Source organism: Notolepis coatsorum (assembly GCF_963971535.1).
Source record: "Notolepis coatsorum genome assembly, chromosome: 7".
In the NCBI taxonomy this organism is placed as follows: Eukaryota; Metazoa; Chordata; class Actinopteri; order Aulopiformes; family Paralepididae; genus Notolepis; species Notolepis coatsorum.
The window spans coordinates 6,495,323-6,616,685 of NC_140171.1; the positions used below are offsets into that span (position 1 = coordinate 6,495,323).

At 43.5% G+C, this 121,363-nt stretch overlaps 2 protein-coding genes and 1 long non-coding RNA gene across 3 annotated transcripts; all 3 read right to left on the reverse strand.

Moving 5' to 3' along the window:
- Positions 1-304: 304 nt before the first annotated feature.
- LOC311232599 (NACHT, LRR and PYD domains-containing protein 3-like) lies at positions 305-87,881 on the reverse strand (the record flags this gene model as incomplete). Its single annotated transcript, XM_084319459.1, has 16 exons — positions 87,782-87,881; positions 48,277-48,408; positions 37,765-37,799; positions 35,847-37,632; positions 33,464-33,631; positions 33,146-33,331; positions 32,815-32,985; positions 29,754-29,927; positions 29,580-29,629; positions 11,469-12,043; positions 10,798-10,853; positions 9,565-9,779; positions 7,466-7,731; positions 6,575-6,688; positions 1,797-1,947; positions 305-684 (listed from the first exon to the last, which is right to left on the reverse strand). Exons 1-16 carry the CDS (start codon positions 87,826-87,828, stop codon positions 305-307), a joined length of 4,506 nt encoding a protein of 1,501 aa, XP_084175585.1. The 5' UTR covers positions 87,829-87,881.
- LOC311232418 lies at positions 13,528-16,521 on the reverse strand. The gene is made up of 3 exons (XR_014619950.1): positions 16,414-16,521; positions 16,231-16,295; positions 13,528-13,755 (listed from the first exon to the last, which is right to left on the reverse strand). It is a non-coding gene; the product is annotated as an uncharacterized lncRNA (long non-coding RNA).
- Positions 87,882-113,877: 25,996 nt separating the features above from the next.
- Positions 113,878-120,428, reverse strand: LOC311232600 (uncharacterized protein; the record flags this gene model as incomplete). Its single annotated transcript, XM_084319460.1, has 2 exons — positions 113,878-114,369; positions 120,414-120,428. Coding segments are annotated over 2 exons (507 nt in total), but the record flags the coding sequence as incomplete, so codon positions are not given.
- Positions 120,429-121,363: the final 935 nt, after the last annotated feature.

Sequence of the window (121,363 nt, forward strand, 5' to 3'; positions counted from 1 at the left end):
TAAATCAATAATTTAATTGGAGGAGGAGCAATACTTTTATTCTGCACCTTTCTAAAAGCTCTGTGGAAGTATTATTTAGAAAAGAAAACTGATTATACAAATTAATGTTATATGTTATCTGTAGCACCTTTAAATGTTTCTCTTGGTATACTGTATCAGGTTTTACTATTGAGGAAATTCTCCTGATACCCACTATACCTTTTAGCATATAGTATTGGCCCTATATCCGACACCGATATCGGTGCATCCCTCATAAGATAATTGTACTGCTATAATACTAAATCTAAAGAGAACATTTGTACCTCTAGGTCACTCTGTATTCCTTCTTTAATTTATCTGCAGCATTGTGGTTGCCCATCTTCTTCAGAATCTCAATAGTGATGGACACAGCCCCCTCTTCGCAGTATCTGTCCACCATTGCATCCACTGTGTCGCGCCGATTCGCTCCCTCCATTAGGCCCCTGGGAATGGCTTCAAAACCCTCCAATGTTGAATGAGTGAGGAACCATTGGAACGTCTTCACGTCGTCACCAACTAGTCCCTCCAGTATAGCCAGGAGCCGCTGTGAGGTCATCTGATGAGCAGCGACGACTGCACCATTCTGAGCAGAGATTGAGGGAGGAGCAGGAGGACGAGGAGCAGAAGAGGAGCCGGCGTCTCCTCCTCCCACGGCTGCCTGTCCATCTGGAGGGGAAGGGACAGAAACGGGGCATCAGACACGGAGAAACAGAGCCGGCTCAGACTCACATTATTTTATTGTCACAGCTTTTTTAACGCTTTCACTACCACACCACAAAGGGCTAACGCTAACCCTTTCACTACCGCAATACAGAAGGTTAACCCTTTCACTACCACAAAGGGCTAACCCTTTCACTACCACACTACAGAAGGTTAACCCTTTCACTACCACACTACAGGTTAAACACCTGCGCTGTGGTAGTGAAAGGGTTAAATGTACATATATTCAGAAAAACGTGAGATGCTTGTTTTTCCTGGCTCCTCAACCGTAGTAGTTTTGTAGACAACAATACACAACGATCTATACAAACTATAGAATAATACAGGGTATTTAAAGACTATTCTACCGTGTAAGTAGCAGCAGTGTGTGCGTGTAATCAGTGTGCTTGTGTAAGTCACTGGAGGTGCTTTTGTGTGTGTCTGCTCATGTGATAATTCAGAGTCTATCCGTCAGTAGTCTGTTCGCCCGGTGGAAGTAGCTGTTCAGTGTTCTCTTGGAGGTGGACATGAGACTGTAGTAGCTGCTCAGTGTTCTCTTGGACGTGGACCTGAGACTGTAGTAGCTCTACATTCAAACAGCCATCACTGATACAGCGCGTCTGGTCAGTAACATGGGTCTCCCAGTCCCTCAGCTCTGCAGTAAACAGAAAATTACCTGCCAGTGCAGTAAGAACATTTGGCTTGGCAAGATTTATTGAATGTAAAAATATCTAGGGTTGGATAAAGTGAAAACAGGATTTCAGAAAATTTATTTTCTGTTTACTGCAGAGCGGAGGGACTGGGAGACCCATGTTACTGACCAGACACTCTATATCAGTGATGGCTGTTTACTGCAGAGCGGAGGGACTGGGAGACCCATGTTACTGACCAGACACTCTATATCAGTGATGGCTGTTTACTGCAGAGCGGAGGAACTGGGAGACCCATGTTACTGACCAGACGCTCTATATCAGTGATGGCTGTTGGAATGTAGAGCTGCTTAACACTTATTTTAACAAAAGATTAGTTAACTGATATTTCTGACAACTGTGATCAGTCGATTCAAGGAGTGAATTTACCTGGCAGTGGCAGATCAACAGTTCGTCGCCAAACATAACGGCCATCACTGGGATCCCTTATCGTCAATCCAACCTTCCTTGCGTTTGGATCCATGAATACTTCAAATGTCGGAACGTAATTTGGTCCATAATTCAGACGAAACTGCTCACTCTGAGAACAGATGACAAAGTAATTGTAATAGATCAAAAGCAATAAAACATTTATATACCGCTAATTCATATTCCTTTAATTGTGCACTAATGATTTTCGATTGTTTAGAATGAGGACCGCATAGACACAGCCGTTGCGATTGAGTCTACACAGTCCTCACCTTGTCCGGCTGGCAATGAGGACCACGTGGACTGAACCTTTAAATTACAAGTTTATTCCATGCAATGTGTCTGAGTCTGAGTCTATGCGGTGCTCGTTGAAAATTGCCTGCCAGTGCAGTAAGAACATTTGGCTTGGCAAGATTTCTTGAATGTAAAAATATCTAGGGTTCTCTCTCCTGATTGGATAAAGTGAGAACGGGATTCCAGAAAATGTATTTTGTGTTTACTGCAGAGCGGAGAGACTGGGATACCCATGTTACTGACCAGACACTCTGTATCAGTGATGGCTGTTTACTGCAGAGTGGAGGGACTGGGAGACCCATGTTACTGACCAGACACTCTATATCAGTGATGGCTGTTTACTGCAGAGTGGAGGGACTGGGAGACCCATGTTACTGACCAGACACTATATCAGTGATGGCTGTTTACTGCAGAGCGGAGGGACTGGGAGACCCATGTTACTGACCAGACACTCTATATCAGTGATGACTGTTTACTGCAGAGAGGAGGGACTGAGAGACCCATGTTACTGACCAGACACTCTATATCAGTGATGGCTGTTTACTGCAGAGCGGAGGGACTGGGAGACCCATGTTACTGACCAGACACTATATCAGTGATGACTGTTTACTGCAGAGCGGAGGGACTGGGAGACCCATGTTACTGACCAGACACTATATATCAGTGATGGCTGTTTACTGCAGAGTGGAGGGACTGGAAGACCCATGTTACTGACCAGACACTCTATATCAGTGATGGCTGTTTACTGCAGAGTGGAGGGACTGGGAGACCCATGTTACTGACCAGACACTCTATATCAGTGATGGCTGTTTACTGCAGAGCGGAGGGACTGGGAGACCCATGTTACTGACCAGATACTCTATATCAGTGATGGCTGTTTACTGCAGAGTGGAGGGACTGGGAGACCCATGTTACTGACCAGACACTCTATATCAGTGATGACTGTTTACTGCAGAGCGGAGGGACTGGGAGACCCATGTTACTGACCAGACACTCTATATCAGTGATGACTGTTTACTGCAGAGCGGAGGGACTGGGAGACCCATGTTACTGACCAGACACTCTATAGCAGTGATGTCAGAATGTAGAGCTATTATTTTAACACTTCAAAATTACAAAAGCAATGCTTACTTTTCTGTAAGGGTTGTCCAACCAGAATACAGTATGATGATACTAGAAGGTGTGTGAGTGTGTGTTTTGTGTGTGTGTGTGTGTGTGTGTGTGTGCAGGGCCACCTCAGGGGGTGTGCGAGCAGTGCGGTCGCACAGGGCCTCGCGGGAAGGGGGGCCTCGCAAAAAAAAAAAAAAAAAAAAAATTATAATTTTCTTTTCTTTTATTTTTTATTATTTTTTTTGCGAGGCCCCCTTTCCTGCGGGGCCCTTTTTCATCACAGACCTAAAATCTAGTTTTTCTTACATGCTTATATGTTTCACATTATACGTTTGTAGAATAGTGTTTTGGTTTCTGCGGCTCTGCTGCTCTGCAGATAGACACGTTTGTAGAATAGACTGAATAGTGTTCCGGTTTCTGCGGCTCTGCTGCTCTACAGATGGACACATTTTTAGAATAGTGTTCCGGGCTCTTCCCGGACCCACGAGGTACAGGATCTATTCAGCGCTATTCAGAGGAGCGAGTGGATGTCTTTTGAAAAGCAGCATGGAGCAGAAGAAATTACACCGTGTGCCATAAGCTTGTTATCAATACCAAGTATGATGGTTATGCCAACTTTGCCAAGATGAAGAGGATGTTCGGCAGATGGACTGAAGATGAAAGTTGTTGCGTGTTAGAAGAACCTTCAGTCAGGCTATAGCTATGTCGGCTAGTACTAGTAGCAATTTGCTAAAGGCAGGGACGCGTAACTAGCGTTAGCTAATGCTAGTTACACGTTCCTGCCTTTAGCTAATTGCTAAGTCATCGAGTGCTAACGTGTGGCAGATAAACTAGGACTCCCAAGGGACTGGTACTTTTCATCTCCACGGAAGGTCTCCTTCCAACTTTGCCATTGATACTGCGTTATGGTGAGTTCATGCAACCTACTCTATTCCTGCCGTTGAGCTCTCTCTCTCTCTCTCTCTCTCTCTAAAACACAGTGCTTCCCAATCCTGTTAAATTCCACCACCAGCACACCTGATTCAACTTAACAAGCCCTTTATTAGTTGAATCAGGTGTGCTGGTGGTGGAATTTAACAAATACATGGAACGGCTGGGGTGCTTCGAGGAGAGGATTGGGAACCACTGCTCTAACACACACACATACATGCTCTCTCTCTAACACACACACACACAGACATGCTCTCTCTCTCTAACACACAAACACACATGCTCTCTCTCTCTTTCTAACACACACAGACATGCTCTATATCTCTCTCTAACACACAAAATGACATGCTCTCTCTCTCTATCTTTCCCTCTCTTGTACCAGTCTTGTACCGGATCTCCTCTCTGGTAAACAAGAATACCCTGAAGACTCTGGCAGGAGCACTCATTCAGGGGTACTACGACTATGCTTGCACCTCATGGTACCAAAGCACCTCAAAGGCGCTAAAAACAAAATTACAAACATCTCAAAACAAACTGGTCAGACTACTGCTTGACCTTACTCCTAGAACCCACCTCACCCCTGCCCACTTTGACAACCTAGGATGGCTTAGAGTAGACGACAGAGTACAGCAACTTGCAATGGGCCTGGTCTACAAGATACACTACACGACCAAGGTACCCATGTACATGTCAAAATACTTCCCAAAGGTCAGTGAATACCACGATCACAACACCAGAGGGAGCTCCACAAATCATGTTAAACCCAGATTCGGCTCAAATAAGGGACTAAACACGTTTCGCAATTATGCCACATCAATGTGGAACGCCCTACCCAAAGCTGTAAAGGAATGTGGATCACTACCCACTTTCAAAACCTCTCTCAAGGGACACCTACGGGAGACTGCAATTCAACACTGGCCCCTGTAAATATCCTAACCCAACCCCCTCCAATGTACAGTCATTTACCTAGTATGGTTGTCAATAGTCCAATGTACAATTTTGTTTGTTTGTACAGTGTCTCCCCCCCCCCCCCCCTCAATGTACAGTTTTGCTTGTTTATACAGTGTGCCCCCCCCCCCCCAACCACCTCCAATGTAAATTACCCAGTATGGTTGTCAATATCCCAATGTACCCAACCCCCCCCACCCAACCTCCTCCAATGTACAGTTTCTACGTCAAATGTATATACTCCCTTTTCTTGACTCCTTTTGTATCACAAACAGTACTGTATTTGCAAATCTGGTATGTCATAAATGTATAGATGTAGCAGTACTGACTATCTGTATATCATGTATGTCATATATGTCCTGATGAATTGAAAATGGGGGACCCTGATGTAAACAAGACGAAAGTCTTTCTCTGGTCTGCATCCCCTTAACAATTGTGTGTATTGAGCTGTACTGTATTGTACCCATTCTGCAATCTGTTAATAAAGTTTTCAATCAATCAATCAATCAATCAATCAATCAATCTCTCTCTAACACACACACACAAACAGACATGCTCTCTCTCTATCTCTCTCTTTCTAACACACACAGACATGCTCTATCTATCTCTCTCTCTTCAATTCAAATGGGCTTTATTTCACATTCTTGTATTTCTCCCAGTAGGTATGGGAGTTTTGAGTTATTGTCCATGTTTTCAAAGTCTCTTTGGGTGTTTGCAATTTGTGGGAAGTATATGTCTTGGGCAGGTTGTTAAGAAGTGGAGCTCGGTTTCCACCTCATCTTGTGTGCAGTGGGTGCATAGTCTGTCTTCGCTTGGGAGCCAGGTCTGCCTATGGCGGCCTTTCTCGATGGCTAGGCTGTGCTCGCTGAGTCTGTACCTAGTCAAGGATCTTCTTAGTATTGGTTCAGTCACAGTGCTCAGGTATTCTGCCAATGTGTACTCTCTGTTTAGGGCCAAATAGCATTTCAATTTGCTCTGGTTTTGGGTTGTTTCTTTCCAATGTGTCTCTCTTTCTCTCTCTCTCTCTCTCTCTCTCTCTCTGGCCTTGCTCTGGTGGAGGGTCAGGGGCATTGCCGGGTCTGTGCAGCGATAACACTGTATATTGACTGTAGAACGGGAGCTCTCTCTCGCTCTCGCTATATGTTGACTGTATCATGCCCAGCCTCGGGCAGCGCTATTATTTAAGAATATGTTGACTGTATGAAAAAAAATATATATATATATATATATATATTTTTTTTTCTTTTCTTTTTTTACCTTTTAGGGGGGGGGGGGGGGGGGGGGGGGCTCGCGTTTAAATCTCACACAGGGCCTCGCATTTCTCCCAGGCGGCCCTGTGTGTGTGTGTGTGTGTGTGTGTGTGTGTGTGTGTGTGTGTGTGTGTGTGTGTGTGTGTGTGTGTGTGTGTGTGTGTGTGTGTGTGTGTGCGTGCGTGCGTGTGTGGGGGATATGCTGACCTCAGGTTGCAGTTGATACTCTGGATCACACTCCAGACTGTAGGCTTGGCCTGTGATCAGGTCACAACTGCCTGAGGTCGTGATTCTTTTGCTATCCTCATGCTGTGCGTATACCTTCAACCGGAAAAATTGGATCGGATAGTTTAGTATTAAAACATTTATATTTAATCAATTTGATTCAGTTAGCACACGGAAATAGAAGGTTTCATTCATTCAGATACATTATTCTATATCTATGAGTTGGCAAGACAAGTGTCCGCTTGTACTTCACAGAAACAAGTGTACCACTCGTTTGTTAAAATAACTGGTCTACATGTTAAAATAATAGCTCTACAATCTGACAGCCAGTGAGTAACATGGGTCTCCCAGTCCCTCCGCTCTGCAGTAACCACAAAATACATTTCCTAGTATCCTCTCTCTCGTGACCTGGGCACGCCCCCCCCCCCCCCCCCCCATTGGGACAATGTGCAATTCATTTTAAATTTGTATACTGTAATTTGATTTTATTTGACTTAACACTGTGCAATAGTGCTCACCATTTATTTATTTAATTCATTGGCACTTTTTATTTCAGCGCTGACCTTCATTGTTTGTTTGTTGCATTGGTTGTCCTTTTTTATCGCTCTCTATTGTCCGTCAACTGACTGAGCTGCTACTGGATACCTGAATTTCCCCAAGGGGATTAATAAAGTATCTATCTATCTATCTATCTATCTATCTATCTATCTATCTCTCCCCCCGTTCCCTCCCCGTTCCCACCTCACTCCCACCCCGTTCCCTCCCCGGTAATATTATATGTTACAATAGGCAATACAGAATTAGAATCTGAATGTATACTAAGAGTACGAGTAAACAGTATACACAAGGTACCCTAACTGGACCCTAACTTACGTCTTTGTATAGCACGTTGCTCGGCAGCAGAAACACGTCCAGTACTTGGTGTTCAGGCCGTGGTGGTCGGACGAGGAGCAGAATCAGGCTGCTCATTGATCGAGGTGAGGGGAACATCCATTCGAGGAGCCGCCATGTCAAACCAAAGCGGGAGAGGTGTGGTACGTTCACCACCACGTGAGTCCGGGTAATCCTCAGCGGCTCCAAGATGGTCATCAACCCATCATCGGTGATGTGGACGACAGACAGGAATTCGCAGGACAGCGCTGTGGAGGACAACAGAAATGTTGCTTCATACCTCTGTGATCACGTATGCTGTACGTATGTTGTACGTTGTTTCATACCTCTGTTTCTATATTGTTTTTGTATTATGCATTACTAGGAATGTCTGAGTCTTAACCACCAAAACCTGCACGGACTACAACGTATGACATAATCATGCCAGTTAGGGTACCTTGTGTATACTGCACCTTGTGTATACTGTTTACTTTTACTCATAGTATATATTCAGATTCAAATAATATATTTGTTGTAACGTACAATATAACCGATAGGGCAAACAGACCCTTGTACTGAGTGTATTGTATGACAGCAGGCCTATAGTATGTGCTGAGTGTATTGTGTGACAGCAGGCCTATAGTATGTGCTGAGTGTATTGTGTGACAGCAGGGATATGTGCTGAGTGTATTGTGTGACAGCAGACCTATAGTATGTGCTGAGTGTATTGTGTGACAGCAGGCCTATAGTATGTGCTGAGTGTATTGTGTGACAGCAGGGCTATGTGCCGAGTGTATTGTGTGACAGCAGGACTATAGTATGTACTGAGTGTATTGTGTGACAGCAGACCTATAGTATGTGCCGAGTGTATTGTGTGACAGCAGACCTATAGTATGTACTGAGTGTATTGTGTGACAGCAGGACTATAGTATGTACTGAGTGTATTGTGTGACAGCAGACCTATAGTATGTGCCGAGTGTATTGTGTGACAGCAGGCCTATAGTATGTACTGAGTGTATTGTGTGACAGCAGACCTATAGTATGTACTGAGTGTATTGTTTGACAGCAGACCTATAGTATGTACTGAGTGTATTGTCTGACAGCAGACCTATAGTATGTACTGAGTGTATTGTGTGACAGCAGGACTATAGTATGTACTGAGTGTATTGTGTGACAGCAGGACTATAGTATGTGCTGAGTGTATTGTGTGACAGCAGGACTATAGTATGTACTGAGTGTATTGTGTGACAGCAGACCTATAGTATGTACTGAGTGTATTGTGTGACAGCAGACCTATAGTATGTACTGAGTGTATTGTGTGACAGCAGGCCTATAGTATGTGCTGAGTGTATTGTGTGACAGCAGACCTATAGTATGTACTGAGTGTATTGTGTGACAGCAGACCTATAGTATGTGCCGAGTGTATTGTGTGACAGCAGACCTATAGTATGTACTGAGTGTATTGTGTGACAGCAGACCTATAGTATGTGCCGAGTGTATTGTGTGACAGCAGGCCTATAGTATGTACTGAGTGTATTGTATGACAGCAGGACTATAGTATGTACTGAGTGTATTGTGTGACAGCAGGCCTATAGTATGTACTGAGTGTATTGTCTGACAGCAGGCCTATGTGCTGAGTGTATTGTTTGACAGTAGGCCTATGTGCTGAGTGTATTGTTTGACAGTAGGCCTATGTGCTGAGTGTATTGTCTGACAGCAGAGTATCACTAAGGCACATTCCTGTGCATTCCTTGCATTGGTAAAAATCTATTAATTAAATCATTGATTTAATAAATGTCAGTTATATTCTTCAAATAATCACCAAATATCAATGAAAGCTGAGACCCCGAATATCCATTTGAGATGCATCCTAACACTGTGTCAAACTGTTGTTGTTATTAATATATAATAAACATTGTGTTTTGAATCTCATCTATTCAAATATTGTGAGTGTACTGTATGAAGACTTGGGGCATTATATAGTTTTCCTATGTATAATGTCATGTCAACAATGTCGCCCCAAAGTGCTACCGTTTCATAAGGTTATTAGATTAATAATGTGCAAATAATTAGCAATCTGTCATCAACAAACACTGACTTACCGGCTGAAGTTAAACAGTGTGGGAGCTGTAGCTGGGAGACAGAGCCCTGAGGACACTGGATCCTGAACAGAGGACCTGCAGGAGTCATGCCAGCTGACTGGAGGAGGCTCTCGTCCCATTGGACGGTCTCGTACTGCACCTCCCTCTCCCCCTCCACTCCAAACACCAGCCCTGTGGAACCACACTCGAACACACCTGCACTGGGCAACCTGGACCTGGGGCACACAATAGTAACTGCTGTATTAGAAAGATTACATGATGTTGGCTTTATATACCATCTGTTTTTATATAACCTGAATCTGGGGCAAAGATTCAAACAACTATAACGTTGGCTCTATAATTATTAGTATGTGTGTTTATATAACCTGAACCTGAGACACCATAGGAACATCTGTATCAGAACGATTCAGATGCAGGTTATAACCAAAGAATCAGATTTATACTAATGTCTGTTTTCCCTACAGTGATGCACAAACTGACGTTTAATAATGAGACAGCAAATAGCAATATATTCAGTTCCTCCAGTCCAATAATTCTGTCCCAATATAGGCACACATGCAATAGAGAAGCTAGTATTTGCTCGAATTGAAGTTAAGTTATTTTCTAAAGCCATGAAACATTAGGGCTCCATCTGAATAGCTAGTTCTTGGAACAGCAGAGAGGTACACTCTCACAACATTCATGTTTGGTGACTAAAACTCTACTTATTTAATCTTGATAAATCAAATACAAATATCACACTTCATACAGTTGCTGTGGGTTTGGCTTACTAGGCTTCAGACTAAAGTGAGATTTTAGGCATACCAGGCTTCAGACTAAGGGAGATATTAGTCTTACTAGGCATCAGCCTAAGGGAGATTAGGCGTACTAGGCATCAGCCTAAGGGAGATTAGTCTTACTAGGCTTCAGACCAAGGGAGATATTAGGCTTAGTGCACAGTAAATTTCACAGAGTAAATTTTGCAGAGTAAATTTTACTCAAACTACTCAACTACTACTACTACTCAAACTTACTAAAATGTTACTCAGTTTGAGTAAAATGTACTCAGTTTGAGTAAAATCTACTCTGCGAAATTGACTGTGTGTGTATACTCCACTTTCTATAACATATAAGTAATTCAAACCAAGTATGGCAATTCAAAGTAAATTGTTAATTTGAATTTGTACAGATTCAAATGTTAACATCTTGAAGGGCAGGGGAAACAGAAAGGAGCCTGCATTAAAATGTGGTTACTTGTATACGGTGCTTGTAGAGACAGTTAACACGTCAGGTGTGAAGCTCGTCCAGGACTGGAATAAAAAAAGGAACAGAACGTGTTGTTTTCTAAAAGATACCAACATCAATACTGTGCGAATTCCCATACGTCACAGTCAAATCTATTTTGATAACGTGGGGTTTATTATCTTTATGACATTGTAACAGCAACCTCTTATCTATTGGTTTCATTCGGTTGTCTCCGGGGAAAATGTCCAAAAGTTTATAATTTTTTTTAAATGTAAATAAAAAAAAAAAACGAAGGAAATGTATATTATTGCACAGAAGATTATAGCTTGAGACATTTAAATCAAAGTACCGTACTATATTAACGATGGCAACTTTCTCAGTAATTACACACTACACAATTACACATTATTATTACACTATGAATTGAAAATGGGGGACCCTGATGTAAACAAGACAAACGTCTTTCTCTGGTCTGCAGCAACCCCTTAACAATTGTGTGTATTGAGCCGTACTGTATTGTACCCATTCTGCAATCTGTTAAATAAAGTTTTCATTCATTCATTCATTCATTCCATGCTATAGCATTTCTTCATGGTAATTAATCCACGCTATCAAAACTTAATTTGACAATGATACAGCGTGTATATGCAGGTCAGGAAGATGCCAACAGAAATACTCACGTCATTACTCTGGTATGCTCTGCACAAGGTCACCCCCAACGTGTTAAAGTAGATGCCAAACCACGGGTAGAGGGGTTCAGTGAACGTGGTGTTGTGGGTGTGAAGGTGGGTCAGTGTGTCGTCATCAGCGGAGACCTGGTAGAATGACAGGATGCCAGCGGGCCAGTCCAGATACACTCCGAGTCTGTAGGGGAGGATGAGGGGGGGACCCGGGACAAACACGGTGTCTGTTCCACGGTTGTGATGGAAAGTAAAGAGAGAACCAGCCCCGACAGGATAAATGTTACAGAACCAGAGCTTGTCGGTCCTTCTTGTGTCCCTCAGGACTCGCCTTTCTTTCCTGTCGATGCTCCCGTACGCCACTCCTACCTGAGTAGCACCTCCCCTGGTCTCTACCTCCCAGTAGCAGCGTCCAGTCAGACTCTCTCCACACAGCACTTCACGACTGTGGTCAAATCTCTCCGGGTGATCAGGATATGGCTGCGGCTCATATGCCCGCCTCGCTCTTCTGTTCCCCTCGGACAGTAAGATCCTCTCACTTACTGTGTTGGGATCCATTGTGAGTCGACGGTCATCTAAACAAGAAATAACAAATAAAAGTGATGATGACTAATCAGAAGTTGTAACAGTCACACACACAACATGTGCGCATTATTATATTTGTGTTGTTATTGTGACGCGAGTGAGGCAGCGCGGGTGATGACGTCAGGAGGAGCAGCAGGGACCCACGCGGGTCATTATTGGTGCGCGCGCGTGCACACAGGAACGCGCTGCACGCGCACTACTTTGCATAACAACGCGGGCCGGTCGTCACGTGTTCAAATACCTTCTTCTCAGATACATTCTGCGAAACTGGTGAATGAAATGTGTTACGTTCCGCTCGTAGAGGCGATTGGGCATTAACCCTGTAATAATAACCCTAACCCATTTTATATTGTATCCACTATTGTGTGTTCCATATTGTTGTATATCGACTGTGATCAGTTACTTATATATAACAGAAGCACTTTACGGTGCCTGATTATTAACCCCGTGTCCCCTGTAACTATGATCTGATCATCATTGGTGCTTTTATCTAATACAGTTCCCTCTGAGCAATTTTACGTTGAATAGACGTTTAAAAGACGTCTAAATGGCCCATAGACGTCTAGGCTAAAGTCGGTCTAGAATGGGGTGAAAAGTGAAAGTTTGGTAGACGTCTATTCCAGACGTGTTTTCAACGTCTAAGCTTAGACGTGTTTTGAACGTCTATGTTTAGACGTTGTTTCAACGTCATGACATAGACGTCTAAAATCAGTCTAGAATGGGGTGAAAAGTGAAAGTTTGGTAGACGTCTATTCCAGACGTGTTTTTAACGTCTAAGCTTAGACGTGTTTTGAACGTCTATGTTTAGACGTTGTTTCAACGTCATGACAGACGTCTAAAATCAGTCTAGAATGGGGTGAAAAGTGAAAGTTTGGTAGACGTCTATTCCAGACGTGTTGTTAACGTCTAAGCTTAGACGTTTTTTGAACGTCTATGTTTAGACGTTGTTTCAACGTCATGACATAGACGTCTAAAATCAGTCTAGAATGGGGTGAAAAGTGAAAGTTTGGTAGACGTCTATTCCAGACGTGTTTTTAACGTCTAAGCTTAGACGTTTTTTGAACGTCTATGTTTAGACGTTGTTTCAACGTCATGACATAGACGTCTAAAATCAGTCTAGAATGGGGTGAAAAGTGAAAGTTTGGTAGACGTCTATTCCAGACGTGTTTTTAACGTCTAAGCTTAGACGTGTTTTGAACGTCTATGTTTAGACGTTGTTTCAACGTCATGACATAGACGTCTAAAATCAGTCTAGAATGGGGTGAAAAGTGAAAGTTTGGTAGACGTCTATTCCAGACGTGTTTTTAACGTCTAAGCTTAGACGTTTTTTGAACGTCTATGTTTAGACGTTGTTTCAACGTCATGACATGGACGTCTACCAAACTTTACATTAAAGCATGAGCGTTGAAAATGCATTGTTTAAACATTAACACATCAATAACATGGAATAGTCAAAAGTTAGCCGTTTTTATAATTTCTTTTTATTTTAAAATACTAAAGGCTGGCCCAACACACATACATAGCAACTGAACATTTTGAAGATTAAAGATAGAGCTGATAGCGGATCTATTTGAGCTAAGGGGCGGCGCAGAGAGGGTTGCATCCTCCCAGTCTTCGGCACTTCGAGACAGCCGGAGAGGCGCAGAGGGGGTCGCATCCTCCCGGTCTTCAGCACGGGACGTCCAACACTCCTGGACAGCCACTGACAGGGAGACAGGACAGGCGTTAATACAACTCACGTGATTGTGATGGGCGGACATAGCAATAGATACAAGTGGTAAGCATTAGTAGGTTACAGCAGTAGGGATGACCCCCGGAAATATTGTGTCTATTACTAGGCTTGCTTAAATTGTGAAGAAATGAGAATATGAATTAAGATTTCTCTTTGCATCTTTGACAGTGAATAACACCATGCTAATAATGACCAAACATTAAAAACTGCCACTGATCTCGTTCAGTACCTTCTTGAGATCATGTGTACAAAAAAGTCTAAGGAAATTAATAAAGGGAATATGATTAAACCGAAGGTTCTGTAGATTACAGTACTGAATTCTCCCATCCGGACCAATGCCATTAGAAATATTATAGAATAGGAGGCGTATAAATTACCTTATTATAGCCAATTCGCACATATATATATATATATATATATTTACATATATTAGATACATAAATATACTGTAACAGGTTAAGCCTTTGAACATTAAGGCAACTAGGTAAATAAAATATTGCTCCACTTCTACAAGGACATTTGCATATTCTTGGTATCTAGGGACATCTATGGACCTCAGGGAACGTAATCACAGTGTCAGAAATATTGTGTCTATTACTAGGCTTGCTTAAATTGTGAAGAAAGGAGAATATTTTTCTTTGCATCTTTGACAGTGAATAACACCATGCTAATAATGACCAAACATTAAAAACTGCCACTGATCTCGTTCAGTACCTTCTTGAGATCATGTGTACAAAAAAAATCGAAGGAAATTAATAAAGGGAAGATGATTAAACCGAAGGTTCTGTAGATACAGTACTGAATTCTCCCATCCGGACCAATGCCATTAGAAATATTATTATAGAATAGGAGGCGTATAAATTACCTTATTATAGCCAATTCGCACATTTATATATATATTTACATAAATATACTGTAACAGGTTAAGCCTTTGAACATTAAGGCAACTTAAAGGAACACTCCCAACATTTTGGGAAATTAGCTTATTAAACATCTTCCCTGGAGTTAGACATGCATGCATTGCATTAGGCTTAGGGAACACCTGGACCGTTAGCCTAGCTTAGCTTCATCCGTGGAAGTAGGTGCTACATTAAGCCTAGTTCCCAACAGTCATGAAATACAATACCTCTCCTATCTCTCCTCTGCTCTCTGCCTCTAGACATTTTTTAAATTCCGTTATCCGTTCCAACATACACGGTAGAGGGCAGTCTCCTTAAAGGCCCTCTTGTCTCGTAGACCACCCCCTTTTAAATTAAAACGGGACATGACTGCATTTGTCATGAGTCTCTAAGAGAAAGTCATGACATTAATAATTCAAGCAATTCAACAAGTGACTAGTCAAAACAAATACAAATTGAAGGGAAAGGCTGTACTATGACTACAAGTGTATCACCAGTTTCATAAAACCCCTTCCTCCCATTGTTTTTTGTTGCATGATGATCATGAACACATTTATTATGCATTGTATTTTTTGTTTAAATGTCAACATCATCTGTCCATCCTCAGTACATTTACTATAGACCACCGTAACACTTCCGGGATTCTGAAATCAGGGAGGAGATTGCGGGGGGGTCAAATGAATGAATGTGGACGAGAGCCGTGATGTAAGTGGTTGCCGATACGGCTGTGGGGGTGCTAGAGACATGATCGAATAGACGTTTATGCGCCTCGCTCTCCTGAACACGGCGTGACCCATAACTAATCGATCAGAACTAAATCGGCAGAGAAAAAGCTCATTTTAAAGCACCTATTCCGCATGGACATGCGCAGAGTGCCCATGGAGTCTGGACGACGCGAGATGACGCTCGAATGAATGTGGACTGTTCCATCAGAGGGGGGAGCTTCGATGGTCATGTAAGTGGCTACAGACCGCTGCACTTAAATATAAACATTAGTCTACCTGTAGACTCAATGAGGTAATTGTAGATGTCGCCATAAGACGCGTCTGGCCATTTAGTGGGATAATTTTCTCATTATCCTGTTCGGCTGAAAGGACATTGGCCACCGAAGCTCCGCCCTCTGATGGAACAGTCCACATTCATTCGTGCGTCATCTCGCGTCGTCCAGACTCCATGGGCACTCTGCGCATGTCCATGCGGAATAGGTGCTTTAAAATGGGCTTTTTCTCTGCCGATTTAGTTCTGATCGATTAGTTATGGGTCACGCCGTGTTCAGGAGAGCGAGGCGCATAAACGTCTATTCGATCATGTCTCTAGCACCCCCACAGCCGTATCGGCAACCACTTCCATCGCGGCTCTCGTCCACATCCATTCATTTGACCCCCCCGCAATCTCCTCCCTGATTTCAATGTAACGCGGAAGTGTAGTGGTCTATCAATATAATATACGCGTCTGACTTCATCTGGTCTTTCCAAACATAAACACAGAAAGTGAGAACACATGCCTGCCTGCCTCAACCTGCATCTTTGTACATGCATATAAATACCTGTCCATCATCTTGTTAGTGCAGTCGCGGACACTCTTTCGCCCGATCCCCGTCAATGTGGATATCTGAATAAGAAAAAACCAAATGACATGTATATTAATGTAACATCATGTACAATACAATTTAAATCCTTTGAACATATGAGTCAGTAATCCCTATCCTAGGAAAAGATTTAAAAGTCACCATTTCAACGCCTCCTCTGTCTGGCAGGGGTGTATGTCGACCCTCCCATCCGGATGAATTTCTTTGTGGAGTTTTTTGATATCATCCTTGATTTCCAGGAGGGTCTCCATCACTTTTCTCTGGAACCCTGATATAAATGACAATTATTAGTTAAATGTAGTGAAAACATTCCGTACTTCAAATAACCGCAAATATTGTGCAAAACAACTCAAACCGTTTGTGACTGAGGGCGTTTTAATGTATTCTCCCATACTTCACAAAGGAATAAACTCAAATTACATGCTAAGATTTTATCACTGTTAGTTGTTGAAACAACGGTCACCAGTGTCTAGGCATTTTTACCCAACTGTAAGAATGTTTACACAAGCAATAACTTATAATATGGTAAATTCTATTTATAATCTTAGTCTTTTCAGGCAGAGGAAATTTGTCTCTCCTGGGAGTGGGCCTTGTCTGGGGTACATCTGAAACAAGTACAGAATATTTCTGTGACAAGCTACAGAAGCTTCAATACACGGGTGCGTTTATGGGGGACGCTGATGTAAACAAGACAAAAGTCTTTCTCTGGTCTGCATGCCCTTAACAATTGTATGTATGGAGCTGTACTGTACCCATTCTGCAATATGTTAATAAAGTTTTAAATCAATCAATCAATAAATAGCATTTTTATGAAACTATTGTATATTTGTATGTCTCTAAATGTTTTGATGAATTGAAAATAGAAGACCCTTATGTAAAAAAGCCGAAGGTCTTTTTCTAGTCTTCATCCTCCAGTCCACTGTTGTTGTATTGAGCTGTACTGTATTGTACCCATTCTGCAATCGTTAATAACGTTTTCATTCATTCAATCATTCAGCCGGCAACAGAATAATTTTGATTGACAGTCGAGTCTGCCAATTACGTCACATCGCTTGCACCCGCCCTGCTGTTCTTAGCACCAATCGGCAAGCGCTATGCGTTTTTTACTTTCCTGAAAGTCCTCCATTGATTTTGATGAGAGCTCAGCTCAACGACAATTTTCATAGCACCACGACATTGTGTCGCACTGTACAGCCTTGGTTGTAGGCTAAAGTTTTACAATTTTTTTTATCCAATTTGTATTGATTAATTTAGGAGTGAAATGCGAATGAAGGTTGAAATCACTACTCACAACGTTGCTCCCAGATATTATTTTTCACTCGCAACGGCCAAATTAATAGGCAATTTGCGATCATCTCGTCGCAGTGTACAGCCCTGCAAACATTAGAGCTGCTACGTCAGCCATCAAATGTTACAGCTAACACTAGTTGCGTTAATCAACGCAACTAATACCAACAGCAGTGGAAACAAGAGATGGTGGGATGATGTCACAATTTACCAGCTCTGGTGTAGAACCAGTTCTCATCATTAGGGGCCAGCTCCTTGTGTTTAGCCAGCGTGACCAGGTCCACCCAGTCTGGCACCTTCAGCTTTCCTGACCTGGTGACAGAAGAAATGTATCATAACTGTGGAATATGCTTTTTTATATTATTTTAATAGTGTGACTGTCACACCCTTGGAGGAAATTAATTAAGTCAACTCACTTTTTCAGGAAGGCCGCCAGGGCACGAACAAACTCCTGTTGGTTCACTTCTTTCACTGACGCCCGGCATCTGGACACATGCAACAGAGCGTTACATTTTAAATAGGGATTAACATAAGTATTTGACCTCTAGAGTCTAGACTAACGTACAAGTGTCTTCTCAATACAAGTATATTCGATTTAGTTACACAGGATATTGGCAGCAGGTCACAGCATAATTTAAGCTGCAGTTGCCATATCTGACATTGAAAATGGGGGACCCTGATGTAAACAAGACGCAAGTCTTTCTCTGGTCTGCATCCCCTTAACAATTGTGCCCCGAGTGAGAGGTTCGAAGGGTCAAAGTGGGTATCAAACAGGAGGGAAGACTGTCAAGTTTTAAACTGTGGATATACCAAACAGAGAAGGTAAAGACGACTTTGAACTGTTGAACAGTAATCCAAAGCTATTTTATTGCACTGTAAAATATAGATATATTTTAATCTATTCTATTCTACAATTTTATTGCACTATTTTACTCTGTCTATTTTATCTTACTCTTTTTATTGTTGTCTATTTAAAACTGAATCAAACCATAAACAAGGTGGCCTGTTGGGATGTTAGATCCTAATGTGATAAACTGTGATTTATGCCGTATGTCTTTTTTCTGTTGTGAAGCACTTTGAGCTAGTTTCTGTATGAAAGGTGCTATACAAATAAAGTATATTATTATTATTATTGAGCTGTACTGTACCCATTCTGCAATCTGTTAATAAAGTTTTCAATCAATCAATGACATGGTGTGAGCGACACATATTCCCGATTCATAAAAGGGACTAACGTTGTTAGCTAAACATGGGCTAAATAAGATAACTGTGAGGGTACACTTGCAAGATCTCCTATTCCGTAGCCACTTGGTCGTTATTCCCATAGATATCTATAGAACTATATATATCTATGGTTATTCCTACCGGCGAGATATGCGACAGTATGTTACACAGCTAGTGTCAGACTGGGGCTTACGTTAGCATATGCTAACATGATAGCCTAGCTTTGAGACTAGCGCGGTTAATACCATGAACATAAACAATCTGAGGCTAAATAATACAGCCTATGATGGCCACAACAATGCGCAGATTTTAATAAAATCGTGACAGTATTCCTAATTGTACACTATTCTACATAAGAGCAGCTAGCTAGCAGGCCTCAACGCGGTAGCATAGAGGCAGCCATCACTGAAATGATCGTAGTGTGTGTGCAACATGTAAGATCTAACCATTTTTTATAGAAATACAAGCGCGTACACTCGTATGAACCAACTACACATGCCATTAGATATATAGTAGTCAACCCGGTTACGTTTCGAGAGGGAATAGTTAATGGACTTGGCCACATTTTATTAAAATAATAGAGACACTGAGACAGACATTACCTTGCTTGTGGTGTGGACAGCGCGAACTTCGGCGAAGGGTGGAACAACGGGGTTTCCAACCCGTGTTGAAACGGGCAACTCTCGTGCGATTACGCGAGACTTCGGCGTTGGTTGCCCCCTCCCTCTCAGCACCACTCATTGATTGATTGATTGATTGATTGATTGATTGATTGATTGAAAAGTTTATTAACAGATTGCAGAATGGGTACACAGTACAACTCAATACACACAATTGTTAAGGGGATGCAGACCAGAGAAAGACTTTCATCTTGTTTACATCAGGGTCCCACATTTTCAATTCATCATAATTCATAACATAATATGATATGACATACATTTTTTTTATTTTACCTTTATTTTACCAGGTAGTCACTTGAGATCAAAGATCTCTTTTTCGAGCAAGACCTGGCCAAAATGGCAGCAAAACAAAAACAAACATACAAATACACAAAACACAGACAGAGACATAAAAGGCAAAGTGAATGGGATTGGGGGAGATTGGATTTATGACATACCAGATTTACAAATACAGTACTGTTTGTGATACAAAAAGAGTTAAAAAAAAGAAAAAAAAGAAGAGAGTATATACATTTGACGAAGAGACTGTACATTGTATAGGAGGTGGGGTGGGGGGGTTGGGTAGGTGGGGTGGGGGAGGCGGACTGTACATTGGAGGTGGTTGGGTGGGGCGGGGGTGGGTAGGCGCGGGGGGGGTAACTGTACATTGGATTATCGACGAAACCTTACTAGGTCCAAGAAGAGGGTCTTGTGTATTACTGGGTTAGGACATTTACTGTACATTGGAGGGGGTTGGGTTAGGATATTTACAGGGGCCAGTTTCGAATTGCAGTCTCCCGTAGGTGCTCCTTGAGAGTGGTTTTAAAAGTGGGTAGTGATTCACATTCCTTTACAGCTGTGGGTAGGGCGTTCCACATATTATGCACATATTCTTGAGGATACTACATATATGCAGTGAAAGGGTTAACATACTGTGTATTGTCGCAGTGAAAGGGTTAACCGTTTGGTAGTGTGGCAGTGAAAGGGTTAGCAATTGTGTGTATTGAGCTGTACTGTACTGTCCCCATTATGCAATCTGTTAATAAAAAATGTCAATCAAGGCTAGGCTAAATTCGGTCTAGAATGGGGTGAAAAGTGAAAGTTTGGTAGACGTCTATTCTAGACGTGTTTTGAACGTCTAAGCTTAGACGTGTTTTGAACGTCTAAGCTTAGACGTTGTTTCAACGTCGTGACATAGACGTCTAAAATCAGTCTAGAATGGGGTGAAAAGTGAAAGTTTGGTAGACGTCTATTCTAGACGTGTTTTGAGCGTCTAAGCTTAGACGTGTTTTGAACGTCTAAGCTTAGACGTTGTTTCAACGTCATGACATAGACGTCTAAAATCAGTCTAGAATGGGGTGAAAAGTGAAAGTTTGGTAGACGTCTATTCTAGACGTGTTTTCAACGTCTAAGCTTAGACGTTGTTTCAACGTCATGACATAGACGTCTAAAATCAGTCTAAAGTGGGGTGAAAAGTGAAAGTTTGGTAGACGTATATTCTAGACGTGTTTTGAACGTCTAAGCTTAGACGTGTTTTGAACGTCTAAGCTTAGACGTTGTTTCAACGTCATGACATAGACGTCTAAAATCAGTCTAAAGTGGGGTGAAAAGTGAAAGTTTGGTAGACGTCTAAGCTTAGACGTTTAAACAATGTCTAAAATGGGGTGAAAAGTGAAAGTTAGGTAGACGTCTAAGCTTAGACAAGATTCTCCTGGGCTAAATGAGAGCTATGGATACACACACACACACACACACACAAGAACGGTCAGACATGTTATTTAATCATGCAGGATTTTCAAAACCTCTCTCAAGGGACACCTACGGGAGACTGCAATTCAACACTGGCCCCTTTAAATATCCTAACCCAACCCCCTCCAATGTACAGTCATTTACCTAGTATGGTTTTGTCAATAGTCCAATGTACAATTTTGTTTGTTTGTACAGTGTCCCCCCCCCCCCTCAATGTACAGTTTTGCCAATGTACAGTCATTTACCTAGTATGGTTTTGTCAATAGTCCAATGTACAATTTTGTTTGTTTGTACAGTGTCTCCCCCCCCCCCCCCTCAATGTACAGTTTTGCTTGTTTATACAGTGTGCCCCCCCCCCCCAACCACCTCCAATGTAGATTACCCAGTATGGTTGTCAATATCCCAGTGTACCCAACCCCCCCCCCACCCAACCTCCTCCAATGTACAGTTTCTACGTCAAATGTATATACTCCCTTTTCCTGACTCCTTCTGTATCACAAACAGTACTGTATTTGCAAATCTGGTATGTCATAAATGTATAGATGTAGCAGTACTGACTATCTGTATGTCATGTATGTCATATATGTCCTGATGAATTGAAAATGGGGGACCCTGATGTAAACAAGACGAAAGTCTTTCTCTGGTCTGCATCCCCTTAACAATTGTGTGTATTGAGCTGTACTGTATTGTACCCATTCTGCAATCTGTTAATAAAGTTTTCAATCAATCAATTCAATCAGTCAGGTTTCCCAGCAGTGCACTATCAGCGCCACCTGCTGATCAAATGGCAAGCCATCTGCACAGCAGACTCACGGGCTTTCCCCATTACAATCACCTCGCTAAATTCACGCCCCTCAGGACATCTGGGTCACTGAGATTCGGAGATTCTGTGCATATTGATAATATTTTCAGATATGAATGCATTGAAATAATATACTTAGTGCATAGTTTAAAATACGTCTTAGCTTAGACAAGATTATCCTGGGCTGAATGCGAGCGATGGATAGACGTCACATAAAATCTTCGAAAATATCGTGCTCATATATTTGTAGGTGCGTTTGCAGGATGCCTCTGTCCATATTGATAATATTTTCAGATGTGAATGCATTGAAATAATATACTTAGTACATAGTTTAAAATACGTCTCCAAAAAAACACGATTTGGCCCGGTTATACGAGAGCTATGAAAAACGCTTGGTTGAAAAGACGGCTTTTGCTCACTGGGTTGTTAGTACTCTTTTGTACCCCGGCTGTGCAGTTGGTTATTGAAGGGCATTTTGACAAACAGCAGTTTTCCCTGCTAATGATATAACCCACGTTTTTATTACATTATTATTTAGGTGCAGAGTGCCATGTTTGTCACTCGGGGGGGGGGGGGGGGGGGGGGGTGCAGTTAGGTTGCATTCTTAATCTGGTTCGGTTTGCTTTCACACAGCGATTTGTCAAGTGCACCAAACTTTCTGAACAATGCACTTAAATTCAGCCAGGTCCCTGAGTTTCATGGCATGTTAAAAACAGTGTGTTTGTGTGTTCCAGATATCATACCTTATTGATAATCCTAATTGCTCTTTTTTGTAGTGTGCATAATGGTTTTAAATTACTTTTATAAGTGTTACCCCAAATCTCCACACAGTAGTTCAGATATGGTAGTATTTATTAGTGAGCAATATAGAATGTACAGTGATTTATGATCCCCGCAGATGAATGTAACCTTCTGAGTCTGGGCAAATAACACCTCCATGCAGTCCTTCAATGCTGAATCTGGAGCTCTGTATATACACAACTGACAATCACGTTTCTTTGCTTTTCCATGCTAACAAATAAAAACTCAAAAGTATTAATTATAATTCTTCTTCTTCTTATTATTATTATTATTATTATTATTATTATATTGAAACATAGCAGCAAATAACTCAGTAGTGCAATACTGAACAGAGACTAGCAAAGTAAGATTTTCATTGTATGGCAAACTGTCTGTTTAACTGTGCACATGACTATAAACAATCTTGAATCTTGAATCCTCTCATGTTCCCATTCGACTTCATATCAATAGGGTTTAGCTTTGTCAACAACACAGGGAAGTTCTACAAACAGGCCAGAGGATGTGCATACTGTATGAGTAAATTAACTATACATTAATTACAAATGTTATGTATAGTTAGTATACATTAATACATTACATTCAAATTAATATATAGTTATATTAACTATACTTCATAAAATGTATTTTTCTTTTTATTTGCTCACACAATATCTTAACAATATAACACAAAAGTAGCCACTGCAGCCGTTATCACAAGCTCTTCTGTGTTCACATAACTTTCCCAAAACTGACTTGTGATCTAGATTCTAAGTTACCTAAACCAGTTTGTCAATTTTAAAAGCTCAGAGGATGGAACGGCTTTATTTGTTTATATTTTTTTATTGACAAGGAGGTAGGGAAGAATAGATAGGTGGATGGATGGAGGAACAGCTATGCAGTGCCAGCTGGACTCCTTCCCCTGAGAGAGAGAGAGCGAGAGCGAGAGAGCGAGGGCGAGAGCGAGAGAGAGATCATTTGTCAATTGAATATGCTACAACATCTGAATCATATACCTATTACCTGCCACAGACATCACAGAAGGGTTAGTTTTGATTAATTTCTCTAATGGTCTCTACTGTAAACCCATTTGCATTTCCCAGAGAATGTTGGCCAACTTTACCTTCATAGGAAACTGCCTGCTTAAAATGGACCTCTCAACCTTGTTCGTTTGAATAAGGATGTATTGCAGAAAGGGCAATGAAAGTGCTGGCAGCATGTGGTGCATCAAGATTCACCATTTTTAATGGTGATATGCATCTAGAAAAAGAAAGGGCCTAATTGGTCAAATTGAACATTCTTATATGATTCCACATACATAACTTTGACCACAAGACAACCTGACATACCCACATATAGCTCATAGTCTTATGCATATTGCACATAGGTCATGTATAATACTGTAAAATAGCTTAGACATAGCCTACTTGCATAGAATAGTCATGTATAATAATGTATAATATTGCTGGCTGTACAATACTGCTGTACAATACTGCTGTATGCCTATAATACTGCTGTTAATATCCAGTATACACATACATGTAATATTCACCATTCCTTATTTACTTCATCATATCTTATCATACATTTACTTATCATATCCACATACTGTATAGCAAGAGTATACCGTTACCATATATTTAGGCAGTAAGTAAGTAAGGCAATTGAAATATAACAGAACGTTAAACTAATGTTGGACTAACGATTAGTTTTGCAGGTTAATACTTAGGCTACGGTCGTTGAAGTCAGTGCCATTAGACACAATAATTATTATATCTCAATCCCTTGCGCCATCATAGTTAATTTGGTTGTCAAATTCTCCTATATTTATATTCCTTTTTAGTTATTAAAGTGTTAGTTATGCACTAACGTTACTTACTTTCGATTGTTTTCGCACGTTCCTCACAGTCTCGTGCACAGAGACCAAGCTGCAATACTCCAACCACAGCGCGGACCTCACAGCGCGGCCCCCAAAGCGCGGCCCTGGGAGCCTTGCTCTCCGGCTGTGCAGCTGGATGCTTCTCAACGATGTGGCTTGTGTCTGTGAAAACTATTTGTTGATTATGTACATTGAATGAATGCTGTATGACCAGGCATTGTAATTTCATAGCCCTGATTCAATGTTTTTAATAATAAATGGGTGTGGAGTAAATTCCAAAAGCGACAACGTCTGATTATCTACTTGCTAAGCTATCCTGGTGCGGTTATTTCATGCTGACAAGTTGACGTCACACAGCCAGACATGTAACAAAGTGTGTGTGTGTGTGTGGCGTGTGTCTGAGTGTGTCTGTGTCTGTGTCTGTGTGTGTGTGTGTGTGTGTGTGTGTGTGAAGCATCTGGTGTGTCTATGTGGGTAGCTTCCGGTGTGAGAGTCTCTTTGCGTGTGCGTGTGTGTGTGTGTGAAGCATCCAGTGTTTGAGTCTCTGTGTGTTTTCATCCACACAAGTTTACAAGCTCACACACATGTTTGGTGACTAAAACTCTACTTTTTTAATCCTGTTAAATCAGATAGAAATATTACACTTCATACAGATGCTGTGGGTCTGTGTGTAACAACGTGGATCTGAACCTGGTCCCCCACATGGGAAACCGCACATCAACCAGATGTTATTAACCAGACATATTAGTCTTACTAGGCTTCAGACTAAGGGAAATATTAGGCTTACTAGGCTTCAGACTAAGGGAGATATTAGTCTTACTAGGCTTCAGACTAAGGGAGATATTAGTCTTACTAGGCTTCAGACTAAGGGAAATATTAGGCTTACTAGGCTTCAGACTAAGGGAGATATTAGTCTTACTAGGCTTCAGACTAAGGGAGATATTAGTCTTACTAGGCTTCAGACTAAGGGAGATATCAGGATTAGGCTTCAGACTAAGGGAGATATTAGTCTTACTAGGCTTCAGACTAAGGGAGATATTAGTCTTACTAGGCTTCAGACTAAGGGAGATATTAGGCTTACTAGGCTTCAGACTAAGGGAGATATCAGGATTAGGCTTCAGACTAAGGGATATATCAGGCTTACTAGGCTTCAGACTAAGGGAGATATTAGTCTTACTAGGCTTCAGACTAAGGGAGATATCAGGATTACTAGGCTTCAGACTAAGGGAGATATCAGGCTTACTAGGCTTCAGACTAAGGGATATATTAGTCTTACTAGGCTTCAGACTAAGGGAGATATCAGGATTAGGTTTCAGACTAAGGGAGATATTAGTCTTATTAGGCTTCAGACTAAGGGATATCAGGATTACTAGGCTTCAGACAAAGGGAGATATCAGGCTTACTAGGCTTCAGACTAAGGGAGATATCAGGCTTACTAGGCTTCAGACTAAGGGAGATATTAGTCTTACTAGGCTTCAGACTAAGGGAGATATTAGTCTTACTAGGCTTCAGACTAAGGAAGATATTAGTCTTACTAGGCTTCAGACTAAGGGAGATATCAGGATTAGGCTTCAGACTAAGGGAGATATTAGTCTTACTAGGCTTCAGACTAAGGGAGATATCAGGATTACTAGGCTTCAGACTAAGGGAGATATCAGGCTTACTAGGCTTCAGACTAAGGGAGATATTAGTCTTACTAGGCTTCAGACTAAGGGAGATATCAGGATTACTAGGCTTCAGACTAAGGGAGATATTAGTCTTACTAGGCTTCAGACTAAGGGAGATATTAGTCTTACTAGGCTTCAGACTAAGGGAGATATCAGGATTACTAGGCTTCAGACTAAGGGAGATATTAGTCTTACTAGGCTTCATACTAAGGGAGATATCAGGCTTACTAGGCTTCAGACTAAGATGAACAACGGGAAACTAAGATGAACCCTGGACACTCGCATGCCTTTACCTCAAGACTACAGAGACACACTTTTCTGATAGCCTCACCCAAACCCTAACCTTAACCACACTGTCACTGTAAACTAACCATAACCCTAACCACACTGTTACCTTAAACTAACCTTAACCACACTGTTACCTTAAACTAACCTTAACCCTAACCACACTGTTACCTTAACCACACTGTTACCTTAAACTAACTATAACTTAACCCTAATCCTAACTGATAAAAGAACCAACGCGTATTTGTGTCAGCAGTAGAACAACTTTAGATCTGATCGTGGTATCTGATTCAGAGAAGATTAGCCAGTCAGGAGTGTTAGCCTATGGCCTCAGTGAGCATATGGTCATATTGTACCCGCAAACGCACTAAAGCTCCCCACGCTCAAAGGGATTATGTAAAAACAAGGACAATGAAACACTATTCAAAAGACCACTTTATTGAATCACTGAGTGAGATAAATTGGATGGACATACTGAGCAGTAAAGACGAAGATGAGGCATGGAATCTCTTTAAAGAGACATTTCTATCAGTGCTGGATTTACTGGCTCCAATTAAACACATTGGGGTAAAGCAGAACACTGCCAAACTAAATTACTCAGGAGATATTGGAGTCCATCAGGAGTAGAGACGGAGCCCTTATCAGGTTCAAAAGAACAAATCAGCAACAAGACTATTACGATTATGTCAGAGTAAGATAATAATTGGGAGCATTTGTGCTAGTGCAAATAATTGTTTTGGTGCAACCTCCTCCCCCCCCTCCCCGAACGTCCCTTTCTCTGTACATTCGCTAGTTTATACACTCAGTATGTGCCTTGTGAGTTGACAGTGACCATTCTAACCAATCAAACGTGAGCTTGACGTTCTTACCTTTAATGCTGATTTTAGATTGGTTAAGATTAGCCTTCAATCACTCCCTTTCGTGGTCTGTCCGCCATGTGGCGGGTAACAAAATAGTAATGTAAAATAATTAAAACTGCAGTGTGTTTTGGACTTACGACAGGCCTAATTTGTGGCTTGTTTACCGACGTCACATCCGCTACTCTTCTGTCCTGACTGCCCGTGGCGCCTGCTTGCACTGTAGGGAGCTAGCGTTAGCTGCTATGACGTTAAATGGGTTACAAATATGTGGAACTATGGAAGGAGTAAGCCGACTGCTAAAAAGAAAACCCACCGCGGCAGCGAGAGCGAGACCACCTAACAAAAGAAGGTTTCGAGAGGAGTGGTAGTTTGGAGATAGCGGTGTTTCAAGAGACTGGCTACAGTATGACGCTGGGCTGTAGTGATGAGTTGTTCTGTGTGCCGCAAGTATGTCAAAAGGAAAAACAGAAACAACACGTTTGTCATCGGTAGTAAATCAATAAAGCTGGAATCCATTCGTGACCATGAACAGAGCCATTGTCACATTGGCTGCATCTCTGTATCCCAGATTAAATCGGCGCCTCTCCTCAAGACCCTCTGTGGCTAGGCTAACAGCCATGTCAGAGCTACACTTTCTAACAACCTGCCCACTGTACCAAGATATTAGATACTTCCCATGAATTGCAAACACCCAAAGAGAGTTTGAAAACATGACAAATAACGGAAAACTCCCATACCTACTGGGTGGAGTACAGCAATGTGCAACTGTACAGAAAAGGACATCCAATGGAATACAACCACCATAAAGGCCGTCAATCATGCAAGTATTCCTGCACTACCTGTACTGTACTGATCTCTGTACATATACCTGACAAACAAGCACATACCTTTAAATACACTTGAAAGACTGCTGCTGTTTCTGAACGTTATATTAAGTTATCGGTACTTACTTACATGTACACATAGACGGGATGGGTCAAGTGCAGAGACTCAATCGCATCGGCGACTGAGAAAAAGACAATGCATGTGTGTGTGTGTGTATCCCAGTGTGTGTGTGCCGCTCCCATTGCATGTCCAGTTCGTTGCATGCCGAATAAAGACCCCTAAAGAGGTCCTGCATTATTATTATTATTATTATTATTATTATTATTATTATTATTATTATTATTATTATTATTATTATTATTATTATTATTATTATTATTATTATTATTATTATTATTATTATTATTATTATTATTATTATTATTATATATCGTTATATGTGTCATATGTACAGTATATGTGTGTTATCTTTTGAGTTAGTCTTTACATTTGATATATATATGTGACACAAAAATGTGTTTTTTCTTGGGCCGGTAAGAAATATACTTGGCGGGTAGATTTTCCCCATCTACCACTGGCCGGTGAGTCAAAAAGTTAATTCCAGGCCCTGATTACATATAATTTTATATTGTTGGTGCTCCTTACATTTTGGTGGGTGGTCCTAAATCTTTGCTGGTGCTCCTAAATTTTTGCTGGTGCTCCAAACCTTTTGAAGTTGGGAGCACCAGTGCTACCAAGTAAAAAAGTTAATTTCGAGCCCTGTATGATACTTTTTCCTAATAAAATCGAATAAAATAAAAAATTCAAAAACATAACCACACTATTACCTTAAATTAACCATAACCTTTACACTAATTTTCTATCTTAAGCATAACCGTTAAAGGTTCAAATGAATCTTCATCATAGTATTGCTGTGTTTGCATCAGCGTGGGTGTCTAGTGGTGAGAGAACTCGCCCGTGATCATAATCATTGTTTGTTCGACTCCTGGTCGAGTTGTTTGTTATGGACTTTCGCCGATACTTATTTTATTACTTGTGGTTATAACATAATGTACATGTACCTTTTTTCCTGTGGTAAATTAGTACTTTATTTACGTTTTCTGATGAGAACGTGTTGCTATTTTCGCGGTGAGCAATCAGTCATCTCAAACAAGCCTATTATCAAGCACTAGCGCAGCAACATGCCACCAAAATGATCATGTGTGTAGCTGCTCTTTATACGGTCCACCATTGTTCTGTCAAAACAATAAAAAATGTTGATGAGTAAAATGATCAAACATGTCAAATCCTTACATTTCTTCAGCAGCTGTGGGTTGATCCAGTGCTCCTCATCATGGTCCAAACTGTGGAGAGAGAAGAACAGATGTTGAACCAGGGACCTTCAGCGTGGCTATGAAAGTAACTAGATTAATAATATTGCTCAAAGTAATAATTCCCCATGCATAACAGTATGTGCACTGCACTAACTTGAGTTTCTCCAGTGTACAATTCGGGTCGTTCAGTCTATCGGAGAGCAGCTTTGTTCCCAAGTCTCCTGGGTGATTGAAGCTCAGGTCCAGCTCTCTCAGGTGGGAGGGGTTGGAGCCCAGAGCTGAGGCCAGAGAAGCACAGCCTTCCTCTGTGACTTTACAGCCTGCTAGCCTGCAGAATGATTTAAAAGAGAAGCACAGCCTTCCTCTGTGACTACAGCCTGCAGAATGATTTAAAAGAGAAGCACAGCCTTCCTCTGTGACTCTACAGCCTAATTCTCATCTATCAATCGTATGAATCTTGCATTGATACCAAACATGTCATATTAGCTTACCGGGAAATGTGCTAAATGTCTCCAAAACCAAACTTTATTTACCGCCTCACCCCCCTCTTTGTTTTTGTTTAACCTTTATTTACCCAGGGTAGGTTCGCTGAGCACAGATGCTCTTTTTCAGCTACGCCCTGTTTCACATTCACACAGTTCCATTCACACCTGGGAGCTGCCCAGTACAACCACAGTCCGACACTATTGGCCTGAGCAACTCCACTGGAGCAGTTGAGGGTTAAGTGCCTTGCTCAAGGGCACTTCAGCGGCAGGTTTTTCCTGCCGGTCCCGGGGATCGAACCGGCGACCTTCCGGTCACAAACCCGCTTCTCTAACCATTAGGCAACGCTGCCCCCTCTCTAGTCACCCCCCCGTCTCTAGAGTCACCCCTCACTTCTCTAGAGTCACCCCCCTCTCTAGAGTCACCCCCCTCTCTAGTCACCCCCCGTCTCTAGAGTCACCCCCCACTTCTCTAGAGGCACCCCCCTCTCTAGTCACTCCCCACTTCTCTAGAGTCACACCCCTCTCTAGTCACCCCCACTTCTCTAGTCACCCCCCACTTCTCTAGTCACCCCCCTCTCTAGTCACCCCCCTCTCTAGTCACCCCCCTCTCTAGTCACCCCCACTTCTCTAGTCACCCCCCCTCTCTAGTGACCCCCCCACTTCTCTAGTCACCCCCTTATTCTCTAGTCACCCCCCCTCTCTAGTCACCCCCCTCTAGTCACCCCCCCTCTCTAGTCACCCCCTTCTTCTCTAGTCACCCCCCCTCTCTAGTCACCCCCCTCTAGTCACTCCCCTCTCTAGTCACCCCCTTCTTCTCTAGTCACCCCCCGTCTCTAGTCACCCCCCTCTCTAGTCACCCCCCCCACTTCTCTAGTCACCCCCCGTCTCTAGAGTCACCCCCCCCCACTTCTCTAGTCACCCCCCGTATCGAGTCACCCCCCATCATCACCATGACAACCAGCCAATATAAGACAACCCCACTTCTTCTGGTGTAGTTTGCAGAAATAAAACACTGTCTTATATTTAAGGGGGAAGTTATGATTTAAGGGGGAAACTTAACTTAAAATATCCAGCTGCCCGCACCGTTCTTAAAAGCATGTGCATGTCAGTTTGTGGGGTAGCCTTTTGCGAACCAGAGCAATAACGTAGCACAGTTCTGGGATCGAATCCAGCTGTCAGCGGTACCTCCAGCTTGGTCAGTCGTCCCTACTAACACAATATTGGCAGTGTTCAGTGTTGGCGGGTGGGAAGCCGGTGGGGGAGTCCTGGTCGTTGCAAACAGCGATTCCTACTGGTCGGTCAGGGCACCTGTTCAGCAGGGAGCGGATCTGGGGGAAATAGCGTGAACCTCTGCGCGCGTTACGTTCTCCCAGTGAAACTCCTCGCTGTCAGGTGAAAAGAAGCAGCTGGTGACTCCACATGTAGTGACTTGTGTGTGCTTGCTTTCCCTTGCAAATCTTCTCAAAGCGGGGTAGTTGTTTTGAGACTCTCAGTTCAAATCAAATCAAATCAGATTTATTTATAAGGCCCGACAACACACGTTAATGTCCCCATGGGCCGTACAGGTCTTCTTTAAACAAGTCAAGAAGAAAACACAACAATAAGTCAAGAACAGAACAAGAGCACCATAAGGTCCAAAGATTTTAAGATAAATGCAAATAAATGAAAGAATGCAAGCACTCCCAGACATACCCCACGCGAAGGTAAGGAAAAACTCACTAAAACCTAACAATAGGGAAAAAAGCTCCACAGGCAGTTCATTCTCAATGTTCAACTTCGATCTGTATTTTGATTTGATGGAGGCCACTGCAGAAAAGCCGACCTCACAGGTAGGATGTTGCAAAAGGCAGCCGTATGCCCACAGCTCTCTGTCCAATGAGTTCAGATTGTGTAGCTGAAGTACTTGTGGGCTCCGCTGCTTATCTTTTAGCTGTTACCAGAAACGTCTCCATTTTTGTTCGATTCCTCACAAATTCCTCTCATGCAGACTAGCATAACGTTACGTCTCACTCTCTCTTCGATTCCCATTCATTCACTCATTCAATTGGACAATAGCTAGCTAGCCTGCCCTGAAACACAAACTTACAATAACACCTTTTGTGGCAAAACATATTTAGGCTTCTGAATGTGCTCCGTATAAACAATAACCCATGACAGTCAGTACATTTTTGTTGACATTGGCGTTTATCAGTTTTGGTGCTAAATTAATATTATTCTTCATTTATTTTTCACGCCCCACCTGCAGTACCTCTGCTCCACACTAAGGGAACCACTGGTCTACACTAAAATTGGGGGATGGGAGAAAAATAGAAACTGTAACGTTGCACAGTTCAAAAATAGATACAAAAAAGCACTGATAGACACAATACAGAACTGAGGAACTATAGATAGTTGCTCTCAAGGAATGTTTTGATTTCTTCAAAACTAAAAATGGTGGTCTTGTTTTTTAACCTTAATATTTTTCTTTTCTCTCTTAGTAAAGACAGTTGTATTTTAAATGTTATGATATTGTAAGAAAGGGGCAGAACTGGAACTGTGCTTCCTTCAGACTCTTCTCCAACTCTTCCTTGTTTGTTTTTCTACGGATGAAGACGGACTCATTTGTTTACGTTTGCATTTTGTCTTTACTGCGATTTGTATGTAATAAAGATAAATAAAGATCAATCAATTAATTATACAATGCAATAAATAAGTAAAGATTGTACCGTGAGCGTGATCGTATGTTAATACCTCAGTATCTCCAGTCTACAGTCTGGACTCCCCAGTCCAGCAGAGAGATGCTTCACTCCTGAATCCTGCAAGTCGTTGTAACTCAGATCAAACTCTCTCAGGCGGGACTTCGAACAGAGAACTGAGGTGAACGCCTTGCAGACTTCACTTGTTAGGTGGGAACCGCTCATCCTAAAAGTAACAGAAATTACATTGTTAACTGCAGAGTAATATTTCGATGGCCGAAGAGTTCTTTGTTGTTCTTCTTTGTTCTTCGGCCATCGATTTGGAGAAGACTGAAGAGGACCCCCTTCCCCCCACAAAACAGAAACCCACCACTAAAGACACTTACCTGAATTTCTCCAGTTTACAGGTTGGATCCATCAGCGCAGTAGAAAGAGCAATCGAAGGGCTCTCATCATCGTCATGGGGCAGGAAACTGCATCTCAAGTCCAGCTCTCTCAGGAGAGAGGGTGTTGATTGGATGACACCTGTCAGCAACTTGCATTCCTTGTGGCCTAGAGGAAACCCAGACAATCTGTGGAAAAAGGTGACGCGGCATCATTCACCAAGAACTGGGCGCAATGTGAATGAAACGAAGCCTGACGGCGATTACGACGTGTAGTCATGAGTGTCAAGAGAAACGGTTTGTTTAAGATCTACGTCTGACCTGAGCGTCTCCAGTTTACAGCCGGGAGCTGAAAGAGCAGCGAGGACAGACCAAAGACCTTTTGTGGCTGAGACATGTGGATAACCAACCAGGTGCAGCTCTCTCAGGGAGGAGTCTGCTGCCTGAACAATGGACTTCAGAATGTCCATGTCTTCGTATGCGTATAGTCTGTAGTAGCAGAAGAAAAAATACATTAAAGCCCCAATCTGTGATTTTCACCATATAATGTTGGGTATATTCTCCTTCATTCTTGTAGAGTTCGATGTGTAGATATGCTACTTTCAACTTTCTTAACCTTGTAAATATGGGTACTGTATATAGATTTGATTCACTCATGTGTTTACAAACATAACCAACGTTAACAAAACATTTTACAGCCATATTGTTGTGAAGGGCCAGATTAAACCGAATATATATATTTATTTATATATATATATTTAATTGTATTTGTATATTCTCTAATATTCCCTGATATCCCTTGTATATTCCTTGTACAATATGCATTGAATATCCATTCTAGCCTACTGAACATCCCATAATAGTCTCCATTCTACTATTGGTCGAGACCTTGGTGCCAGGCTGCCATACCCACCAGACCCAGTTCAAACGTACCGCTCAACATGTACGAACAAGTCCTAGTTCCGCGTAGGAATCTGGCTACCGCACCACTAACGGTACTATTTGTTCATAGTGCGTATATATACTGCGCTACTAAAGTAGGACTTCCTTTTTTAGTCCAGTTTCTTACCCTCCAATAGAGTGACAGACGTAAAGCCTCCCCGCGACGCCACGTGTGGGAGTAAGGCCAAGTTCGGCCTACCATCGGTATTGAGACATCGTGTATATTAATATTTGAATAGTCATATTTGGCACTATATCGTCGAGTTGGACGTAGTCTATTAAGCTAATAATAGTCTATTCATATGTAGTGCTTCGTGCGGTGAGAATACTATCGTAGTCAGTACCCCATCGTTTCGGGCAGAGAACTGGCTGCTTATCCAGGGTGGCCGACCCCATGTGAGGCTGCACCCGAGGAGCCCCAGAGCCGACGAGCGAGTGGACCTGCATACCGGATTATTCTACCGACGACAGCCCGCCTTCCCAGGCACGGATTATGCTTTGTATACAGTGATTATTCTATGGATAAAGACCAACACTGCCGTGTGTTGGAAACCCCCCCCCCGGAGAGGACGACAGGTGAGGAGACGCTCTACACGACGAGGTCGCTTCACGTCTCTCCATCGTGGACCGGAGGAAGCCGACCCACAGAGAGTCCAACTGCTTTCATCTGTGGATCGAGGATCGCTGAGGCACCGAGCCGCACAACCGTGGGTTCTCCCAGGATACCCTCGGCCAGACGGATACAGCCAGACTCTACCCCCCCCCCCCTTCTCCAGTTGTCTTACAAGCGACCGGAATTCCCCCCTAGTGTATCCAGTTCTATAATCATTAAAGTATCATTGCTATTATTCCTTAAATATTCCAGGTTGTATATTTACCGCCTGCGCCACCAGAGATTGGACGTTCTCTATTGATATACCAACGAATACTCATTTGCCATAAAAGTGCATCCTATTTCAAATCATAAATGTAATTAAGTGATTGCTCTACATACCTTTTGCTATGTATTAATTATTATTAAACGCAGACTTTCGACTTGGTACATTTGTGTTGGATCGTTTCATCTACGTGGGAGTGTTTACCATAATTATTTATGCCTAGTACTGGGTGGCCAGAGTCTAAAGTACAAGAGGTAGTGGTAGTAAGTATCATATCTAACAATACAGTCAGGGAATTGTACCCCTCAGTTACACATATAATACAATGAATACAATTAAAAACTCATATTTACCTGTTGGCTAGCGTTATCAAGAGCTCAGTCAATCAGCTAGAGAATGAAAAAATGTCTCGATTCCTATTTCTTGTTTGTTTGTGTGCTGTGGGTGTGTTTACGTTTGGATCACTGATTGGGCCTTTAAAAAGGTGCACTCAATTACGAACCAATTACATAATTTATGGTTGAGTCTACATGGTCTTCATTCCAAACTATCACAAATAGTACTGAATGCACCTTTGCAGACGCACAAGACCTCTTTTGGAACTCTGGCAGTCTTGGTGATGCCATAATGGTGATGAATAAGAGCTTAAATGAGACCATTTCAGTACCATTTCATAGAGTGAAAAAGGGGATGTTGTTTTAAGTGTAAATCAACTCAGGCATTACTGGACTCGTGACTTCTAGTTTGTGTAATAGACTATTTTACTGAGAGTAAACATTGAGGTGGAAGTTCACAGGCTGTTACAAATCTCTTATTGAGATGTTATGAATGTTTTCTTTTTATGTATGCATTTTAAATAAGTGTTACTTCTCGTTGATACTTACGTGGCCTTCCTGCAGTTCTTCACAGCTGGCAGAAGCCCCTGATGCTTCTCCTGCTCAGTCAAGTCACATATTGCAACTAGGTTGATCTCAGCCAACACCTCCTCTGACATCAGCAACATGGAGGACAGCACTGCACAGTCAATGGGTGACAGATCTGCGCCAGACTTCAGGAATGTTTGGATTTCATTGTGAACTCTTTGTGCCTTCATCTCATACATGCAGAGGAACAGGTTCATCTGCCTCTCGGGCGAGATGTCCCCTACGTGTGGCTCTCTGATGTATCTTCTCATCTCCTCAGCAGTCTTGGAGCCGTTCTCGGTCTGTGGCAGAAAGCCTTGTAGGAGGGTCTGATTGGACTCCAGAGAGATCCCGAGAAAGAAGCAGAGCAACATGTCCAGCTGTCCGTTCTTCCTCCTCAAGGCTTCATCCACAACCCTCTTCATCAGTTCATGGCAGGTCAGATCTGCAGACACATTCCCCAGGACAGACTTCAGAGCACCGATGTTCTTGGTCACACAGCAGTAGAACACGTGAACAGCAGCAAGGAACTCTTGAAAGCTCAGGTGCACAAAGCTGAAGACCTTCTCCTCATAGAGGCCGCACTCCTGCTTCAGGATCTCTGAGCACAGTCCACAAAACACTGACGCGTTGTCAACATCAATTCCACATTGGCTCAGGTCCTCTTTGTAGAACATGATGTTCCCTTTCTCCAGCTGTTCAAATGCCAACTGGGCCAGTTTGCGGAATATGGCAAAGGTCCTGGATTCCTTTAGATCCATCTCCTCTGTCCTGTTCTCCTCGTATCTCATTACTCCCTGTTGTGTTTGAATCAGCAGATAATGACTGTACAACTCAGTGATCGTTGTGATGGTTTCTCTCTTCTGGTCACCCTGCCCTTTCTGGAACACCTCAGCAATGATCCGACAGAACATCGGTATGTGGCTCATGAAGGAGAAGCTCATCATTCCTTTGATGCGAGAGAGGATTTCTTTGGCCCGATCTTCATCATTGAATCTCTTTCTGAAGTACTCTTCTGTCTGTTGGTGAGTGAAGCCATGGATTTCTGTCATCTGGTCGATGTCTTCGGGACGAATCCGATTGGCTGCTGCAGGTCGGGAGGTTATCCAGAGCAGAGCATTGGGAAACATGTTCCCCTTGATGAGGTTCGTCAGCAGCACGCCCACGGTCGATGTTTCAGCTAGATCGTGAACAGACTTGTTCCCAACAAAATCCAGTGGAAATCTACATTCATCCAAACCATCGAGGATGAAGAGCACTTGCTTGTCAACAAGTCTCTGTGGGTCTTCTAGCTCCCTCAGCTCAGGGGCGAAGTGACAGAGAAGTTCAAACATAGAGCACACGGTCTCGTTCAGCATGTTCAGCTCCCGAAAAGTTAACTCAAAGATGAAATCAATATGCTGGTTGGATTTCCCCTCTGCCCACTGATGGGAGAACCACTGGACGACGACCGTCTTCCCGATTCCGGCGATGCCCTTCGTCATTACCCTTTTGACCAACCGACCGTTGAGAAGTTGTTGGTTGAAGAGGTCAAGGCAGTCGAGTCTTGTCCTGTTGTTTGACAATGGGGTTGTCCCTTTGATACTGAACTTGTGCAGATTCTCGTGTATAACCAAAGCCCCTTTGTTCATGTCTGGTATAATGTCGAGTTGCGTGTAGACCCTTTCCAAGCGGGACGAACCGGTTGCTGTGTCCTCATAGATACACGCGTACTTGTTCTTCAGACGGACTTTAGTTTTCTCTTGAGCTCTCTCCATGTCGTCAGGCGCTGGAGGAAAAGATGCAACACAGTTTTCAGCACACAGTTTCTAGCCAAGTCATTTAGTTTACTTGTACTTTTAAAACCACTTCATTCTCATGGTTTTCATCTGTTCCCCTCGACCCCTTCTGCTGTTCTCACCTCTCTTCTCTGTAGTGGAGCCGCTCAGATTCAGCCTGTCAGAATGGAAAGGACCACAAAACAGAGTGATGAGTACAGAAGTACACACTAGAGCAGGGGTCGGCAACCCTAGGCACGCGGCAGCATTTTCATATCTATTTATTTTTACAAACTTCGCTTTTCATATTTTGCACTGGACTGTTGTCGCATTTATCTTGTTGAAATCCTCCCACAGGTTATTTTTTGTAAGTCGACTTTTTTGCACACCCCTGTGACAGCTAGCATGTCAAATTACCTATTGAACAGCCATTGGCTGTTGCACGGCTTTTTTATTTTATTTAGTTTGATTGAAGGTAGACTACGGCCTCCTGCTCGCATTTCCCATGATAATCAATTCTGTATAGTTGTAGATGTCATGATGGCAACCACGCTAGCTGAGAAAGCTAAAGTAAAGAAGGTCAGCTGTCTACGGATGACGGAACGTTGCAATGGCTTTGCTGACTGTCTTCGGGTCAACGTACCTCTGTGAGCAGATCTTCTCGCACATGAAGTACATGCTCTGATTATGAGAGAAAATGTGTCTTTAAAATGCTGTTACGATGCATGTAGCCTATATGGATGGAATATTGTTGTTATGGCACACTAGTTAACAAGAACATTTCAAACTGGCACTTCATGTCAGAAAGATTGCCGACCCCTGCACTAGAGGATGACATTTTTTTCACTCACTTTTAATCACGTGATTGGGCAGGACCGGGAGTAAAAGTCAACGGGAGCAGGAACCATGATGCAGTTATATTTTATTTCAAATCAAATCGATATTTGAACATTTCTCCCCAGCATTGAGTTAAACATTGCATTGATCACCCTTGTAGTTTTCATTCAGTCACCCAACACTGCATCACAAGCTAAGCGAACTATACCGGAAGTCTAGTACTGCATCCGGCATGCAACGTGCTGCATGTGTGTGACCTCAAGCCTGTTAGGTTGAGCAGTCAAGAGAAATGGAGGCGCGTATTGCAAACACTTCCATGGCTGGCCAAGAGCGGTTAAAGTCCGAATTGTCACGTAAAGGTAAAAACAAGGACCCGTCTGTCAAACTTAAAGAGATTTCCGGGAAATCGGCACTTTGTGAAAAGTTTGCGAGAGTCGAGTGTGACGGTGTCGACACGGAATATGCTGCTTGTGATACGTACGAGGTCTTAGTGAAATACGCGAGTGAGTCAGGTACGAGTGGCCTCAAAAGGCACAAAAGCCGACAATCAACCAAAGATGACTGCGTTTGCCAAACGACTTCTGGAAGGACAGGTCAGATGGGCTGGTGCCAGTTGCTAAGAAATTAATGGCAATCCCAGCTAAAAGCACTCCATCTGAACGGTGCTTTAGTGTTTAGTGAGACTCATTGAAGAGAGGCGCACCGCCCTTAACCCAGAAAATGTTGATGCTTTGTTATTTCTGCATAGCAACATATAGACTTCCTGGACTCATGTTTTCCAACACACACTCAAATGTTACATTGTTCTTGTGCGACTTTGAGTTCAACACACTCAAATGTTACATTGTTCTTGTGTGACTTTGAGTTCAACACACACTCAAATGTTACATTGTTCTTGTGCGACTTTGAGTTCAACACACTCAAATGTTACATTGTTCTTGTGCGACTTTGAGTTCTCCAACACACACACACACACACACTCAAATGTTACATTGTTCTTGTGTGACTTTGAGTTCTCCAACACACACACAAACTCAAATGTTACATTGATCTTACTTTGTGAATGTGACTTTGCACTAAATATCTGGACAGTGTTCATGTTCAAATGTGCTGCTGATGAGAGTGAAAGTATTATTATTCAATAAATACAGTGCAATGTTAGATGTAAATGTCTGGTGGTTTTATGTTTAACTAAGGCAGACATGATGTGACCCAAGTTCTGCATATTTTATACTGAGGAAGAAAAACGGAGCAGGATTGGGTGGGAGTAAACAGGGATGGGAGTCTATAAAAGTTTGCCTCAGGATTGGGGTCAGTCTTCTGTGGGAGTGAGTGGGATTTTTTTTAAACTCACTTGGGATTGGGATGGGATGGGATTATTTCTGTGGCAGGGAGCAGGAGTCAAAATCCACTCCTGTGTCAGCCTCTAGTACACACACACCAATGTTCCTGTGAGAAACCAACAAATTCCCTTTGTTTGATCTACAGGGAGGTGTTGTGATACACCCTTGAGAATCTGATCACCATGACAACCAGTTAACTTCACCACAACAACCAGTTAACTTCACCATAACAACCAGTTAACTTCACCATGACAACCAGTTAACTTCACCACGACAACCAGTTAACTTCACCACGACAACCAGTTAACTTCACCACAAAAACCAGTTAACTTCACCACAACAACCAGTTAACTTCACCACAACAACCAGTTAACTTCACCACAACAACCAGTTAACTTCACCATAACAACCAGTTAACTTCACCATAACAACCAGTTAACTTCACCAAGACAACCAGTTAACTTCACCACGACAACCAGTTAACTTCACCACAACAACCAGTTAACTTCACCACATCAACCAGTTAACTTCACCACAACAACCAGTTAACTTCACCACAACAACCAGTTAACGTCACCATAACAACCAGTTAACGTCACCATAACAACCAGTTAACGTCACCATGACAACCAGTTAACTTCACCACAACAACCAGTTAACTTCACCACAACAACCAGTTAACTTCACCATAACAACCAGTTAACTTCACCATGACAACCAGTTAACTTCACCATGACAACCAGTTAACTTCACCACATCAACCAGTTAACTTCACCACAACAACCAGTTAACTTCACCACAACAACCAGTTAACGTCACCATAACAACCAGTTAACGTCACCATAACAACCAGTTAACGTCACCATGACAACCAGTTAACTTCACCACAACAACCAGTTAACTTCACCACAACAACCAGTTAACTTCACCATAACAACCAGTTAACTTCACCATGACAACCAGTTAACTTCACCATGACAACCAGTTAACTTCACCATGACAACCAGTTAACTTCACCATGACAACCAGTTAACTTCACCTTCAGCTTTCGGGGCGCGGACAGCGTGCGTCGCCAGGCCGGCGCAGCTGCAGCGGGCCCAGAGGAAGAGACTGATCGTGGACACAGGTGCGTCGTCCCACGTCATCAACGACAGGAGTCGGTTCAAGAACTTTGACAACACTTTCCACCCGGAGAGACACAGCATGGAGCTGGCAGACGGGAAGCGCACCTACGGGTTGGCGCAAGAGAGGAGACGCACAGGTATGCCTCACAGACAGTGGGGGCGCCAGCGTACAGTGACATTAAAGAACGCTCTCTACGTACCATCGTTCCCACAAGGACTATTCTCTGTAATAGCTGCTACTGCAAGCGGTGCCAAAGTATTCTTCGATAAAGGTAAAACTGTTCTTGTAGAGCCTGACGGTACACGGTTTAACATAAAGATGTACCAGAGAATGTATTATCTGCAAACAGAGTGTAATGACAACGACAAGTGTAATGATAATAATGATATGTGTAGCGTGACGGTCAGTCACGATATTCAGACATGGCATGAGATTATGGGTCATTGTAATTACGAGGATTTACTGAAACTGCAAGCAGTGACAGAAGGCATGCACATTGAAGGTGAAAAGCGTAGACCTGACAAAGAATGTGTAGTGTGCAAAACGGGGAAGTTTACTCAATCGAGAAACAGAAATCCCACAGAAAAAGTAAAGGTACCACTTGACACGGACCTAGCCGGTCCAGTAAGCAACGAGTCCATAGGAGGCTTTAGATATGTACAGTCTTTTACAGATGTGTGCACAGGAGCAGTGTTTGTTTACTTTCTCAAAGCAAAGAGTGACACACTCCAGGCCACGGAGAAATTCCTGGCAGACGTAGCCCCTTATGGTAACGTAAGATGCTTGAGGTCCGACAACGGAACCGAGTTCACAAACAGAGAGTTCCAATCACTGTTGAGAAGGTACAAGATAAGACACGAGACGTCATGTCCATATCCCCCACACCAGAACAGAGTGGCAGAGAGGAAATGGCGCACCCTTTTCGAAATGGCTAGGTGTAAGCTAGTAGACAGTAACTTACCTAAGAGCCTATGGCATTATGCGGTGCAAGAAGCCGCTTACACCAGAAACCAATTTGGATCAGTGTGTCATGCTTACCTGCAGGACAGGGGAAAGCTCGAGTCCAGATGTGAAAAAGGACTCTTTGTAGGGCACGGCAAGGGAAGCCCCGCTTTCCTAGTTTATCATCCCGGTAAAGGGAGAGTGCAGAAACACATGCTAGTCAAGTTTGTCACAAAGACAACATGTGAGAACGAGACACAGACAGAGGAGCCAGAGCTGGACTCCAGAGTAAGGTGTGAAGAAACAGAGACACATCAACCCAGTGTACTTAACACGGTCGTGCAGACAGACAGTCAGCCACCCCCAGAAGGCGATGACGAGGAGCACCCGAGGGTGACGTCAAGTGCCCCAAGCAGTGGGAGGTATCCCTCAAGGGAACACAAACCCCCAAAGTATCTGACAGACTATGCCTGGAGAGAAAGTGACGAGGATGACAGTACACTTACCACCATTGATTACTGTTACAGGGTAGTCAGTGGGGTACCTCCGACATTTAAAGAGGCCATAGTGTCCCCTGAATCAAGTAAATGGGAGAGAGCAATGGATGAGGAGATGAGGTCCCTAGAGGACAACCACACCTTTACTCTAACCAAGTTACCAGAGGGCAGACAGACAGTGGGAGGGGAATGGGTGTATTCAATCAAGGAGGGTATTGAAGGCCACGACCAGGGGCGGGGCTAGGGGGTGGCTACTTGGGTGATTTAATGTTCTATGTCTTACCTTGACTTTGTCTATTTTACTGCTATCTATTTTATGCTTTATGTCTGCACTTTATGCATTGCTCTTGATCTGCCAATGTTGTGCTCATTTTATGCCTGTCTTTTTGTACTGCTGTGAAGCACTTTGAGCTGCAATTCTTGTATGAAAGGTGCTATACAAACAGTGTATTATTATTATTATTATTATTATTATTATTATTATTATTATTATTATTATTATTATTATTATTATTATTATTATTATTATTATTATTATTATTATAGTTTGCTTCATTAATTAAAGGGTGTGAATTTAAGTGTTCTCTAGTGCCTTTTGTCTGCTTTAAGGTGGTGGTATAAGTTAAAGGTTGTGGTGTCGAAGTAAAAAAAATACCTATCTGGGCTAAGCCCCGGATCTCCTACAATCCTAAATCCACCCCTGGCCACAACAAGTACAAAGTAAGGTTCGTAGCTAATTGCTTAAATGCTGAAGGAGGGTACTCCATGTTTAAATACGGAAGGAGGGTGGCTACACTGCTTAAATGCAGGAGGAGGATATTCCAGGTTTAAATACCTGAGTGGATTCCATGTTTAAATACAGAAATGGATTCCATGTTTAAATACAGAAATGGATCCCATGTTTAAATACAGAGGTGGATAATTTACCATGTTCTAAATGATTTAATTATGTGGAAAAGATCCTGAAATGTTTTGACTGATGTAAGAGATGTATAGAGAAGCTGTGGGTAGCCTCAGTTGTTTGACAACCTGTACTCGCCCTGACCTATGTTTTGTAGTGAGTAAAAAAATAATCACAGCATTTTGCTGACCCCACAGAGAAGCATTGAACTACGTCAAAAACATGTTTTTCGTTATCCCAAAGGTACAGCAGACGAACAGCTGTGTTTCAGAAAGGGCAGTGAGGGTTTAGGGCTTAAAACCCATAGTGACACTGTCAACTTGTGAAGCCGAGTAAATGTTTCTAGCTATGACAATGCAGAAATGTGTTTATCTAGAACAACTGCTCGAAGTGATGGACACTATGTATATATGAAGACTGTTGTTTATGAGGACAACCAGGGAACCATTGTGGTTGCTAGGAACCCAGTGTGCCGACATAGATGTAAACATGTCAATATAAAATATCATTTCATCAGATCTGTCATCAGAGAAGAAATAATGACATTGATTTATTGTCCAACGGACGACATGGTAGCAGACACTATGAGAAAACCCGTTTCCAAATTGAAATTGAAGAGATTTGCAGAGGTCATGTTTGGTGTGTAAATATTGACTGCCATATTCTTTTTGATGTTCTGGATTGTATTATTTTCTTTGTAAATTGTTTTTGGAGACGTTATACAGTGTGCTATACAACCCTAAGTGGGAGTGTTAAAGTTAGAGGTTCTATGTAGGATTGTAAGTAACTGTCTAACTGCATATTTATATCTGTTTCCACTAGAGGGCGCTCTAGGCGGAGCCACTCATGCTACCACCAGGTGGCGAGTATATAAAGAGATGTCTCCTCCCCCTCTACCTCTTTCCCACCTGCCTCTCAGAGAGAGGAGAACTCTAGTACTGCTGCTGTTTAACATGTGAATGAATAAACCACGGCAAAGGCTAAAGATAGAAACCATGCCTCTTGACCACATTATTGTCGCCCCATAGCCAGGTTCTGTCAACAATGTTAATTATTATTATTATTAGAATGCATATTAACAAACACCATGATGACATAAGACCTAAGAAGCTAATCCCTACTCGTTATATTCCTCAATAATCAACCTTTGGATCAACCTCTGCTCTAAACTCTGGAGGCGTTTCCCATAGTCTGCATCATCCAGGATTATATTTGTATAGGTGTAAAAAGTACCCAGAAATTATACTTATGTGAAAGTATGGGTACCATCTTTTTTTTTTTATCCACTTTTTCTCCCCATTTTTTCTATTTTTCTCCCATCCCAATTTTGTATTATCCAATTCTTCCCTCCCCTGTCTTGAACGTTGCTAGACTATGCCTCCCACTGGTCGGCTGTAGTGAGGACAGAAGCCTTGCATCACGTGTCCCCTCCGGTACACGAGGAGGCAGCCTGTTGCATCTTTTCACCGCAGCAGCTCGAACTCTCAGTGGCGAGGAGTAACGCGTGGGAGGCTCACGCTGCCCCCGCTACTTCCTGCTTCCGCTGCACCGGCGTCACCAAACCGACCTGTAGGAGTCGCTGTCCACAACGTCCAATCCCCACCCACCGGCTTTCCCACCCTCTAACACTTGCCAATTGTGGTAGTATGAACGACCGGCCAGCCGGTAGCAACGCCGAGAGCTGGGCTCGAACCCAGCGTCTCCTGCATTAGTGGCGAGCGCCTTGCCCACTGCGCCAATCAGCCGCCCCTTATGGGTACCATCTCAAAATCGTACTCAAGTAAAAGTCAGAGTATCTGGCTAAAAACACACTTGAGTAAAAGTTTAAAAGTTTCTACTTTAGGTGCGGCTGGGTGGCGCAGCTGGCAAGGCGCTCGTCACTAACGCAGGAGATACTGGTATCGAGCCCAGCTCTCTGTGTTGCTTCCGGCTTGGCCGGCCATCATACTAACACAATTGGCAGTGTTAGAGGGTGGGAAAGCCGGTGGGTGGGTCCTGGTCGTTGTAAACAGCGACTCCTACAGTTCGGTCGGGGCGCCTCCTCAGCGAGGAAAGGATCTAAGGGAGGTAGTGTGAACGGTTGATTGGCTACACATGTGTCGGAGGAAGCATGTGATAGCCTCCACTCTCCCAGACCGACTGTAGGGGGTAGAGTGCGCAACGACCAGGAAGGGGATTGGGAATTGGCATAACGACTAACATTGGGATGGGAGAAAAATGGAGAAAAAGGAGGGCGGAAAAGATTTAAAAAATCTACTTTAGTAGTAAAAAGAAAAAACTTTTTTTCTGACTGTCTATTCTTCTGATAGCAGGTGTTTAATCAAATATCCCCGCTTTCTAGTCTTGCACAAGGACCAATAAGCATGGGTATGGGCGGGTTCATTTTCCATTGATGCGGATTTGATTGGCTGTTTTTAAATAAAGTGTGGCCGCAGGATTAATAATGTTAACGTTAGTTCGGCCAGAGAAACAAATATACTAATTAAAATGGTTGGACCTGCGAGATTTGTACTTTGTAGGTGTGCATTTTAAATGTAAGGAGTAAAAAGTAAAGTTTTTTTCTCTGAAATGTAATTGAGTAAAAGTACAAGTATACAAACCTAATAATACTTGAGTAAAATAGGGGAGAACGGGCATGGTTGTCACTTTTTACTCGAGTGTGAATTGCTCATCATCAAAACATCTTTCAATAGTCATTCCTACATTAAATTGAAGCTTAAGATGTTGGCTTGAAGTATGTATCCCTCGCATTTTCCAACATATTGTAACAAAGAGGAAATTACCTATTAAAGACACTGACACATTGTGACAACCAACCCCATCACAGGGATGGTTGTCACACACTATGGGTTGGTTGTCACTATGTGTTTTAATGGGGAAAATCTTAAAAAGAAGGCAAGAAGGAAGAACTAGATTTGATAGTTGAATTGCATTGACAAGTTGACAAATACACAACTTAATGCATCTTAACATGAACATAAACAGGAAAGATATCTTTAGGCCATCATATATAACAAAATAAGAACAAAATAAATAGGCCTAACAATAATAGCCAACACAACTAGGCTACACTCATTCACTATCTGAGTTACAGTGATGGCAAATGTAGGGTCTGGGCACTCCAACTAAGCAGAGCTTGTCCAACACTTCTCCCATAACTCCCCTGAATGGCTGTTGGAGAAGGTTTCCATACAAACCAAACAAAAACAATCATCTTCATCTGATGAAGACTCTTCCTGTCTCTTTCTTTTCTGTTTCTTCTTCTTGCTGGCTGCCTTTTCCAGCTGGGGTGGAGTACACTGGGTGTACTAGGCCTGGCAGGTGCATGGTCTAGGCTGGGATGTACTAGGCTTGGCAGGTGGTCTAGGCTGGGATGTACTAGGCATGGCAGGTGGTCTAGTCTGGGATATAATAGGCTTGGTAGGTGGGCTGGGGTGCATTGGGCTCTGCTCGGCCTGTCCTCAGCTCATCCATCACCTCCAAGTTGGTGAAGAAACGGTCCATGTTGTGCTCATTAAAAGCACTGTCATGTGCTTGTCACATGTGACAACCAACCCCAAAGAAAATGTGACGACTAACCCCAACTGGAATGTCTTGCTAGTATCAAGGCTAACAACCATCTAAAAATGTGTTAGTTAGCCAACAACAATCTAAACTATAGCTTTCCCTTCACACATTTTAAGGGTAACAATTGTTTCATTATAAACCAATTGTGTAAATGCCTAGAAGAAAAATATTGAGGAGCTGAATATTTACAATTCCACATGAAAAACACAAAAAGTCCTCTCACCTAAAGTTCAGCTGTCTTACTCCAAAGAAGACTATGTAGGTGAGCTCTGATCCCAATTCTGGACATTTCCATACCAAAATATGGGAGAAAGCACCTTTTGGTAGCGAAATATAATGAATGTGACAACCTACCCATGTGACAACCATCCCCGTTCTCCCCTACAAATCACAAAAAACAGTACTTAAGTATTGTAACGAAGTACAATTACTCAAGTACTTTACACCCCTGTTATATATATATATACGATTTGATTTAATATATTATACCTGCATATAATCCTTTCAATATGCCAATTTATACACCTGCATATAACCCATATAACTCTGTGTGATAACACGTACAATAATGCTGTATACCGTATTTATACTTACCGTATATTTATTTACATTTGTCTGTATATATATGGCATATACTATACTATAGTATACCTGTATACTGCAACTAACGATTATTTTGTTATTGAATAATCTGTCTTATGTTATCAATTCGTCAATGAATCTAAATTATAGAAAAATCAACAACAATTGATTCTATTTGCAATTGAATATTTCAAAATGTTTTACTAGTATCCTCAGGTCACATGGGTAGTTGACACCACCTACTGAATACCCATAGTGGGAGATGAGCCATGCAGTTTATTTATGTCTATAAATGCTGTGTAGTGTGGAGGCCTACATGAGTAGGGTGAGTAACCTACATGCCATTACTGCTTTTTATCTATTGACTCATTATAGCTACTTTATTTATCAGGTTAATAACCTTCCTGTTTACCAGGTTAGAAACCTACCTGTTTACCAGTTTAAAAACCTACCTGTTTACCAGGTTAAAAACCTACCTGTTTACCAGGTTAAAAACCTACCTGTTTACCAGGTTAATAACCTACCTGTTTACCAGGTTAATAACCTACCTGTTTACCAGGTTATAAACCTACCTGATGTCTGACCTGTTTGCCAGGCCTTTTAGCTTTTAAAATGAGCTTGTTTAGCCTGGATAGTCTGATCTCACACCTACTCTGTTTCATTTACCTACTTGTAAATGTACCTGTTTAATTGTATTTGTCGTATTTGTATTGCTTTCTTTTTTACCATGTTTTACTGTGTTTTATTTATAGTGCCATACATCACTTTGGTGCAACTACAGTTTAAAATGTGCTTTAGGAATAAAAAGGTACTTACTCTAGGATATCAACAGATTATCTTGAGATGAAAGAGCGTTCTCACCCTTCTGCTGACTCGTTCCGTCTTTTCTTTAGTGGAGGACCTTCCATGTTATCATCCCTCTCTTCTGTCCTCCTCTCCTCCACCTTGTCCTCAGCTTCTTCTTCCATCAGGCGTTCAGTGTCTGCCATCTTTCTGTACAAATACATTAAAAAATAAAAGGTTTATTCATAGCTTATATCATATTATTATTATTGTATATTACTATTAATGTAGTTGTGCTGTATTATGACCATACATTTTAATCTAATCTAATATTTTATATAATATTTAGAGACATCTGGATCATTCTCAACTCATTCTCACCACATTTTCAACACACAACACATTCTCAACACACAACACATTCTCAACACACAACTAGTGCTGTCAGGCGATTAAAAAAATCGATCTAATTAATTACAGGATTTGTAATTAATTAATCGAATTAATCACATTTTAATCGCATTACCATTTTATGCCTGATATTCTATATTCTATAATCATATTTCAAATTGCATGTGTCCGGATGGCAGAATTCAGTACTGTATCTACAAAACCTTCTGTTTAATCATCTTCCATCAATTAATTTGCTTAGATTTTTCAGGTCTGGTCAATTTGAGCATGGTGTTATTCACAGTCAAAGATAAAAAAATATTTATTGATATTGTCATTTGGTTCATTACAATTTACTCAAGCCTAGTAACAGACACAGTATTTCTGACACTGGGAATACATTCACTGAGATCCATAGATGTCCCTATAGAATCAGATACCAAGAACATGCAAATGGACCATATTAAAAAAAGTCTGTAAATGTGTATTCTACGTTCTTATGGAATGAATGAGATAAAAAAAAGATTATAAATTAATTTTATTTGTATTTATTTTTTGTAATACATTTTGAGTTAATTTTCATAACGCGATAATTTGCTGTGTAATTAATTAATCTGATTAACGCGATAAACTGACAGCCCTACACACAACACATTCTCAACACACAACACATTCTCAACACACAACACATTCTCAACACACAACACATTCTCAACACACAACACATTCTCAACTCATTCTCAACACACAACACATTCTCAACACACAACACATTCTCAACACACAACACATTCTCAACACACAACACATTCTCAACTCATTCTCAACACACAACACATTCTCAACACACAACACATTCTCAACACACAACACATTCTCAACACACAACACATTCTCAACACACAACTCATTCTCAACACACAACACATTCTCAACTCATTCTCAACACACAACACATTCTCAACACACAACACATTCTCAACACACAACACATTCTCAACACACAACACATTCTCAACACACAACACATTCTCAACACACAACACATTCTCAACACACAACACATTCTCAACACACAACTCATTCCCAACCAGTGTTGTAGTCGAGTCACTAAATAATAACCTTTATTTGTATAGCACCTTTCATACAGAAACTGCAGCTAAAAGTGCTTCACAACAGCAAAAAGAAAGGCAAATCTCAAGCCTGAGTCGAGTCTCGAGTCCCCAGTATTCGGGTCCGAGTCCACGTCACCAAAGAAGAGCCAGAGTCGAGTCTGAGTCGAGTCCGCATTACCCTAGTCCGAGTCCAAGTCACCAAGGTTGAGTCCACTCCACTCTGGCAGTCAAAGAGCTGACGTACAAATAAAAAAGGTCTCCATTAAACATAAATGACAAAGTGCAGGATTCAGGGCATCTCTTTAGGCATCTGAAGTACTGAACATGAGGGTGTCGACGTGAATCCGCATGTAGGTGGAACTAGGGCTGTCTTAAATACTTCGAAGCTTCGTTCGATGGGCATAGGATTAGAATGGGAAAATTAAATTTGAATATATAAATATTAAATACATTTTTTTTTTGTTATTATTATTTTTGTACCTGCAAAATCAACTCTCTTTGTTAACTACAACAAGCAATGCCTTTTGTTATTTAAGATGAGGTCGGACTCGGCACTGACAGATTTGTGTTCATTGTGCTGCTTTTATAAAGCCTCCGATGACGGCTTACAATATTTCATGAAAGCAAAGTGTTTCGTTTGTCTAAGATTTAAAAAGGTTTAAACTTTACAGCACTGACAATAGTATTCTAGTATATAAAAACATGTCTTAGTAAAAAATGAAGTCGAATTCTGCCATTGTCTCTATTAACTACATATAAATATTTATATAATTGTTTGATACTTGTCACGTATCCCAGAGCTCCACCATAAAAAAACCTCAGTCATTTTTTATTCCTCCCTCTCATTTAATGCACATATAAAAAATGTCACCAAAATTGCCTCCTTCCATCTTCGTAATATCGCAAAGATTCGCCCCATTTTAACTCTGGCTGATGCTGAAACCCTAATTCATGATTTTGTCTCATCTCGTCTAGACTATATGTAATGCACTTTTTTCAGGCCTACCTAATTCAAGCATCAAAAATCTTCAACTCGTGCAAAATGCGGCTGCACGGATACTAACTAAAACTAGAAAATTTGATCACATCACACCAGTTTTGTCCGCCCTACACACTGGCTTCCTATTCAAGCCCGATCTGACTTTAAAGTGCTACTCCTCACCTACAACATTTTAAATGGGCTTGCACCGCTCTATCTATCCGATCTCATCTCTCGATACTCGTCCGCTCGTGCTCTGCGCTCACAAAATGCGGGGCTTCTATCGATTCCTAGGGTTAAAAAGAAATCCGCCGGCCACAGAGCCCTTGTCTACCATGCTCCCTACCTGTGGAACAAATTACCTGCCGTCGAAGCTTTTAAATCCCTGCTTAAAACCCATCTTTTCTCTCTCTCCTTCAACCTACCCTGATCTCACCTGGTCGGGGACTGACCCTTAGATTAATCTGTCTAGTTTAGTTAGGATGTCTATTTGCCCCCATGTCTGCTTTTCTGCAGACATGGGAGAACCTTTTTAACCTGTCTCTGTCTCAACCGGTCCCATGGAACAGCTTCATACTGCCTTCTGTCTGGCCTGCAGTGCTGAACCTTCTCAAGTTTCAAGTTTCTTTAATAGTTGTCATACAGAAGTACAGAATACTTTTATACAAAATGCTTCTTACTGTTACGCTCCAGAGACTGTGCAAGACAAGATAAGTATGAAATAAAATAACATAGTAAAATTAGAAGTAAAAAAATTCTGAGCGGCTTCTCCTGCCCCCCGGGGCATACGGCCCTGAGCTATTGTCTTGTATCTCATCCTGTATCCATACGCTTGCAGTAGTTCTATCTATTACACAATTTTCTTATATACTATGATTCCACTGTCACCATGTATGCTTAATTGCTTATGCTCACTACATGTATTTATTGCTCCATCTCTGCCCACTACAAACATGGGAACTCTCTATGCTGGTATTACACTCATTGAGGGACACGAAGAAGTCAAGTCCGATGGGATTTGGGAATCTCAAATACAAATCGGGATTGGAATAAAAAATGCATTTATATTAAACAATACAGAATATACAGCACTTCTTGGGGTCTGTAGGGTAAGCACTTATTCCCTCCCCCCTGAACATTTATGGAGATGTATGGGCCTTTTAAGTCAGTGATAAAAGTGTCTTTCAAGGATAAGTGAGCTCCTGCACTGATTATTATAGTTCAATATTCAATATTTGATCACCAAAACCCCCCAAAAAGCATAAAAAGGGGGCGCTCCCGCCACAAAAGGGCCCTGAAAAATCGCGCTTGCGCGCATATCTCGCTCAGTTAAAACACACACAGGTGCCCTTTTCAGCCTTTGAACACCTGCCCCTCTAAAGTCCTGTGCACGTCCCTGCTCGTAGTGCTGACCAAGGTGGTGGATGTCTCGGGGTCTTGGCCAAGATTGCAGTGACTGTTCTACGTGCACCACCGAGGCCATGGATCAGCTTCTTACCGTCTTCTGTCCGTGGTCTGTCAACGTGGTTCAGACTTTCATCGCTGGGTTAAGTACTTTTATTCTACCTGAAGCATACTGCACCTTATGTGACACTGTGAATATATATTTCATTTAGTTAGAAATTATATTGACCAAATTGTTTACACTGCTGTGTTGTTTTTTACTACCTGTACCCCCCATGCCCCATGCCCTTCCCCCATGCTCAGTATATTTTTACTGTATTTATTTCTGTATATTTTATTTCATTTTTATTCTATTTTACTCTACTCTTATCCTAGGCAACTTGATTGATTTGTGTTATTATTCTAATTCGTGACCTGTCCTGTCTAAATGTTTAAATGTTGAGCGATTTGCAGTGTCAAATTTCCCACAGGATAATAAAAGTATTTCTATTCTATTCTATTCTATTCTATTCTATACTACATATATCTATTCTATTCACATATATGCCTACCACTTGTATCTATAGCTATGTCCGCCCATCACAATCATGCGAACTGTCTAACACCTGTCCCGTCTCCCAGTCTCCCTGTGAGTGGCCGTCTCGGAGTGATGACCGGAGTGTTGGACGTCCCGTGATGAAGACCAGGAGGATGCGACCCTATCTGCGCCGCCCCTTCGCCTCAAATAGATCCGCTATCAGCTCTATCTTTAATTTTTCAAAACATTTCAGTTGCTATCGCTATCAGCTCTATCTTTAATTTTTCAAAATGTTCAGTTGGTATCACATGCACTTATCTGTGTTTCACTACATATGAGTGCATGCCTTCCAACTGTTCACCTGTTTTATTGCAACACTACTATCACCGACATCTAAGAAGGGAGATCACCCCTTGAACGGCCCTTCTAAGGTTTCTCTCAAGTTCAAGTTCAAGTTTCTTTAATAGTTGTCATACAGAAGTACAGAATACTTTTATACAAAATGCTTCTTACTGTTACGCTCCAGAGACTGTGCTAGACAAGATAGTATGAAATAAAATAGTATAGCATGTAAAATAGAAGTACAAAAAGGTCACAGTGTTCAGTATAGACATATGTACAATGTTCGATGCAGAATAGAAGTAACTGAGTTACCATACAATATACAATATTCTATGCAATGTACTAATATACAATACTATGTAGTGCAGAGCAGAAATGGGATGAGGTACAATTTAGGTACAATTTACAGTAAGGTGTACGAGTTGTAGTGCAAATCCTTTACCAATAAATATAAAGTGTAAAGTGTGTTTAGGTGATCTAAAGTGTGTAGAGTGGGTGCTGCAGTGTGTTGTTTGTTTAAGTGAGTGTGTGCGTGTGGGTGTGTGTGCTGTGTGCATTTGATGGTTGTTGCATAGTGTTTATTGTTCGTTGAGCAGCCTGATGGCCTGGGGATAGAAGCTTCTTCTGAGTCTTTCTGTGCTCGCCTTAAGACTCCGGTATCGCTTGCCTGACCGCAGTAGTTCAAAGAGGCAGTTGTTCGGGTGGCTGGAGTCCTTGATGATTCTCTTAGCCTTTCCCCTGCACCGCTTGTTGTAAATGTTCTGGAGGGTGGGAAGCCCCCCTCCAATTGTGCGTTCGGCTGAACGTGTCACTCTTTGTAGTCTGCTACGGTCTTGTGCAGTGCTATTCCCAAACCAGGAGGTGATGTTGCCAGTCAGGATGCTCTCTATTGTACATGAGTAGAAGTTCTTAAGGATCTTCTGACTGACTTGGAACTTCCTTAGGCGCCTGAGGAAGTAGAGGCGTTGTCGTGCCTTCTTCACAACACTGTCAATGTGTGTGGTCCATGTCAAGTCCTCGGATATGTGGGCTCCGAGGTACTTGAAACTGTTCACTCTCTCAACCGGTGCCCCGTCGATGCTGAGGGGGCTGTAGTCCTTGACCCCCGACCTCCTGAAGTCCACAATCATCTCTTTTGTTTTGCTGACGTTCAGGGAGAGGCAGTTCTCCTGACACCACTGTGACAGATTCTCTACCTCTTCCAGGTAGGCCCTCTCGTCGTTGGCAGAGATCAGGCCCACCACTACTGTGTCATCAGCAAATTTGATGATTGTGTTGTTGTTCCGCTGTGCCACGCAGTCATGTGTGTACAGGGAGTAGAGGAGGGGGCTCAGGACACAGCCCTGGGGGGCCCCTATGTTGAGCGTGATGGATGAGGAGGTACAGTTGCCTGCTCTCACCACCTGGGGTCTGCCCGTCAGGAAGTCCAAGACCCACTGGCAGAGGTCATAGTTCAAGCCCAGGTCCCTGAGCTTGGCTATGAGTTTGGAGGGGACTATGGTATTGAATGCTGAGCTGTAGTCGATGAACAGCATTCTCACATAGTTCCCCTGCCTCTTGTCCAGGTGTGATGCTGCTGTGTGCAGCACATGGGCTATGGCGTCCTCCGTGGATCTGTTGGGGCGGTATGCAAATTGCAGGGGGTCCAGGTTGATGGGGAGGGAGGAACAGATGTAGCCCTTCACTAGCTTCTCAAAGCACTTCATGGCTATGGAGGTGAGAGCTACAGGGCGGTAGTCGTTGAGGCAAGCGGGTGTGGATTTTTTGGGTACAGGGATGATGGTTGACTTCTTCAGACAGGTGGGGATGACAGCCTGTTCCAAGGACAGGTTGAAGATGTCAGTGAATACCGGGGCCAGTTGGTCGGCACAGACTTTTAGGACGCGGCCGGGGATGCCGTCCGGTCCTGCTGCCTTCCTGATATTCACTTTTTTAAAGGTCCGCCTCACCTCATGCTCTGTTACCCTGAACACTGAGTCTCCATCAGCAGACCCCCCCCCCATTGCCGTGGCTTGTAGGCTGGTGTTGTTATTCACAGCCTCGTACAAACCTCGCATAGGTGTTGTGGTGCATTTTTTCCTATTGCTAGGTTCTAGTGAGTTTTTCCTTACCTTCGCGTGGGGTACGTCTGGGAGTGTTGCATTTATTTATTTTGCATTTATTTGAAATGTTTGGACTTCATGGTGTTCTTGTTTTGTTCTTGACTTATTGAGATGTTTTCTTCTTGACTTGTTTAAAGAAGACATGTCCGGCCCATGGGGACATTAGCGTGTGTTGTCGGGCCTTACAAATAAATTTGATTTGATTTGTTTGGAGATGAATGTTGCAACATAATTATGTAATGTAATGTTGTTGGCTGTGTAACGGAGAGCAGCCGCCGATTATTAATTTAATTAATTAATCCAATCCAATCCATTTTATTTATAGCACATTTAAAAACAACAACAACGTTGAGCAAAGTGCTGTACAAGTCCCACAACATAAAAAAGAAATGTTAAAGTAAAAAAAATAACATTATATATATATATATATATATATATATATTTATTTTCTCTTAATCTCGAAGCTTCGAATTAAAATCGAATCTCGCCGCGAAGCTACGAATGCCAAAAAATATTCGAAGGTCAGCCCTAGGTGGAACACACGTGTCTGTCCTTGCACAAAATTAAATAATGTTATGGTATTAATATAGCCATCAATATCTTATGCCAAATTATTAGGACCTATTACAAAAGAAATATAATAATAATAATAACTATTTATCAATTAACAAGTCCGAGTCCTCGTCTGCACCTTCTGAGTCCGAATGCAGTCAATGCTCAAGTCCAAGTCTGAGTCATCAGTGCTCAAGTCGAGTCACGAGTCCTGAAAATCTGTGCAGGACTCGAGTACTACAACACTGTTCCCAACACACAACACATTCACTACACATTCTCAACACACAATACATTCAACACACAACACATTCTCACATTCTCGTCACACTACACATTCACTACACATTCTCAACACACAACACATTCAACACAACACATTCTCACATTCTCGTCACACAACACATTCACTACACATTCTCAACACACAACACATTCTCAACACATTATCAATACACAACACATTCAACACAAAACACATTCTCAACACATGACACATTCTCAACACAACACATTCACAACACACATTCTCAACACACAAGTTCACACACATTCTAAACACAGTAACACACAATACATTTTATTCAGTCACAACCTTTGACCCTGTGGGCCAGTGCCTGGTTGAACCATGTGGCCTAATTGAGCTTTGCACCCAATGACATCACAGTAAAAACACCCGTCAACATTGAAACGAAGGTTATCCTATAACCCTAGTTATGTGAATACTGACTGAGCGTCCCACTCTAGCCTATAGGGAGGTGTAGTGGTTACGTAATTTTCGTTTTTTCCTGTTCCACCCTCTGTGGAATGCAATGTATTTCCCCATTGACCATTTCTAAATCGGCTCGTTTTAGATAAATAAAGCATTAACGTTGGCATGGTGTACCTTTCTGTGCGTATTTATCCACAATCTATAGCTGAACATGAAAATATTCGCAATTAATCGTAAAGGTAGCAAAATAACAAGGTTAATGTTTTTGTTCACTGAGAAACTACACTACCATTCCGCGCTGCTGACTGACGTCACCACAACGTAGTCTGCCTCCTGCCTGTAGTCAGTCACAGACCTAGGATCAGATTTCCCTTACATTCCATAAGCTTAACAATTTGTACAATGGGAAAATAACTGACCCTGAATCTGTGGCTAGTATCTGTTTCACCCAGGGCCGGACTGGGGAAATAATTCATACCGGGAGATATAGCGCGAAATATAGCCCCAATCAGGCCACTTTTTAAGCGGGGGGTCTGGGGGTCCCCCACCAGGACATTTTTTGTTACAAAGACTTAATTTCCTGCATTCTGGTGAATTTTAGTGCATGTGAATCACAAACTAATGAGCCAACAATTGCTTAGTACAATGTACTGTTATGGACCTCAAATAAAACTGTTGTGGCACTACAGTAGCAATACTCTCTCCACCTTCAAAAAGAAAAAAGCAAGAGCACAACATATTTTTCTATTTACTATTATAATACAGTTAACCACTCTCTCCTGTAAGGGCCTTTCTTTTTCTTTGTTTTATCCCTCTCTCCTCCACCCTTTCTCTTTCTTCCACTGTCCATCTTGACATCAACGTTAATTGACTTTCGCTCTACTGTATCTCTCCCGAGTCCCTCACTATCTGGCTCATTGCCTGGCTGTTATTCTGCATCTGAGTGCCGTCTGCCATTCCATTCGCCGCCTCCGCTGTCAATCAGTTGTATCGCCTGGTCCCGCCTCCACCAATCACAAGCGGCAGCACGGCTCCATTGTGTGTGTCTGATCCGCGTGAGGGAGAGAGTCAGATAGTTCTCCAACTCTGTCGCAGACCTAGGTTATCTAACTATCGCGCCGCGCCGCCACCACAACTAGAAACAATGGCCTGACAAAAAAAAGAAAAAAGAAGAAAAAAAGATTTTTTTTCTTTTTCTTTTTTTAATATACATTTTTTTTTTAATCTGTGCAGGCCAGGCCACCGGGAAAACTCCCGGTGCTCCCGATGGCCAGTCCGGGCCTGGTTTCACCCAACACTAGTGCTCCGTGATCATAGCCATTTATCTCTAAAGCTAACCACTATTTGTAAAAGCCACAACCACGTTACCATATTTGTATTTATAATTTAAATCGTATAACATTATTTCGCTGCATATTAAATCACTGTAAATACTAATGTAAATCATTGTGTCGTTGTACATATTGTGTATAGTTTATAACGTTAGTAGCTAGCTAGCTTGCTAGCCGGCATTCTCGAAACTCCTAACATGCCCCGATTTAAAATGGTTCTCTCCTCTTTGTATACGTTTGTCCTCACAAACAAAGTATTCTGCCAGGGAACTTATGGACACGACAGTAGTAGTAGTTATAAGGTGTTTGAGCTTGTAACGTTAACGTTAGTTAGCTATCGTGGTAGCCCCTTTCGTGACTGTGATGCACCGAGTACTGAACAACAGGCTGCCTAGTGGTAATTGTAGTTCTTTTTTTTACGACAAATTAAAAAGCTTAACCTTTGTTTCAACCAAAAATGCTTAAACAATCATGTTAGTGGTAGAAGGGAACTCATTTTGTGCAAAAATGGAAAGCTTGCCAATGTTCATGCGGCAGAATTGTTACAATAGCTGGTCGAGAGGCGGTTAGGTGGCCGAGCGGAGATTGCGTTCGTCACCAACCCCGGAGCTGTGAGCTGGATTCGCCTGTTCGAATCCAGCTCACAGCTCCGGGGTTGTCACCAGCTTGGCTGGCCGTCTGCACTAATACAATTGGCTGTATTAGAGGGTGGGAGAAGCTGGCGGGGTGGGTCCGGGTCGTTGTAAACAGCGACTCCTACAGTTCGGTCGGGGCGCCTGCTAAGCGCGGATAGGACTTGAGGGGGATAGTGTGATCCTCCCACACGCTACGCCCTCTCGATGAGAATCCGCGCTGCCAGGTGAAAAGAAGCGGTGATTGGCTGGACGTGTGTCGGAGGAAGCACGTGGTAGCCTCCACTCTCCCAGATGATCTGACTGTGGGGGGTAAGTGCGCAGCGACCAGGAAGGGACTGGGAATTGGCATACGACTAACATTGGGATGGGAGAAAATCGGAGGAAAATGGAGGGGGAAAAAGACCAATAAAAAAAAAAAAACAATAGCTGGTCGAGAGGCTGGTCAAGGAGCACATTTGTGCCTCCCTCCCCAGTGATATGGACCCTATGCAATTTGCATACAGGACAAACAGGTCCACTGACGACGCGGTCTCCCAGGTACTGCACAGCACCCTCTCTCACCTTGACCGCCAGAAGGGGGGCTATGTGAGACTGTTGTTCATTGACTACAGCTCAGCGTTCAACACCATAGTCCCCACCAGACTGGTGGACAAGCTGATCCAGCTGGGTCTGAGCTCCGCCCTGAGCACCTGGGTACTGGACTTTCTGAGTGAAAGACCCCAGGCGGTCAGGGTGGGGGGTCAGACCTCCAACACCATCACCCTGAGCATCGGGTCCCCCCAGGGCTGTGTTCTGAGCCCCCTGCTGTACTCACTCTACACACACGATTGTGTGGCCAAGTTCAGCTCCAACTCCATAGTGAAGTTTGCAGACGACACGGTGGTGGTGGGGCTGATCTCGGACAACGACGAGAAGGCCTACCGGGAGGAGGTTGAGGTACTGGAACGCTGGTGCCAGGACAACAGCCTGCTCCTGAACATTGGTAAAACCAAGGAGCTGATCGTGGATTATAGGAGAGGACAGCAGGAGACACACACACCACTGAGGATAAACGGGGCTACCGTGGACACGGTGAGCAGCTTTAAGTACCTGGGGGTCCACATCTCAGAGGATCTGACATGGACAACACACATAGACTCAGTCGGAAAAAAGGCGAAGCAGCGCCTCTACCACCTGAGACAGTTAAGGAAGTTCAGAGTATCTGGGAAGATACTCCAGTCCTTCTACTCCGGAGCTGTAGAGAGCATCTTGACTGGAAATATCACTGCCTGGTATGGAAACAGCACGGCACAGGACAAGAAGGCCCTACAGAGAGTGGTGCGCTCAGCCGAGCGTACCACGGGTATTGCACTACCTCCCCTGCAGGTTCTATACAACAAGAGGTGCAAATCCAGAGCCTGCAGAATAATGAAAGACCCTCACCACCCCAACAATAGCCTGTTCCAGCTGCTGAGGTCAGGCAGACACCTGCGAACCCCAGCTACTAGGACAGAGAGACTTCGGCTCAGCTTCTTCCTTTAACATGAGCAAGCACACACTCATGCTGCACACGCCCACACTTATGGCCACTAAGGAAAGGTCACTTTAAAAATAGTATAGTAACAGTAACAGTGTATTGCACTACCAAAGGACCTAGCATGTCCTCCATGCTCTGTAAATAACTATGTACAAATACCGATATGCCCTACTATGTTACCTGTTTATTGCACAATGTTGTTTTATTGGATTCTATTATATGTTGTTACTACTGTATTGCACATCGTTGCGGGCAAGACCACCCGCATTTCATTGTAGATACTTGTATGCCGTGACAAATAAAACTCTTGACTTGACTTGACTTAATCCATTTTCCCAATGCTAAATCCCTATACGGGTGGAACAACCAGTGACGTCAGACTACACCTCCCTATTGGGAGATATTCGTCTTAACACATCCCGTGCCAAAAACGTCGTACAACGTGTTTCAAGGTCATGCTAATTCTGCCATTCCACGGTGTACGACGTTATTGAGATCATATTTCATTTTTTCGCCATGGTATTCAGAATTCCCTCACGGAGCCTGGTCTGATACAGTGGGAGCCTGCACAACTATAGCGTGTATCACGAATAAACTGCAATCGATAATCTATATTATGCGTTTAGGCCTATAACTAGCATTCTAGGAATTACTGCAGAAAACGATAAAAACATATTTATATCCTAGACTGTATTTTCGTATGAATGAAAAAGTATAACGTTCATACATCCTGAACGATAGATAATCGATGTTGAATGGGCCATAGTCATGTCAATTTAGCAATACAATTTAAAAAGTTATAGTCCTGCAAAGAAGGTAAACATCTCCATAGGCTTAGACTGGTGGCAGTGATCATACATTGATGGATAGAAGCGTGACAGGGAATGGGAAACTATCTTATAAATGGCCTTTTTCAGTGTTTAGCATTGTTTCCTAGCTATGTAGACTTATATTAATAGGATATATGTCTCTAATTCACATATTGGCGCATTCTTCCAATTCTCCTCTCACAATATTCACCCTCACTGAACTGAGTCATCTGAAAATGTGCATATCTGTGATGTCAGAGATTTCTCAGCTGCATAATAATGTGGCAGTTGGTGTGGCAGTTGGCACCAGGCCACACAGTGGTTGGAGCCCAGCCTCAAAACCGTTTAAGATCTTGAGGTAGAAAAATGCAATTGATTAGAAATACAAAACAATGAATTTTTTTGAAAGAAAAATTACAGAGGTGTTCCATAGACTCACAGGAATTGTGTAAAAGTGCCCAAATAGTGAAAGAAATAGTAAAATAGTTCCCCTTTAAATCCAGTTGCACCTGCATTCGCCGTGGCCACGCCTGCTCCTGTGTTTCCTTAAAACACAGGGTGGGGCCACTCCTATGCCCTTCCGAGTCTGAATTTCTCGCGTAAAAAAACAGTCAAGGGTCCTCAGGGCGTGAAGAGCGGGATGCTCAGTCAGTATTCACATAACTAGGGTTATAGGATAACCTTCGTTATGTTTCAACTAACTGAGCGTCCCGCTCTAGCATATTGGGATCAAAAGGGGAGAGCGGACGTGCAGCCACGACAAATGCACCACCTGATGGCCCCGTATCGAACAAGGAGGAGAGGGAGTCCCGTCCCCCCACCCGTCCTAACGAGGGGGGGGGGGGGGGCAGTCAACTCTGACCAAAATGCGAAATAGGGATCAGTCACCCTAGGACGCACAACGTGAGTGGGACCGCGTGTGAAAAACGCACTTTGATGCCGGGGTGCAGGAGAAGTCCCGGTACTCAGGACTGCCTGGGAGACCCCCAGTCATGTCCATGAGGTAAAACCTGACAAAAGGGCCCAGGGAGGACCAGGAGGCCACAGCGCAGATGTCCTCCACAGAGGCCCCCCCAAGCAGGGCAGCAGAGGCTGCCACTCCACGAGTGGAGTGTGCCCCGACGCCTGTGGGGGGAACCTGTCCGGCCAAAGTGTAGCAGAGGGCAATGCCCTCGCACAACCAATGTGACAGGCGTTGCAGGCCTTGCAGCCTTACCCGTGTTGAGGTCACTGTAACAGACAAGCAGTTGACTGGTAGCCCTGAGGTCCTGTGTCTGCCTAAGGTACACCGTCAGCGGACGGACAGTCCCCCCAGGACCAGTTGGAGGTCCCAGCTTGGGGACAGAGCACGTTCAACAGGCTTGAGGCACCCAGCAGGAACCGTCTCACGAGAGGGTGGCTGAACAGCGCTCTGCCCTCAAAGCCCACATGACAAGAAGATATAGCCGCGGTATACACCTTCACTGTCGAGGCCGACAGCCTATCCAGGATAGACTGGAGGATGGACAGAACAGAGTTCAGGGGACATGATACCGGGTCCAGGCTCTCAGCCTCACACCACTCCTGAAACATACGCCACTTCCCTGCGTAAACCGCGGTAGTGGACGGAGCGCACACGTTCTGGATGGTGTTAATCACAGTAGTGTTAAGACGCATCCCCTTTAAATGCAACCTCTCAGCAGCCAAGCCATTAGAGGCTGCCCCAAGACAGGCGGCCGACACATTGATATGTAGGGCAGACCGAGCAGGCCAGCTGCCTCCTACCGCCTTGGTCAGACATGTCCCCCACCCATCCTGTGAGGGAGGCGTCGGAGAAGACTGTCACGTGCGATGTCCTGCTGCCCATGGGGACCCTGCCGGTGAGGGCCCCCGCCCCCCAGTGGTCGAGGTTCCCCAGCACTGAAGCAGGGACTTTCAGCCGCTTCCACTTGCCTCTCACAGGGTCTATTTTCATACTGAAAAACCACCCCTGTATCCTCCTCATAAAGAGCCCAGCGGGACCACAGAGTGAGCAGATGCCATCAGGCCGAGCAGGCGCATCACGAACCACGCCGTAACTGTCCTGCCAGGAGGGAACCCCCTGAGCGCACCGAGAATATCCTCTCGACGCCGCTCTGAGAGGGTTGCCCTCATAGACCTTGAGCTTAGAATCAAGCCCAAGTACTCCACCTGTTGGCTGGGAAGAGGAGTACTCTTCTCCCAGTTCACAGCAAAACCGAGGCTGGTGAGGTGTTCGACCACCTGCCTGGTGTGAGACCTGGCGACTTCCTCCGACCGGCTGAGGACCAGAATGTCGTCCAGGTAGAATAGAATTTGTATTCCCTGACGACGCATTGGTCCCAGCACGGTCTCCAAGCACTTGGTGAAAGTGCGAGGGGCCAGAGAGTAGCTGAATGGCAGTCTCTGGTACTCATACACTATTCCCTGAAACAGGAAGCGCAGGTATTTCCTGTGAGGAGAGAAGATCGGAATGTGAAAATACGCATCCTTGAGGTCTATGGAGGTGAACCAGTCTCCCACTCTGACAGCGCATAACAGGTGTTTGACGGTCAACATTCTAAACCTTTTCACCGCAATCAAACGATTGAACGTGGACAGGTCCAGTATGGGTTTGATACCCCCCGTTTTCTTGGGCACCAGAAAATATTGGGAGTAAACACCACTCATTGCGTCCTTCCGTGGGGCCGCAACGATGGCCTGCTTCGCCAAATGAGATTGAATCTCGTCGGCCAGGGCTGTCGCTGCCGTGGACTCTGATAATAGAGTGTTTCAGAACCCAAAAAACGGAGGGTGGGGGTGTGCAAATTGCAACACGAGCCCCGCTCTCAACGTTCTCTCCATCCACACCGACACGTGGCACTTCTGTAGTCACACGTGGTGAAAATCGCAAAGCGGCCTCGCAGCCAACTGGCGCTGGTCCGCTAAGAAGCGTAGATAGGTAACCCGGTCCCTCCCGCTATGCATTGCGAACCCTAACCCTGCCAACAAGGCTAGGGGTGGGGCAATTGCACCCAAAAGGGGGGACCCCGACAGAAAGGGGTGGTCTGAAACGGGGGACGGCAGTCATCACTCCTGGTGAATGAGGCGGCTCCCCCGCTGAGCATTGTCCCATTTTAGCCAAGCGATTAGCCCGCTGGGGATGGCCTACTCTGCGGCTGGACATGCATAATGTGTGGTCTTCACATTGTCTAGGCGGGTGAAAGCTCCCCACACACCGTAGCCCTGTAGTGATATTACTATCACCCAAATTACGCGTGCCTGATGCACTGCCGCTATGTAGACCGGCAGCCTGGGCGGGGGAAGCACAAACGTAATACCCAGCCTGGCGAGGGCGGGGATGGGGGAACCCGCGCTGTGACCTCACGCTGTGATGTGGCCAAGGGTTCCCACTCTGACGACCTTTCTTAGAGACAGGGAAACCTACTCCGTCGTCACATACAACACCAGGCCCGCCAAGCGCACACGCCGGGCGTGTGGCGAAGGGGCCTCCTGAAAGTACAACATTCTCATAGACAGACGCAGGCGTAGCAAGGGCCTGGGTATCAGCCTCTGTCATGAGAAGCGATATGTCGGGCCGCTTACGCTTCCCTGCAGGAGCGCGGCGCAACACCAGAAGGGGAACAGAGCCCTTATTCCCGTAACGGGGGGGGGGACCGAGAGCTTTGCTAGACACTGAGATGGCGGCGGTCTACTCCCCAGCCGCCCGGGTCTGTCGGGACCGTGAGAGCCTGTCTCTCTGTTTCCAGGTTGTCACAAGGCCACTGGTCGGGGGTCTCGCAGCAGCCGCTGACGAGACAATACTCTCACCTCTGGTCGTGAGGTGTGGGGCGGCGTCCATCCACGGAGAGGGAGGCCCTGAGGAGGGGAATTCCCCTCTCCTCCTCCAGGGGGGACTGCTCCAACCACAGATATCTGTGCATAAATGTTGAAAGCGTCATCCCCCTCCCTGAGGTTATAGCTTGCGGCTGCGTTAAAAGCTGTATAACCTCAAAACCCTGAGTGAGGGTCTTGGCGTCGGCCGGCCCCAAGACCCCACCGCCTGACACCATTTTTATACAGAAAAGCAGCTACTGTAACTGAGCAATGTTATTTGTTGGCGCTAGATTCTGTACTGCGGCGATATAAGCTTCATCAGCCCACTCAGCCATCTGCCGGGCCGACTCGCCCCTCTGCGTCAGCTTCCGGTCGGGGTGCCACTCTACCATGTCTGGGCAAAACGTGCAACGTTCACCAGTCCACTGCGGGAATCTGAAGAAAGTCCAGCGTAGGGCCGAAATCCAATCCGGACGCGCTGGGGAAAACCCGGGGGCTGGGGGAATTCCGGCGGTAGTCCAACGTTCTTTAGTTTCTCTTTCCTCTTCATAATGTTTCCACTGACTGATAGGTGCATCTAGCAAGAATCACGCGTGAAAAAAACGAGAAGGGCATAGGAGTGGCCCCACCCTATGTTTTAAGGAAACACAGGAGCAGGCGTGGCCACGGGCGAATGCAGGTGCAACTGGATTTTTATCAAGGCATGCGCAATAAGCGCTCGGAAGGCGAATATCTCCCAATAGGCTAGAGCGGGACGCTCAGTTAGTTGAAACATAACCATGAATACAACTCAAGACTGAAGACTACGGCGACCGTGCCTTTGCAGTTGCTGCACCAAAGCTGTGGAATGGCCTCCCCCTCAACATGAGGTGCTCCCTGTAAAAACCTACCTGTTTACCAGGTTAATAACCTACCTGTTTACCAGGTTAATAACCTACCTGTTTACCAGGTTAGAAACCTACCTGTTTACCAGGTTAATAACCTACCTGTTTACCAGGTTAGAAACCTACCTGTTTACCAGGTTAATAACCTACCTGTTTACCAGGTTAATAACCTACCTGTTTACCAGGTTAGAAACCTACCTCTTTCCTACGTTAATAACCTACATGTTTACCAGGTTAATAATCTACCTGTTTACCAGGTTAATAACCTACCTGTTTACCAGGTTAATAATCTACCCGTTTACCAGGTTAATAATCTACCCGTTTACCAGGTTAATAATCTACCTGTTTACCAGGTTAATAACCTACCTGTTTACCAGGTTATAAATCTACCTGTTTACCAGGTTCTGTATCGTATGGCTCTCGCTCGGCGTCACTCTCTGCACTGTCCTCGCACACGTGCACGCGCACTGAATAAAGACCACAATGTACCTTTAATCCCAATATTTGTCTGACCACACCCCTATCAGTTTACCCATATAAGCAGGGGTGGGGCCACCCACTCGCCTCCTTTCTCGCTTTCACCACAAGGAAGTGCCTCGGTAGATCCCCACTTGAAGTGATGTGATGGTAGGAGAAGAGTTGGAAAACAAGGATACGTTGACATCATATCTTTATTTTCTCTCTCACTATTTTCGAGAAAATACGGCGATATTGTCTTCGTACTGGAGTGTCTGGAAGATGATCATTCTAAAAATCCTCCACCGGTTTTCGTATTGGGAGTTCGCGCCGCTACATGCCTTTTCCAACTGCAGTCCTTGCTGTGTGCTGGTTGCGGTAAAGACACAGCTGGGCTGTAGGACGCGCCGCTGTTGTGAGAAGCGGTGGGTTCCAGGTTTGGTGAGTTATGTTTTGCTGGCAAGCTCCACTTGTCTGTTAGTGCTATGGGGGCTAGTTGACAATGTTTATGAAAACCGGCCCCAGACTAGGGTCCTTTGTTCAGCCTCTTAGGCGACAGAAGACCTTGGTCTGAAGCCCATTATAGTTTAACTAGTGGGCCACGACCATTAACACTGGTGATCCCTGTGTTTTCTGGACGAGTGGATGTTTTCTCTGTCACCGTGAGCCCCATCTTTCATATCCAAATGAGAGTATTCCTCACGAGGAAATATGGGCATAGATGTTCGGTAGCGGAAGATCTGTGTTCAAGTCAGCTACAGGCCATTTGGGTATTGTGCTGGCTCCGTCGGGTGTTGGTAAAATCACCGTTGTAAAACTGTGTTAATATTTTGTTTCTCTTTTCTCTTAAAAAGTGAGGAGGGTTTCAGAACGGCGGCCTGTCTGAGTGAGTGTTATATCATTGTGTACAAGTTCAGGTGATAGCTGTTTAGCTTACGTACTAGTGGTGGCCTACTGTTAGCCAGTCAGCTGTTAGCTGCGGCGCTAGCCTGCTGTGATCACTAGGTGGCCTACCTGGCTAGGCTAGGAAACGTTAGCTTGCTGCTATCGGCCGAGGCCCAGCGCAGGGTGGCTCCGGCCCCTCGCGCGCCGCGGTTCCCAACTCCCCTCTCCCTCACGGGGAGAGGCGGGGGGGATTCGAAGTCTCCCCTCTGGTTGCGTGCGCCGTTCGCTCGGCGTCTCGCGGGCAGGGGTGGTAGCGACCGACGGTTAGAGCGGGCGTTAGCTTAATGCTACTCTGTTGAACGCGCTTTGATTATAACATGTTTTAAACACTCTTGACTACGACGTCATCTTTGACAGAGGATGTTCGTCGAACCTGCCCTGGGCCAGGACGGCAAGGACTGCGTCAACAAGAGGGACCGTAGCGACGGGATGGAGCGGCGACGCTGCCCAGATCGACAACACAGAACGGCTGTGTTTACTACGGTGCCTTGAGACTGCACTTCGCTTGATCTACGCTCCGGGTAGGCAAGGTTTGGCCAGACCTTGTACACTTCTTCTGGCTTTCCCTTCTAAATGTTTTGTAAATAACGATGTTTTCCAAAACGAGTGTTGCTGCACTACATTTAGGATATGACGCGAGTTATGTGTGAATTGTCTTGTCACTGGTATTTAGCTTCTCCATGCAAATCAGGTTGTTGTTACAGATGTGAAAATGATCTGGTTTGTTGTGTTGAGAAACATCATGTGTGTTTATAAGTACCGTGTACTCACAACTAAGGGGGTTAACTAATGTGGGATATTTGTGGATATCCTGATGAAGAATGTCTCAGTCAACCGAGGCTTGGATAATAACAAGGTTTATTAACCAAACAGATAGAATACATAGAGAGAATGGCTGAGGCTCTCGCCCCAGGTGATCAGCTGAAATTACCCAGGTAAGAAGCCTGGATAGATCTCAAGAGGAGATCTATATAGTTAACAGGAGGGGGTGTGGTCCCATTTGATAGGTCAGATGGGGGGGGGGGGGTACAGGTAATGGGGACACAGGGGAGGGGAGTGTCTTATTCCACAGAGGGGGGGGGGGGGGCACAGGTAAAGGGAACACAGGGGAGGGGGATATATTTACATGAGGACATAATTATACCACAATACTCACTTTTCTTTCTTATAATGTGGGTGAGATTAATGTATAATATACCAGGATTGTTTGGAACAGGTAAAAGTGGGGATAATAGTTTAAAATAGAATTATTTACATACATGATTAATAGAATTATTTACATACATGATTCATGACATGATCGACTGGACTGCGGTCTGTGTTATTTTGATATCAGAGATGTGGGAATAGATATCACCCTTTTCTTTTATTAATCGCTCAAAATACCTATATCAATGAGTGGTCCTCATCTCTGATATCAAACAACAATTAACATAATCATTTGAAGCTATCGCTGTGCAAATATCTTGGCATACCTTCAGTCGTTCATGTCGTGACTCTGGGGAGCTAATGTGATCGTTGTGCATACAGGCATCGTAATAAACCAATTAAATACATGCACTGTCTGTGTGGTCAGATTGCACAGGGTGAAAAAACAAAATTGTGTGCATAATTAGGCTAATGTGTACAAAAACATTTTAACAACCGTTAACCTGGTGGTTAATAAAACTAACATGATTGATTATGGGAAACTGTTCAAAAATATATATATATATATTTTTGCACGTTTTATGATGATTCTTGATGAAATTACTTAGGATCCAGTTGTATTTAATCTGAGTTTGAGTGTCACTTTCATCTGTGATTGCCTCAGCTTTGTTGGTCTTTACTTAGAATCAGGCAATTTTCTCCATTTCTTCTCTATAAATGAGGATAAAACGTCTTATGCATCGCTTCTGTATGTAATTCTAGTGCATATACTATCAATGGTTCACCATACAGGTGCAAAACAACGTTACATGTCCTCTTCTATGAGAGAATAAAACAACTGATTCTTTCTTGTCTGACAATACAATTTTGTAACCTAAGTAATTCTAATGTGATGTAATGTGATCATGTGGTCACTTCTTCCTTCAGCAATACATTTTAGCTCATTATTACTAACCATTGTTAATGCTTTCTCATTGATTTCTTTTCATCACATCCCTAGTTCATCGTTTTGCAGATACATACAATTGTGTGAAAAGTTTCCTGCTTGTGAAGGTATTAATCTGAATGATGTTGCGTCGTTGTTGACAAGGTGTTCTCTGTCGGTCGTGTGGCAGGGCCAAACAGTAACACATAAAAATTAAATAAATACATACAATAGACATTACCTTAGTGGCTAATGTGTCAAAATAAAATTGAAAACCGTTAACCTAGTGGTTAATATAAAAGGTGATTATGATAATCGTTATGCATTGTTCTGTGGTCAAAACAAACTTGGTGTCTTGGAACACTCCAACTGGTTCTGCCCTGTTTAACAATACCATTTTGCAATGTGACTCTGTGATCATTTCTCATTGTCATTATAAAATTACAGTTCTTGTTTGTGAATCTGACAGTTGCTGTGAAGTGTTGATCATCTGTTCTCGGTCGGGGATGTGTCCTTCTGTGTGACCTGCTGTGTGTTGAACGTATTGTACATTCAGTTGATGTTTCTGTGAGCCTGTCGTGTGGCAGTAAGACAGTCTCATTTGCTATGTGTCTCTTCTTGACGATGCAGTCGGGAATATTCACTGGTCGCCGTCCATTCCCTGTCAAGGGTCACTTGTCTGCGCTGCTCTCCATCACCACCACACATCCGCCACTGTGCTCACGCTTGGCTCCCATCAGGCCCAGAGACATGGTGGTCAGGGCGTTTTTGAATGTGTTGTGCTGGTTTCGCTGTCCTCTCCTCGTCATTGCGGCACCACTTGATGGAGGGCGAGGGCCCGCCGGTGTAGTGGCTAGTCAGTAGGATGCTCTCTCTCACACGGATGACAATCTTGTCATGGGAATCCACCTTGATGGTCGGGGCTCTGGTTCCCATCTGCAGGTGATGGGTTTGGTCTGCAGTGCCGGGGTGGAGGCCGTCAAAGGTTGATCTCCTCTTCGTCAGTGTCTCCTTGGTCAGTCTCCTTCGTGGTCCTCTGCTCCACTTTCTTGGGGATGTCTGTGGGCTGGGTTGGATGGTTCTCCCACGGTTGTTGTCGTCGCCTCTGGTTGTCAATTTTCTTTATGTGTCCCGCTGTGATTAGCTTGTTAATCTCAGCGCGGTACACAGTCTCTTGAGCGGGGTCTCTGGCTAGGCGCCGCTCTGTGTTCAATAGATACCGCTCCGTCGCTTCTTTTGGGGCGTGGAAGGTGGGCATACCCTCTCGCCTCAAGAGTGGAGTTGCGTATCTCATCACTCCGTTGACTTTGACTCTCTTTGTCCCTTGCTCGAGGAGTGCTATGGCGTAAATGTTTTCCTTGGAACGAATGTCTTTCTTTTCGTTCTTAAAGGGCATTGTCTCTAGTGTCCATAGCCTCTCGACATGCTGTAGGAGGGTGGTGTCTTCTTCTGTCACTCTGGAGTGGAGGCAGCTAGTGGCTGCTGTTCGGTTAAGAGACTTAGCGAGGGGGCCTTGTAATGTCCATCCTAGGCGGGTCTCGACTGCTGCAGGACAGCCTCTGGGCCCTGTGTGGACCCGGTCTATCGGGACTATGAGGTCTCAATGCTCGTCGCGCTATCCGCAGCCGGTTCTTGACTCAATAAAGCAACGCGACGGGTCCTATAATACTTGTGCACATACAAACGAGACTTAAACAGACAAACAAACAATAATACATATAAGTTAACGTGTGTGTATATCTGACTGTATTGGATCGCTTTACGTTTAGTCGGCCAACATCTGTTGCGACAAGGCATTAATACCCTTGATATATAACTACACATCGTTATTAAAATCATAACGACCGAACCTGACTTCGAAATTTACCAGCGATATATTAGATTATATATACCTTTTAATCATACTCTCGGCCTCTTAACCCGCGACTAACGTCCTGTTTAATGTACTTTCCGCGACTGATGTCCCGTTTAATGTACATTTACGTACTCCCGGGACATCGCGTAATCATGTACTAACTAGGACATCGCGTGATCATCTTCCCGCTATCTGTATTGATCAATTGGTTAATTTAATCCAAAATACATCGTTTTCAGGAATGAGATTGTGGGCTTAGTTTGAGGTTGAAACAATGAATATTATGACGCTACTCTGGTAATTTCTAATTATGATTCCATCAGCTTCTCGGTCCTAACTTCCCGCCTCTTTGCAAAGGAATCACAGAACGTTTTTAACAGAGTAGCGTTTTCCAAGGATATCACATCATAATAAGCTCACGTATCTTCTTATTTTGTTGCCTATATTTTTAGTCTGCATCAGCTAGACTAGGGGTAGCAATCCAACAACCTGTGTGTGCCTTAGCTTTCGGTCGGCTCCGACTCGACCAGGAATAGCACCTCAACCTTTGTGCCTAAACTTTTGGGAATAGCACTATAACCCATCCTCTCAGAACCGCCTGATAAAGGACCCAGGTGCACGCGCGCCCTGGTAACGATTCTCAATACAGATCAGATATATTAATGCACATTATTCCTACTCAGCCATGATCTCAATATTTGACAACATTCTGTAATATTCACCTGGCACAGAGAAAAGCGGGAAGGTTTCAATTCCTTTCCATACATTTTGTCGACCATCCTATTATACTCACTTTTCTCTGTATAGTTGAATGATACAGCACGCCGGGAGGACGCAAAAAGTCCGTCACAAGTTCGTAGACGCCAATTGTGGGATATTTGTGGATATCCTGATGAAGAATGTCTCAGTCAACCGAGGCTTGGATAATAACAAGGTTTATTAACCAAACAGATAGAATACATAGAGAGAATGGCTGAGGCTCTCGCCCCAGGTGATCAGCTGAAATTACCCAGGTAAGAAGCCTGGATAGATCTCAAGAGGAGATCTATATAGTTAACAGGAGGGGGTGTGGTCCCATTTGATAGGTCAGATGGGGGGGGGGGTACAGGTAATGGGGACACAGGGGAGGGGAGTGTCTTATTCCACAGAGGGGGGGGGGGCACAGGTAAAGGGAACACAGGGGAGGGGGATATATTTACATGAGGACATAATTATACCACAATCAAGGGTATTAATGCCTTGTCGCAACAGATGTTGGCCGACTAAACGTAAAGCGATCCAATACAGTCAGATATACACACACGTTAACTTATATGTATTATTGTTTGTTTGTCTGTTTAAGTCTCGTTTGTATGTGCACAAGTATTATAGGACCCGTCGCGTTGCTTTATTGAGTCAAGAACCGGCTGCGGATAGCGCGACGAGCATTGAGAAACGAGTTACCATTATACAAAGAATAACATTGAAGTGCAGTTCACGGGAACAAACTAGGATAGTAATTTCCGGATTCCGCAGAACACCGGCCCGCGGGAACGGCCATTTGGGGAAGTATAGTTTTATCGTTTCAGTTTGTTTACGTTTCACATATGCACAGGCGCGTTCATTCGGTAACAAAACGCTGGTATAGGAATTCCAGGCTATTGAGAGCTCGTGGGAAAAATACTGTATGAATTACAAAGCGTTATTTCCGAGGCGAATGAGAACACACGAACGTCGCATGGAGCAATGACGTGACGCTATGCGCGCCGTGAAGTTATTATTTTATATTAAACTATCCATAAGCGAACGTAAAGTGTAATGTACCCAAGGCCAAGGGTGCGTGAAATCCACGTGTAGTATATGTTTTATTTGTATATGTATGTGCGCGCTGCTATTGGAAAATGTTGAGTTGAGGTGGCGAGATGCGGGTTGCTGACGACACGTAACGGATCCAACCCAACACAACAGCTGTCCCCGGTGAGTATGACAATCATAAATATAGATGCATTGATTGATTGAAAACTTTATTAACAGATTGCAGAATGGGTACAATACAGCACAGCTCAATACACAATTGTTAAGGGGATGCAGACCAGAGAGAGACTTTAGTCTTGTTTACATCAGGGTCCCCCATTTTCAATTTATCAGAACATATTATGACATACATGACATACAGATAGTCAGTACTGCTACATCTGTACATTTATGACATACCAGATTTGCAAATTTAGTACTGTTTGTGATACAAAAGGAGTCAAGAAAAGGGAGTCATTTGACGTAGAAACTGTACATATACACAACTATCAGTTACAGCAAATTACAACTATCTCAGATCACTTGAGTGTTTATGTTGCTTTAATTTACACATTATAAGTCACATAAAGCTAATTACAATGTCTGTTTCAGAATTATAATACATCTGTGGGCGTACCTTGTAGTCCACATAAACAGCGTTAGATTAGGCTTTATAAGCTTTCAATGTTGAAAACTTGGAACACAAACAACATAGATATGTTTAAAAGTAAGATGTTTAGGTTATATTCACTTGAGTTAATGTGTTTATCTAAAGAACCAATGAAAGATAACTAGCCCTTTCCATTGTAAGACATTTTTAAACATGATTCAAAATTCATATGATGCTTGTGTACATATGCGATATGATTGATAAATGATAACACTATCATTACATCCAAGAACGGGATGGATGAGATCTAGCTAATGTTTGTTGAGCACACAGACAGTCAAACCCAGGTCTTAGAAAAGAGTGGAAAATTAACATGTGTTTGTATTTACAGATCTGGCTCTGAGGCGAGATGCAAAACAGTGCATGACTACACCCAAAGCGTATCACAAAAGACTGAAGCTCCAACAATTTGCATGTCAACCGAGAGACAGTGCAGAGCTGAGAGACAATCGATTGACCATTTGGAACAAATCTGCATCCAAATACCCACATGTAAATTTCTTCAGAGTGGGCACTTGGGAGACAAAACAATGCAAATGCCTAGAGAGGACTCTGACCACACCTAGAGACGACGATAGCAGACACCATTGGATGGGCACTTGAAACCCACAGGGTATGCCTACACTCTGACCACAGACTTGGTGGACCAACAGAGAACCACTTAGTTAAACATGAAATCAGACACAAATGATGATGTTGCAGTCATGAAAGTCTACCTAATTCCCATACTAACAATAACTAACCAGTTGTTTTCATCATCTCTTTTCAAGAGGCACACAAATTAGAGATATGAATTCTGAATAAAACCAAACAAAGTAGAAGTGCCTGAGATGAAAGATCAATGATGAAAACAATTTAACATACTATCCCCCTCCTTCTATTCTCTGCTTAACCACTAACTCCTTGCAAATTTCAAGTACTTTCCACGACTGCAAAATTATCAACCACCAAAATTGCAGCACAATTATCTAAATGTACAAGATATCAACAACATTGATCATTTAGCTGACACTTTTATCCAAAGCGACTCACAGGTTCTGTACGACAGGACATCAGGCAAGGCACACCTCTATCAGCTGAGTAACAATGGTCATCAAAGTGTTGAGTGCTACAGTGTAGATTAGTTTATTAGGACAAATGCATGACAGTAAGGTTAGTTAGGGTTAGATGATAAGAAATGATTGTTTTTTATGCAAAATTAACTGGCTACCTAGATTTTATGTTTTTTCCCCATGCTATGCTATGATGAGCCACACTGAGATGTGAAGAACAACCGAGAAGTCATGGCAAGGTAAGTATCTTGAAGAAGCACACCATCGTACGCGGCCTGAGGTAAGATCAACTTCAATTTAACACCACAGACTATTTTATCTGATTCAAGACTTTGGCCATTCATTTACAAATTTTATTTAAAGCCTAATGCTGTAAGATCTAGTTAGATACAAAATCTGATAAAATTTTTGTGAATGTGACCTTCTTGACGTAAAGAATCACTGCTAATGCAATTGGCTTGCATTTCTTATTGTCAATTAAGTGATTTTATTTACAATGAATTGAATTAATCCCAAAATGATTTTCCACTTTAGCAGAAAGGCGTTGAATCGTTTATGTGAGGAGTTTTCTAAGGCAGTGTTTATCACCCTCAGATCACGAATTGGTGAGAGGACAGGACGAATGAGACGACGCGTGACTTGAACCAAGGAGCTGCGGACACAACCAGAGGCGACGACAACAACCGTGGGAGAACCATCCAACCCAGCCCACAGACATCCCCAAGAAAGTGGAGCAGAGGACCACGAAGGAGACTGACCAAGGAGACACTGACGAAGAGGAGATCAACCTTTGACGGCCTCCACCCCGGCACTGCAGACCAAACCCATCACCTGCAGATGGGAACCAGAGCCCCGACCATCAAGGTGGATTCCCATGACAAGATTGTCATCCGTGTGAGAGAGAGCGTCCTACTGACTAGCCACTACACCGGCGGGCCCTCGCCCTCCATCAAGTGGTACCGCAATGACGAGGAGAGGACAGCGAAACCATCACAACACATTCAAAAAACGCCCTGACCACCATGTCTCTGGGCCTGATGGGAGCCAAGCGTGAGCACAGTGGCAGACATGTGGTGGTGATGGAGAGCAGCGCAGACAAGTGACCCTTGACAGGGAATGGACGGCGACCAGTGAATATTCCCGACTGCATCGTCAGGAAGAGACACATAGCAAATGAGACCTGTGGACGAAGAGACTTCTGAATACACATTGTCCAAAATTGTTATGTATTTATTTACTTTTTACTGTCTTACTGCCACACGACAGGCTCACAGAAACATCAACTGAATGTACGATACGTTCAACACACAGCAGGTCACCACAGAAGGACACATCCCTGGCAGAGAACAGATGGTCAACAGCGACGCAGCAACTGTCAGATTCACAAACAAGAGATGTTTCACAAAGTTCATATGTATCAAGAAAATTATGAACTATGAATATGATGAAATACAACCAATAAGATTGCAATAACCAATTTATAATAACAATAAGGAATGATCACAGAGTCACATTAAAAAATTATATTGTTAAACAGGGCAGAACCAGTTGGATTGTTCCAAGACACCAAGTTTGTTTTGACCACAGAACAATGCATAACGATTATCATAATCACCTTTTATATTAACCACTAGGTTAACGGTTTTCAATTTTATTTTGACACATTAGCCACTAAGGTAATGTCTATTGTATGTATTTATTTAATTTTTATGTGTTACTGTTTGGCCCTGCCACACGACCGACAGAGAACACCTTGTCAACAACGACGCAACATCATTCAGATTAATACCTTCACAAGCAGGAAACTTTTCACACAATTGTATGTATCTGCAAAACGATGAACTAGGGATGTGATGAAAAGAAATCAATGAGAAAGCATTAACAATGGTTAGTAATAATGAGCTAAAATGTATTGCTGAAGGAAGAAGTGACCACATGATCACATTACATCACATTAGAATTACTTAGGTTACAAAATTGTATTGTCAGACAAGAAAGAATCAGTTGTTTTATTCTCTCATAGAAGAGGACATGTAACGTTGTTTTGCACCTGTATGGTGAACCATTGACAGTATATGCACTAGAATTACATACAGAAGCGATGCATAAGACGTTTTATCTCCTCATTTATAGAGAAGAAATGGAAAAAATTGCCTGATTCTAAGTAAAGACCAACAAAGCTGAGGCAATCACAGATGAAAGTGACACTCAAACTCAGATTAAATACAACTGGATCCTAAGTAATTTCATCAAGAATCATCACAAAATGTGCAAAAATATATATATATTTGTGAACAGTTTCCCATAAGCAATCATGTTAGTTTTATTAACCACCAGGTTAACGGTTGTTAAAATGTTTTTGTACACATTAGCCTTATGTGCAAATCCTATTCCTAATAATTATGCACACGATTTTGTTTTTCACCCTGTGCACTCTGACCACACAGAGACAGTGCTCACATGTATGTAATAGTTGTATTACTATGCCTGTATGCACAACCATCACATTAGCTCCCCTGAATCACGACATGAACGACTGAAGGTATGCCAAGATATTTGCACAGCTATAGCTTCTAATGATTATGTTAATTGTTGTTTGATATCAGAGTTGAGGACCACTCATTGATATAGATATTTTGAGCGATTAATAAAAGAAAATGGTGATATCTATTCCCACATCTCTGATATCAAAATAACACAGACCGCAGTCCAGTCGATCATGTCATGAATCAAGTATGTAAATAATACTATTTTAAACTATTAGGCCAACCAACAGAACACATTGGCCAACATTGTCATTATTTTAATTATTTTCTATTTTCTGATAACCGATGGATTACATCGGTCCCCACTTTTACCTGTTCCAAACAATCCTGGTATATTATACATTAATCTCACCCACATTATAAGAAAGAAAAGTGAGTATTGTGGTATAATATATTGTCCTCATGTAAATATATCCCCCTCCCCTGTATCCCCTTACCTATGCCCCCCCCCTCTCTGTGGAATAAGATATCCCCCTCCCCTGTATCCCCTTACCTGTGCCCCCCCCCCTCTCTGTGGAATCACCCCCCTCCCCTGTGTCCCCAAACCTGTACCCCCTCCCCCCCATCTGACCTATCAAATGGGACCACACCCCCTCCTGTTAACTATATAGATCTCCTCTTGAGATCTATCTGGAGCTTTTACCTGGGTCACTTCAGCTGACTACCTGGGGAGAGCCCCTCAGCCATTCTCTCTATGTAATCTATCTGTTTGGTTAATAAACCCTTGTTATTATCCAATCCTCGGTTGACTGAGCACATTCTTCATCAGGATATCCACAAATATCCCACACTAACCTATAAAGCTATGCTTAGTGACAAATGAGTAAAGAATGATTCTTTTCTCAGCCTGTAATGACAATGAACAGTGTGTTCACATATTATCACCACTAGTACGGCTTGAGCGTAACAGTAACAGTAAGAAGCATTTTGTATGAAAGTATTCTGTACTTCTGTATGACAACTATTAAAGAAACTTGATTAACAGGTTTTGTTATGGTTTGTAACCGACCCCAATCGCACAACACAAGACAGGTATGAGAGTAAGCCAAAACAGGGCAAATCTTTATTATAGAACAAAGGCGGCACAGTCCCTTTATGGGAGAACACAAAAACACTAGAGTCAAGGAAAACTGGAAAATGCGGCACTGTGCCTTTAAGAGGCGAACAGGCTAAGGGACTAGGGCTAAAGGACAGGGCCAGGGCTAAATGTCAAGGACTAGGACCAGGGGCACTGGAGAGGGGAACAGGGGAGAACACAAAACACTAGAGTCAAGGAAAACTGGAAAATGCGGCACTGTGCCTTTAAGAGGCGAGCAGGCTAAGGGACTAGGGCTAAAGGACAGGGCCAGGGCTAAATGTCAAGGACTAGGACCAGGGGCACTGGAGAGGGGAACAGGGGAGAACACAAAACACTAGAGTCAAGGAAAACTGGAAAATGCGGCACTGTGCCTTTAAGAGGCGAACAGGCTAAGGGACTAGGGCTAAAGGACAGGGCCAGGGCTAAATGTCAAGGACTAGGACCAGGGGCACTGGAGAGGGGAACAGGGGAGAACACAAAATACTAGAGTCAAGGAAATAAGGAAAATGCGGCACTGTGCCTTTAAGAGGCGAACAGGCTAAGGGACAGGGCTAAGTGTCAGGGACAAAGGCTAAGGGCCAGGGCTACGGGCCAGGGCTGCTTACAGGGATGAGGACAGGGTTCCGACGGCGGAGGCCTGGCAAGGGGACAGGGGCCCGACGGCGGGGGCCGGGCACGGAGACAGGGGCCCGACAGCGGAGGCCGGGCACGGAGGCAGGGGCCCGACGGCGGAGGCCTGTCACGGGGACAGGGGCCCGATGGCGGAGGCCTGGTACGGAGACAGGGGCCCGACGCCGGAGGCCTGGTACGGAGACAGGGGCCCGACAGCGGGGGCCGGGCACGGAGACAGGGGCCCGACGGCGGAGGCCTGTCACGGGGACAGGGGCCCGACGGCGGAGGCCTGGTACGGAGACAGGGGCCCAACAGCGGAGGCCGGGGGGAAGAGGCGCCATCCTCCCGTGGAAATAGGGAGCGATGACGCGCCGGCTTGACGTCTGGAGTGGGAACACTGGCAACCTCCCGTAGAGAATTAGAGAGCGAAGGCGGTGTCCCACTCCAGGCACGGAGATCCTCTTCCTCCTCCTCGGGGGGGCCGGGCATGGAGACTTGACTTGACTTGAGACAGGGGCCCGACAGCGGAGGCCGGGGGGAAGAGGCGCCATCCTCCCGTGGAAATAGGGAGCGATGACGCGCCGGCTTGACGTCTGGAGTGGGAACACTGGCAACCTCCCGTAGAGAATTAGAGAGCGAAGGCGGTGTCCCACTCCAGGCACGGAGATCCTCTTCCTCCTCCTCGGGGGGGCCGGGCACGGAGACTTGACTTGACTTGACTTGAGACAGGGGCCCGACAGCGGAGGCCGGGGGGAAGAGGCGCCATCCTCCCGTGGAAATAGGGAGCGATGACGCGCCGGCTTGATGTCTGGAGTGGGAACACTGGCAACCTCCCGTAGAGAATTAGAGAGCGAAGGCGGTGTCCCACTCCAGGCACGGAGATCCTCTTCCTCCTCCTCGGGGGGGCCGGGCACGGAGACTTGACTTGACTTGAGACAGGGGCCCGACAGCGGAGGCCGGGGGGAAGAGGCGCCATCCTCCCGTGGAAATAGGGAGCGATGCCGCGCCGGCTTGACGTCTGGAGTGGGAACACTGGCAACCTCCCGTAGAGAATTAGAGAGCGAAGGCGGTGTCCCACTCCAGGCACGGAGATCCTCTTCCTCCTCCTCGGGGGGGGGGCCGGGCAACGCAGAACAAAGGGGTCCCAGGGGACCGGGGCGAAGAGATGCCATCCTCCCGTGGAAAATAGGGAGCGATGACGCGCCGGCTTGACGTCTGGAGTGGGAACACTGGAAAACCTCCCGTAGATAATTAGAGAGCGAAGACGGTGTCCCACTCCAGGCAAACGGCGACAGGTGGTGATGGCTGGCACGTCGTCTCACGCCGGAGACGCGGCAGGTGATGGTAACGTACAGGATGGTAACGTACAGAACTCCATGAACACAGAGTGAACACAGATACAGAACGACCCGACCAGGACTGGAAGGGAGGTCCAGGTATATAAAGCCCTCTGGGGCGCTAATCATAAACTATGACAGCTGCGTGAAGGTAGTCCAAGGGTGGGGGCTGGTGAAGAGTAGAGGAGAGTAAATCATCGCAAGGGTGGGGGCTGGTGAGGGAGAGTAGACAGGGAAAAGTTCAGGGAACAGGCGAATCCTCACAGGTTTTCCCGTTTTAACTGGCCGTATTAAGGGTAAAGTAGGAGGATTGTGTTTCCCCCCGGTTCCCTGGGGACTTCTTCATCCTCCTCTCAGACATGTTGTTGCACTACATTGTGTCACTGTGTGGTAGGGATACGATGTAACCCTTAGCTTGATTGCTGAGGTTGTGCTAAAACTGCTGGAGAAACTTTATTTTCCTAAAAGAAAAGATTGTTTGGTCGCTTTCGTGTGTGCTTAGCAAGGCCTGTGGCCGATACTAATCGAGAATTATGTATTCTCTCATTATGAAAAACGGCGTTCCTCTGTAGAGTGTTTTTGCCATTTTCTGTAGGTGATGATGGGTTGTGTGTGTCATGTGACCTACAACTGGGTTGGACTGGCCACAGAAGCACATGTGTAAGTTTGGTACCGGGGCTCTTGGAGAGCCCTCTCTATTCTGTGTTTTTTCCTTAGTAAAAATCAGATAGCAGGTTAGCTCATGCGCTGTGTGAAGCTGTCAGACGCTTCATGGAGCTGACTATGACTGTGTCATACTCTCTTTTTGTCATTACATCGTATCATGGGTGTGGGGTCGTAAAGGGGTGTACTGGTAACCTTTCCTCCCCCTTTTTTCTGTTGGTCAGGGGTAAACCCACCTGTCCTTCAAGGTTCCTGTCACGTTGCGGTTCGGCACGTTACAGGGTGAGGGGGGGGGGGGGGGGGGGGGGGGGGGGGGAGTTTCCTGGTCCCATGGCCTGGAATATTGGGCGTGTGCACCGCAGAAATTCCCCCGCCATAGAGTACGTCACCGTGCGCGTCTCTGTTGGTAGGACTTCCGCGTGCTGTTCAGGTCCATGTGATGGATCTGTTTCGGGGGGTGGTCAGGGCTCCTCCTCACCAAGCTCCTATTCGGGCCTTCTGTGAGTTGGGACTCTCCTTCCATGTGAGGGAGCCTCCTTCAGAGTACAGAGCCTCCTCCTCAGATTGTCAAGGTGAGTGGACCCTCAAGAAGGAGTCCTACTCTATTGTGTATGTATTCGATTCAATTCGATTATTGAGTGTGTATGGGTTCAGTGCCTCTTCCCCGGAGAGCCCTAAAACCAATTTTTTTACATGGCTCAAGGTGCAATATATTCTTTTCAATCTGTACAGCTCGCGTGGGAAGTCTCTCTGGGGATTCCCGTCTCCTTCCTATGGGAGGGTGGTGGGATGTAAAAATGTGAACAATTTTTACCCCCGGCTGTGTAGACTGGGATACATACTGTTGGTGCTTCCTTCTTTTCTATTAAAAAGAGTTGGAGTTAGGAAGTATCACACCCCTCTTGTCGTTCCCCTGGGCGCCTTGGGGATTCAATGACAGGTCTAAATAGCCTGTTCATTGATGTGGGTGTGTCCCGATGCACATATAGTGCTAGCTCGGGGTGTTCTGTAAACAGGCGACTGACTGGCACGCCTTGGTTGCTTGAGGTTAAAACTGCGTTTTTATAAAGCAACTGGGATGGAGGTTTTTCCTCTTCCGACGACCAAATCCGACGACCTGGTTTGGTTATCGACGGATTCTCGTTCATATCTGGGGGATGATGACGGAATGGATCTGAACATATGTAGAGGGGTCTCACACCCTGGGGGTGGGCCACCGGGCGTGGTTCGCCCGAACGTCTGGGTGGCGCCTTCTTTTCATGTTTAAGATCAACACGCATATCTGCCCCTTCTCCTGGAGTAGGCATGTCGGCGTGGTTAGGGCACGGGACTGGTTCTGGTCACGCTGGTCCGGATCAGTTGAACCCGTTGTCCGCTGGGGATGCAGATCTGCTGTTCTGGTACCCTGAGGGACTTGGGCTTTTTTCAGGGGGAAAAATGCCAGGTCGGTCCGGGTGTCACAGGGTTAAGCGCTATGGAGACCCTGGTTGGGTAAATTTTTTACTCAGCACTGTCGTAATGGCTTACGGCCATGCCAACCTGTACACGCTCGATCTCGTCGGATCTCGGCCGCTACACAGGTTGGTCCTGGTTAGTACTTGGTTGGGAGACCGCCTGGGAATACCAAGTACGGTGTGCTTGGGGCTGGTTCTCCATTCTTTTTCGCTCCTCTCTCACGCATGGCGAAGAGGGGCCTGTTGGGGTGGTCTTTGACCTCCTCTGGTGACCCTGTGCTTCACGTATCGCCGGGCCCGGTCCGAAGTCATGTTTCGTCGACCCGTAGGCCTGGGTTAACCCTTTTTTGAAAAACTGAAACACTTGTACTGCGGTATAGCCGGTGTATACCCGCAGGTGTGTTTTGGAGTTTTTTTCTTGAGGGGTTATAGGAACAACCACCGCATTGGGTAACACCAAGGTGGTTGATTCCCTGGTGCCTCTCCCTGAACGTCAGCAAAACAAAGGAGATGATTTGAGCGATCCAACTAACGTGAAGGAATTATCCAACCACTGCTGCCCAGACCTGGAATATATAACCATCAAGTGTCGTCCTTTCTTCCTCCCGAGGGAGTTAACGGCGATCATCCTTGTAGGAGTGTATATTCCACCGCAAGCCAGTAACAACGTCGCACTCTCCAGACTCCACGACGAGGTAAATAGAATACAAGCGGCGAACGTTAACGCCGCCATTTTAGTGCTGGGTGATTTCAATAGCGCCAATCTGAGAAAGGTATTACCTGACTTCTATCAGCATGTGACTTGCAACACCAGAGGCGGTAACATCCTAGATCACTGTTACACGCAATTTAAAGGTGGCTACAAGGCTCATTCTGATAGTGGCTTTGGTAAATCAGATCACGCATCCATTTTTCTTTCACCAATGTACAAACAGAGAATCAAAAGTACTCCTGTAGTCTCGCGAGAGGTGCAGAAATGGGATTTGACGTCAGAGGAGACGCTCCAGTCTGCGTTTGACTGCACAGACTGGAATGTGTTCCGCGACACAGATAACATTAATGTCTACACGGAGACAGTGCTGGACTATGTTTGTACTTTGGTGGAAGAAACAATCCCCACTACCAAAATGAGAGTTTACCCAAATCAAAAACCCTGGGTAGACAAATCCGTCCGTGAAGCTCTGAGAGAGCGCACCAAAGCATACAACGACGGCCTAGTGGCAGGCAACATGAATGACCACAAGGTGGCGCGATACAACGTAAGGAGGACAGTGTCAGAGGCCAAACGGCGCTACAGGGATAAAATTGAACTCCAGTTTGAACAAGCTGACTCTAGAGCTATGTGGCAGGGGCTCAAAACGATGACAGACTACAAAGGCGCCTCCCTCAAACTGAACAGTGACATCTCCTTAGCAAATGACCTCAATACCTTCTATGCGAGGTTTGATGCTGGTAATAACAACACCAGCTCACAAGCCACGGCAATGGGGGGGGGGGGGGTCAGCTGCTGATGGAGGCGCAGTGTTCAGGGTAACAGAGCATGAGGTGAGGCGGACCTTTAAAAAAGTGAATATCAGGAAGGCAGCAGGTCCGGACGGCATCCCCGGCCGCGTCCTAAAAGTCTGTGCCGACCAACTGGCCCCAGTATTCACTGACATATTTAACCTGTCCTTAGAACAGGCTGTCATCCCCACCTGCCTGAAGAAGTCCACTATTATCCCTGTACCCAAAAAATCCAAGCCTGCTTGCCTCAACGACTACCGCCCTGTAGCTCTCACCTCCATAGCCATGAAGTGCTTTGAGAAGCTAGTAAAGGGCTACATCTGCTCCTCCCTCCCCATCAACATGGACCCCCTGCAATTTGCATACCGCCCCAACAGGTCCACGGAGGACGCCATAGCCCATGTGCTGCACACAGCAGCATCACACCTGGACAAGAGGCAGGGGAACTATGTGAGAATGCTATTCATCGACTACAGCTCGGCATTCAATACCATAGTCCCCTCCATACTCATAGCCAAGCTCAGGGACCTGGGCTTGAACTATGACCTCTGCCAGTGGGTCTTGGACTTCCTGACTGGCAGACCCCAGGTGGTGAGAGCAGGCAACTGCACCTCCTCATCCATCACCCTCAACATAGGGGCCCCCCAGGGCTGTGTTCTGAGTCCCCTCCTCTACTCCCTGTACACACACGACTGTGTGGCTCAGCGGAGTAGCAATACAATCATCAAATTTGCTGACGACACAGTGGTGGTGGGCCTGATCTCTGCCAACGACGAGAGGGCCTACCTGGAAGAGGTCAAGGTCCTGGCGGGATGGTGCCAGGAAAACAGCCTCTCCCTGAACGTCAGCAAAACAAAGGAGATGATTGTGGACTTCAGGAGGTCGGGGGTCAAGGACTACAGCCCCCTCAGCATCGACGGGGCACCGGTTGAGAGAGTCAACAGCTTTAAGTACCTCGGAGCCTACATATCCGAGGACTTGACATGGACCACACACATTGACAGTGTTGTGAAGAAGGCACGACAACGCCTCTACTTCCTCAGGCGCCTAAGGAAGTTCCAAGTCAGTCAGAAGATCCTTAAGAACTTCTACTCATGTACAATAGAGAGCATCTTGACCGGCAACATCACCTCCTGGTTTGGGAATAGCACTGCACAAGACCGAAGCAGACTACAAAGAGTGACACGTTCAGCCGAACGCACAATTGGAGGGGGGCTCCCCACCCTCCAGAACATTTACAACAAGCGTTGCAAGGGCAAGGCTAAGAGAATCATTAAAGACTCCAGTCACCCGAACAACTGCCTCTTTGAACTGCTGCGGTCAGGCAAGCGATACCGGAGTCTCAAGGCGAGCACAGAAAGACTCAGAAGAAGCTTCTATCCCCAGGCCATCAGGCTGCTAAACGAACAATGAACACTACACAACAACAACCACCAAACGCACATAGCACACACATCCACACGCACACACTCACTTTAAACAAACACACTGTAGCACCCACTCCACACACTTTATAGCACACACCCACTTTAAACAAACACACTGTAGCACCCACTCCCCACACTTTATATTTATTGATGAAGGATTGCACTACAACTTGTACACCTTACTGTAAATTGTACCTAAATTGTACCTCATCCCATTTCTGCTTTGCACTATATAGTACTGTACATTAGTACACTGCATAGTATTGTATATTATATGGTAACTCAGAACATTGTACATATGTCTATACCGAACACTGTGACCTCATTTTCTTCTTCTAAATTACATGCTATACTATGTTATTTGATACTATCTTGTCTAGCACAGTCTCTGGAGCGTAACAGTAAGAAGCATTTTGTATGAAAGTATTCTGTACTTCTGTATGACAACTATTAAAGAAACTTGGAACTTGGAAACTTAGATTGTGGACTTCAGGAGGTCGGGGGTCAAGGACTACAGCCCCCTCAGCATCGACGGGGCACCGGTTGAGAGAGTCAACAGCTTTAAGTACCTCGGAGCCTACATATCCGAGGACTTGACATGGACCACACACATTGACAGTGTTGTGAAGAAGGCACGACAACGCCTCTACTTCCTCAGGTGCCTAAGGAAGTTCCAAGTCAGTCAGAAGATCCTTAAGAACTTCTACTCATGTACAATAGAGAGCATCTTGACTGGCAACATCACCTCCTGGTTTGGGAATAGCACTGCACAAGACCGAAGCAGACTACAAAGAGTGACACGTTCAGCCGAACGCACAATTGGAGGGGGGCTCCCCACCCTCCAGAACATTTACAACAAGCGTTGCAAGGGCAAGGCTAAGAGAATCATTAAAGACTCCAGTCACCCGAACAACTGCCTCTTTGAACTGCTGCGGTCAGGCAAGCGATACCGGAGTCTCAAGGCGAGCACAGAAAGACTCAGAAGAAGCTTCTATCCCCAGGCCATCAGACTGCTAAACGAACAATGAACACTACACAACAACAACCACCAAACGCACATAGCACACACATCCACACGCACACACTCACTTTAAACAGACACACTGTAGCACCCACTCCACACACTTTATAGCACACACCCACTTTAAACAAACACACTGTAGCACCCACTCCCCACACTTTATATTTATTGATGAAGGATTGCACTACAACTCGTACACCTTACTGTAAATTGTACCTAAATTGTACCTCATCCCATTTCTGCTTTGCACTATATAGTACTGTACATTAGTACACTGCATAGTATTGTATATTATATGGTAACTCAGAACATTGTACATATGTCTATACCGAACACTGTGACCTCATTTTCTTCTTCTAAATTACATGCTATACTATGTTATTTGATACTATCTTGTCTAGCACAGTCTCTGGAGCGTAACAGTAAGAAGCATTTTGTATGAAAGTATTCTGTACTTCTGTACGACAACTATTAAAGAAACTTGAAACTTGAACTTGAAACGTGTTGGAGCCGTGTCAACTCCCGGGTTCACCGGTTGAGGGTGCCCCTGCACGTTCATGACGTCTGCCAATCGTGTCAGCCTTCTCTGCCTCAACCCCTCTGGGTGGGGGTTTTTAAATGGAGGCTTGGTCATGCAACAACGCCAGCTTACGCCCCCTTCCGCCGGGGCGGCTGTGTTCAGCTGTCCCCTCTGGCGCCTGTCTCGTCCGCAATCTCCAGGCTAGGGTTAACAGCCTGTTGCCTGGTTTTTCCCCGGTGCGCTGCCTGCTTCCGTTGGTTAACCTTTTTTGTGTGCTTACGGCCATGCTGACTGCCTGTTCTGCAGGGTCAGTGTGCCAGGCGGTGTACTATTGGGGGGACAGGGCTCGCTCGGCTGAGGGGCCTTTGTCCGAATACGCTGGCGATGTGGGGGGCGGGGTCACTAAGTGCCCACCTGGTGGGGTCTTGATGCTGGCATCATGGACTTCTCCGGGCCCCCGTTCCAGGGGGTCCAGTCCCTTTGGTGGGTCTGGGTCTTCCTTCGCGCTCCGCTGCTACGGCTCTGCCACGGGGTTGGGTTTGCCCTTGACCCCGTGATTCTGGGGGCAGTAACGAGGTTGTTCCCTCCATTCGTTCCCGGGTGGCATGCGGGTTGTGCGTGTGTGTAGTCGTGGGGTCAAGCCACGGTCTGCTCACCCTGTGCGTTGAGTTGCTTGAGTGCCTCTTCGCACGGTCGGGTCCGTCGCCCTCCCGTGAAGCCCCCAATAGGGGGGGTGCCCTCCATTAGGGGGGGTCGGGGGGGCTCGGTCCTCCCTGATCTGATGGCTGTGGGGGGCTTTCAGTGGGGTGTATTTGTCGGCCGATGGCTCTCGCTCGGCCTCCCTTGTGCAGAGAGTGACGCCGAGCGAGAGCCATATGATACAGAACGTTAGGTTATGACTATAACCAAGTTCTGTTAGTATGGTGACGCTCGGCGTCCGACGCTGCTGCAGCCCTTGATCTCGCCTTGTGGTGAAAGCTTGGGAAGGAGGCGAGTGGGTGGCCCCACCCCTGCTTATATGGGTAAGCTGATAGGGGTGTGGTCAGACAAATATTGGGATTAAAGGTACATTGTGGTCTTTATTCAGTGCGCGTGCACGTGTGCGAGGACAGTGCAGAGAGTGACGCCGAGCGTCACCATACTAACAGAACTTGGTTATAGTCATAACCTAACGTTAATAACCTACCTGTTTACCAGGTTAATAACCTACCTGATGTCTGACCTGTTTGCCAGGCCTTTTAGCTTTTAAACTGGGCTTTTTTAGCCTGGATAGTCTGATCTCACACCTACTCGGTTTCATGTTGTATATTTACTTGTAAACGTACTTGTTTAATCGTATTTGTCGTATATGTATTGCTTTCTTTTTTACCATGTTTTACTGTGTTTTATTTATAGTGCCATCACTTTGTTTAAAATGTGCTTTAGGAATAAAAAGGTACTTACTATGGAACTCTAGGATATCAACAGATTATCTTGAGATGAAAGAGCGTTCTCACCCTTCTGCTGACTCATCCGTGTTTTCTTTAGTAGGAGGACCTTCCATGTTATCATCCCTCTCTTCTGTCCTCCTCTCCTCCACCTTGTCCTCAGCTTCTTCTTCCATCAGGCGTTTGACTTCAGTGTCTGCCGTCTTTCTGTACAAATATATAAAGAAAAATTAAAGGTTTATTCATAGCTTATAGCACAAGTGATACAATACGGGGGGGTATGGATATAAAATGTATATCACGGTATATTTAGATTGTTGGATGGTAACTGTTTATATCACTGTATATTTATTTGTTATTGACCATTGTTAGGATGTGGCCAAGCGGTGGAACAATAGAGTCTGAGGCAGGTTGTCATCACCCAGTGGTTTGTTTTTATGTTTTTATTTTCTCTTCTTCCCATCTCCCTGTCTCCCTGTGGCCGTCTCGGAGTGATGACCGGAGTGTTGGACGTCCCTTGATGAAGACCGGGAGGATGCGACCCAACTGCGCCGCCCCTTCGCCTCAAATAGATCTGCCATCAGCTCTATCTTTAATCTTTCGAAATGTTCAGTTGCTATCGATATCAGCTCTATCTTTAATCTTTCAAAATGTTCAGTTGGTATCGCATGCACTTATCTGTGTTTCACTACATATGAGTGCATGCCTATCAACTGTTCACCTGTTCTATTGCAACACTACTATCACCTTGAATAAAGCAGGAAGCCGGACCAGCACTCTCAGATTCAAAAGTTTTGATGGCAGCCTGAAACATACATGTTTCAGAAGTGATTTGTTCCTTCGTCAGTGTTTGGCTAGCAGTGTTCAATATGACAAAATGGTGGTTATATACCAGGGTAGGCAGGAAATGACATCAAAACACAGGTGTGCCTGGGATTGCTGGTCAACTTTGACCCTAGGAAGGACCTTTAAATATAAAGTCTATTCCTAAATACAAAAAATACATATATACCATATATACCAAAATTACGAGAAACAAAATACATCTTGCCCCTAGTTTCTAGGGCTAAATAGATAAGCCCCTTACCGTATTTACAAAACAAAATTTCCATATGAGCAACCTTGGAAAACCATACCTCATACATAAAAACAATCATAATTAATCATGAAAAAATAATAATGATGGTGAAAGGCACTTAAAGGAAACAGGTTAACACGTTCTCTTCATTCATTCCCCTTGGTTCAATGCAATTGAACAAATTAATATAATAACATTCACATTGCAATAATAACTTGCGCCTGTCTCCCCCTCTAGAGGGCCTGTGGACTAACTCGAGTCCCATGTATTTGAGATCATTAACGGCATGTTTGCATTTAGAAAAATGTCTAGCTACCGAAGACTTGACATCTGAATTTCTAACTGAACATTTGTGTTCACTGATTCTCGATTTAAAGGCTCTAGTTGTTTTACCCACATAAGAAAAATTACACTGACATTTCAGCAGATACACCAGATTTGAGGAATTACACGTAATACGTCCTTTAACGGGTATACGTTTGCCCGTTATTGGGTGTGTGTAGAATTTATCTTTGATCATGCCTTGACATTGTACACAGGCTTGACAGGGGAAATTACCATCTGGGATGTTAGACATAAAATGAGTGGGTTTCCTTATGGGAAAATCTGTTTTGACTAGAAGATTAGAAAGATTCGCTTGTCTTTTATAAAGATAATTAGGCGAATGTTGAAACGCTGCCCCTGTAAGGGGATCCGACTGAAGAATATGCCAATATTTATTGACAATGCTACGTATGTCTCTCGTGATGGGACTATAAGTAGAAACAAAAGATACTTTGTCCGAGTTTTCATTTTTCTTTTTGGGGGTAAACAACGAGGCTCTATCGATCTGTTTGGTTTTGTTCAGGGCTTTAAGTGTCAATCATCACTATAGCCTCTGTCCTGAAAACTACCACGGAGGACTTCTGCTTGAGCAATAAATCTGTCTTCCATGTCACAAATTCTCCTATAACGAGAATGATTATAGGCACACCTTTCTGTTATGAGTACCTGCACACAGGGTCCTGATGGCTGCTAGCCTGTTTACTTTGTCGAATATGTTCCAATATTTAGCAGGTTGTTCTGTGAATAAGAGTTGCATACGGTAAGAACTGTGAGACAGAGTATACTTTAAGCTTTGATTACATACCTTATTCACTGTTGAATTGTTCTAATATCCAAGCAGGCTGTTCCATAATAAGAGTGCACACGGTACGAACTGTAATACCTTTGATACAAGAATATATTTTTTTATGTCTAACATATTAATGCTTACCTGTTTACATTGCCTGGCCCTGACACAGTGTTAACACACATGGTTAATGTTTACAAAGAATGTCTTACAGAGTAATGCATAATCTCTCTTTACTCTCAGTCTCTGTTTATAGCTCATAAAGTTTTCTTTAAAAGAAGGAGGATGTAATATTCATGCCTTGAATATGTCATTTATGACAGGCGCGCCAGGCGCACCTTTCTGTTATCAGTACCTGCACACGGGGCCCTGAGGACCAGTTGGCTGCTAGCCTCGGATAGAGTCACACACTCATGTTGCTCACGTTGCAATAAATAAGTTCACGTAATCTCCTCGTCCCGAATGATTATTCTCTAAAGCTTAAATACGACAGTCATCTTCACCAGTTGTCTAATGCTACTACTGCGTGATAAACCTCATCGAGTGTAAATGGGATGAGAGAAACATTTCAACGAGGAGACATTTGACCCCGACTATCAGTTGCAGCAGCTGAAAGAGACCCAGTTATATGTCTGTCGAAGAGAAGTCCCGCCTCAGCAAAATGCTGGTTAAATAACTGACAGATGGCATTCTTATCAGAGATCTCACGGTTGTTGAATTAAATATGGGTGGGAAGGGAATTGGAGGATTTGTTTTTGTTTACATTTACTGCATTCCAAAATGTTGCAGGATTAGAATATGCATTTGTAACTAGAATAAGGTAATAGTCTGTTTTTGCTTTTCTTACAGCATTCGTACACTTGTTCCTAATCTGACGAAAGGATTCAAGAGGTTTATTTATCACATACATACACACAAGACATATAGTGAGATGAAAGGCAAGCCAGTGTTGAGTCACCAGAGCGCCGAGCGCAAGACCCTGATGTAAACAAGACAAACGTCTTTCTCAGGTCTGCATCCCCTTAACAATTGTGTGTATTGAGCCGTACTGTATTGTACCCATTCTGCAATCTGTTAAATAAAGTTTTCATTCATTCATTCATTCCTATCCCTAAACAATGGAGAGAACCCAGGGCTGAACCATGGTGTGACTCTGTCCTTAATGCGAACCCTCTTGAATGGAGCGTGTCTATTTACTACAGCATTAAATTAGTCTATACGTGAGTACAAGGCCACCTGAACCTCAGGCTCAGACATGACATTTATGTCACCCATAAACCTCTCTGTATCAAAGTTTTTAAAAATTCCTCTTTGACACCACTTGAGACCCTGACTTCCTTACACCTAGCTCAAAAACACCTCTAGAAGGATATTTATCAACCTTATTAGTGAAAATAAGGTATATCAGAGTGGACTTAGTGATCTTTGAGGTTTGGCCTAGTTGGTGCTACTATCAATTGGCTTAAGTTTAGGCCACACATTAAATGTTTAAGCTGCAAAGAAACATCACTCAGCCAATTCAAATGTAGGTCGCCCATTACAAGCAACTCATCAGCAGAGTATTCAGAAAGCATGTTCACTAAAGCAGCTTAGTATCTGGATGTGCTGATGGAGGACGGTACACTCCTACCACAGTCATAGAATCAAGACCACGTTGAACCTTTAAAGCAAGAAACTCAAAGCACTTTGGGAGAGAGACAGCATTTAAAATTGTCACTGGAAGACTAGACACGACATCAATTCCTACTCCCCCACCCTTGCCTATACCTATACGGTCCATTATAATTACAAAGAGCCAAATCTGAGTTATCAATATTCTCTCCAAGCCAAGTTTCACCCAAAACCAAAATATCTGGGGTTGTCTGTTCAACTAGAATAGTTTTTAGGTAGATGTCTAATATTTAAATGGATTAATCCAAGGCCCTTCCGATTCTTGAAATGTAGTAGCATAAGGGGAGGGATTGGGGTGGTGACTGCACTAGTCCTAACAAGGTGTGGAGGTTGAAGAGGTATTGTGACTATATGTTACTCACAATAGTACCTGCATATTTGTTTATGGTAACAGGTTAGGGTTAGTTTAAGGTAACAGTGTGGTTAAAGTTAGTGTTAGGGTTTGGGCGAGGCCATCAGAAAAGTGTGTCTCTCTTGCAGTGGCGGCTCGCCACTAGGGGCGCTCGGGCGCCGCCCCCCCTGGTTAACCCTGGTTAAAAGAGAGAAGAATAAGACATTTTTTTTAGTTTTATAGCCCTATAAATAATATAAACATGTTTAAAATGAATAATATTTACTCATTTTAAGTATGTTTGTGTTTCCAATGCACAATATAACGTTAATATATCAAATATAAATAATAGTTTTCCTGAACAGGAAGTGACTTACTGTCTGATAGAGAATACGTTCCGTTACCGTAGCCGCATTTCTCCTAGCCGCATTTCTCTCGGGCTAGACGCAATATCGCTTTGAGTGCGCGTGCACGCCGTGCACTGTTTCATCGCTGTATCCGTCGCAGCCAATCAGTGCGTAACGCGTTGTGCGTTGAAATATGATGTATTATGATGGAAGACGGGCGCGTTTTGAAGCGGTCTAAAGCAAGCAGCGTCTATAATTTCCGTAGCCGCATTTCTCGGAGACGCTCTCTGATTGGCCGACGTCAGTTTTTTGTTTGTTCGACGCGGAAATGGGCAAAGACAGACTCATTCATTCATTCATCACAGTACTGTTGTGTTGTGCTAACAACAAGCTAATAGCTGCTGGATGCAGTCTGGACAGAGTGGATATACATCAACAGTCTGGGGACAACAGTGGACATAATTATACACTTTATCAAGCCCTCCTCGACCACGTAAACAGTGAGTTAATTCGGTCTCTCTCTCTCTCTCTCGCTCTCTTTATGCTGTGTTTTTGTTGAACTAAGTCATTAATTTCGTCGCGGGTGGATCATAATCAACCAGACAATGAATGGTAACTTGTTTAAAATGACAAGTTATACAAATGTGTTCATTATTGACTTGATCAGAGAGAGAGTGGAGTTTCTTTTGGATTGAAAATAAGTGGATTATGGCTTGTTCAATATCGTCTATGTTTGAATGAAAACTTTATTTAACAGATTGCAGAATGGGTACAATACAGTACGGCTCAATACATACAATTGTTAAGGGGATGCAGACCAGAGAAAGACTTTCGTCTTGTTTACATCAGGGTCCCACGTTTTCGATTCATATCGATAGTTTAATAGCTAGCCTTGGCTCGTTTAACAATATGCAAAATATGTGTACAGCCCTGTACTCATACTGAAGTTATTCTTGGTATATAATACTACACATACTAGGTCTGATTCAGGGGCGTAACTTACGCCGGGGACATCGGAAAGTGTCCCCGGCATGTTTTCAGAATGCAGTTATTGTACCCCCCACGTTTTACCGTCCAAATACATGGATAATAAACGGACGACCGCGGCGACCGCGCGGCCAGCACTAGGACCACACACAGAAAATTGCTGATTGTCTCTGAGCTGAGTCTCTGACTACCTGTCCTATTATTATGCAAAGAGCAGTAGATGGTAGAGCCATATGGAATCCGCGATCACGGAATCGCGGACGGAATCGCGGAATTGAGTAATAAAAATGGAATCAACTATAAAAAAAAATCAAATTAATTTTTTTTTTTTTTACTTTTTTTTTTATGTTGTGGGACTTGTACAGCACTTTGTTCAATTTGGTCAGTGCTGTAAAGTTTAAACCTTTTTAAATCTTAGACAAACAAAACACTTTGCTTTCATGAAATATTGTAAGCCGTCATTGGAGGGTTTATAAAATCAGCACAATGAACACATCTGTCAGTGCCGAGTCCGACCTCATCTTAAATAACAAACAGCATTGCTTGTTGTAGTTAACAAAGAGAGGCAGAGTTGATTTTGCAAAAATATATAATTTTTTTTTTTTTTTTTTATACTCGAATTTTATTTTCATATTCGAATCCCATGCCCATCGAACGAAGCTTCGAAGCTTCGAAGTATTTAAGACAGCCCTATTAAATGGACTGTTATATCTTATTAAATTGTGGACATTTATTCATTCCCACTTATTAGACACTATTTCTGATGGTAAAATGAGCGTACAAAGCAAAATACAGAATTCTGAAATATTAAAACGGAAAAAACGGAATTTGGAAAAAAATGAAATGGAATTTGGAAACAAATTAAACAGATTTCATATGGCTCTAGTAGATGGGGGTCGCATTCTTGCCCTGCACGGGCCAAGTACCCACTCGCTACAGTATAGTCTTTGCATAATAATAGCTTGGGTCGTCAGCCGAGCCGAGGTGTGTTTCCTGTTTGTTTCTCTTGAAAATAATCGTGGTTCATAAGACATGACAAATGCGTGTTTACAGAGTCCATCAGCAAGACATAATCATTTGCAAGATTTGCAAACAAGATACAAACTCATTGCAAATCAAATGCCCACCCTACTGATCTGTTCATGTGTTATAATAATAATAATAATACATTCGATTTATAATGCAAGCACCTGCATTACAATCAAATGACTGATCTGTTATGTGTTATGCACCCGAGTCTCGAGAGGCACTTTATAATAGAAAAAAGACAGTGCAAACATGTATATGTCGCTTACAGTTTATTATGCCTATGCAGCTCGTTTATTTTCACAGAGTTAAAAAAATTTCACTAGTATCATTATATTAAATTAGCGGACGTGCAGCTGGACAAGCCCTGGCTCCACGATGACCACCTCTTACAAGAGGCGCCACCGCCTGGGAAAATGCGTATTGCACACCTGGTATTAGAAAAAAAAAATGCCGAAGGGGGGGCGCCCCCCCCCTGCGACGTCACTGACCACGCCCCCTAATATGTCCCCCCCACCGCTAGGAACAAAGTTACGCCACTGGTCTGATTGTGTAACGAATCGATTCCACGTCGCGCTGTGTGTGAGAGAGAGAAGGAGAGATAGAGGGGGATACTAATTAATTCCGCCCGCCCGTGAAGAATTCACGAGCCGCCACTGCTCTCTTGAAGTAAAGGTACGTGCCACGTCCGGGTTTGTTCCCCAGCAGCTCAGTTCAGTTCAGTTCTTTTTTATTTCGGGGTTTGGACACATAACAACGGTCATTCCATAAATCACCAAAGTGTTACCAGCTGCTATTGCAGCATTGTCCAACTGTCCAAAAGGGCTAGTAGGGAGAAGCACAGGCTTGTCGGTCCCTACCTACCCCTCATGAAGGCGCGCCAGACAGCCAAATACGGAAATACAGCCGTTTTGAGCAGTGTTGACCAGTTTATAAAAATTATTTAAAATGTTTATTAGCAACGCCGAGCTTTCAAACCCCGCCGTGTGTGTGTCTGAAACCCTAATTGAACGCTGGCTACCTTTGAAATGTATATCTGATATATTTCGGACCCACCCCGAGCTTTTTTTTTTTTTATCCACTTTTTCTCCCATTTTCTATATTTTCTCCCATCCCAATTTCGTATCATCCAATTCAACCCTCCCCTGTCACGAACGCTGTTTCTTGCCTCCCACAAGCCGGCTGCAATGTGCACAAGTCCCCTCCGGTACTTGAGGTAACAGCAGTCGCATCTTTTCACCTGCGCAGCTCGATCTCTCAGTGGCGAGGAGTAACGCGTGGGAGGCTCACGCTGCCCCCGACACTTCCTGATTCTACTGCGCAGGCGCACCAACCGACCTGTAGGAGTCGCTGTCCACAACGCCCGATCCCCACCCATCAGTTTCCCACCCCCTAATACGGCCAATGTGTATTAGTATGAACGACCAGCTAAACTGAAAGCAATGTGGAGCGCTGGGCTCGAACAGGCAAGCCCAGCGTCTCCGTCATTCGTGGCGAGCACCTTGCCCACTACGCCACGTAGCCGCCCATCCACCCCGAGCTTTTAAGCAGTGCTTGCACATCGCAGTCACGGAAGCGGCTAGTCGGGCCCCACCCCTGAAGACTTACGTCTCGTTTTTAATTTTAATTATTTTTTATTTACATACATACATAGTACATACATATAGTACACATTACAGTACACACATATAGTCATAGGCGGCGGGTGTGTAAGGCACGGGTAGGCTGTGCCTTCCCAGACCAGTCGACACATTATTTTTATTTATTACATGGCGTTTTCACATTCGCCGAAATGCTTGCTTGTGATTGGTCAATAGCCCCCGACAGCGGTGAATTATTTTTCGATAACCACCGGTGATTATTGTTTTTCGCAGCTGGAGTAATCAAGCCCCACTGACACACACTGTTTCAGTGCAGCCAATCAGACACACCTGCCGGGCTGCCCGCGATAATAATAATAACTTTATTTGGGCTGACCGAGCCACAGAACAACTGCGATTTGTCAAATGAATTAGGTATATTGTTAGTAAGTTAGCCATGTAATAAGCGGGATAATGTATAGCTATACTCAGTCATCATCGCAAGATAATTGACCTTCACTGACGTTTAAAACACCTCGCCGAGGCGCCTCAGTATTTTAAACTCCGTGTCGGTCAATTATTTTGCGACAATGACCTCGTAGCTATACATTATCCCTTACTTTATTTTTTTCCCTGTGTACCTGTGTGTGTGTGGGGGGGCTGGGGTCGGCCGACCGTCAATGGATAGGTGTGGTGACACTTAACATTCCAGACGGCCTGAAGAAGACTCTGGCAGGAGCACTCATTCAAGGGTACTATGACTATGCTTGCACCTCATGGTACCAAAGCACCTCAAAGGCACTAAAAACCAAATGCACCGGCAACTCTCATGGTTAACGGTAGAGATTAGGCTGGTTTTCAACACAGTTACATTTTTCAGGAACACTGTCTTTTCATCTCAACCGGTTTTCTAAATACAAACAAATTGTCAGATGCAGTCAGGTTCATTCTTATTTTACTAGGTCAGCTATATGATGAATATGAATATGATGAATTGAAAATGGGGGACCCTGGTGGAAACAAGACGAAAGTCTTTCTCTGGTCTGCATCCCCTTAACAATTGTATGTATTGAGATGTACTGTACTGTACCCATTCTGCAATCTGTTAATAAACTTTTCAATCAATCAATCAAAGCTGATGGACAGATTATGTTACCACGTCCAAAATCAAATGCTTTAAAGAGGACTGTTGTTTATCCCGTGCCATCAATCATTGGAATAACTGCCCACTGAACATAAGTAAATTGAATAGTAAAGTGTCTTTCAAATACCACCCGAGAATGCACTACTTAAATATGTGAGCAAAATATTCTGATGTTGATAATGATGTCTACAATGTTTTACTGTTTTTAGATTATCATTATTAATTGTGATTGTCATATGTATCTCATGTTGTTATGTTTTGTGTTTTCTGTTGTCTTTCTGTGTGGACCCCAGGAAGACTAGCTCGCCACTTAGGTGACAGCTAATGGGGATCCTTTTAAACAATAAACAACAACAATAAACCTCAAAGGCACTAAAAACCAAATTACAAATATCACAAAACAAACTGGTCAGACTACTGCTTGACCTGACTCCTAGAACCCACCTCACCCCTGCCCACTTTGCCAACCTAGGATGGCTTGGAGTAGACGACAGAGTACAGCAACTTGCAATGGGCCTGGTCTACAAGATACACTACACGACCAAGGTACCCATGCACATGTCAAAATACTTCCCAAAGGTCAGTGAATACCACGACACCAGAGGGAGCTCCACAAATCATGTTAAACCCAGATTCGTCTCTAACAAGGGACTAAAACGTTTTGCAATTATGCCACATCAATGTGGAACGCCCTACCCAAAGCAATCACAAACAGTACTGTATTTGCAAATCTGGTATGTCATAAATGTATAGATGTAGTACTGTCTATGTATGTTGCGTGTGTCATATATATATGTTATGATGAATTGAAAATGGGGGACTTAAATTAAAAAGTAGATCTTGGTTCAAAAAAGGTTAGGCACCCCTGCTCTAGAAGATCGCATCCGTGAAGCCACAGCGAGCCCTGCCCCTGGGCATAACAACGTGACCCGATCACCTGAGGCTTCAGGTAATCCACCCCACACTGATTTGGGAGAAAAAAACACTGGCCCCTCTCAGCCAGTCCTGCCAGAATATCCTAAAACATATTTTGGGAAACAGAAATGTTCCTTTTCATCGAACTTCTTTATTTGTATATGAAATCAGAACCTGGACAGTTTGCGTGCAACCAAAACTAAAAGGTAAAATGTTTCGCACTTCGCGCAAGCTACGTTACAATTACAGCCTTCCATAACCTACATATAGTACACATTACAGTACACATTACCTCAATAAAGCTCAGTATAGCTCAATGTTTTCTGAAAATGTAAAACAAATTTTTTTAATGATATATATCTACCTATTCGTTGAGTCTGTAAAACATTGTTCACGAAAATGAGAGTTTCTTACCTTCTCCCTCTCGTCGACTGTTTCAGAGTGACGGTCTACGTGTTAACAAGTTTACTCCTGAGACCAACAGTGTCGGGAGACGCCAACCGCGTTATTTCTAAACCTATCCGCATTTCTGGCAGACGCTCTCTGATTGGGCAAACGCGATTGGGCGGGACGAGCTGTGTCTTTGCCCATAGTAGGGTATATCTGCAGAGCCGCAGAGCCCTGCGTGCCAATAGGGTCCAGCTGCATCGCCGGAGGAGTCTATATTAATCCCAGCCGAAGAGTGCAAGAGCGCTTCCGCATTCTTCCCCATTCGCCGGTAAGCAATGCGCATTTCCTTTTCCTTTGCCCAGGTGCTCGCCACGCATGCGCATGAGGTCCTCGCTTGGTTCAGACCCCCATTCAACACGGTTAATCACAGATGCCAGAACGCGCCATATTAAAGCCTTTGGTTCATATTAGCAACGCTGGTCGCAACGCTGGTCAATCACATTAACGCTGGTCAATCACATTAATCACAGAACACGCCATATTAAAGCGCTACCAGATTCACTCGCAACGCCATAACGTTATTTCCCTGTACATTGCAACGTTAACACAACGCAGCTGTCAACTGTACTTTACATATTATCCAAACGAGGACCACATAACGCCATAACATTCGCTCTATTAAAACAACAACTGTGATATATCTCCTGCATCTTCTCACCGGTCTCTCATCTCGCTAGTGAGTTCAAGGGAAAGCTTCAAGTACAGGAAGGAGACATTAGACTAATTGCAACACAGTCAGTCACACAGGTTTCCATAGGCGTATATGTCACACTGCTATAGTACGTAGCATCAATGTACTTGGAACTCCTATTGTACATTTGACTGCTTTTAATCCTTGCCAACTATTTACTGACTCATTGTTACAAAGTACAGTTGCACGTTACAATGTACAGTTGGGCTACAATGTACAGTCGCGAGAAATAACGTTATGAATGCCCGAAATAACATAACATTACAAAGTACAGTTGACAGCTGCGTTGTGTTAATGTACAGCGAAATAACGTTATGGCGTTATGAAAGTACAGTTGACAGCTGCGTTGTTAATGTACAGCGAAATAACGTTATGGCGTTATGAAAGTACAGTTGACAGCTGCGTTGTGTGAACGTTACAATGTACAGCGAAATAACGTTATGGCGTTATGTGGTCCTCGTTTGGATAATATGTAACGTTACAATGTACAGCGAAATAACGTTATGGCGTGCATTGTGTTAACGTTACAATGTACAGGGAAATAACGTTATGGTGTGTTATGGCGTTATGTGGTCCTTGTTTGGATAATATGTAAAGTACAGTTGACAGCTGCATTGTGTTAACGTTGCAATGTACAGGGAAATAACGTTATGGCGTTGCGAGTGAATCTGGTCCGCGTCGCGATAATATACATGTATTCCATTTCCATTTCGGCGTCTGAGCCGCGAAAAAGAAAATGCGCATTTGGAGGGCATTACCGGGGCCAATGAGGGCAAAATGCGGAAGCGCTCTTGCACTCTTCGGCTGGGATTAATATAGACGCTCCCCGGAGATATCCGCTCACGGGCAACTTCCGCCAGCCACACCACACTTCTGCCGCTGACGGGACACGCGCTGATTGGCGGAAAGTACGGAAGTATCTCGAAGTATGTCTGACGTATCTCGAAGTACGTCTGATGTTTCTCTACGTTAGCGAACGTTAATTGAACGTCAAAAGCAGATGCAGTTAGTTAGCACGCAGCAAACAACTTTAACAAAGATGGAGAAATGCAATTACAAGGTACGCCTTATTATTACCTTGTATTCATAAGATAAGATAAATTCAGCAGCATGGATTGGGGAGGGGGGAGGGGAGGTACAGGTAGTAGAAGACATAAGGGTACAGGTCACATAATTGGGCCTAATAAAATTAATAGTTGGTTTCAGGTTGCCGACCGACCCTGCCGATTTAGGTGCGACCCAATATATTTTATGAGTTTTTTAAAAATAAAAATAAAAAAAAAATAAAAAGAATATGATTTTTTTTTTTTTTTTAGAATAAAGTTTCATAGAAATCTTAGTCAAACATTTAGTATTATGGATATTAAACATGCTGGCAGAGTACATGCATCCATGTTGTTGTGAACATTTTAATTAAATAAAGAAATTCCCTAGAATAAAAGAAAGAATAAAATAAAAAAATAAAAAATAAAATAAATTCCCTACCTACCCATGGCCAAACTGACAACCAACCTGAAACCAACTATTAATTTTGTTAGGCCTTATAGTACAGTGGAGAAGTAAAAATAGAATAAAAAGGCAGTGTAAACAATATACAATATTATTAACTCTGGACATGTGCATATGAGCAACAAGGTGCGAGATGAGGGTATGTATATCAGTTATTTTGCCCTACAATAAATATAGTTGGAATATATAATCTATAGTCTAAATCTAATCCTAAATTATCTAATTATCACGGTTGTGTTTGGATATAGAGAGATGGAGAGAGAGGGAGGAAGCGCTGCCTGGCAGGAACCATGACACACACACTGGTACCATTTGGACCATTTGGTAGGTAGTGCTTTTGCCTACTTCCTTCACAATCATAGGTTTGAATATCAGCTTAGGCCATGTTGTTATGCGTGCCAAGTTGTGTGTTGGGTCCACTTCAGATTTATGATAACCTTTTAAGAATGTGGAGATGTCCCTGCCCTTTCTCAACCTCAGTTTGATCTGTGGTGATGAGCGGCCAATTTCTTGTGTGCAACAGAAATATTACTTGTCCTATTATTGTCCCTTATTTGAAGAGATTAATGCACAAGAGCTGTACTGGCCTAACAGAAATTATGTTTGTGCTTTCTTCTAGATAACGCCTTCAACCATCATTTGGCCATGGGACTGGTTCTCGGCAATGGAAATAAATTTTTTTTTTACAAATTGCTAAAAACACTGTCGACTGATTTCTTCTGCAGTTTATTATTGCATTTACATGTTGAAATAACCATCGCTTAGATCAATAACACTTGTGTTACCTAAAAGCTGTAAATAGTTATGTAATGCCATTAGATTTGAAACGCATTTTAGCATTACAACCCAATAACTGAACTATGTTTGTATTTGTTACACCTTATCCTCAGTATTTTGACCTCTTATCTAGGGACATCTATGGATCTCAGGTATGGACAAATCCATTATTGGAATACAGGTAGGTACAGAGCAAACGCTGTCTGATTGACAGGACTCCCTAGAAGAAGAGATCTTGTATCTCAATGGGACATTCCTGGATAAATAAAGGATAAATAAATTGATTGATTGATTGATTGAAAACTTTATTAACAGATTGCAGAATGGGTACAGTACAGTACAGCTCAATACATACAATTGTTAAGGGGATGCAGACCAGAGAAAGACTTTCGTCTTGTTTACATCAGGGTCCCCCATTTTCAATTCATCATAACATATATGACACACACGACATACAGATAGACAGTACTGCTACATCTATACATTTATGACATACCAGATTTGCAAATACAGTACTGTTTGTGATACAAAAAGAGTCCAGAAAAGAGAGTATATACATTTGACGTAGAAACTGTACATTGGAGGAGGTTGGGTAGGTGGGGGGGGGGGGGGACTGTACATTGGGGGAGGGGGGGGACACTGTACAACTGTACAAGCAAAACTGTACATTGGAATATTGACAAAACCATACTTGGTCATTTACTGTACATTGGAGGGGGTTGGGTTACAACACAGGAGCAGAGTATAAACAGTACAGGAATGAGAAACAGTCTAAATGGGTTTTAACATTTTAGTTTATTTCATGCGGATATGATCTGTAATACCTGATCAGTACAATATCTACTAACCTGATCAATACAAGATATTCCTACCTGATCGATATACGTTCGGTAACTTGATGAGGTCGGACTCGGCACTGACAGATTTGTGTTCATTATGCTGCTTTTATAAAGCCTCAAATGACGGCTTACAATATACAATTTTGGCTGGTAGCTCTCGGGCTAGGTGGTAAATAAAAAAGTAGATCTTGGTTCAAAAAAGGTTGGCCACCCCTGACCTAGACTGTGTGTGTGTGGAGTGTTGGGCGTGTGTTATGTGACAAAAGACCGCCCGTCTCGTCCCCAGCTCCGACTCATGAAAGAGGAGAGAGACATGTATGCGCGTGCGCGCGGGAGAGCGCGTGCACGTGGCGTTTGGCCTTGGCCCATATTACGACTGCACCACTGGTCCTAACAAGGTGTGGAGGTTGAAGGGGTATTGTGACTCTATGTTACTCACAATAGTACCTGCATATTATTTGTTTATGGTAACAGGTTAGGGTTAGTTTAAGGTAACAGTGTGGTTAAGGTTAGTGTTAGGGTTTGGGCGAGGCCATCAGAAAAGTGTGTCTCTCTTGAAGTAAAGGTACGTGCCGCGTCCGGGTTTGTTCCCCAGCAGCTCAGCTCAGTTCAGTTATTTTTTATTTCGGGTAGGGCTGGGCGATATAACGATAACGATAAATATCGCGATATATTTTAATAATCGATATCGAATATCGAAATAAAAAAAAAATCGAAAAATCGTTTTTTTTTTTTTTTACCTGCAACAGGGCAGTTTTAAAACCAGAGACAGTGGACAGACTTGTCTTTCTTGCCTGCAACTTAAAGTAATGGCTTTGCTTGTCCAAATGACAATACTGACCAAATTCAGATTTATTTTTCTCTTGTCCATTTATTTTGTTTGCTTTCTAATTTAAAATACATTTTGAAACCGTCTGTACACAGTAGGCTATGTGTGCTAGCAGAACTAGACTCCAGTCACGAGTCACAGTGCACATGTGCAGTGGTTTGTCCACCAAAAAAGCGCCAAAAGATCGAAAATAAACGAGCAGAGCCAGAACTGTTCAACTCCTCTGGAGCCACAGCCAGCAGAGAAGCCGGTTTACTTTAGCTTTTAAACCAGCTGCAGCCTGAGAACTGGAGTGTGAGGGGATGTAACACTAAAGATGGCGGCAACGACAAAGAATTGCTGCAAAATAAACATACATCTGTTGTTAAAAAAAAGAAAGAAAAAAAAAAAAAAAAAAATTTTATACTTATAACAATTCGATAATTATCGATATCGAGAAATAAAATAAAATTATCATATCGTTATCGCGATATGATTTTTTTCCATATCGCCCAGCCCTAATTTCGGGGTTTGGACACATAAGGGCCCGCGTCCACCTGGCTCACAAAAACACTGCCAGTGCGCCGGCAGCGCTGGCATGAAGCGCACCTTGTAGATGACAGAAAGAAATCTACAGCCATCCTTTTATCGTTTTTTCATGCCGCGGTTTTGCACATATTATAGCATATTTTAATATCTTTATTGTATATTAATTATATATATAGTTATTGCCTGACACCACAGTTCGCCATTTGCTTTTTAGTAGTGTATTCGTGTAGTTATTATTATTAGTGTATTTGTGTTTTGTCGCGAATCTCAATGGCCCGTCTCCTGTGGGAGACAGCCAAGACAGGCAGGCAGCTCCGGTGTCAGGTTACAAACAGAGTGGTAGATATGAATGGCTGTGATTGGTTGTCTGAAAATGAGCTCAGCGCATCGCTCGAGTAGGGGGTATCTGCAGAGCCGCAGAGCCAGGCTGGACGGGTTGGAGGCGGGGCTTCGTGGTCTGGACAAGTATTAGTGGTCTGGACAAGTATTGCGGATGAGGGGGGGGGGGGCTCTCTCGCTATGTGTTGGAGTGTGCAATGTGTATGCGCATACGTGTGGACTGGAGCACGTGAGAGTATAAAGAGTCCTCCTCCAATGTACAGTTTCTAGGGATGCCCCGATCGATCGGCCACCGATCGTTATCGGCCGATACTCAGTATAAATATGCAATCTGTGAATTCCGATAATGAGTCATATTCGCCGATTGCGGAAACCGATCAAGCGAAGCTCTCACTCGCTGTCTGTCTCAGACACACACGACCTGCAAACTGCCGCTGCTCCTCCTCCCTAGCCCCGCCCGCCCCGTGTAGAGTTTGTAAACAAAGAGGTGCGGCTCCTCTGCTCGAGTCTGTAGTGCATTCGACCTGCGCTAACGTTAGCTACCTAGCTATCGTTACTGTTTAAACAAAATTACCCAGTCAACTATTCACGTTTAGTAGGCATTGTCTAACGGTATTTAGCCGGCTAGCTACCGATAGCTCCTGATATCAACAAATGATCCAGAAAGTCTAGTAGTCCATGTTCATACCTCCGTTAGCTTGCGTTAGCTTGCGTTAGCTGACGTTAGTTTACTGTTCAAAACGAAATGTCCCATTGAACTAAAGTTCTGTCTTAACGTCATCTAGCCGGCTAGCAGTAGCTACAGATAGCTCTTGATATCAATGTCTTATAACATTGATTTAATGCGTATTCGAGCTGAGGGCTTGCTGAATGTGAAATGACCAAAGCACAGTTAACGTTACCAATAGGGTCCCGCTGCAGCGCCGGAGAATCCTTTTTGGAGCTGGAGGCTACTAGAGTACACACAGACAGTGGAGCTGTTTGCAGATAGCGAGCATTTTGACTTGTTGCGTGGTGGCGATGTCTCGCAGATAATACAAGTACAAGTCAAATTATATAATATATATATTTTATAAAAAAAAAAAAAAAAAAAACTTTATATAAAATAATTTTTAATTTCTTTTTAATCAAAAACAATCGGTATCGGATCGGTATCGGCCGATATGGCTCACGACGATCGGTGATCGGTATCGGTGGCAAAAAACGTGATCGGGGCATCCCTAACAGTTTCTATGTCAAATGTATGTCAGTATTCCAATGTACAGTGTGTCCCCCCCCCTACCCCCCCCCCCCCCCCCACCTCCAATGTACAGCCCCACCCCACCTACCCAACCTCCTCCAATGCACAGTTTCTATGTCAAATGTATATACACTCTTTTTCTGGATTTTTTTTAGTATCACAAACAGTACTGTATTTGAAAATCTGGTATGTCATAAATGTATAGATGTAGCAGTACTGTCTATCTGTATGTCGTGTGTGTCATATGATGAATTGAAAATGGGGGACCCTGATGGAAACAAGACGAAAGTCTCTCAGGTCTGCATCCTAACAATTGTATGTATTGAGCTGTACTGTACTGTACCCATTCTGCAATCTGTTAATAAACTTTTCAATCAATCAATCAATCAACGAGACGAAAGTGAAGTTGAAAATGGTGCGCACTGCGCAGTAGTGCAAATACTTGTCCAGACCACTAATACTTGTCCAGACTACGAAGCCCCGCCTCCAAACCGTCCAGCCTGGCTCTGCGGCTCTGCAGATACCCCCTATTGCATCGCTCTGAAAAGTTAATAAAGTTTCAGCTTTCGGCCGCACAAAAAAGCTGAAAAAAGAAGCCGACTGCAGCGCACTTCCTATAGGCGGCGCATGCGGCCGCATACGCTCCCTCCTCATTGGGATACATTGAAAAAAGACGCGTGCGGTCATAAATGTGAGGCAGGTGGACGCGAGCCCTGAGGCAGGTGGACGCGAGCCCTAACAACGGTCATTCCATAAATCACCAAAGTGTTACCAGCTGCTATTGCAGCATTGTCCAATTGTCCGAAAGGGCTAGTAGGGAGAAGCACAGGCTTGTCGGTCCCTACCAGTGGTGCGTTATTGAAATCATCTGGGGTGACACGCACCACGTGCACGCGCGCTCCCGCGAATGCGCATTTAATGTCCCCTCGCTTGGTCACAGACTAAAGACAGTGCCTAATTGCCTCTACGAATGGAATGTAACACGTCTTCACAACAAGGTTAGGTGTGAATGTGTCTGAGAACGTATTTAACACACCTGACGACCGGAGCTATTGATATGCAAATAGCGAGTGAGGTCCCACACCGTGGGACTCCGTCCCATGAACAACGCATGCCTGGTCCCTACCTACCCCTGAGTCATGAAGGCGCGCCAGACAGCCAAATACGGAAATACAGCAGTTTTGAGCAGTGTTGACCAGTTTATAAAAATGATTTAAAATGTTTATTAGCAAATTGTGTGTCTGAAACCCTAATTGAACGCTGGGTACCAGTACCTTTGAAATGTATATCTGATATATTTCGGACCCACCCCGCGCTTTTAAGCAGTGCTTGCACATCACACTCACGGAAGCGGCTAGTCGGGCCCCACCCCTGAAGACTTTAAGTTTCTAATTTTAATTAGTTTTATTTACATACATACATAGTACATATAGTACACATTACAGTACACATTACCTCAATAAAGCTCAATATAGCTCAGTATAGCTCAATGTTTTCTGAAAATGTAATTTTTTTTTAAAAGATATATATCTACTTATTCGTTGAGTCTGTAAAACATATTGTTCACGAAAATGAGAGTTTCTTACCTTCTCCCTCTCGTCGACTGTTTCAGAGTGATGGTCTACATGTTGACAAGTTTACTCCTGAGACCAACAGTGTCGAGAGACAGCAACCTGCTGACCACTGAACTTCCTTCTTCTTCTTCTTTTTGAGGTTTAACGGCAGCCGACGCGCGCCGCCGACTACTTATATGCTGCTACTTCCTGATTGAGCCCCCCTCTGCGAGACACTCCTTGCCCCCTGCTGCCTGACTCTGTGAATGAATGAATGAATGAAAACTTTATTTAACAGATTGCAGAATGGGTACAATACAGTACGGCTCAATACACACAATTGTTAAGGGGATGCAGACCTGAAAAAGACGTTTGTCTTGTTTCCATCAGGGTCCCCCATTTTCAATTCATATAGACATTTATGACATACACAACATACATGACATTTATGGCATAGGGACATATAGGTATTTAGTACTGATACATTTGTGACATAAATGGTATTCAAATATATAGTACTGTTACCCCTAGATCCTGACAGAGTATATATATGATGGGGAGGGGACTGTACATTTGGAGGGGGTGGGTGGGTGGGAGAGAAATATCCATATACGGCGGGGAGGGAATATATACATGCGGTGGGGAGGAGACTGTCTATTGGGAGGTGGTGGGGGTTTTGGGCATTTACGGTGGCCAGTTTCGAATTGCAGCCTCCCGTAGGTGCTCTTTAAGAGCGGTTTTGAATGTGGGTAGGGATTCACATTCCTTTACAGCTTTGGGTAGGGCATTCCACATTGATGTGGCATAATTGCGAAACGTGTTTAGTCCCTTGTTTGAGCCGAATCTGGGTTTAACATGATTTGTTGAGCTTCCTCTGGTGTAGTGGTTGTGGTATTCACTGACCTTTGGGAAGTATTTCGACATGTACATGGGTACCTTAGTCGTATATAGTGTATCTTGTAGACCAGGCCCATTGCAAGTTGCTGTACTCTGTCGTCTACTCTAAGCCATCCTAGGTTGTCAAAGTGGGCAGGGGTGAGGTGGGTTCTGGGGGTAAGGTCAAGTAGTAGTCTGACCAGTTTGTTTTGTGATGTTTGTAATTTTGTTTTAAGCGCCTTTGAGGTGCTTTGGTACCATGAGGTGCACGCATAGTCGTAGTACCCTTGAATGAGTGCTCCTGCCAGAGTCTTCAGGGTATTCTTGTTTACCAGAGAGGAGATCCGGTACAAGAATCTAGTTCGTTGGTTGACTTTTTTTATTACATTGGATGCCATTTTGTCACAGGAAAGATTTGCCTCTAGGATGGAACCCAGGTAGGTATGGTCCCATGAATGTGTTTACATTTGAAAGCTTCATGTATTGTGACACTTAATAATAATAATAATAATAATAATAATAATAATAATAATAATAATAATAATAATAATAATAATAATAATAATAATAATAATAATAATAATAATAATAATAATAATAATAATAATAATAATAATAATAATAATAATAATAATAATAATAATAATAATAATAATAATAATAATAATAATAATAATAATAATAATAATAATAATAATAATAATAATAATAATAATAATAATAATAATAATAATAATAATAATAATAATAATAATAATAATAATAATAATAATAATAATAATAATAATAATAATAATAATAATAATAATAATAATAATAATAATAATAATAATAATAATAATAATAATAATAATAATAATAATTAATAATAATAATAAATAATAAATAATAATAATAATAATAATAATAATAATAATAATAATAATAATAATAATAATAATAATAATAATAATAATAATAATAATAATAATAATAATAATAATAATAATAATAACTGGACTTTTGAAGAAGTCTTTAATCATCATAAATCAAATCAAATCAAATTCATTTATAAGGCCCGACAACACACGTTAATGTCCCCATGAGCCGTACAGGTCTTCTTTAAACAAGTCAAGAAGAAAACATAACAATAAGTCAAGAACAGAACAAGAACACCATAAGGTCCAAAAAATTTAAGATAATGCAAATAAATGAAAGAATGCAAGCACTCCTAGACATACCCCACGCGAAGGTAAGGAAAAACTCACTAAAACCTAACAATAGGGAAAAAAGCTCCACAGGCAGTGTGGAGGAGAGAAACCTTAGAAGTGCAGTGACACACTCATGCGATGGGCGGCACACACAGGAACATGCACACATTCATTTTTTCTTTGGGTCGCCAATGAAATCGAGTCTCTGCGCTTGACCCATCCCATCGTCCTTCCCACCCAAGGGCAGCCGGGAGCCGATAGGGGCTTCTGCATGGGCAAGGGGCGTCATTTTGTTTTCAATGGTGGAGGGGACACATTTGGGGGTGTGGTCACAGTGGCATTGTTTCAGTAAAAGCCAAGGTATGGCGAGGAGGGAGGGTTGCTGTTGCGGCCGGTGCTATGTGTAGTTGGAAGGTCGCGGGGGAGAAGCGGGGGTGCCCTGTCCCCCCCTTCGTAGATTTTCTTCTTAAAATCAGTTGTGCAATAGTACATTTTGGTGAGTTGTTTCTATACAATTCACTTATGACAAGTCATAACGCTGCAAGTCTCGGAACGTGCATACTGCGTTGTGTGTGTGAGAGAGAGAGAGAGAGAGAGAGAGAGAGAGAGAGAGAGAGAGAGAGAGAGAGAGAGAGAGAGAGAGAGAGAGAGAGAGATATCGCGCTATTTATTATCTAAAAAGCAGGCATGGCCAGCAACCTCATTTCACTGTCTGTATGCGCCCCTAGACATCATATTTGAAGACCCTGATCAGATAGGCCAAATTTATTAGCTTGATCCATTTACATTGGCTGCGACGATACATTGGCCTGGTGGGTACTTGGCCGGCTTGGTTGTTTATTCTGAGACAAAGAGCAGCCACCTCTCTTCTGGCGTTCAACTACAACGCGGCAGCGCACGTCACAAATGACACGCAAATTAGATGATTTTTTTCACAAGCCAATGGCTCGTCCCTCGCCAAGTACTCACCTGGCTACTTGTCATTGCATAACAAAGACCCTCAGAGAGGGAACAAGCAGCCGTTTTCCGTGTGGTCCTAGTGCCGTGTTATTATTGTGTAACATTGTTTTGGACGGTAAAAAAAAGTGCGGGGGGACAATAACTGCCTTCTGAAACCATGCAGGGGACATGTCCCCCGTGTCCCCCCCATAATTACGCACCTGGGCATGGGGCAGCGCCCCGGGGATCAATCCAAGTGCTCCTGTCCGTCTTCATCAGGGAACGCGACAGCGTCAGCGATCTGTTGTGCATGTCTTTCCATTGGGTTTATCTTATCGGGAGGGGAAACCCTTGCGAGCACGGGGAGAACATGCCAACTCCACACATTCCGGGAGATACCCCACCTGGGTACCTGACAACGTGGAAACCTGGTCCCCAAGCGGGAATGGAACCCTGGACCTTCTAGCTGTGAGGCGACAGTGTTAACCACTACACCACCATGCTCCTGTCAATGAACAGAACGCCCCCTCAAGATACAGAGAGTAGACTGTGCACTACAATAACAAATCAAATGATCTGAAGCTGAAATAAATGACACTCCTGACATTAACATTCCACAATAAGCTTTTTCTGACTGAATTAACATCATTGTACTGAATCGTTAACAAACATGTTCCACAGATTCAAGAAAGTTGTATTAAATTGTTGAAAAGGTACAGAATATCTCCCCATTAATTCTTTCAGCGCCGGCGGATATAGCCATCTTTGTTCCTATACTGCGCCACCGCTCTAAGAGATAGGGATGCATAGGGCTATATCTATATTCTATATTATAGCTATGGAGACAATACTATGGCTCATTTGACATCAACCATCCATCGTTCAACATGTGAAAAAGAATAAATTTTTTCATGTAGGCCTATACGTTCGCGTATAGTTTAGGAGTGATGCATCATCCGGGCTAATTCCTGAAAAGCTGAGTTATAGGGCGCTACGTGAATTCTTCTATAATTCTCAATACGTTAGTTTACCAATAGGTTAAAGTGTTATTAGTGCGATTTTAGTATTCGTTTTGTTGTTGTTGTGATCGCGAAAGTCGGCCATTTTGAAAAAGCGACTGTAGTCATTTTGACGCCATTTTGAAGAGGACATCCAGAGCTTTCAATGAGCGTTGGAATTTTAAAAAATACACTTCCCAGAGGCCTCTAGGTGACTTCAAGCTAATTAGTTCTGTATGAATTTTTTTAATATCTCTTATTACTCGGGATAATATACCACAAAACTGAACGTTATTGGCATATATTGGAGCACAGTTAGTTTGCCTCCCCTATTTTGAGCATTTAGCAACAATCAGATTTGAAATCAGTTTAAAAATGGCGGACTTCTTGCAACATTAAAAAACCTACTGTACATACAGTATATTTCATTCTCTGTTCCTTATGCACGCCTGGTGATAATAAATCCAAATTGAACTCACCCATTTGAAAGATAAGATTTGGCAGGATCCATAAATGTGCGAATTGGCTATAATAAGCAGGGATGCGTTCTTCATGGGACGAGGCTGCCAAAGATTTGAGCAGAAGCGCCTGCACGCACATGCACGGCACGCACGTGCACACAGGAATGCGCTGCACTCGCCAACTCGCTATAAGTACCCACCTGGGCTACTTTGCATATCAATAGCGCCGGTCGTCTGGTGTGTTAAATACGTTCTCAGATACATTCACACCTAACTTGTGAATGAAATGTGTTACATTCCATTTGTAGAGGCAATTAGGCACTGTCTTTAGTCTGTGCTTAAGCGAGGGAACATTTATGCGCATGCGCGGGAGCGCGCGCACGCGCCGGAAGCACGTGTGCACGTGGCGTCATTAGCGTGCGTGCAATCAGAGTTGATATGAGGAACGCACCGCTGATAATAAGGTAATTTATAAGCCTGCTATTCTATATTCTATAATAATTAGGGATGCACCAATATGAAAATTTGCCACCGATACCGATTGTTCAACTAACACAATCGGCCGATACCGATACCGATATTTGTGGATATTTTTTTTTTTTTATATATTTAAAAAAAAAATTAAACTACTGTATATTTGTGTTACAAATTGTGCTCACTGATATGAACATAGGCCTCTTTACTTACTTAAAAAAAGGAAACATCAAGAAATAGCACTATCTCTCTCCCAGTATGTTCTGCAGGGCTGCAGCTAGATACTAGTTCTCCCAGTATTGTCTACCGGCTCATGGGCTGCAGCTGAATAATTGTCTCAACCATAGTCTCAACCAATGAAATTTTGATTGACAGTCGATTCTACCAATTACGTCACACACCGCTTGCACCCGCCTCTGCTGTTACCACCAATCGGCAAGCACGTATACATTTTTTACTTCCGCTTTTGTCCGCCATTGATTTTGACGAGAGAGGTTTTCTAGAACAACAACAACGGCGCGCGGCGCGGCCGACGTTTATCTTTTAGCTCCGCAGGATGACTTAAATGAGGCAGAATGATTTTACTGCAACGATTGTTATAATAAAACAAAGCCTTTCTATACATGTGTCTGATTTAAAACTTTATTAACAGATTGCAGAATGGGTAAAACTCAGGGCTCTATGAACAACGGAAGGAACTGAGCTAGTATGAAAGTGGGCTTGCTACGTTCGGGTAAATAATATGCTGATGTTATTGAACGTGTAACACTAACTATATAACGTTAATGCCACAAAACGAATGCCTTGTTAATCATAAGTAGTAACTTTGATGCAGTAGCTTGTGTGTGTGTGTGTGTGTGGGGGACTGGGGACCGTTGTGGAGGTCGCGAGTGAACTTTTTTTTGTCTTTTGACGCTACACAAATTGATGGATATTTATCGGCTACTGCCATCGGCACATTCGAGCTTATCGGCCGATAGGCCGATTGCAGTCAACAAGGCAGTTATCGGCCGATACCGATACCCGACCGATACATCGGTGCACCCCTAATAATAATATTTCAAATTGCATTGTTCCGGATGGGAGAATTCAGTACTGTATCTACAAAACCTTCTGTTTAATCATCTTCCCTTTATTCATTTCCTTAGATTTTTTGTACACGTGATCTAAAGAAGGTACTGAACGAACTCAGTGGCAGTTTATCAATGATGTCTGGTCATTTTTAGCATGGTGTTATTCACTGTCAAAGATGCAATAAAAAAATCATATTTCATCACAATTTAAGCAAGCCTAGTAATAGACACAATATTTCTGACACTGGGAGTACATTCACTGAGGTCCATAGATGTCCCTATCAGGAACATGCAAATGGACCTTATAGAAGTGGAGCAATATTCCATTTACTTAGGTATGTATTTTAGGCGGATTTTAATCTTGGTATCTAGGGACATCTATGGACCTCAGTGAATGTATTCCCAGTGTCAGAAATATTGTGTCTATTACTAGGCTTGCTTAAATTGTGATGAAACAAAGTAGAATATGAATTGTGATTTTTCTTCGCATCTTTGACAGTGAATAACACCAACACCATAGCAGGCTTATAAATGACCTTATTATAGCCAATTCGCACATTTATGGATTGTGCCAAATCTTATCTTTCAAATGCCTGAGTTCAATTTGGATTTAGTATCACCAGGCGTGCATAAGAACAGATAATGAAATCTACTGTATGTACAGTAGGTTTCTTATTCTTGCCAGAGTGCCGCCATTTTGAAACTGATTTCAAATCTGATTGTTGCTAAATGCTCAAAATAGGGGAGACGAACTGCGCTCCAATATATGCCAATAACGTTCAGTTTTGTGGTATATTATCCTGAGTAATAAGAGATATTAAAAAGATTCATACAGAAGTAATTTGCTTGAACTCACCTAGGAAGTGTCGTTTTGAAAAATTCCAACGCTCATTGACAACTCTGGATGTCCTCTTCACAATGGCCTCAAAATGACTACAATTACCGATGGTAACTTTTTCAAAATGGCCGACTTACGCGATCACAACAACAGAAAAACGAATACTAAAATCGCACTAATAACACTTTAACCTATTGGTAAACTAACGTATGATAATATACATTATAACTGCTGTACGTTTGACAAATAAAACGACAATTTTGTCAGACAGTCCGCAGAGCTTGATTTATGACGTGATGTCATTTGCGGTCCGCCGGCGGGGCTAAAGAGGTTAAAACGAATAACAAAAGTAAGGGGTCTGGGATGTTCTTTTAGAGCCTGACGCATTCAAACTCCGGCCCCTCTGACGTCTGGGGCATTTCTATGCAGAACACCTCTTTGTTGACGGGCGGCGGCGGCGGCGTGCCGGGAGGGCTCCCCACTCCCGAGTCTGGACTCTGGACCGGGTGGGACGCGCGGCCGGCTGCGTACTTCCTCTCCGTCTGGTTGTGCCGTGGCTTAGGCGGCGGCCCCGCCCCCTGGCGAGGAGGACCTTGCGCGCCGTCGCCGTTGGGCCTGAAGCGCTTGAGCTTGACCGCGTCTTTGCCGTCGCGGCCGCAGGGCAACAGGACGGCGACGTCCTTGCGGAACTTGGAGCTCAGGCCGAAGTAGATGAGGGGGTTGTAGAAGCTGGCGGACTTGGCGAAGAGGCTGGTGAAGATGCTGGTCAGGCTGGGCACGTGGAAGCCCCAGGCGGACCACACAGAGACCACCGCGTAGGGAGACCAGGCCAGGATGAAGGCGGTGCAGATCACCACGGATACCTGCAGGAGGAGCGGAATGTAAAGTTAGTTTCTATGACCTCGCCGTTATTTCACCTTCACCTCCCGTATCTCCATTCAGATTCAGATTATTTTATTGTCACCGCTTTTTCAAATGTACATACATTGAGAAAAACGTGAGATGCTTGTTTTTCCCGGCTCCTAGTAGTAGATTTGTAGACAACGATACACAACGATCTATACAAACTATACAATACAAGGTATATGTTTTTTACAAGGTACAAAACTGTGGATACATTAAAATAAATTATTCTTGTAGCCGAAGTGTGTGTGTGTGTGTGTGTGTGTGTGTGTGTGTGTGTGTGTGTGTGTGTGTGTGTGTGTGTGTGTGTGTGTCATAAGGGTGCTTTTGTTTAAGAAGATTATGTACTTTCAAATTGTAAGCCTGCCAAGGTGGAAAGGACTGTAGGACACAATGAAAAGCAACATGACTGGACCACGTGCCAGTTTAACACCAACATGACTGGACCACATGGCAGTTTAACACCAACATGACTGGACCACATGGCAGTTTAACACCAACATGACTGGACCACGTAGCAGTTTAACACCAACATGACTGGACCACATGGCAGTTTAACACCAACATGACTGGACCACATGGCAGTTTAACACCAACATGACTGGTCCACGTGGTAGTTTAACACCAACGTGACTGGACCACATGGCAGTTTAACACCAACATGACTGGACCACATGGCAGTTTAACACCAACATGACTGGACCACATGGCAGTTTAACACCAACATGACTGGACCACATGGCAGTTTAACACCAACATGACTGGACCACATGCCAGTTTAACACCAACATGACTGGACCACATGGCAGTTTAACACCAACATGACTGGACCATATGGCAGTTTAACACCAACATGACTGGACCACGTGGCAGTTTAACACCAACATGACTGGACCACATGGCAGTTTAACACCAACATGACTGGACCACGTAGCAGTTTAACACCAACATGACTGGACCACATGGCAGTTTAACACCAACATGACTGGACCACATGCCAGTTTAACACCAACATGACTGGACCACGTGGCAGTTTAACTCCAACATGACTGGACCACATGGCAGTTTAACTCCAACATGACTGGACCACATGGCAGTTTAACACCGACCACGTGGCAGTTTAACACCAACATGAATGAATGAATGAATGAAAACTTTATTTAACAGATTGCAGAATGGGTACAATACAGTACGGCTCAATACATACAATTGTTAAGGGGATGCAGACCTGAGAAAGACGTTTGTCTTGTTTCCATCAGGGTCCCCCATGACTGGACCACATGGCAGTTTAACACCAACATGACTGGACCACATGGCAGTTTAACACCAACATGACTGGACCACGTAGCAGTTTAACACCAACATGACTAAAACAAAAACGCAAAAAAACGAACGCAAAAAAAAGAACGAACTAAAACCCAAAAAAAAAACGCAAAAAAACGAACGAACTAAAACGAAAACGCAAAAAAATTAACGAACTAAAACGAAAACGCAAAAAAACGAACGCAAAAAAAATAACAACCTAAAACAAAATCGCAAAAAAACGAACAAGAAAAAACGAACGCAAAAAAATTTACGAACTAAAACGAAAAAGAACAAAAAAAGCGCAAAAAAACGAACAAACTAAAACGAAAACGCAAAAAAAAAACGCAAAAAAAAGAACGAACTAAAAGGAAAATGCAAAAAAGCAAACGCAAAAAAAAGAACGAACTAAAACGAAAAAGAAAAAAAAAACGCAAAAAAACGAACGAACTAAAACGAAAACGCAAAAAAATGAACGAACTAAAACGCAAAAAAACGAACACAAAAAAAAGAACCTAAAACAAAATTGCAAAAACGAACGAAAAAAAAAGAACGCAAAAAAATGTACGAACTAAAACAAAAAAGTACAAAAAAACGCAAAAATATGAACAAACTAAAACGAATACGCAAAAAGAAAAACGCTAAAAAATTAACTAACTAAAACAAAAACGCAAAAAAACAAACGCAAAAAAAATAACAAACTAAAACGAAAAAGAACAAGACACCAACATGACTGGACCACGTGGCAGTTTAACACCAACATGACTGGACCACATGGCAGTTTAACACCAACATGACTGGACCACATGGCAGTTTAACACCAACATGACTGGACCACGTGGCAGTTTAACACCAACATGACTGGACCACGTGGCAGTTTAACACCAACATGACTGGACCACATGGCAGTTTAACACCAACATGACTGGACCACGTGGCAGTTTAACTCCAACATGACTGGACCACATGGCAGTTTAACTCCAACATGACTGGACCACATGGCAGTTTAACACCGACCACGTGGCAGTTTAACACCAACATGACGGGACCACATGGCAGTTTAACACCAACATGACTGGACCACGTGGCAGTTTAACACCAACATGACTGGACCACGTAGCAGTTTAACACCAACATGACTAAAACGAAAACGCAAAAAAACGAACGCAAAAAAAAGAACGAACTAAAACCCAAAAAAAAAAAACGCAAAAAAACGAACGAACTAAAACGAAAACGCAAAAAAATTAACGAACTAAAACGAAAACGCAAAAAAACGAACGCAAAAAAAATAACAACCTAAAACAAAATCGCAAAAAAACGAACAAGAAAAAACGAACGCAAAAAAATTTACGAACTAAAACGAAAAAGAACAAAAAAAGCGCAAAAAAACGAACAAACTAAAACGAAAACGCAAAAAAAAACGCAAAAAAAAGAACGAACTAAAAGGAAAATGCAAAAAAGCAAACGCAAAAAAAAAAACGAACTAAAACGAAAAAGAAAAAAAAAACGCAAAAAAACGAACGAACTAAAACGAAAACGCAAAAAAATGAACGAACTAAAACGCAAAAAAACGAACAAAAAAAAAGAACCTAAAACAAAATTGCAAAAACGAACGAAAAAAAAAGAACGCAAAAAAATGTACGAACTAAAACAAAAAAGTACAAAAAAACGCAAAAATATGAACAAACTAAAACGAATACGCAAAAAGAAAAACGCTAAAAAATTAACTAACTAAAACGAAAACGCAAAAAAACAAACGCAAAAAAAAGAACAAACTAAAACGAAAAAGAACAAAACACCAACATGACTGGACCACGTGGCAGTTTAACACCAACATGACTGGACCACATGGCAGTTTAACACCAACATGACTGGACCACATGGCAGTTTAACACCAACATGACTGGACCACGTGGCAGTTTAACACCAACATGACTGGACCACGTGGCAGTTTAACACCAACATGACTGGACCACATGGCAGTTTAACACCAACATGACTGGACCACGTGGCAGTTTAACTCCAACATGACTGGACCACATGGCAGTTTAACTCCAACATGACTGGACCACATGGCAGTTTAACACCGACCACGTGGCAGTTTAACACCAACATGACGGGACCACATGGCAGTTTAACACCAACATGACTGGACCACGTGGCAGTTTAACACCAACATGACTGGACCACGTAGCAGTTTAACACCAACATGACTAAAACGAAAACGCAAAAAAACGAACGCAAAAAAAAGAACGAACTAAAACCCAAAAAAATAAAACGCAAAAAAACGAACGAACTAAAACGAAAACGCAAAAAAATTAACGAACTAAAACGAAAACGCTAAAAAACGAACGCAAAAAAAATAACAACCTAAAACAAAATCGCAAAAAAACAAACAAAAAAAAACGAACGCAAAAAAAATTACGAACTAAAACGAAAAAGAAAAAAAAAAAACGCAAAAAAACGAACAAACTAAAACGAAAACGCAAAAAAAAAACGCAAAAAAAAGAACGAACTAAAAGGAAAATGCAAAAAAGCAAACGCAAAAAAAAGAACGGACTAAAACGAAAAAGAACAAAAAAAAACGCAAAAGAACGAACGAACTAAAACGAAAACGCAAAAAAATGAACGAACTAAAACGCAAAAAAAACGAACACAAAAAAAAGAACCTAAAACAAAATTGCAAAAACGAACGAAAAAAAAAGAACGCAAAAAAATGTACGAACTAAAACAAAAAAGTACAAAAAAACGCAAAAATATGAACAAACTAAAACGAATACGCAAAAAGAAAAACGCTAAAAAATTAACTAACTAAAACGAAAACGCAAAAAAACAAACGCAAAAAAAAGAACAAACTAAAACGAAAAAGAACAAAACACCAACATGACTGGACCACGTGGCAGTTTAACACCAACATGACTGGACCACATGGCAGTTTAACACCAACATGACTGGACCACATGGCAGTTTAACACCAACATGACTGGACCACGTGGCAGTTTAACACCAACATGACTGGACCACGTGGCAGTTTAACACCAACATGACTGGACCACATGGCAGTTTAACACCAACATGACTGGACCACATGGCAGTTTAACACCAACATGACTGGACCACGTAGCAGTTTAACACCAACATGACTAAAACGAAAACGAAAAAAAACGAACGCAAAAAAAAGAACGAACTAAAACGAAAAGAAAAAAAACGCAAAAAAACGAACGAACTAAAACGAAAACGCAAAAAAGAAACGCAAAAGAATTAACAACCTAAAACTAAATTGCAAAAAACGAACGGAAAAAAAAGAAACGCAAAAAAATTTACGAACTAAAACGAAAAAGAACAAAAAAAACGCAAAAAAAACGAGCGAACTAAAACGAAAACGAAAAGAAAACGCAAAAAAATGAACGAACTAAAACGAAAACGCAAAAAAACAAACAAAAAAAAAAGAACGAACTAAAACGAAAAAGAACAAAACACCAACATGACTGGACCACGTGGCAGTTTAACACCAACATGACTGGACCACGTGGCAGTTTAACACCAACATGACTGGACCACATGGCAGTTTAACACCAACATGACTGGACCACATGGCAGTTTAACACCAACATGACTGGACCATGTGGCAGTTTAACACCAACATGACTGGACCACATGGCAGTTTAACACCAACATGGACTGGACCACATGGCAGTTTAACACCAACATGACTGGACCACATGGCAGTTTAACACCAACATGACTGGACCACATGGCAGTTTAACACCAACATGACTGGACCACATGGCAGTTTAACACCAACATGACTGGACCACGTGGCAGTTTAACCTCCAACATGACTGGACCACGTGGCAGTTTAACACCACATGACTGGACCACATGCCAGTTTAACACCACATCACTGGACCACGTGGGCAGTTTACCACCAACATGACTGGACCACATGCAGTTTAACACCAACATCACTGGACCACGTGGCAGTTTAACACCAACATGACTGGACCACGTGGCAGTTTAACACCAACATGACTGGACCACGTGGCAGTTTAACACCAACATCACTGGACCACATGGCAGTTTAACACCAACATGACTGGACCACATGGCAGTTTAACACCAACATGACTGGACACATGGCAGTTTAACACCAACATGACTGGACCACGTGGCAGTTTAACACCAACATGACTGGACCACGTGGCAGTTTTACACCAACATGACTGGACCACATGCCAGTTTAATACAACCTTCAGAGGCCATTGACTTGAGGGTCCAATGCTTCCCAGCAGTGGAAAACACAAACAAAGTACATTCAATATCAAATACTTTTTTTACTTAATACCATACTTAAAGGTGCTATAGGATAGATAATATGCATGTCATGTATCCAATCAGGTGCATTCCACATGGGGAAATGGTAAGAAGGACACCGTTAATTTCAGTTAATTTACCGTCATTGTGCCAATTCCCCCCCTCCCCTACCTGGGTGTTGTGCGCATGTTCTCCTACTGGTCGGTACAAGGGAACCCTGAAGTATCTCTCTCTCTCTCTCTCTCTCTTCCTCTGCTCACTATGTGACGTCTCTCTCTCTCTCTCTCTCTCTCTCTTCCTCTGCTCACTATGGTGACGTCTCCTCTCTCTCTCTCTCTCTCTCTCTCTCTCTCTCTCTCTCTCTCTCTCTCTCTCTTCCTCTGCTCACTATGGTGACGTCTCTCTCTCTCTCTCTCTCTCTCTCTCTCTCTCTCTCTTCCTCTGCTCACTATGGTGACCGTCTCTCTCTCTCTCTCTCTCTCTCTCTCTCCTCTCTCTCTCTCTTCCTCTGCTCACTATGGTGACGTCTCTCTCTCTCTCTCTCTCTCTCTCTCTCTCTCTCTCTCTTCCTCTGCTCACTATGGTGACGTCTCTCTCTCTCTCTCTCTCTCTCTCTCTCTCTCTCTCTCTCTCTCTCTCTCTCTCTCTCTTCCTCTGCTCACTATGGTGACGTCCTCTCTCTCTCTCTCTCTCTCTCTCTCTCTCTCTCTCTGTCTCTCTCTCTCTCTCTCTCTCTCTTCCTCTGCTCACTATGGTGACGTCTCTCTCTCTCTCTCTCTCTCTCTCTCTCTCTCTCTCTCTCTCTCTCTCTCTCTTCCTCTGCTCACTATGGTGACGTCTCTCTCTCTCTCTCTCTCTCTCTCTCTCTCTCTCTCTCTCTCTCTCTCTCTTCCTCTGCTCACTATGGTGACGTCTCTCTCTCTTCTCTCTCTCTCTCTCTCTCTCTTCTCTGCTCACTATGGTGACGTCTCTCTCTCTCTCTCTCTCTCTCTCTCTCTCTCTCTCTCTTCTTCCTCTGCTCACTATGGTGACGTCTCTCTCTCTCTCTCTCTCTCTCTCTCTCTCTCCTCTCTTCCTCTGCTCACTATGGTGACGTCCTCTCTCTCTCTCTCTCTCTCTCTTCTCGCTCTCTCTCTCTCTCTCTCTTCCTCTGCTCACTATGGTGACGTCTCTCTCTCTCTCTCTCTCTCTCTCTCTCTCTCTCTTCCTCTGCTCACTATGGTGACGTCTCTCTCTCTCTCTCTCTCTCCTCTCTCTCTCTCCTCTGCTCACTATGGTGACGTCTCTCTCTCTCTCTCTCTCTCTCTCTCTTCCTCTGCTCACTATGGTGACGTCTCT